The 124,151-nt window shown below is 42.1% G+C and overlaps 1 protein-coding gene across 1 annotated transcript; it reads right to left on the reverse strand.

The window, feature by feature from the left end:
- Positions 1 to 56,671: 56,671 nt before the first annotated feature.
- Positions 56,672 to 118,044, reverse strand: LOC105553475. The gene is made up of 3 exons (XM_011999553.1): positions 117,894 to 118,044; positions 57,583 to 57,708; positions 56,672 to 56,865 (listed from the first exon to the last, which is right to left on the reverse strand). The coding sequence occupies exons 1-3, from the start codon at positions 117,997 to 117,999 to the stop codon at positions 56,687 to 56,689; spliced, it is 411 nt and encodes a 136-aa protein (XP_011854943.1). The 5' UTR covers positions 118,000 to 118,044; the 3' UTR covers positions 56,672 to 56,686.
- Between the last annotated feature and the right edge of the window lie 6,107 nt (positions 118,045 to 124,151).

Genomic DNA, 124,151 nt, shown 5'->3' on the forward strand with positions numbered 1-124,151 from the left:
TTATGATTGAAGAATATTAGATTGACGTAGAATTTTAGGTTGACAATGGTTTTATCTCAGTACTTTGAAAACATTATTCTGGCTGGGCATGGCGGCTCAGGCCTGTAATCCTAGTACTTTGGGAGGCTGAGATGGGAGGATCACTTAAGGCCAGGAGTTCATGTTTGCAGGGAGCTATGATGGTGCCACTGCACTCCAATCTGGGTGACAGAGCAAGACCATGTCTCTAAAAAAACAAAAAAAGAAACTATTACTCCACTATAGTATGTTTTCTCCTGTTTCTGTTGAGAAGTATTCTGTCAGTCAGTTAACTCATTTCTTTTCTTACTGATCTGAGACATTTTCTTTGGACTTCCACATTTTCATTATAATGTGTATCTCCCATTTCAATAACTCTCTTTTCCCCCTTTATAGTGAGTTTTAAACTCATCCATTGAGGGTTTTTGTTTTGTTGTGTTGTGTTACTTTTAAATTTCAATGGCAAAAATTTTTACTTCTATTACTGTTTTTTGGATCTTTAAAAAAAATCTGCCTGACTCTTTTCCTTAATGTCTTTCTCGTTTCTCATGTTCTGTTTCTTTTTGCTTTTAATGAACTAGACTATTATTTTACAATTTTCCAATATTTCTATTATCTAATTTTCTTGAAAACATGGCCCTGTTATTTTTCCTACCATCTTGACTCAGATTTTGTCCTCATTGTATTAGTTAGGAGTTTCACTGTGAGTTACATAAATAAGGAAAATAATGACATAAACCTTGCATCTGCCAGGTGCCCCAAAGTATTTCTTGTTTGAGATCTATTTTTGTTGTTGTTGTTAATTTCTTGTGTTGCAGGGCAGGGGTAGGGGGGGGAGGGTCACCAAAAATGTACATGGATAGTGTAAATTTGAGCTTCAAACTTGTATGTGGTATGTCATTACAGTTATGTATTCTTAGAGAAGATTTGATTTTCCCTCCAGAGCTCAATCAGTACAGACAAGCGTCCTTGTACACAGAGACTAGGTTGAGTGGATTTTCAAGTCTTTTCTTTTATACATGGTGTAACCCCTTGAGTGTTCTGGCTTTATGCAGATGTCTTTGTTCAGGTGTTTAGATTTGGTCTTTTGTTCCAAGGTAGGCATAAAAAGCCAAGCTTTTAGGTCAGTGATATTGGCACCTCCCATGCCCTTTCACACCTCCCTACCTACTTACCAGGGCGGTTCAGGGTCAGCTCACAAGGGTCTAGTTTTCTCTTTATTTTAATTGCCCCAGGGATTCTTTTTACTTTCTTACAAGCTCCTGAAAGTTAAAATATAGCCCGGCATGGTGGCTCATGCCTGCAACCCCAGCTATTCCAGAGGCTGAGGCAGGAGGATTGCTTGAGAGCAAGAGTTCAAGACCAGCCTGGGCAACATAGCGAGAACTCATCTCTCCGAAAAAAAAAAAAAGGTAAAATACATAGTTTGTTTATCATGTCTTTCTAGCATTTCTAGGTATTTTTTGGAAGGAGAATTTCAGATTACCATTACCTATTGAAGACTATTTTCCCTGATACCCTCTTTATAAATTCCTCTCACACTTTTAATTTGCTTCTATTAGTCAGAATTTATTTCTTTTGCTCCCCTCCAAGACTACTGACAGGTACAATGTGTTTTAGAATTTTCCCCGTTGGATCTGGCTCTGATTCCTGGTGATCCCCGAGGTTTAATATGTTGCTAGAGAGCTCCAGATAGAGAATGCCAGATGGAGGTTCCCAGGCTTCTGATGTGATTCCCCCACCCAACCAACTCATGAAGGGGAACTTATTTCAAGCCTGCTTTAGCTGGTCTCCCATGAACTCACCTCTCCCATGTGAAGGTTTTGTGGAACTCCAGCTCCAGCCTCTCCCCGTCTGAGAACAGCAGCTTATGGTGTTCGGAAAAGAGCATACTTATTCCTTAGATAGATTGGAATGTATCCCATTGATGCCAACTGCATTGAATAATCAGAATATGGCAGCAAGGCTTTGGAGCTTAGGGATGAAATAATATTCATTCCATCAGGGTGGGGCAGGCCTCTAAATGCCCACAGCTGAAGGAAACCTGGACCAGGTTTCTCCCAGGCAGATCCTGAGCTGCCTCAGAGTCAGCAAAAAGGCACTGGAGTGGGAGGAGGGCCAATACCTCACATGCAGTGGAATTGGGGGAGCTAGGCTCATCTGCTTTTCGGTCCTGACTGTGTCGCACATCTGCTAAGTCACTTTGGGCTCACTCTGTCTCATCTCTTACCATCAGTTTCCTGATGATACTAAGGCAATGGTGAGACCTATTTATTTTTTGTTAATTTCCCATGTTGCGAGCTCAGGCCGGGCAGGGTGGAGGGAGGTGGGGCAGGGTCACCCAGCAACATGGATGGTGCAGATTTGAACTCCAAACCTGTGTGAAGTATGTCATTACAGTTATGTATTTTTAGAGAAGATTTTATTTTTCCTCCAGAGCTCTCTATCTTAGAGAGAGAATGTATGCACTATACATTCTCTACCTTAGAGTTCTGGAGGGAAAATAGAATCTTCTCTAAGATTTCTTCACTAAGGAAATGGTGATAAGGTTGCTGGTCATGTCTACCTTATAATGTTGAAATGACCAGATACCTCATAGATGTTATGTACATTTGGGAGAGAAGTGATGTTAACATCTTCACTTTATGAAGGAAGAAACTGAGGCTCAGAGAGATGAAATTGGTTCTCTGAGGTCACACAGCCAGTGAGTGGCAGAGCTGGGGCTCAGCTCTAAAGCTTGTAACCCCAGGGCTCATTCCTTTCTCACAAGGCCACCACTGTAGAAATGTAAGATAAAGGCAGGAAGAGGGGAATCAAATGTTTATGAGCACCTCCTCTCTGCTAGCTGACCTGTGTGTGGCATATCACTTACTCTCCACACCACAATCTAAGGTTAGAGGTTAATTGTCTTATGCTTATTTTACAGATGAGAAAACTGGGCATCAGAGATTGTCCATGCTTTACCCAAAATAACATAGTAATTTTAAGAGCTAGGACCTGGCATTGTCCAATTGCAAAATCTGTGCTCCTTCTGTTTTTAGTTTTTTTAACAATACTCTCCAGATACTGGCATTCTCCCCTAAAATCCATATGCATTTAGACAAGGTGCAAATCAATTAGTTCATACTTTGCTGCTGAGACTCCTTTGTGCCGAAGGTGATCAAGGTGCTCTCAGTTTTATGCATTCAAACCCAATGAGGCCTCTTTCCCTACTTCTTGCATGACAGCCCAGAATTGAGAACCGCGGTGCATATGGTGTTTGCAAAATGCTAGTTGTGTATGGGTGTTTAAACTTTAGTTTTGCATCTTTTAATTTATTTATGCAAGCAAGCCGCCTTTCATGAATTTTAATCGGTGCTGCCTTAAAGAAGTGCTTTCCAAATGGGACAGCATTTGTGATCACCACTAAGCCATTCTAACTGCTTGCAGGCCTGGGGAGAGAGGCAGTAGAGAATATTAGCAAGCGCTGCACTGTCCCTGTGTCATCCCGGGCATTGTGGCGTAAAATGTGCTTCGTGTCTAGAAAAAAAACACAACTGTGACTCGAGTCTTTGGTTATTTTTAATGCTGAGCGGCAGAACCACAGGGAATATTATGAGTTCCAAGATTTCTGACAAGAGGGACTCGCCGCTGAAGTGCTTTCTTCAGGAGAGAGAGAAACACTGCTACAAGTCTTTATTCATTTATTTATCATGCTTCAGTTCCCTAAAAAAGAAAACACTTCTCCTGTGCAGGGGAAATTGCTTCAATGGATAGATTGCATTTAAATAATTTAAGTATAAAATTACTCCAACAGGCCGACTGATATTTCGAAAACGAAACAGTCACAATCACTTAAGAACGCCGGCAAAGTTCGTGATTTGGTGTGTAGATGAGGTATGAGAAGAGCTTCTCTCTGACTTGGGGAGAGGTCTCCATCTTGCCCCAGGTGAAGCTTGTTTCTGGTCAGGTTCTTCAAGAAGATGGTCTTGCAGACCCCAGAGCCTTGAAAGAGAGGTGAACTGCTCACACCTTTTGGGTTTCTGTCTTTATTTAAGCAGCTAGGTAATGTAGAGAAGCCACTGGATTTGTGTTTGGAAGACTCCCATCTTTTCCGCAAAGTCCACTGGCCAGCCTCCACAGTCCTGGAGTTCCTCATTAATGGATATTAGCACTGACCTCCCAGGGCTGTCGGAGGCTGAATTAGTTTCCTGAGAAGACCCAGCACGGGACTTAGCGTGTAGTGGTCCATTTTGTTATGTCTGCAGTACATTCTTCCATGTGTCTGAGAGGCTGTTCCCACAGAGCTGCCATCTGGATCTCTCTATTCTCAGGAAGACTTCAACCATGCTAATGATCAGCTTTCTGTGATCTGTCCATCCATGCCCACGTAAAATATTGACTGAGGAGGTTCTGTCCTCTCCTGTGCAGACAGCATCTCTTCAAGTTGGTTTCTATAGTCCAATAGGATGCTGAAATGCCTGGAAAAGAAACAGGCCTATGGTCAAATGCATTTGCAAAATGCTATACATTCATGCCCATTCTGGGGATTCACCAGGCATTCTGACATGCCAAAGGCTCTGAGAAGTTCTCCAGAAAGATGCTTTTTTTGCTTTAATTCCACTTAATTCTGCATGTATTCATCTTATTTGGCAATGAGAGCCTCCCCACCCCACCCTCCCACCAAATGCCCTATTAATATCTTTTGAAGTAGGACTTACTGAAACACACTTAGGGAAATTCTACTCTAAGGCAGTTCTTCCTCTCTCTACCCAACACTACTGACTTCTATCTTATTTTCTTCTGAATTTAATAGGACCAGCTTCAGGGGCTTCAACAACTTCTTCTGTTTACAATTAACTAATTAATGAAGCAGATGCACTGAGTGCTGGGTTTAAGATCAATAAAGCATCATTCATACCCTCATGATGCAGCCAAGATGAGACCAGACACATAATCAGGATGGGTGATTGCTCTGTGCCTGGTGTTGTTAGCACGTGTGGAGTAAGGGCTGGGTTTCGGGTTCACAGGTCAGGATGAGGGGAGACACCTCATGACTGGCCTGAGAATGTCAGACGAGGTCTCCTGGAGGAGGAGTCCACATCCTGTTCTATGTTGTCATCATCCCTTGAGGGGATTTTGCCTTCGAGGCATTTAGAGGAAGCAGGGTGCGCGTGGGTATGGGCAGCCGCCTCTCAGCAGCACCAGTGTTTACTTTGAAGAGAAAATGTCTGCTTTGTAGGCAAATGTTTTCAGCATGGAAATGATCATTGCAATTGCTGTGGTTGTCACAAATGTTTCATCAGAGCCGATAAAGCAGCTGAGTGTTGGCAAAATCGATGAAAACATCTTGAGAAGTGTTCGCTGCCTACTTAACCGTCTGTGGCTCATCTGGTGTGAGGGAGGAGGGGAAGGAGGCGGTGAGCTGAGGCCACACATGAGATTTTGAGGCAGTGTGGCATGGTGGATGGGAGTACAGGCTTTGGAGCCATAATGCTTTGTTTGAAACCCTGGCCCTGACTCTCGTGCGCTCGGTGACCTAGACAGGTTACCTAACTAACTTCTCTGTGCCTTCATTTTCTCATTTAGAAATTGGATAATAATATTCCTGACTTCATGGTGGTGTTGTAAATATTTAAATGAGTCTACATATGTAAAGTGTTTTGGCACTTAATAAGCGTTAATTAAAATAATTTATGAGATTTAAATAATTAAAATAATTACTTGAATTGTTTGAGGTTCACAATCCTTACACCCATATGTCTCACCTGACAAAGAGGCTTTACAAAGCACCATTCATTCAACAAGTATTGATTGAGCACCTTCTGTGAACCAGACCCTAGTCTCAGGGTTAGCTTCCCAGTGGCAAATGAGACAAAGTCCAGGCTACTGTTTCCTTGAAGCACTCTTTCTGCTAAGGTAGACATACAAATCAAACAAATAAATAAGAAATCTTCAGATCATGATGTGTTATAAAGTACATAAGTCAGGGTAATGGACAGAAGAGTGTAGTGGAATCACAACCCCCAAATAAACTCAGGTGGACACAGAGAACATGCATTTTATTTAAATTTCTCAACTTCTCTGACATTCTTCATGTGTTACCTAATGGTTAGCATAAAAAGTAATTAGTTCAATCTGTAATTTTAATCTGACCAAATAACCTAAAGAGTCTCTTTAGGTTTTTGTTTTCCTACCTTTGGCTACAAATCAAGATGGCATCCTGGTATACGCGGAGGAGAGGGTCTGATCTGGGACCTTGCACTCATTGGGAAGAAGGGCCCTCAAGATCCATGAGGTATTATTGTACTGTCCTCTAGATTCTCTGGTCTAAGAAATAGTGTGTTCTTCTGCCTGATGGCACCTGCCCTATTGCAGCTGAGCTCATGGCAAATGCCTTCATGCCTCCATTTGCCTTGCTTCACTCTTTCAGTTTAATCTGAACCTTGTAAACCTCCCTGGCTAACTGATCTTCATCTCAGCTCTCCTTGGCACTGTTGACTCATCTGCAGCTCTGCCTCTGCCGGGATACCACCAGCCCTGGCGTCCATTCTTTATCCTTGGCTGAGAGTCATCTTTACTTTTGTTATGACAGGCTCTACGACAAGTCCATTGCATCCCAAATCTGCTGCCTTTTAAATCACTTTCAGGAACTTCTGAGTCTTGAACATACTGCATGTAAACCAAGAGAAACTCAGGAAAGCAGTGAGCCAGCAGTTCCTACTAACTCTCTTGAACTGCCAGAGAGTATTACTGCCAGCAGGTACTCTTTCCCCAGAGTCCTATAACTGACACAGGGCAGAATACTGCTTCATACTCTTCCTCTGCCCCTGCTTTCCCTCCCCTTATCTGAATGTTTCTAAGCTACTCCCCTTTAAAGTTTAGCCCTGAGATAAGCAGGAGGAAAAATAAAAACCCTGGCATCAGACCTTCTTTTCCTTTCCCATTGTTTCTATTTTTTCTCTCCAAATGCCTCAGGTAGAAAGGGATAGAATTCTCTTTCCATGTCAATACCTTCTTCTACTCTAGAGTAAGAAATCCCAATGCTGGACTTCCAGTTTCATCTCTGACATGTAAAAACAGTTTAGAATTCATCACTTCCATCCTTTCCGTAAGAAAAAAAACTGAGAAAACTAAAAGCCAGTGACTTTTCTTGACCCATCTGCAAAGTGAGATGACAAGGTAAGCCAATACCCCAAAATATGGGGAGACAGGTAGATCCAGGGAGACAGAGCTGAGATCAGCTCATCTGGAACAGAAGCTGCTGGAGCCACAAACTGGCAGGAACAGTAAAATGCTAACATTGATTAATTGTTTGAGGCTGAGTGTGGGCATTATAATATGGGAGCAAGAAACTCCTGGGGGCTGCAGTCTGAGGAAGCACCACACTCTTACGAGTTTTGCCTCTGGGAATCCCATCAGTTTCTCATGGTGAAGGGCCAAGAAAAATTCCCTAATGACTCTGGCAAAGGAAGGGGAAGAAGAACCACTGTGAAATATATCCAGAGCATTCTTCATAACAGAATGCAACCTTCCGGTGGGGAGGGAGGAGAAAGACTTCATCAGAGCCTCATTCTACCCAGAGGAAGATCATTCATTCCTCCCACCCCAGACCTGTCTAGCCTTCCCATCTCATCTAAGAAGGAAAAGTGCCATGCCAATAGAAAAACACTTGTGAAGGTTACAGCCCACAGACTAAAAGATCACCTACTAAATACCAGGATTTAATAAGTAATAGAATATTTCTATCCTAACAAATTTTACCACTACACCAATAGGACTCCAGCATAATAACAGTGGATTACAGCCAATAGAACCATTAGGTCACTGACTGTCTCCAAGGAAGAGTACTTAGTAAAGCCCGAGGACGACAAGGAAAACAAAAACAAGGACACTAGAGGAATCTGAAATCTCTAGCACCAGCTACAGAAATATTAACATAGCCCCAGTGCTAGCCAGCTTAACATAAATCCTCACAGTAAAGCCCTATTTACTTCAGTTTCTACAACTCAGCACATGTCAGTCTTTCAACAAACAAAAATTATAAGGCATTCTAAAAGTCAAGAAAAAACACACAGTCTGAAGAGACAAAGCAGCCAAGAGAACCAGACTAAGATATGACACAGATGTTGTAATTATCAGACATGGCATTTAAAATAACTATGATTAATATGTTAAAGGCCCTAATGGAAAAAGCAGACAACATACAAGAATGGATGAGTAATGTAAACAGGGAGATGGAAATTCTAAGAAAGAATCAAAAGGAAATGCTAGAAATCAACAACACTGTAACAGAAATAAAGAATGCCTTTGATGAGCTTATCAGTAGACATGAGAAAGGAAATAATCAGTGAACTTTCAAATAGGTCAACAGAAACTTCTGAAAATGAAATGCAAAGAGAAAAATAAGGGGGTAAAAACCCAACAGAACATCCAAGAACTATGGGATAATTTGAAAAGGTATAACATATGTATAGTTGGAATACCAGAAGAAGAAAGAGAAAATGGAGCAGAAGAAATATTGGAAGTAATAGTGGCTGATAATTTTCAGAAATGAATGATAGACCAAATCACAGATTCAGAAAGCTCAAAGAGTTTCACTGAATACAAAAGGTCGATACCTAGGCATATTGTAGTCAAACCACTAAAAAACAAAAAATGAAAAAAAAGATAAATTCTTGAAAGAAGCCTGGGTGGGGGATGATCTTGGGGAGAACCTTGCCCATGGAGAAACAAGATAATTATAGCAGACTTCTTATCAGAAACCATGCAAGTAGAAAGAGAGTAGAGCTAAATAATTACAGTGTCAAAAGAAATAAATAGCAACCTAGAATTCTATACCCAGTAACTTTTCTTTCAAAAGTGAAGGAGAAACAAAGAGATTCTCTGATAAAGAAAAACTGAGAATTCATTACCAGTGCATCTTCCTCACAAGAAATATAAAAAGTTTTTCAGACAGAAAGAAAATTATTTAAGTCAGAACTTGAGTCTACAAAATGAAAGGAAGAATGTCAGAGAAAGAGTAAACGAAGGTAAGAAAAAGTCTTAGTTTTTCTTACTTTGAATTGATAACTGTTTAAAGTAATAATAGTAGCAATATATTGGATAAGCATATGGATAAGTGAAATGAATGACAGCAATGCATAAAAGAAAAGGAAGGAGGAATTGGGAATAATCTATTACATGGTATCTTCATGTATAACAGTAAAGAAGTATACTGTTATTTGAAGATGGAATTAGATTACTTAAAATATATATTGAAAACTTCAGGACAGCTAAATCTTAATACTCAATAATCGTGATCCAACAAAAGTTTTAGAATAGGGAAATCACATAGATAGATTTCTTCTTCTTTTTCTTAATTATCATGTTGTGGTGCTGAGAAATAGACAATAAAGGGTAAGGCTATTGTATCAAAGAAATTGTCTTTTAGGGTCCACAAATAAATTCAGCCTGGCCTAAGTTTTCTTCCTTTGTTTCTTTGTCTGACACTTGCTTCCTGCCTGGACATCCTGACCATCTTGGATGTAGCTTTGGGGAATTATTGAAAAGCCACCTTGCCTGAAGACAACCTATCCACAATACCCGAAAAGATTTTCCTGTTCTATTTTCTATGTCAAAACCTATAAAACTTAGAGATTCATATTAACTAACTGGGATACAGTCACAGAAAGACCTGACAAGTCATTCAAAATGAGACAAGAAAGAATTTAGTCAGATTGTTGTCCTCACAGCAAGCCAAGATTAATTCTCCCATTTGGAGGCAAGAAGGGGAGGGGGGAACTTCTTACAAGAAGGGAGAGTATAGAAAGAAGAAGTTAACTTTTAAAATTGAGGAATTAATGTCAATATGTTAAACTACTTTCTGGAACTTTCCTCACCCAAGGAAGTTTCCTCATCTATAAACAATAATACCAATATCCTGAGGAAGTGGTGAAGATTACATTAAATAGTTGTAAATAGCATAATTATTACTGTTACTATTATTATTAAAATGGCTATATGTTTTTTCTGTGTAACTTTACTCCTGGCTTCCTAATATAATTGTATCTCTATATTTTTCTACCTGATATACTAATATGCTCTCTTTATTATAGTGTAATATTTTCATAAGTTGTTTAAAATCATAACTAGAACAATGTCCTTTATAGGGAAATGATATAAATGTAAATGAAATAAGCACACTACTTTTCATCCCAGTGCTAAATCCTATTGTGGAATCCTGGAAGAGGGAAAGCTTATACTCAGGTGCCATCAGGCTCCAAGGGCAACTAAATGTTTGGAGATGGTATTTGTGTTGAATGTGGGAGAGACTCTTCTCCTACACTTTGCTGTGGCTCAGGCCTGGGAGCAGCTGCCACAGGAATAGGGTCATGCATAGCAAGGCCCCTGCCAAATGCATTCAGAGCAGAACAGAAAAGAGCATCCAGTCAAAGGGCCTGCAATGCTGGACCCATGGCTGCTGATGGAGAGAATTTGGGAAAGAATAAGGAAAGAAGAGAAATCAGATTGTGAAAGTTAAATGTGGAAAATGAATCAGTAAGCAAGATATGATCATAAGAGCAACAATAGCCAAAAAGAAGCGAATGTCATGCTTTAACTCCCTTTTGTAGGACAAGGTACTTAGCTCTCTCTGCCCCAGTTTCTTAATCTATGAAATGGTGATTAGAGTAAGGGGAGGACCTGAGATCTACCTGGCAAGGCTTCTTAATTTTTTTTTTTTAATTACCATGAATCCTTTTGGCGGTCTGTTGACCTGTGAACCCTATCTTTGTTTGGATTTTCCCAGAAGCAGATTCTAAGTGCAAGTAACGTATTTGAGAGTTACAGAAAATACCTATAGAGAAGTATAAAAGGAAAGAAAGCCAATAAAGTGGGAAACTGGAGCTTTATCCTGCAGGATACTCTGTAAAAGGCGCAAAACCACTTCTCAGAATTTTTCTACCTGAAGGGTGAGGGAGCTGGGGTAATTATACACCTACTCCTAAGGGTGTTAATACCCTGGCACCTCAAGCCTGCCATGTGTGGGCATCCAGGCAGTGGTTCCTTGCATAGTTGGTGAGGTAGAGAGCCCTTAGACCCAGAGATTCAGATACTGACAGTTGGAAGCCACCTGGGGCATATTGAAAGGTTGGAGAGTTGTGCAAGGGGGCACTTCCAGCATCTGCTACAGACCCGCTTACCCGAATAATGTTTTAAAATGCATAAAATAAAATACACAGGATTACAACGAAAACCAATTATACTGAAATTTAGTTCTATCCGCAGACCCCCTTGGGGGACTCCAGGTTAAGAAGCCCTGCTAGGATTTCTTTTCCATGTGAAATTATATGGTTTTATGACCTAAGAGCACAGATTGTGTTACTCTGCCGGGAGGTGGTGGAGTAAAGCTCTGCCTATTCTACATAGAAACTATTTCAGAGGAAAAATACACTTGCCCAACCTGACAATCCCCTACAGCTCAGGGACTATAAATGATGCTGCTGGGCTCTCTCACTCTCTTTCTATTTTTTTTTAACAGTGTTTGTTTTGCTTTGTTTATGTTTCTGTGTTTTTAGTGTGTCTTTTGTTAGCTCCCAAAGCACTCTGGGGCAGCAATTTGCCCACATGGCCCTGGCAGCAGCCCTGCCCCCTCAGTTGTCCCTGGGGAGCTTCATCTTTAAAGTGGTGTGTCTAAGCACTAGGGTCCCATGCAGCCACAGAGGGCCAAGGTTCATCATGTGACTTCATGGTGCCAACAGGTGGTTGCGTGCGGGGTGCTGGAGCCACCGCCCCACTGGGAGCTGCACACCACTGAGACTCTATCCCACCTCCTAATGTGACTCCGTGGCTCTGTTACTCACAGCTAAATTACAGTATTATGACTTCATTGTTGAGTCCCAATTCTCCTAATTATAGCCTAGAGATCTATTATTTGATTTGGTAACACCAAGTGCTTCTTTTCTAAATCATGTAATCTCTTGTAGCTTATTAATGTCAGGTTTGCGCACACGCAGGGACTTGGTTGTTTGCCAGGCAGAATCAAATTTTCAAATTTTCACTGTGTTATGTTACAGGGCTTTGCTTGTTACAATCTAATTATATTGGCACTGAAATACCGAAAACCAATTTATATTAGAAAGCACTTTAACTCTTTCTTTGGAGTGAATTTACATGCTTAAGTGTCTGCCATACCATTGGTCTTTGTATTTCCACTGGGAAATTCCTTCTGGGATAAAGGTAAAAGTAATAGTCCCTTTGTATTAAAAAGTCTGCTGTTCAAGGAAAAGAATTGTGAATGTTGCCATTCTTAAACATATTGGAAGCATGAAGCAAGCAGGTCCCTTCCATCTCCACAGGTACTCCCTACTGGGGAGGCCACTTGCTCTAGGCACCTAGAAATCCCTCTCTTGGCGGGTGTCACCTCTGGAACTGTTCTCAGTACCATCCCCAACCGTGGACTGTGTTACCTCTTTCCTATGCCCTTCTCCCCTTTAGATATATTTTCCTATTTTCTGTTTTCTTCTATAGGCCCAGTTGACACATTGCCCTGAAAACCAAGGGTGCTTGCTGCCTATAGAAGTTGCTCTAGCAGTGGGATCACCCTCATCATCCTCACTTACCTTCTCAGGAGAATCCTGTGGCCATTGCACCTGACCATTGGTATATTCGTCTTGCCATTCTGTTAGTCTCCCTGGTGATAACGGGAATACTCTTCCTGGCCACACTGTCAGAACCAGAGAGCATGATGTAAATCATCCAGCATGCTGCCTTTGAAAAGGGGTCCCCACCCCTACTTCCTCTTGGCTTCTCTTCTGCCACCTGACTACTTTCTTTTTCCTTGGTCTTTTGGGAAACAGATCTTGCTCCTGCTGAGCTGGTGCAGGTAGAGAGAGGGGGGCTATCTCAGCAGGCGGCAGGGGACTCTGGTGAAAGGAATTTGCAGAGTGGCATCTTGATGGAAATAGAAGGAGCAGCGGCATTAAAATCAGACAGATCTGGATGGGAATCTGGGTACCTCAGCTTACTACTGTGCATCTTGTGCAGGTCTTTTAATCTTTCTGAGCTTCAGGTTTTTCTCATCTCTAAAATGGGTACAGTTACAGCTATCTCCTAGGTTGTTTTGAAGATTAAATGGAATAATGTGTGCAGAGCACCTAACAGAGTTCTTGTTATGCAGGGTCCATTTAACATATATATTTTTTATCCCCAGAAGACCTTCCTTCTTGAGCTCACCTTCCAGGCCTGTGTGGGTCCAGAGACCAGGCTCTTTCAAACTGAGCATATTTTTCTCCTTCCGGTACTCTAGTCCTTTGGGCCCTGCCCGGCACTGCTTCTCATGACCATAACTTCAGCATGACTTGTATTTGTGAGCTGTAAACTTCCTTTTGTTTAGATGTAAATTTATCAGCTAGTGCCCAGCTTCCTGGAGACATGATGAAGTTAGTTCAGTCCTCGTATTCTTAATGTTCATGTTGTGACTGCAATGTGTAGAGATTCACCCACTGACATTTCCTGGGTAGAATTAATGTTGGTGATCAAAACCATAACTTGTCTCCAAGGTCTGCGCCCATTTCATCTGTTTAATTTTATTTTTTATTATGAATATTTCAAACATTCTGAAATGTATAGCAAATACTATAACTAATACCAGTATTCCCACCATCAGCTTTATCAGATTTTACATCGTGTAATGTTTGCTTCCAGTCTTTTGCTTCGGGTACAGTATCTGTCCCTGTATACTCTTCTTTGATCCATGTCTGATTCCACTTTTCCCAGAGGGGACCACCCTTCTGTATCTGGTTTTTATCATTGCCATGAACGTTTGAATACTTTTTTTCAACATATGCCTATATTCATGGACTATACCTACGGCATCCTATGCGGAAGTAGAATTAGGCAGACTTTGCCACTAATTTATTTTAGCATCAGTGTCCTCATCTGTAAAACGAGGATAATAATACCTCATTCCCAGACTTGCTCTGTGTAAAGTACTAGGCACAGTACTTGGCACATGGTGGGTACGAAATAAATGTCTGCTTTTATGAGGGATTATATTTAATACATGTTTACCTTGAAAGTTCTCTTCTTTGTCCCTGTACTTAACCTTTTATTCTGAAAATTTTCAAATATGCACTATAATAGAATTATGAGCAAAAAAAATCTCCATGAAGCCATAACTGGGCTCCAGTGATACCAGCTCTCCATGTTTCTTTTAAATTCAAGATAGCTTTCAGCATGGAAATATTCCCATCATCTGGCCTCTGGTTCCTGCATCATGCCACGTTGCTGGACACAGCACAGAAGCATACTGATTTCTGGAGGAAATGTTTACCTTCTCCAGTTCTATAGCTGATCTCTCCTCTCCTCAGGGAAAAGATTTTGTTACAAAACTTTGAATAACTAGAAATTCAGCTGCATTTTCTATGCTCGTGCGATAACACAAACCCTAGTGGCAAGAAGGCAGCCCAGTATTCTGACTTTAACCTCATGGCCTTAAGTACCCTATGATGATGACTCTTCTCCATTTCACTTCTAGAAATATCCTTGAACATCTCCAAGACTCAGACTTGACTGCCTCAAAATAGACCAGTGTGATACTTTCAGAACCCTCCAAGAGATGCCCATTGGACTTAGAAGAAAATCCAACTTCTTTTGGCCTACAAGTCTGTTGCGAACTAGTTCTGATCACAATTCTGTCTCACTCTGAGCCAGCCCCTTGCTCACTCAGAAACTTCAACCACACAGGGGTTTTCCAACTTCTCTTTCCCACTTTAGGACATTTGTATACATTCTTTCTTCTGTCTGAGATGCTTTGGGTATTACTGGCCCCTTCTCATCCTTCACTTCTCAAATAAAATGTCACTTGCTTAGAGCTAACTTCCTTTCCTTGTGTTTAATCAAGTATGCCCTTCCACCGTCCCATTTCCTTTGTTCTATTTTTTACTTACTTGTTTTCTTCCTTGTTACCGCTCCACTCTCAACGTTTACCCAAGACTGTCAGATCTGTGAAGGTAGAAATTTTGTTTTGGTTAACGCTAAGTTTGCAGTACCAAGTCCAGTGCCTGGCACATAAGTGAAGATCAATAAATAGCTGTTGAATAAAGGAATGAATGAATATCAGGGAAATTTTATCTTTTGCTTTGTAATGGAGAGGAACAGATGTGCTCCAGATCTTTGGATTTGCCTGGCTCCCTCTTTCCTTTCCTTGCTCCAATCAAGTGGACCTACCTCCTACTCCCCAAGGGCACACAATACAGACTCATCCTCTTCTCCTAAGTAGGAAGTTGAGGAGCCATCAGAGCTTGGCATGGCTATGACTCGGTGTCTCCATCTCATCTTTCCCAGCTAGAGCCTGAGCTGGCAACAGAACCCATCTGAACCAAATGGCTCATCCTCCAGGGTATCTTCCTTGACCCCTTCCCAAAAGTGGTTCCATATGATGCTAGCAAGTGTCACTTAACCAGTGGACTAGTGGCAGCAGAGGGTATATATTAGTCCATCTGTGTTGCTATAAAGGAATACTTAAGGCTGACTAATTTATAAAGCAAAGAGGTTATTTGGCTCATGGTTCTATGGACTATACAAAAGCATGGCGCCAGCATCTGCCTCTGGTGAGGGCTTCAGAAAGCTTACAGTCATGGCAGAAAGGTAGGAGAGCAGTTATGTTAACTGGCAAGAGAGGGAGCAATAGAGAGATGTCAGGCTCTTTAAACAACCAGTTCTCACATGAACTAATAGAGTGAGAACTCCCTCATGAACATGGGGCAGGCACCAAGCCTTTCATGAATGATCTGCCCCCCATAACTCAAACTCCTCCCATTAGACCCCACCTCCAACCCTGGGGACTACATTTCAACATGAGATTTGGATGTTTTGGGGCAAACATCCAAACCATATTAGGGCCCATTTGTGGCCATCTCAAGGATCACTCCTATTTGCCTATGTGAGGGATAAAGTGATGTGAGGTCAAAGTAGTCACTAAGTCAGAGAAGGGGATGGATGGATGGAAAATTAACAAGACCACCCCAGAAGCAGGGAGAGAGGTTAGCTAGGCACATAGTGCTCCATGGTAGAGTGCTCTCAAGGAACGATCACAGAATGAATTATGCGCACCCATTGCAACTCTGAATAAGACAGTTGCAGAGCTGATCTGTGAGCTGATGTGGTTATTTAATCTCAATTCTAACAAATCATTAATCAAATTTATGGATTTAACTGATCTCTTTTTGCTCCTTCCTCTAGGATTTTCTTTATAGGAATAATGAAATGAGGGGCACCCGATAGGTGTATGTGTCCAGCCGAAACCCTCCTGGGATACAGAAATCTGAAGGACTCTCTCCTTTCTTCTGCAGCTCTTCTAGAAGATCTAAGAGGCACTAAGGGTTAAAGAGATGCCCGCTCCCCAGAAAACTTCAGCCCAAGAGCACAGAGGAAGGTAAACCCTTATGCCCCCTTTTTGGGAATGAAGACCTTTATACACATTTTGCAGTCCTCTGCCTGGCTTCCCTCATTCAGAGAACCTGACCTGTTCCTCCTCACTGCTATATCTCTGCCCAGACTTCTCTCTCTGCCTGAATACTCCGCTCTCATCCCATTTCTGCTGGTAGAAATTAAATCTATCCTTCATAACCTGATTAAAAAATAATAATTTGCTCAATAAAGTGCAGTTGTCCTTCAGTATACTTGGAGATTGGTTCCAGGACCACCCCTCACACTAAAATTGCACAACCCATATATACAAAAAGTCAGCCCTCCCTATATGCTATATGCAGGTTTCACATCCCAGGATACTGTATTTTCTATTTGAGTTTGGTCTTAAAAAACCCTGCATATAAGTGGATCTGCACAGCTGAAACCCATGTTGACCAATGGTCAACTGTATTGTCAGATCCACCTGGTCAGAATCACACTTTGCCTCCACTAGTCTCATAGTAAACTGCCCATGTTGTTTGTAGCTAGGATGATCATATGCCCTGGTTTCTTGGGACTGTCCCAGTTTATGTCTGTTGTCTCAGAATTATTATGAATAGCATCTTTCCACTCTCCAAAGTGTCCCAGTTGATCACCAGGTTGTATGATATGGCAGACACATGCTGTGCTGATCCATGAGCCATGTCCTTTTGTAGTCATATCCTCTTAAATGCAGACAGAACCTGTGACTTGCTTCTGACTCACAGAATATGATAAAGGTGACAGGATAGTCACTCTCTGGATTATGTTACCTTATATGTAAAACTGTCTTAGCAGACTAAAGGGAGAGAGATTATCCTGAGGGCCTGTTAAGGTGCAAGCTGTCAAGATGTGAACTGCCTATGGAAAGGGCCTCAGGAACTGCAGGCAGGCTCTAGAGCTGAGGGCCTTAGTCTTCCAGAAGCAAGGAACTGAATTCCGCCAGCCCTCTTGTGAGCAGGAAGAGGACCCTGAACTCCAGAAATAATACAGCCCAGTGGACACCTTAATTGCAGCCTTGCAAGACCCTGAGGGCCCAGTTGAGCTATGTCTGCTTTCCTGACCCATGAACACTATAAAATAATAAATAGGTGCTGTTTTAAGCCATCAAATTTTTGGTAATTTGTTATGCAACATAAAAATTAATAACATGGCTACCTTAGTGATAGTCCTATCCAAGAGTTCAAGTGGTCTTATCTCTCTGTGATATGGTTTGGCTGTGTGCCCAACCATATCTCACCATGAATTGTAATAATCCCCACATGTCAAGGAAAGGGCCAGGTAGAAACAACTGAATCATGGGGGCGGTTCCCCCCATACTGTTCTCATGGTAGTGAATAAGTCTCATGAAATCTGATGGTTTTATAGAGGGAGTTCCCTTGCACAAGCTCTTTTTGCCTGCTGCCGTGTAAGACATGTAGGACATCTGATATGGTTTGTCTCTGTGTCCCCATCCAAATCTCATCTTGTAGCCCCCATAATTCCCACGTGTTATGGAAGGGATTCATGGGAGATAATTGAATCAAAGACCCATGAGTGTGGGTCTTTCCTATGCTGTTCTCATGATAGTAAAAAACCCTCACAAGATCTAATGGTTTTAAAAATGGGAGTTTCCCTTCACAAGTTATCTCTCTATTTGCCAGCTGTCATCCTGTAAGACATGACTTGCTCCTCCTTGCCCTCTGCCATGATTGTGAGGCCTCCCTGGCCACGTAGAACTGTGAGTCTATTAAAACCTCTTTTTCTTCCCAGTCTCAGGTGTGTCTTTATCAGCAGTGTGAAAACAGACTAATACAATGTCCCGTTGCTCTTTCTTTACCTTCTTCCACGATTGTGAGGCCTCCCCAGCCAGGTGGAACTGTGAGTCCCTTAAACTTCATTCTTGTATAAATTATCCAGTCCCAGGTATGTCTTTATTAGCAGTGTGAGAACAGACTAATACACTCTAACAGATTTGTATTTTCTTAAATTCAGAACACAAATTGTGTTAGTTTCTCTAGCTTCCTTACACTCTTTGGAGTCAGAGCATCTGTGTTTGAATCCCAAGTCCCTCATTGACCAGCTATATGGCTTTAAATAAAAGCTTTAACCTCTCAGGGCCTTAGTTTTCTCATTTGCAAAATGGGATTACACAATAGTGCTTTCCTCTAAGATTGTGGTGAGGATAAATAGAGCTAATGTAAAAACACTTACAACCATTGGTGCAGAATGCTGTGTCACCTTGCTATTACTTATACTCTCAGTTTCATTTAATCCTTATGTCAAATCTGTTATTTTTATCCCCATTTGCAGATAAAGAAACTGAGGCTCAGAAACATTAAGTAACTTGCCTCAAAATTACGCAGCTAGCAAGTGGCAGGCAGACTCCAACCAAATCCATAATTGCTTTCTTCTTTATTGTCTATATTTGCAGCTCTCTTGTGGATATGTATGTTGGAAAAAAAAAAAGAACTTTTTGCAGAATTTCATAGTGGATTATTCCCCAAGAACCAGGAGTTCAAATACCCAGATTTCAACTTTGGCTAAGGTTATATTCTGGAGCCACCTTTTCAGGTGTGAGTGGGTTTCTAGCAGCACAGGGAGCAGGGAGATAATTTAGACAATTTAGTGGGATAGGGTGACCCATAAACATACTCAGGGGCCCATTAAACTGACATCCCACCTGACAAATGATGAGGGACTTTTAGACAATTCCAGTCTACTAAAAACTGGATATTTATGTAAGTGCAGATTATTGGGACCCATAGATAATTTGCTACCTGCTCATTTTTAATGTGTTTGTGAACACTCATGAGAAGCTCATTAATTGTAAGTGTCTGTAAGCTTATTGTGTTGTAAACCAAGTCTGACAGCACAATAGACACCGATAAAAGGAAGTGGCCTCTTTGCCAGCCAGTGTCGGAACTGAGAAGGAGCAGGCATGCAAATCAGCTCAGGGATAATTGACAAGATTGCTGGGATGCACACAAGCCCTTATCAGAGTGAATTTTATGTCCCTGTCCTTAGGTAACCCGGCAGAAATACAAGCGGCTGTGATAAGGGTGATTCTAACCGCGTTTGCTATGGTGATGTGACGGGGTCAGGCACCAAGCCCCACTAATCAGGAAATGCGTGAAGGCCATGGCGTAACAAGGCTAAAATCCATTTATTATTCTTTGATCAGAATGCCCTTGCTCCTTTTCTAGACTGGTGGATTCTGACTTATCTTTCAAGACGAGTCAGTTCCTCTTTGAAGCTTTCTCTGACTTGGCAAGGAAAAACATTTCCTCTTTTGTACCTTGCAAGCTCATTCCTTGCACATTTTCTGGAAGAACTCTAATCATGAAGGTATCTGAAATGCCTCCCCTTTTCTCCATACCTCAATGAGTGCAGACCTCAAAAGTTCTTTATGGATGCCCTCTAGAAATAATTTTCCTTATGGATGCACTATACAAACAAAAGCATCAGTGAGCACTGCAGATTTTGTGAGTAAGGAAGGGATCCCATTGTTCAGTAGCTGTGCTTCGCCCATTTAGTTTGCTTTTTTCTACTTTTGGACCCTTGGAAAGGAACATAATACTCTTCTTGTCTCACAGCATGGCAGCGCCACAGAACCGAAAGACCTGGAAAGCCAATCTCTGGCCCTAGCAGGCCTTTCAAGCACTCGTTTTTTATATTTTTTTAAAAAACAAAGATGAATTTCTAGGGACAAATAACTTTACTAGAGACTAAGAGAACACACTTATATTTATATTGTTGTATATATTCATACGTAATATTATTCTCCAGTAGATATGGTACTCCAAGGGGGCAAAATATCTACATGTTGCATTTAATAAATCAATTGTATTCCTTAGTACATGCTAATCTGCTATATTGGATAGAGCCGACCAATGTATAATGGCCCAAACACAATGTAATTTTATTTCTTACTCCTGTAGTAATCCAAAGTAGACGTCCACGGTGGTAGGCAGCTCTCTTCCATGCAGCAATTCAGGGATCCAACCTCCTTCCATATTGAGACTCCATTATCTTGTAGGATGCCATTCTGGTCTGCCCCAAATACCAGAAACAGAAAGAGCATGGAGTGGCCTATGTGGCTTTTACTCAAGCCTAAAAAGAAGTAGAGATCATTTTTGGATAAGCAATCAGTGGTATCTCTCACATTGCTCAGGAGTTTCTAGCTTTTTCATTGTACTTAACTAGATTAAAAGGAAATGGTATTGCTGAATATTAATACTTAAATCTACCCTAAGAAAAGCTTGCATAAAACTATGCTTTAATGTTATAATCTCACCCTCCCCTGAAGCACTTTTTTTTTCCTCCTTTAATAATTACACTTACTGAGTGCTTACTATGTGTCCAGCATTGTATTAAGTGAATGATGGGCATTATCTGATTAAAGTCACAAAGTAAACAAGATGAGGCTGGTACTTCGAGACCCTCGTTTTGTACATAAGGGAATAGAATCTTCACATGGTTAAATGCCTTTGCTCAAGCTCATACAACTAGTAAGTGGTGACAACTAGATTTGAACTCAAACCTCTGGTTTCAGAGTCTAGGTCCTTAATCAGTACACCATATTGGGTTTGTTTTCAATATCACTAAGCACCCTTTCTACCTATGTTCCTCTGACCAATTCCCAGGTATCAAGACTTGGAAAACTTTGCCCCTACTAGACCAGCTACAATAATATTAAAGCCAATACTTACCATAATATTTGGTTTCTAGGAACTCAGAGGTGTTTTTTTGCATTTACTTGCTGTTATTTTCTTCACTAGAAATTTTGGATAAAATTTTTTTCTCTCCCATTATTATCCCTTTATTTTTTAGTGCTTAACTTTTGTCTTTTGCAATTTTGGGGGGAGGGTCTTAATGTATTCATGCTTTGATCAAGAACCATTTTGGAGGAAGAGGGGATTATAAACAAATCTAATGGTCATATGGCATGCATGCTGAAGGCTAAGGAATGTAAACTACTGGTGTCTAGAACTTATTTTGAAATGCATGTAAAAGTTAAATTTATGGATGGATGAGGAATGGATGAATTGATCAGTAAGTGTATAATAAAGCAAATATTATAAAAGTATAATTGTAGAATCTAAGTTGTGGGTATGTAAGTGTTCACAGTACAATTTTCCAACTTTTCTACACTGCAAACTTTCATCGTAAAATGCTGGAAAATATGTCAATAAGAATCTAGACCCATTTTTATAAGAGTCTTAGAAAAGAATAATTCCTTCTAAGTATCAATATTTAGGCTTTTTGTTAGTACCAGCTCCACCATTCCTCAAATCACACAGCCCACATGTGCAAGCACTAGGGAACGCATACACACGTGCACACACATACACACACATCACACACATGCACACTTTCCTTTGCTGTTTTATTAACAGCCCAGAGTTCTATACAAGGTTGTTTTATATCTCCAAGTGGAAAGATCTCTGGGAAACCAAGAAGAGGTATCTTGGTAGGTTGAGCAGTCTTTTCCTCCCTCCCTCCCTCCCTCCCTTCCTCCCTCCCTCCTTCCCTCCATTCCTTCCTTTCTTCCTCCCTCCCTCTCTCCGTCCCTCCTTCCTTTCTTGCCTGCCTGCCTGTTTCCTTCTTTCTTCTTTCTCTTGTCCTGTCCCTTCCTCCCTCCTTTTCTTTTGTCATTCCTTCCTTCATTACCTCCCTCCCACAACATTCCAGGACTGTGTCGGTCACAAGGGACCACGAAGACCAGTCAGATATGAAAGTGCCTGACTCAAGGAGGTACGAGTCAAATAGATAATACTAGTATATAAGCAAATAAAAATAGAACAGTCTGAAGGGTGTATACAGAGGAGGACCCAGAATGGTTTCTCAAAGTAGGAGATGCTGGATTTTGAGAGTAAGGATTCCTCTGGCTGCCAAGGGAAGGAGAATATTTCAGGTAAAGCACCAAGTGCCAGATAGTAGAGACATGCTTCGAGTGTTGATAGCTCAGAAAGACTGAGCTTTCTGAGTCCTGGGTTGCAAAGGGTGGAGGGATGATGGAAGATGAGGCTCAAGAGGTAAGCAGAGGCCGAATAATGGAGAGTCTTATGTACCAGGCTAAGAAATTGGAACTTAATGTTCAAGGTAACTGAATGACTTTGGAGGATTTAAGTAGGGAACTAATATATAAGGTAGAGGCTGGATGCAATGACTCATGCCTGCAATTTCAGAACTTTGGGAGGTGGAGGTGAGAAGATCACTTGGGGCAAGGAATTCTAGACTAGCCTGGACCACAGAATGAGACCCTGTCCCTATAAAAATAAAAAATAAAATTAGCCTGGCATGGTGGCATCCACCTGTAGTCCTGTTTTCAGAAGGCTGAGGTGGGAGGGCCGCTTGAGCCCAGGAGTTTGAGGCTGCAGTGAGCCAAGATTGTGCCACTTCGAGCCAGTCTGGGTGACACAGCCAGACCCTGTCTTTATTAATAAATATTTAATTACACAAATAAAATGTAAGGGAGACCTAGTGATGTGGAGGAAGAGTGGATGGGGATAAGGTGGAAACAGAGATCAGTCAGGGGCTGTTGTAACAGTTCAGGTGAGAACTGAGCAAAGGGAGCAGCAGCGGGTGAAAGGATACAGGTGAATTCAAGAAACTCTCAGGAGAGAAATAAGAAGACATAACTCTGAAGACATGTGGGGATATGGGAACATCTAGGATGACTCAGGTGTCTGGTTTAGGGCAGTGGAAGTGGCAATGTTGTTTTCCGGGCTGAAGGCCACAGGCAGAGCCTTGCTGCTGAGGTGCCAGCACTGAGAGGTGCCTATTTCCCTCTCTGGGAAGTCCTTCAGCCCCACCATGGCCTGCTGAAGCTCGAGATTTCTCCTGCATGAATGAATATTTTTCCTTTTCTTGCTTCCAAGTGAAGTGAATGCCTGCTCTGCCTTCCTGTTTGGTCAAAGCCTGCTGGGAAAAAGCACTGCAAATGGCTTCCAACATGCTTTCCAAGCCATCTGGAGCACAGGTTGGAGAAAAGCCCCCCACCCCAACACAGACCCAGCTCTAACTCCTGGATCTCTGACTTCATACCCCCTGTCTGCTATCTCTAAGAAACAAACCCTATACGGCCTCACTTTATTATGAAATTAAAATTGTTTCCGAAGACCTCAAAGGAGGAAAATGAAATTGTTTTCAGCTTTGATTGCGGTCATAATAAAATAGCTATTTGCAGGGGGATTGTGTTATTCTTGGATAAACAAGAAGCAAAAATACTTTTTTACAGTTTGCCGTAAAGACAGCAATAGAATTTTTCACTAGACAAATGCAATCAATGATTCAGAAAAGATGAGGACATCTATATTTGTTCTCCCTTGGACATCACGCACAGTGGGGTATTTGATCTCTACCAAGCTGAAAAAGTAGCAAAACAGGCTTCTGATCTACATTCCCAGATACTTCAGTTCCCTCCAGGGCAGAGTCCTCCTCCCATTGCTATGCCCCATATTGCTTTCCTGCACCTCTCTCTTAGCTTCCTTGTTGAAATTAGTACCTGGAGCCTGAATGAGATTCAGTGTGTTTATATTAAGCACCAACCATATACACTAAGCACATGCGGAACATTCTCGTGTGGCCACCTCATTTGGTCATCACAACCCCATAAAGTAAGGGATGATTCTTTCTATTCTCCAGATGGGAAAACTGAGATGAAGTGACTTGCCCCAGGTCTCATAGCTGGTGAGTTTAACAAACTTCACATTTTGAATGTAGATCTGTCTAAAGTTCTTTTCCCTACTCCAAATTTTCTCTTCCTGGGACTCAGGCCTTTATAGGGCACTGCCAAGTGGCATTGTCTAGAGGAAATGATTCGGGATTCAGTGACCAATCCCTGTGATCTTGAGAAGGTTGCTCTGAGACATTTTGCATCTTGGCATTCTCACTGGGGTAAAAGAGGAGCAATACATTTGATCTAGTGGGTTGGATGTTGTAAGGATTAATTATTAGAACGTGTATGAAATATGCATTAAAAAGTAAGGGATCCAAAAAAGTTGGTTTCCTAATGAAGCATCTGTCAGCTCATTCTAGAATATGATGCCTTAACTCCCATGAAAAGGTAAAAAATGTTTTAAAATGATACTTAAAAAGACAACTTCCATATGACTTGCTGGCATGGGCCATGGGGGGTACTCTGACTCCAATGGCCTTGGAATAACCCGATATATCCCACTGTGTTTTAGCCATCCACAGATTCTGTACCCAGTCAGTACACCCTCTCTATCTTCAGCCTGAACTTCAGGCTGTGGTCAGAGTCAGTGAAAGCATTGCTTTCTCTTCTATCCAGAGACAGAAGGTTTATATACTACTAGAGTACTTCCAAAACGCAGTCTTTAATTCAGCATTTTCGCTTCCCAAATGACCCAAAATGGTCTTGAATAAAGGTTGGATTTTCAATCCCCTGGGTTTGCAAAACAGTATTTTTGAGTACGGGTCTCCAGTCTGCCCCCTTCTAAATGCCTGCATGAAGAAACAAGTTACTCTCCAAACCCTGATTCTAGGGGGAAAGAAGGCAAAGGAAACTATGGCAGTGTGCACCTGCCTGATGTTTGTCCTCTGTCCCCACTCACCTCTGACTATGCACCTTGGGTGACTCAGATTTGAAACAAGCTGCCTCCTAACAATTAGCCCATGCTTTTCTGAGCCTGGTTCTGAACCTATAGATTTGAGTTGCTGCCAAATTAGATGCCTCTCCCTTTAACTCTCTTTTAAGTTTAAACATTTAAAGTCTTGGCCTGGAGATTTCATTGGCATAAAGTATTTGAGTTCTTTGATTTTCTAATAATAAATAAATCAGATGTTAGAGTAAGAGCTGTTGAAATCTCAGAAATCTGCCCCCAGTTTATCACAAATCTTTTTATATATTCAGGTGCTTTGGATACACATTAAAGATTTCAGCCCATAATTATGATTTTGATCATTGCTTTAGCTTTTGACAAATGCATCAATAATTGGCATGGGAATGGAGCAGGACCCACTTTGGCTGATGCCCCAACTACTGGCCTTTCTTGGCAATAACTTCTTATGTTTATGAGGAATCAAGGGTCATTTACATGTGTGAACACAGGTCCTTGCTCATTCACAGATTGTGTTTATGTGTCCTGGGAACTCAGAAGCCCTTGGAGAAGTAAAATTATCCTTAACATCATCATTAGAAGACAAGAAGACAAGGGAACATGAGTCCCTCTCCAGTAAACATGGGAGGGAGGGTGGATGCTGTAGGGACACAGAGGAAGGTGCTCATGTGAGGCCACATCAAGGACATCTGAAGGCCCACCTTCATCTCAATATTTTCTCTTATATCTGGCCTGAATCCAACAGCACAACCTTTCCTACCCTGGGCCATCAGTGAGTAGGTGAGTCAGGGACATACAAAGGTGCAAAGAAACTAAAGTTGGGAAGTTGGGGTAGAAGAAGAGAAGAGGAGACATGAAGGATACACTTCCTCACCCTCATTGCTTACTTTCTGATTGGAATTGGGACATTGTGAGAGGATCACTGGCAAAGCAGGATGCATGCAGATCAAGGAGTCCAGGATACAGGGGGGATGACAAACCACACCAGGTGAGAAAGAGCTGAAGAGTCCAAGGCCATTTTATGTGGAAGAAAAGGAGGCATGGGAGGGCAGTGTGAGCTTTTTGCCAATATTTGAAAGGTGAACATGAGGAAGACTTGCTCCTCCTGGTCAGAGAAACCAGAACTAGAAAGCTACAAAGGAAAACATTCCCACACCATTTTAAGAGTTCTAACAATAAAGGAAGGGAGAAATGGAATACCACCATTTATTGAGCACCCACCATGAGCCAGGGTTTGTACAAGGCTTTTTGTATGTTTTTGATCATAAAGTCTTCGCCCTAGTCCTGAATATTGACCTGATGAGAGAACAAAAAGTGAGAGAAGTTATGGAATTTATCTGAGATCCCAGAGCTAGTGATGAGCTAGGGAAGAGCTTGAATTTGAACTTCTACCACTTCTCTACACTCACCCTATTATGCTCAGTGATCAAGCAGAATTTGTGTGACCTCATTTTAGGAGATTGAAGAAGGATTCCTGTGTGAATAAGGACTCATACAAGCCATTTCCTAAGGTCCCTTCCCATTCTGAGAACATTGTGCACAATCCTGGTGGCCTGAGACAGTGGCTGGAGTGTCGAGGACTGGAGAGAAGAAAGAGAAGGAATGTTTTGTGGGCAAGTCATCTGTTCAACAGAGTGAAATGAATGGCAAATGGGCTTCCCCTGGGACTGATTCCCTCCAAGTGTACTCAAAAATAAAATGCTTCACAAAGAAACCTGACAATTTAGTTGTTAATTCAAAACATCCTTCTCTAAGCTGCCTATAACTGCAACCTAATTGTTGCAAGTTGGTGGTTTATGAAGGAAAGAAAAGAAAGTAAAATCACATTAAATACAAATGTGTATTTCTTCTGCAATAACTCATTCTGTTCCTATGTTCATTTTACTCTGTAGTCTTTCATGTTACCATCAAATACTTAATCTACACACTGAACATTTATTTCTATGAAAAGTTTAATGTTATTTCAAGAATTTACAGGTTTTCCACTCTATCTTGTAAGAGGCAGCTGAGTGATGGAAACAGTCTGGACTCTGATACATAGAACTTGATTTTAGACCTAGGGAGGAACGGCAGCTAGTTGGTGACTCAGGCAACTTCTTCAACCTCTTTGGATTTTGGTTTCCTCATCTTAAACTAGATAATAACATTACCATTACCATTGTTGGGATGATCAATAAGATCAAATCTATGAGAAGATCTTTTAGGCTCTAGTAAATAATACCAATGTTTGTTATTCTTTTCTGGCCCAAAGAGCTTGCCCCATGAGGCATTATTTTGACTCCTGGGGCAGTTATGTATTTATTAATTTATCATCCATCTATCCATCTAATCAACCATCCATCCATCCATCCACCCATCCATCTACCTACTTTCCTTTTTATTTTTAAAGTGTTGATTGAGTTTCTGCTATGTAGCACATACCAAATCAGGAGCTAGGAGTATAGGTGTGAACAAGAGAGACTACAATTCCTGCTGCCAAAGTCCTTCTGTCCAGAGAAAGGGGCAGACACACTTATGTATAATTATGCAATAAAGTCATCATGGTAGATCTCTTAAACCATGGGGAAAATGTAACAATTTCAGACTATTTTTTTTTCTAATTGTCTATTAGAAACAATGGAGAATACCATGAGAATTTGAATTGCCAATTGTTCTGCACTGGGAAATAGGGCAGATCTCGGATATAGAGAACGGAGAGATTTTTCTGGACCTAGGGGCCAAATGGGGATGCTGAGGGAAGACTGCAGAACAATCCTGGTGGTAGGCACCAACTGTCTCTGCTTCATGGAGACAGGCCAGGTGAGAAGAACCTCTGAACCTCAGGTCTTCCCTTCTACTTAGGGCATTGGTGGTAGTGCCAGGGACAATAGCTGTGGGGAATGTTTCTTTTTCAAACTATCTTGGCAAGCAGCAATTCAGAGAAGTGAGAATTATTGGAGGACTCAGGAAGAGCAGATACTACCCCCACAATTATGAAAGATAGCTATTTCTTAGCACAATATTACACCTAACCCCAGCCAACCTGGCATAGTGGAAACACCACAGGAAAAGGATGTGCATGCATGAAAAAGATGATCCTAACTCGTTTCATGGGTAAAACAACTGGAAAATTATGGTACAGTTACCAGAGCCCTAGTTAACTGTGCTGGATTCCGGCTGGAGCTTCAGACAACAGAGAACTGAAGGTCAAGCAGGAACTGAAGGTCAAGCAGGAACTGAGAGAAGCAGACCTGTGAGATGGGCCTTTGCAGTGGGATTAGGTGGGCAGGAGCTTCCACCATGTCCTCGGTTGCAAGATTAATTACACCTAATGGGAGAGATGGGAGCCTGATGTTCTACCAGGTGGATCCTTATTGACTTAGTGGTATGTTGAAGAATTTCATTCTCTGCAGCTTGGCTGGTTGAGTTGGACAGTGCTGGTAATGTTTATCATATACTCTCCTTTACATGTCTTTATATACCCTCTTCCTATTCTCATCTATATACAAATGCAAACACACAACTTTGAGAGGTTGATGTAAGATTGAATTTTTCTATTCATCACTTCATTCTGTGTAATTATAGGTCCCATTTATGTTTCACTTATTATACATCAGTTTCTACACTAAATACTTTGTATGCACTATCAATATCTCTGTTAAGAATCTTTATGTAGGAAGTACCAGAAAAGTCAACTCAAATTAGCTTAGCAACAAGGCGGTACTTTGGCTGCTGCAAAGGAAGAATCCTGATGTAGGTTTGTTCAAGAAATCACCAATAATCAGTTTCTTTCTACCTCTTTGTTATACCATCCACAGTTCAGCTTCATCTTAAGGTTGACTCCATGGTCATGAGATGTCTACCAATTGCACTTGGGTCTATGTTCTTCCTTGCTCAATGTCCAGAGACTCACTTCCCCGACTAACAAACAATTGGGGTTACAGATTGGACCAAGTTAAGCCAAGTGCCCGTCTCTGAACAATCACAACAGCAAGGAGGTGGAAGTGTGCTGATTGGCTGAGACCTACAGCAGTGACCCACTCAATAACTGACATTGGCATCCTTCCCTTCTTTGTCTCACCTGCCCATCCCTCTTCTCCATTTCTCAAGATCTAATTCTTGGGCTATCCAATCTAAAGTAGCACCTTGCCCTCCCTAGTCAGCTACAAGAACCTTCAGCCATCCTTACTGCAACTAAGAAAGTGCCATGGACATAACAGGTGCTGATAGGTGTTGGTTGGATGCATGAATACCAACCCAGGAATGTGGTGACCACACGGAACAGGGTTTTGTCCCGTAGGCACAGGGAGTGTGACTATGACCCTCTTTCCGGTGTCATTATTTCTTCACTGGGTCCCAGAATAATTTAAGGACAACAGAGACTGGTCTATCTTACTAAGCCGTAGGAAAGTGTTTGCCTTGAAACTTTCACTGATATCGTGAGAGTAAACTATAACTGGCACCTGTTTATAAAACAATCCCAGAGAAAGAACGTTAACAGAGATTTTATAGATGAGATCCCACAAAATAGTCCAGTAGCTTCTCTAATGCTTTTCCAATTGTATCCCATTCCCAATTCCATGACAACTCACATAAAAGTTAGAAGGTAAGTGAAATGACTTCTGATATTTTATTCTGACATTGAAGGTACTACCCTACCAATTAAGGCATTTTGATTCAAAATATTCCTAATCTTTCCAGACTACCTATTGGAGAATGTAAACCAAGTTCTTTAGGGGGTGACAAAATATTAATCTCTGGTTGGTAGAGTGAGAGAGAAGAGGAGTAAATAGATTTTATCCTTTGCTGTTCAGAACAGTATAATTCTCTTTGAATGTTGGGTTTCTACGTGGCTAATATTAAAGATATAATATTCACAAAAATTAAAGACTAAATAAATGTGTATGTGTGTGCATTCATTTGTCTACAGAGATTCCATATTATAATCAAGGTTAACTTCTAGGCAATACAAGTGAAAATATGGTGAAAAGACTTATGAAGGGAAATTAAGACTTTCCAGAACTTTCTATCTATATTTTTTATCCATTGACCCGAAAGACCTCAAACAATACTTTGTATGTGTTACATAAAAATATGTGGATAGTTATTTCTACCCGCGCTTAATGGAAACATCACAGAAGCCCACATAAGAAAGAATGATTTAGGCAAAAAGAAGATGAAAGGGAAGGAATTCCACATGTGTCATAATGAACAAGCTAAATTCATGGAGTAAATTTAGAAAGCAACTAATTATTTTTTACCACAACTTTCCTGAGGGTATAATTGACATACAATAAACTTCACATACTTAAAGTGTCCAATTATGCCTCTCATAATTCCCTCCCTCCTTGGCAAAGTTATGCTTCAAGATACAACAAAAAAATACGTGATGACTTTTAGTGAAATGTGCCTGACATAACTGAGTGAAGCAAGTGTTACACAACTCAGGGTCATCAAAGAGAATATGTTTCAAGACTAAAATAATGTTATTAAGTCCATGATTCATTCATCTTTGTACCTTCCCAAGCCCCTGACAACGGTCTTGGCACATAACAAGGATTTATAGATGTAGTTGATTTTGTACCAACTCATTTTTAGGTGTTGACTTCCAGGTTATGAACAAGGCCAACTAGATTCATGGTCCACATGCCTGTTGGCTATTTATTGGCTGAGGCCAAACAATCTAAGAGCATCCACTCTGAGGCCCATGTTGTCTACTTAGAGTGGTTACCTGCTGACTTTCAGAATCTTCCTTTCTGTTACTCAGGACTTGGGATGTGAATCCTAATTCCTGTTTTAAATCCCATATTCCCATAATGTCCCAGAGGCTCTATTTTCCTGACTAAACCTAGGCTGATAGAGGGGCTTAATATTCTGGGCAATGGAGGGCTTCTGAAAGTTCTTGACTAGAAAAGTCACATCATCAAAGGAATATTTAAAGAAAACTGCATATGGGGAAGCCAGGAGCCTATCCAGCTGGTGTTGTTGATAACTACTTCATTTTCTGTGTCATCCTGCTTTGAAGACGTCCCTGGGGTGGTCTGATCATCTGAAGCAGAGGCTGGCTTGGTGTCATGATCCTCCCCCAGCTCTAGCTGAGTTTGTCTCAGTACACATGTTATGTGGACATAGGGTGCAGGACAAGAAGGCAGCATAGCATTCTTTGTTCACGCTTGGTCCTGGTCTGTCACAAGCCCAGGAAAGAGCCAGCATGATATTTGGAACACCTGGCTTTGGCTCTTGGCAACCATGTGAACCTGAGCAAGTCACTCTCCCCAGCTGTGCTTCCATCTACTCATCTGTTAATTGGTCCAACAAAGTAATTGTTCCAGAGGTGTCTTTGGCCCTAACATTCTGCAAGTTTACTGACAGCAGGCTGATTTCCTTGGCTCGCAATGTCCCTTTAGGCTGGGCCTAGGACAAGATCAGCAAGGACTAAGCCAGGCCTGGAAACTGTAAGCTCTCTCCTGGGCCTATGACAGCTGATTAATGGACATGACCTTGTTCTGGGATGGAACTTGAGGACAGCCAGGGAGGTGAGAATTCACAGGCACTAGAGAAGCAAACAGTTGTCCACAAAATCAGGGCCCAGCAAGGGTGTGGCCACCTTGGCTGCTGACAAACAGACAAACACAGCGACATAAATCAATCTTGCCTCTTGGACCTTCCCTTGAGGGAGCTACTGCCACGTCTTACAGTGTGATGATTAGGTTAAGAATAAGCTATAGTGTAAATTTATGGTGGCTGCAAGCTCCCCATATTTTCCTGAAGAAGATTCCTTCACTGAACAGTCTCGCCTGTCCTGAGGCCCCAGGCTTAAGCCACATACACAAATCTTGATTTCATCAGAAGCTCTTTGTTCCCTCAGCTGCTCCTCCTTTTCCTCTGAATGCACACCCTTCCCTGGAAGTTTTATTGTTCCCCCACTGCCTAGTTTTCTCATGAGTTCCTTCCTGGGGAGCTGGGGTTTAGCCAGCCTCTTCTTATGGGAAATAGACCCTGGCACCCACAAAAAAGCCCCCTTCTCTCTTCATGGTGTCTCTTTTTGTCATTAAAAAAAGAAAGACAATAAAAATCTCTCTTCCTCCTGGTGCTCTTTATAGATTTTCTCATTAAGAGAATTAAGAGCAGTCAAAGCCAAATCCATGGCTGCTTCTCTTTGAACAAATCATCTTGAAACTCTTTGCTCCTCAAGTGAAATATGATGATTGTTTGCTGCCAACACTAAACTCCCAGCGTAGGTTCCCATCATCTTCTCTGCAGTGCAGTCAGAGGAAAGGAGAAAAGCAGTTGGTGGTGTTTGAAGCTGCACGTTTCCACCCAACAGCCATATTCCTCTGATGTTTAAGGGGAAGGAGCTCCACACTAGGTTTCTGACTGGGCTCTGTACAGGGCCTATACAATTGTTCCTTCTGGAAGCCATCTAGACCCAGAATGAGTAGAGATAATGAGCTTACCATTCCTGGAAAGATTTACAAAGAGGATGGCTGCTCCTCTATTATCTGATGAATTAGACTAAATGACTACTAAGTCCACTTCTGTTTGGAGTATCCTGAATCCAGGGTCCATTTGTCACTAGTCTTACAATGGTGTCTGAACAGCAGGTCCATCAAGGAAAAATCTGATGGGATATAGAGCCCAGGTACAGCCATCAGGAATGGGTAGGAAGAAACCCTCATGGCAGAAGATAGCTGTAATCCAGGTAGACATGTAAATTCTTTGCAGCCAGAAGAGAACTTCTCAGGGCAGTGGTAAACATTTCACAATATAACATGTAAAATGCAATAGGCACATTTTAGGCTTCCAGTACATACTGAAAACCAGCTTATACTGACATTAGTTTGATGACTGTGAGACATTAAATTATATTGGAGCATCCAAGGATCTGAGAGTCAGGAGAACTTGGTTGCTGTTCTTTTCCTCTGTGTCCTTTTGGAGAAGTTGTTCTCCCATTCTATGCTTCAGTTGCCTCATTTGTAAAAATCTAGGATTGGTCTATATCTGCAGTCCCCAAAGAAGGTTCAAGGGAAACTAAGTCCTATTAGATACTTAACATGAAATTATATTATGGTATAATATGTTTAGAAACCCTGCATGTAACAATGCCCCTTAAAGAATGACAATGCTGATGTGCCTGTGAAAAGTTCCAAAAACTTCTGCAGTGAATACATCTATTTGTCCTTATTTAACCTTGTTTTTCTGGAATACATTTGAACACAGAAGTCTTTTATCCCAATACATACCTTTATCACCCAAGAAACCAATGCTCCTCAGCACACACTCTGGGAAATAGCGATCTAGATAATCTCTAGATAGTTTTTCTAACCCCTATGGCTCCGTAGTCCTAGGACATTATTTGCTGCTCTAATTAGCCAGAGAATCACCAATATAAAGCTTTATCAAAATGTGCATGTGCAAGACCCATGCTGCCTGCATCCCTGGATTGCATCTCTGATTACCCTCTCTCTCTATGGGCTCTGCACGCACTCTTTCCTCTGCCTAAAACACCTACCACATTTTTTGACTAGCTAACTCAACCTTCTCATCTCAGCTTCAGTGGTATTTTCTCTGGACTTCCATCTTCATCGCTCCGGTCTGGGATAGGTATACGTTGTATGTATCTTTTACTTTCCAAACCAAGTCTACAGGGGAATCAAAGCTCTGCGAAGGCTGGGGCCATGCATCTTGTGTTCTCCATTCTATCTCTAGTGCCTAGGAAAGTGTGAGACATATAGGAGGCCCTTGATTAATATGTATTGAATGATTAGATATAAATCAAGTGACTTTTGGGACTGCTCTCTTAATTGGAATCGGGGGAGAGTGATGATCTCTTATGGGAAACTTATTTTTTCTTGTCCCAGTTAGGAAGTTACAGATAGGAAGACATCAGAGTTGTTCAAGACAGAACTGGCTGCCTCTGTAGGAGACAGTATCTCATAATTGAACACCTTTACCATAAACACAAAAGAGAACATCATCCATTGAAATTTTGACTTAAATGACTTTGACATCCTCTTCTAATGCAAAGAATCTATAATTTAATTCTTCTTTAATCAGCATTCTGTATAATTTACAGATCCCTATAAAATAAGGCCTATTTGGTTAAATGTCTGGTTTTTAAGAACAACTAAATTTAAACAATAACTAGTTTGCTAGCAGTCTATTACATTAACAATAGCAATCTAATGCATTAATAAAGTAAAGCTTAAATGCTAGAGTCAAGAAACAAACTATATTATACAGTTATCAATTATGATAGAGATTGTAACTTTTTAAAAGTTTGTGATATAATGTTCATTGAAAATATACAGACTCAAACTAGTATTATATAGACAGAATGATCACAACCTGGTTACATGCAGAAGAAAAAAGATGGGAAGGAAATAAACACAAAGGCAGAGTATTTGGGTAAGGACAATGGGATCAGAAGTAGTTTGTCTATTCTGTTTTTTAATTTGCTCCTGCAAAATTTGTCTCTTTTTAATGTGCTTGTCTTAACTGTAAATTTTTCATAGATAAAAATAAGACTGGAAACAACAGAAGATACATTCTTTGGCTTTGCAAACTTTATCTTGATTTTTTTCCAGCTGAGGTTTTGGGACCTTGTTCAAAGATGACTGGACCACAAGAAAGAATAATTCTGGCCTCCCTCTTATTTCCAAGCTGTTTTGAAACGTCCTTCATAACAAGATAGAATGACAACATCACCTCCAAATTTAAATACTTCATTAAATCATTGACAACCCCTGAGGAACCCAAGGTGGAAACTAAGCTGAGGTTGAAAATTTGATGTGTTTGGCCTTTGTCTGCCCTCATTTTGGGGTTAAGTTGATTTTTTATTTATTTTTTGAGAGGATGGGGGGTAGGAGGGTGGCAGTTAGCCCAGGTCAGGAACCTTTATTCTATGTCCTAAGATAAATCCCAAAAGCTATTACCAGGAAAAAGAAAAAGAGTTTGTGTTTGGCTTTTTGCTGTTCTGGCCATAAACAGCAGTCTGAGATCACAGGGGTTGTGGGTGCACAGGATTTAATCTCCGCCAGGTTTTCTTCCCATAAACATCCTTTCAGCTGTCCTGGCCCAAGACATCTTTCCCTTTCTGAGGCTGACACCTGGTTCTCAATGGAGTGGCCTGCTGCAGCGTTCTCAATGGACCCAACTACCTGGTCTGACCCTTCATGCCTGGAAAATTTCAGTTCATTCATGCTTGAGATATTTGGACCCAAGACAGTCTCTCACTTGGCAGTTAAATATAATTTGATGGAACAGTGAAGCCTGGCATAGTAGAAAGACCATGGCTTTGGGGAGTCAGGCAATCTAAGTTTGAGTCCCAGTGCCTCTGCTTGCAAACAATTTGACTTTGGTTAGACAAGTTATTTAACTTTCAGAAGCCTTCATTTCTTCTTGAGAAAATGGTATAATGATTTCTACCTGAAGGTTGTTTCGTAGATTGAAGAAAATATCAGATGCCTAATACAGTAAACCTGAGTTCCCATTCCTTTGGTAACTACAGTCACAGACTGAAGTGTTGAGCCATATTTTTGAAATACCACTGAGGAACTAGACTGAGTCCTGAAGAAACCACCCGAGATGGTGAGACGTCTGGAACCCAGGTCCTATAAAGAACAAGTAAAACAACTGGGCACATTTAGTGTACAGAAGACCAGGGTGCTGTAATAACTGACTTCAAATCTGTGATTCACTCAAATCTGAAAACGGGAATGACTTGTTCTGTCTTTATTTTTTCTTAGTTACTGAATAAATATTTGTTGGATGCCTTTGCTGTGCCAGATGCTGTGTTTATTACTGAGGATGAACTAGGGAACCGGAGATTTCCTACCTGCCTTGAGCTTGTGATCTAATTAGAAAGATGAACTTTGAATGAGCGATTTGAAGTATAATTGGTAATAAAAAGGGGAGAGACAAGGGCACTGTGTGGTTTTATAATCTGTCAGAATTAGGACCAATAGATAGTAACTATGGGGATGTTGGTTTCAACATCATAACCCAAAGAGAATCATATTATTGGACAGTTTATGTGCTTCACAAAGTTCCAACTGAGGGATGATTGAAGACTGGAATCTCAGCCTTATTTTATTCCTCAACCATGCATTTGCTTAGAGGTGACACCTTTTTTTTAGATTTGCACAGAAGTACCATATAGTCTAGAAAAGGTTCTGAATTGAAATCTCCAAATGGTGACCCATGAAAATATCTGGACTCTAGACATTCTTTGTTGGTCTATATATATATATATATATATTTATCACTGTTGTTTTTGTTTTTAGTTCAACCTAGTCAGATTTTATAAAGTTCAGGAGGTTTCACATTAGAAACTAGATTTCTGGGTCCTTTGGATAAATTGGGAAGTCTGATTACAGGGCCACATGTTTCTTCATGGAGAATATTAGCTGGAGATGATTGATCCCTGCTACCCTTAAAAAACTATAGATGTCTTCCCCTTCTATTACCCCACTGCCTCAATCCTTTCACTCAAGTGATTTTTCTTCCCTGAGTCCTGGGTGTTTACATTTGCTATCCCTTCTCTTTTTGTGCCCAGAGCTGGAGGGAATGGGCTGCCCATTGAGGTGATGGATTTCATCCCTCGTACTATTCAAGCAATGGTTGTGGGCTTCCAGTCAGGGATCCAGTGAAGTAGCCTCTTATACCGGGTAAGAATTTTTGACTGACCTTGAAGTTTTGTAGGTACCTGAAACTCTTTGGATGATAGTCTATCCTTGGTCTCAGGACACACTCATTATGTATATAGTACAAAAGTATATGGATCAAAAGGAGCTTTCCTTTATATGTTTTTTATATGGCTATGCTAAACACCTGAATTTATTCAACAAACCTTTAGGGAGTTCCTGATTTGTGCCTAACACTGCATTACACAATATGGAAGTGGTCATTCCAGTCAGAGCCTGACACCAGCCAATATTCACAAACGTAGTTTATTTTAGCTTTGTTATTCAGCCTACTAAATGACTGAATAATCAACTAACTAACTCGGTAATTGTTATGGGCTGAATTATGACCCCCAAAATTCACATGTTAAAGTCCTACCTGTATGACCTTACAATGTGACTGTGTTTGGAAATAGGGCCTTTAAAATGGTAATTAAGTTAAAATGAAGTCGTTGGGATGGGGCCTAATTCAATATAACTGGTGTCCTTATAGGAAGAGGAGGTTAGGACAGAGGGATGACCATGTGAGGATATAGCAAGAAGGTGGCTATCTCCAAGTCAAGGAGAGGGGTTTCAGAAGAAACCAAACCTGCCAACACCTTGATCTTGAATTTCTAGTCTCTCGGATTATGAGAAAATAAATTTCCATTACTTAAGCTACCCAGCCTAGGGTATTTTAGTGCAGCAGTTCTTGAAAACTAATATGCTAACAAACTAAGAAAGAAAAGTAAAAATCATATTTCCTGCCCTGGAAGAGCTGATATAATAAGAAGGGAGGCTTGACTTGTAAACATTTCCACCAATAGTCAGAATGATCTTACAGCGACAGCTGGATCACATTGCTTCCCTATTCTCAACCCTCTAGTGGCTTCTCCTTATACTTAAAATAAAAACCGAGCTGTGTCCTACAAAGATCCTAGTGTGACCCAGCATCTGCCTAATGGCTACCTCGTTTTGTGTTCCCCACCTCTCCTCATAACACATGCCCCCCTCTCCCTTTTCTGCTCCTCTCACAAGCCTAACAAGCATGCCAAGGTCTGAGAATGTTCTGCTTTTTCTACGTAGTTCAAGCCCTCTTCTCATCACTCCCTGCTAGGGCTGCAGGAAGGGGAGGCAGAGGAAGAAGGGGGAGGAATGTCAGTTTTCTAAGCTACAGATGCTTAGGAGGCAATGTGCTCGGTGCTTTGCATACATTATCTGGAATATTAACCTCACTTAACAGATGAGAAAACTGAGGTTCAGAGAAGTCACAAAACCTAAGTAGGAAGAGTGGATTGTATTTGAACCTAAGTCTTCCTGGACTGGAATGCCCAGCCTGACTCTGCCTAGTCATGCTGCTTGGTCACCTGCTTGAGGGGATGTGGAGGGACTTGTTGGCCTTTTTCTTACAACTGTGAAGTCTTTGTGTTAAACAAGCCCCTCTATAGGCTTTCTTGTTAAATGCACATGACCATTGACATCCCTCCCCTCCCCTCCTCTTTGCTGAACTTAATGAATAAAGCTGTTCTTTTATTTAACCTGGCATCTTCAGAAGAGTTTCTGCCTGCGGCTAGACCAAGAAGAAAGGAGATTGAGCAGAGCAAATGAAAGAGTAAAGGAGAGGAGAGGGTGGGTAGGACACAAAGCTGAGGTGACTGAAGCAGCAGGAAGTAGGCAGGGCAAGAAGAATTGGGATTCATAGCCCTTGAATTTAGTCCCCAACTTCACTTATGAGGCAATGCTCCAAGTCACTCAGTCACCCTGAACTTCAGCTGGAGAAGGGGAACAGGAATAATGCCTATCTTCCAGGAGCGTTCTGCATAAAACTGAAAGCACAGGTTAAAAAGTACTTTGCAAATTATAAGGTATCATAAAAACAAGAAGTGTTGATATTATTATAATTTATATTGTTATTTTGTAAAAATATTGAGGGTGAAAGGAACCTAAACTCAGTCCCTTTGACCAGAGATAAGGCTCAAAGATTTTGACTTGGTTATAGAGTCCTTGTGACCTGAGTGGGGCACAGTGCATGGAGTCCATGGGTACGGAAATTAAGCTTTATCCTAGCTAGGGTCAGTGTCCAAGGAGGTCCCAGCTGACAAAGCAAGCTGTACTTTCTAAGCAGCCAGTAATGACCAAAATCCAGCAGGTACTGTCATTGAGGTCTGAAGTGATCATTCCAGTCAGAGCCTGACACCAGCCAATGAGCCGGGATGGTGATTCTGTTTCCCAAAGAGAGAGGTCAGAAAGAACTGGACAGTTGTTGGGCCATAGCCAAATAAGCTGGTGTTTGAGGTAGGCTTAAATAACCAGTACACTGAATAAAATCCGAGGCCAAAGCCCAGTAAGATTGACAGCATACTGGGTAGATAGTGTCCTCTAGGTGAAGAACTTGTTGCCTCAGCTGCTGAAAGTTTTGCTGGCAGAAGGTTCTTCAGTTGTTGGTCCTCTCATAGACTGCCCAAGGTACCCAGGATCACACCCTGCCCATGGATCCCACATTCAGTGATTGATCAGTGAAGGAGTATAAAGTCCTGGCTATCTTGACCCGACTAGGACAACCCTAAAGGGCCCTCCTATCTCCATAGCTTCCAGAGGGTGGTCTGGGGCTGTCCTGGGACTGCATCACAGCTAGACTTTTCCCTCTGCCCCTCCCTTTCACAGGTGTGGACCCCAAGGCCACTTCTCAATAAACACCCTATGTCCTAGACTCTGTCTTAGAGTCTGCTTTCTTGGGAATTCAACCTACAACAAATACCCGTTGGAGTTTAAATAAATGTACAGATTGGTGGGAAAGTACAGCCAGAGTTCCTCTCAGGAAGAGAGGATGCCAAGTCTATGATGGCACGACTCATTCCAAGCCCAAGAGGCTGGTTCAGCAGCTGGGCAACTTTGGGTGTGGAGTGGAATTCTCAGTAAATGTATATGTGCAAGGCTCAGAAGACAGAAACAGACAGGAGCAAATGCACACAGATTCACCATCTCACACGCTCAGAGTTTCATGCATAGAAACCATGTAAGCCCAGGGCTGGAGATTATGTTTCAGAGTGCTAACTACTGAAGGCCAGGGCTTCTGGGCTGAGAGGGGTATATGTTGCAAATATTCCTTCTGAACTGCCAGGATGCAGGTGGACTAAACTTTGAATGGACGGAACTAAGGTATCTCCAGGTGCCATATTAACTCCTTCTGATCAGAGCTACTAACAAGTAGCCTTGTTATCAGCCAGACACTCTGCTAAGTACACACCATAGGTGATCTCACTTAATGCTCACAACAAGTCTATGGGGTAGGTATGCTTCCGGTGTCCACTGTATGGATGCTATGATTTGAATGCATGTGTCTCTACAGAATTCATTAGTTGGAGCTTAACCTCCAAGGTGATAGTATTAAGAGGTGGCGCCCATTGGAGTTGATTATGAATGAGATTGGTGTCCTTTTTTATAAGGCTCAAGTGGACTAGCCAGCTCTTCTGTCCCTTCCATACTGTAAGGACACTGTATCTGTTCTCTCTAGAGGATGCAGCAATAAGGTGCCATTTCAGAAGCAGAACACAAGCCCTCTTCAGACACTTGCCATGATCTTGGACTTCCCAGCCTCTAGAACTGTGAGAAAAGAAAAAGAAATTCTGTTGTTTATAAACTACCTTGAGTATTTTGTCTTAGGCATTTTGTTGAAGCAGCAGAAATTGACTAAGGCAACAGATGAAAAACATGAAGTTCAGAGAAGAAAAAGAAAGACTCACACTCAAGTACTCTTTTGCTTATACGGGACTTGTCCCATTAGACCCTTCAAGTTCGCATATAGTATCTTCATAAGAGGTTTCTTTATTGCCTTTATGCCTTGGAAGTGGCTAGTGGAATTATTACAGGCATCAGGGCACCCTGGGTAATAAAGACATGGGCTTCCTTGGCTTTTGGACCCAATAGTTGTCATCCTGCCTGTCCAGAAAGAGATTGCATTTGGTTCTTTTTACATCATAGTAGCATAAGTCAAAGCTCTTATAAGAGGCAGTAAGTATATAAAAAAGGAAACCAAGTTGGGGCAAAATTTAGTAGGCTTATCTGTTAGAATGAAATAAATAATTTTTAAATAAAATACTGAATGAATGGATAAATTTACTTGAGTTTAAATGAGTAAGAGGTTTGCTATATATGTGGATGTGTGTGAATTATTGGTCTAACTCTGGTTCTCCACAAACTGTGAGATAAATCCAGGACAAATTTAATATCAAAGCAGTATTAGGTTTGAGCTTTCCCCCGATAACATTCATTCATTTGACAAAATTTTTATTAAAGTACCTACTCTGTGTCAGGTGCAGCTCTAGATGATTGAAATGTATCAGTGAATAAGACAAAGAAAAGTCTCTACACTCAGGAACTTACATTCTAGCGTGTATGCATGGAGCAGGGGAGAGACGCCACATTAAAAATACACATAACAAACAAATCCAATGAGATATTTTAGGAAATAAGAACTGTCAAGAGAAAACAAAAATAGAGCTGGGAATCAGGGATATGGTGTGGGAATTTTTTGTATTAAAAGGCACAGTCAGGGAGGGCTCATTAAGATGACATTGAGCAGAGACTTGAAAGAGGGGGAGGGTATGCACCACACAGATATCCAGGGAAAAGTGTCTCAGGCAGCAGGAACAGCCAGTGTCAAGGCCCTAAGGTGGGAGCATGTTGGGAGCATTCTAGTAAGGAAGCTAACCTGGCTGAGAGGAAGGGGGCAATCAGAAGATTAAGAGAACAAGCAGAAAGGTAACAACCGCAGGATCACGTAGTCCACACTGGCCTCTGTTAGCTCTTTGGCTTTTCCTCTGTGTGCTCTGGAGCCTGTGGAGGGTAATAGAATGGGGAGTGACATGATCTAATGTTTTAGAAGTATCCTTCCAGCTGCTGTGTTGAGACAGATGGCAGAAGTGCATGAGTCATAGGCATCGCTGTCCATCCTGGAGATGTTCCTCAATCAGAGAGGAGGGTCCACTCCTTCACTGTAAGCTTTTGGACTCTCATGGAATTCTGGGGTTTCCTCAGGCTCGGGGTCCCTGGGGCCAGACTTCATCTGCAGGGATGGTCTGCTCCCTACCTATGGAAGCCACGTTGCATAGTTTGCCCTTGTTCCCTGCAGACTCAGCTGCTGGCCCTTTCTCAGACTCCAGCGGATACCTCTGCTGGATTCTTGCTGCCTGTATCACAGGCATACTAAACTGAAACTACATACTAAACTGCATACTAAGCTGAAATAACTGACATTTCTGTCTGTCTTCCTAACTGATCTTGGAAATAGAAGCTTCCTTATTATTACTTTAATTTCAAACACAAAGTGTCTTATACAACTATGGTTTCATTATGTGCTTGATAACTGGCCCTATTCATTAATGTATAGGGCCAATGGGCAAACATTACAGGACATTTGAGCCTATTGGAAAAAAATTATAACAGCCAGAGCTGTCCAACAATGGAAAAGGCTGCCTTCTAAGGTAGAGAACTCCCCATCGTCAGACAGTCCAAGCAGAGGCTAGGTAACAATTTGGCAGGGCTATTAAAGATGATACAGGGAGTGTTGAATTAGGTCTCCTGGAGCAGCATTCATTAATGAGGATCTGCGTAAGCTTCAGTTTAAGGATGCAGTAAAAATATAACATTTCATCTGTGTGTTCAGAGGTGAGCTTCAGGGATTGGGAACATCCTGTTCGGTAGTAAGGTCTTGGGGGTAATACACTTATCTCACACCTCTTCGTACTGTAGGTCAGACCATTTGAGAAAGCTGCTGGAGTCAGAGAGGTGGAGATAAAAATTTGTTAAAAGCTGATGGGAGAAAATGGCTTGGATCTCTATCTCAGCTGGCTCCCTAATTCCAGTCCCCACCAACCGAACTTCTTGACCCATTTATGATGGATGGGCAGTCCCAGACCTTTCTGATAAAGACTCTAATGAGAGAAAACTTGAAGGGCAGATCCACACGTGCTGGTGTCCTTCTTCCTCATCTCATCTGCTTTGTGGGGAGCAATTCATGGGCTGAGGAAGGGGTCACAATTTCCCTACCTTGAAACTAAAATAGAAATGTGTTCCCTGCAATGAATAGTTGAGAATGGGGAGTCAGTGTACTGTTCTAGGCACCACAAATGCAACAAGACGGCACACCAGGCTCTAAAGTGGGGGCTGCTTGCTGCCCCCCTTGCCCTGAGGCGGCTGAGTCCTGTGGAGGGTTAGCAGACAAGCGCTATGCTTCTGTTTGATGGGGGAGAAAGACTCTTACAACTGAAGCTTTTACTTTAAGATACAATAAAAGACACTGACATGCTGTGTAAGCATTGTTCCTGGCTGTAGTTATTCCAATTATTTTTTATGTTTTCTCCTTAAATGAGAAACATATCAGACACTAACTCAAACACGGAGATACCTATTTATGCTTCAGAACAAACAGTTTAAGGGCATTATATACAGATGTCTAAATATTTAGAAAGTGTCTGTTTATGGGAGCAAAATGAAAAGTACCTGTTTTCATTTGAAGGATTTTATGTGAAATTTGCATGTAACAAAAGACAGCCCCAGTGGCAAAGGGGTGTTAGAGATGAGAAGTGTGTGCAGGCGTGAAGTTGTGGAGGAGGGGGACACGGGAGCATTGTGGGGTGGGGGCTGTCCTTTGCACTGACCCAGAACTGGGGGGAACTGGCAAACTTAGGCTGGGGTGATGTTTCCCCTTTGGCTGGGGTGTAAATAAATTCCTTGAAGACATCAGAGTGTTTTAATGACCTAAAATGGGCTTCTGAACTCACAACTTTATCTTCTTATTAGACATTCTTCTTAGCCCCAAAGGGGCATTTAAAGAGTAATAGGATCCTGATCATTTTAGAAAAATGTAGTAAACTGGGGATTATTAGACTATCTGGGGATGCTGTGGGCATCATGGGAGTTTAGATGGAGGAATTGAGAGATCATCTAACTCTTTATCTGACATGGAAGCAGGCTTCAGCTCAATTTAAGAAAGAGCACAATGTGTGAAGACACTGTGTATAGTTCTGGGAAGTAGAGAGGTCTCTGTTGACCGAGGTGTTCTAAAATAAAAAGACCTGCTATCAGAGATGTTTTAGGAGATTAGCTAGATTGCAATTTTTCTCTGGCCTTTTTAGTCCTCATGATTCTGAGATTAGGTGATTCACAAGAGTTCCAAAGGCACTCTTCTTCCGCGACTTTGTTTCCTAGGGACGTACTGCCAGCCCTGCAACTCCTGGAGCTGGGGACTCCTCAGCAGCTGATTGAATCTGCACTGAGAAAGTCAGAGCTATTTCTTGAGTGATCAGGAGCAGAACCTCACTAACTGGAGAGGGGTTGACAGGAACAAAGCAGGTCCCTCTTGCCCCTTAGAGGAAATTGGTGGCTAGAGAAGCTACCAGAACTTGGGACCAAAGAGGCTAGTCCTATACCAGGAAGCACCTAGTAAAAAGTCTTAGCTCAAAACCTGAGTTATCTAGAGGTGCCCTAGCCAATTGGAGGTGATGGGGAGGGCAGCACAGAAACTTGATGGTTAACACAAACCACCCCCAGGCCAGACCAATGGGGAGGCAACTTAGGAAAAACAGTGGAATCCTGAACTCAGTGCCTGGGAAATGACTCACAGATGAAGCTAATAAACAGAGACAATCAACATTAAGCCCCATTGGACTGGATTCTGAAGATGCTTGAGGACTTCCTGCCTTAGTCAGATTTGGTTTGGAACTGGGGCAGGGCCAGGCCTGCAGGTGGAAGCAACATCAGCCCCAGCTGTGGGTCCTTCTGACCTCTTTTTCTCTCTACCAGAGAACTGGCTATTTTTACCTGTCAACTGGTAAGGTTTTAGGGAGATTGAGTTCAATTGACATTTACTTTGTGCGTGTCTTCACACCCAGACCTAGAGACAAAAGAGACAGCCTCTGCACTAGAAGAGACAATGCCTAGTGGGGAGCAGGCCTTCTAAACAGCCAATTGCAGTGCAAAGTGGCAAGGGCTTATAATGGATTTGGATAAAGAGCTTGGGAGTCACGTAGAGGAAGAAGCCCATAAACATGCTATAGAACAGGCCCCTGACCATATGCTCATGAATGAATTAACAATCTGTTATTAGTTTTTCCTTTTTTGTGTGTGTTTTGGTTCAGAGAAGGATGGATAGAGAAAAGCATCATTACAAAAGGTGAAATTTGTGAATTTTATCCTGGCTTTGAACATTGAGTAGATGAAGAAGACAATTCCAGACAGAGGAAACTCCACAACGAATATCATGGAAATTTGAAAGAACACAGTGGGCTTGGGAAGAGGTGAGTTGTTTTGTATGGCTAAAAAGAGATGAGGCTAGAGAGAGTAGGTGAAGTGCAAGGATCTTGAACACAGTGTTAGGTAGTTTTGCTGTGTAGCAAGCAACCACAGGATTTCAGGACACAAAAAAAGCTAGCATTGATGTCTAGCACATGCATTCACAAGGGGCTGGGATGGGTGTTTCAGGCTTGAGGTCAAGTTCAACTCTGTCCCACATATCTTACTGTGGGCCCAGGCTATCTGGTAGCAGTTTCCTGGGGTATGTTCTTCTCATGGAGCAGGTTGGAAGCTCTTAGAGGAGTAAGTGGAAATATATAATGTTACTCAAATTCTAGGCTCAGAACTTAGACACTGTTACTTCTACCAGTACAGAATCATGCCCCATGCCCAAGATGAATGGGGGCAAAAGAGCACTTTTCCAATAGAAGGTGATAGAGGGAGTGAGTTAAAATAGTTGTTTAACAATTCTCTTACCTGCCTTAAATACTATGCAATACTATTTTGTTTTGATTGTGGAAAAAATCGGGGATGTTGCCAAGTCTTCTTTGTAGTTGAGATGGTTCCATTTTAATAGGAGTGTTCAGAAACACTCACCATAATGCAAGGGGACATTTTATTCACACCTGAATGTAGTTAATATTCTTCACTTTGTTTACATATTGGAGTATCTGAAAGACGGGCACTGTGATTCATATATCTCTATAGCTTCAACACTGAGCATAGCTTACAGCACACAGTAAGTGCTCATAACATTTGTTGAATAGAATGGCCTTACATTGTTCTCAATGTATGATTAAAATTTAATGGGCAATGCACATTTCTCTACCTCCATTGACAGTTCAATGTAAGGGTGGGGTAATGAGTGAAGAGCAGACATGACCCACTTGAGGTGGGAATGAAAATGCTAATCAGAGAAGCCAACAGCAGTCGGAAGCAGGTGGCCCAAACCCCAGCTGCTATAGTCAAGAGGCCACTTGATGTCGAGAGCCAAGAAGGACTTTGAATAATGGGACTTCTTCCAGGTAACCGTGGATTTGAAAGATATGTATATATTTCTAATGATAATGACTGACATATATTGGGTGCCTCCTATATGCCTGACACAATCTTAAAATGTTGTATTTATTATTTCATTTAATTGATTCTTCCTTTGGTCCACAGTTATTAATGAGAGATATCATTGAAGAGAATCATAGTCTATTTCTATTGTACTAGAGTTGCATTTTTATGTGCTGGTTCAGTGGCAAACAGGGACAAAAGAGGCTCAAGCAATGTAAATACAATTGAGTATTGTAAGCACAGCTGATGAAGTCAGTAAAACTGAGCAATTGCCGATGAAAGACTGAGAATGCACTGCAAATAGTTTCAGTTCTCAAATAAAAACATGACCAGATCAGTGAACAACAAAGAATGAGGACAAAAGAATGAAGGAGCCAGAAAGACTGATTCCCTCTCTGCCACTTTTGGTTCAGAATTCCATTGATAATTCTGGTGAGGAAGCACTTAGGTCTCAGGGATCCTGTACAGTATATCTGGGCCTGCAGACCCTTGAGAGCAGGAATGTGATTGTTCACTTTTGATGCCCCAGAGCCTAGCATGGTGCTTGGCAAATAGTGCAAACTCAACATTCTTTAAAGACCTGAACTCTAGCCTATTATAGGGTGGAAAGAAGCTTAAGGAAATTTACCAACCTCTTGACCAAGTTTCCACAGACAATGCCTCTTTCTGTTCCTCTCTGTTAGAGATCTCAGTGGTGGAAGCACCATCATCCCAAGGAGACTTAGGGTAAGTAACTACTCTTCAGTTCTCTCCTTTAATATCTGAATATAATCTTTTCTCCATCCCTGTACCTGCGCTTCATATCTGGCCCAAGATCTTGGTCTGCAGGAAGCAGGAAGATGTCAAGAGGCCATTGAGCAAAGGCCTCTTGTGCTCTGAGTAGTGCTAAATTGTGGGGATGTGACTTTGAAGGCTGCCATGGGAATTACATGAGGCTGTGACCGGTGAATGGTACAAGCTTTCAACTCATTACCAGAAAGAGTGTGCACTGGGGCCGGGTGCGGTGGCTCACGCCTGTAATCCCAGCACTTTGGGAGGCCAAGGCGGGCGGATCACAAGATCAGGAGATGGAGACCATCCTGGCTAACACGGTGAAACACCATCTCTACTAAAAATACAAACAATTAGCTGGGCATGGTGGCACACACCTGTAGTTCCAGCTACTTGGGAGGCTGAGGCAGGAGAATTGTTTGAACCCGGGAGGCGAGGTTGCAGTGAGCCAAGGTTGTGCCACTGCACTCCAGCCTGGGCAACAGAGTGAGACTCCATCTCAAAGAAAAAAAAAGAAAAAAAGAGTATGCCTCGCTCCCAAGCCATCAGGAATTACCAAAGATTGTGCAAAAAACACCCCTCAATTTTTAAAAAAAATTTCCTTCTTAGATCTAGTTCTGTCAAGTTCACCTTGAATGGGGAGGAAAGGGAAGATTTTTCATATCTATCTCCCTAACCCAATTCCTATAATATATATAGTAGAAATTGGCTATTAGACTGAGTAATTTCTAAAGAAAGGGGGCTTATTTGGCTTGCAGTTCTACACGCTGTATAAGCACAGCACCAGCATCTGCTACTGGTGAGACTGTCTCACGTGTCCGCGTGAAGAGACCACCAAACAGGCTTTGTGTGAGCAACGTGGCTGTTTATTTCACCTGTGTGTAGGCGGGCTGAGTCCGAAAAGAGTCAGCAAAGGGTGGTGGATTATCATTAGTTCTTATAGGTTTTGGGATAGGCGGTGGAGTTAAGAGCCATGTTTTGGGGGCAGGGGGTGGATCTCACAAAGTACATTCTCAAGGGTAGGGGAGATGATAAAGAACCTTCTTAAGGGTAGGGGAGATTACAAAGTACATTGATCAGTTAGGGTGGGGCAGAAACAAATCATAATGGTGGAATGTCATCAGTTAAGGCTATTTTCACTTCTGTGAATCTTCAGTTGCTTCAGGCCATCTAGATGTATACGTGCAGGTCACTGGGGATCTGATGGCTTAGCTTGGGCTCAGAGGCCTGACAGAGACCTCAGGAAGCTTTTAGTCATGGTGGAAGCTGAAGGGGGAGCAAGTGTGTCCAACCTGCTCTCATGTGAACTATGAAAGTGAGAACTCATTACTATAGGCAGGGCATTTCATGAGGGATTTGCCTCCATGACCCAAATACCTCCCACCAGACTTCCACCTCCAACATTGGAGACCATATTTCAATCTGAGATTTGATATCTGAACCACATCATGGGATTAGTGCCCTTATAAAAGAGGCCCAGGGTTGCTTGTTTGCCCCTTCCACCATGTGAGGCACATAGCAGGCACCATGTATGAGGAACAGGCCTTTACCAGACTCCGAATTGGCTGGCACCTTGATCTTGGACTTCCCAGCATCCAGAAATGTGAGCAAAAAATTCTGTTGTTTATAAATTACCCAGCTTAAGGTACTTTATTGTTGCAGCCAAAATGGACTATGGCCCTCTGGGTGATGGATTACGATGCAAGCATCTCTACGGCATTATGCAGGCAGAAATAAAAGGGTGTAGAATTGTGTACAGTCTTCAGAGGAGAGGTGCCCTTTTTCACTCGTGTCCGTGTAAAGAGACCACTAAACAGGCTTTGTGTGAGCAACAAAGCTGTTTATTTCACCTGGGTGCAGGCGGGCTGAGTCCGAAAAGAGAGTCAGTGAAGGGAGATAGGGGTGTGGCCGTTTTATAGGATTTGGGTATGTAGTGGAAAATTACAGTCAAAGGGGTTGTTCTCTGGCGGGCACTGGCGGGTGGAGGGGGGCACAAGGCACTCAGTGGGGGAGCTTTTGAGCCAGGATGAGCCAGGAGAAGGAATTTCACAAGGTAATGTCATCAGTGTAGGCAGAAACAGGCCATTTTCACTTCTTTTGTGATTCTTCAGTTACTTCAGGCCATCTGGATGTATACCTGCAGGTCACAGGGGATATGATGGCTTAGCTTGGGCTCAGAGGCCTGACACCCTTGAGTCCAGTTTAAAAATAAATGTCCATTTTCAACAGTCTGATGATAATATAAATTATTAAAAGGCAGGTAGAGGGAAGAGCATTTACACGGGCATGGAAGAATAATAGAAAATGACGCATTTGGGGGAGCTTGAAGTATCTCTATTTGGCTAGAGTGTATGATCTCTACATGAAGGCAAAACAGGAGACAAGTTTTTTGTGTGTGTGTGTGTTTTGTTTTGTTTTGTTTTGTTTTTTGAGATGGAGTCTCACTATGTTGCCCAGGCTAGAGTGTAGTGGCGTGATCTCGGCTCACTGCAACCTCTGCCTCCCGGGTTCAAGCAATGCTCCTGCCTCAGCCTCCTGAGTAGCTGGGATTACAGGCATGTGCCACCATGCCCGGATAATTGTTTTTGTATTTTTAGTAGAGACAGGGTTTCATCATGTTGGCCAGGCTGGTCTTGAACTCCTGACCTCAGGTGATTCACCAGCCTCCGCCTCCCAAAGTGCTGGGATTACAGGCATGAGCCACTGTGCCCAGCCAGAAGACAAGATTTAAAAGGAAGATAAACAGAGTCTGCCCTACATCTTGGGTAAATCATTTTCCATTTCTAACTTTTAATCAGTTCCTTTATATAACTGGACTAGAGTCCCTGCCTTCCCTGATTCCTAGGGCTTAGCTTTAGAATTTATTTTAATTATTTTAGAGACAAAGTCTCGCTATGTTGCCCAGGCTGGTCTCAAACCCCTGGCCTTCAGTGGTCCTCCCTCCTTGGTCTCCTGAAGCACTGGGGTTTCTGGCATGAGTCACCTTGCCTGGCAATTTTAGAATTATAAAGGGAGACAATATCAGCCAGATGGTGGAGTAGGAGGCTCCGTATTTTCTCTCTTCCTACAGATACATGGAATAAACAGCTACACATGGATCAATTTTCTGTGTGATAAATCTAGAATTACAAAGGTGAAAAAAGGGGCCCTTAAATATCATCTAGTCCACAGGTTTTTAAACTGTGTTGCCAGGGCTTCTTTGGGGTCTTGGGGGTCAGCTGCCCTCAGGATGGGGGCCAAATAGGCTGAGATCCCTGTCTCCAGCTTCAGTCAGAGCAGCTGTGCTTTGCTTTGAGTATTGGGCTTCTGCATATGAATAAAGAAAAAAGATGAGGTTCTTTATGTTAAAGTTTGAAAAATCACTGGACTGGTCCAACCTTCCCACTTTGTAGATGAAGAAAATTGAGAGGCAGGAAAAGTAAGGAAATGACTTGCGTGGGGTCAAGAATGAGTCAATTAATGGGCTTTAAGAGGAGACTGGGCTTCCTATTATTGAAGACACATTTTCATGCTCATTTTCTTCTTCAGATCAATCAAGGTGTCCCCCTCCTTCTTCTTGGAGGAGTCAGGCTCCTGCCAGCCAGATCTTCCACAACACTTGAAAGACAAAGGATCAAAGTGAAAAAACAAATGCTAATGCTCCCAACCCTGCTGACCACCTACTGGGCCCAAGAGGTTCAAAGCTTCAAACCCTGGAGGAAAAGCCCAGCCCCCTCCTATCACCTGGGCTCTCTGCAGCTTCTAGGACCACTCTCCAGCTTCCCCTTCCACATGGCTTGCTAGAGCCACTCAGGCCTCCTGACACACTTAGTCCAAAGAGGCTCCCAGAAGGCTCTGACCCCTAAATAGTCCCCATACCAGGACGACTACGTGTTTGCCTGGGGTTAACTGTGGTGGATAACTGTTCCATCTGTTCAAAATATGTTTACAGGGTATAGGCAGAGAAAAGGATTGGTAAGTACACACACTTCAAACTGCTGAAGAATTTTGTGAAAGTGTTCTGTGTGTTTTTAGGCAAACCACTCCAGTTTTCTGGGTCTCAGCTTTCCACTTTTAGAAATGAACAGCTGGAGGAGTTATTTCGAAGGCCCTTATCGGCTGACAAATGCCGCTCAGCCTTGTTGTTTTCTATTCTCTTAAGACATTCTTTGAAGAGAGTTTTCCCGTGAGGAAAGTGCTTCAGAGAAGAAAATATACCAGGTATGTGTTCCTAGCGGAACACATGTTTAGGACAGTTAGGAGCGTAAGACATTGTAAAAGATGGAAAGAGAATGGGGACAGAAGACTCATGCTGAGTCTGCAGCAGGGATTTGCTGCTCCTTTTAAAGAATGTAAAGAGCCACTGTGCCAGGAGTTGGGCTCTGAGCCCTGTTGGGAATCCAGGGAGGCCCATGGTGGCTTGATCTGCAGCAGGCTCAAATTCACCCCATGCCTGGCCCCTGGGAACTCTGACACCCTTAGACTCCAGTAAAATTTGAGTAGGGATGCATTCCAAGATTAAGTAGCAAAGAGTGCAAAGTGAAAGATAGTGAGAGGGCACCACCTGTGCCTTGTGCTTTTGTAATTCCTGCTTTGAACCTTTCCCTTTTAATGGTAATTTAAAAACACAGGTAAGTAAGTCACTTTTATGTTGTCATTTCCAAGACCCTCCTCCAGGCAGGACTGATATATAGTGGGTCCACATACCAAATGGGTTGTTTACTCCATTTCTGACCTGATTAGTCAGTCCTGTGCAATACTGGATTGTTAAATATTTTGAATACCACTCAAAATTCTAGGACTTTTTACTTGGAGTTTTGGAGCAGAGAGACAGAAACCCTCAGGAAGACTTCTTTTCATCAAAATTCAACTAAGCACCTACCATGTGTCAGACTCTTAGACATGTCTGCAGTCCCCAAACATCAGGTCTGCTAGGTGTGGTGCTGTCAAGAAGGAGCTATGATTTCCCAGTATTATCAGATCCAGTAAAGAACTCTGTGAGAATAAAGGCTGTAGAACTAACCGCAACCAAGTCCTAGTGCTCCTTAGGCTGCAATAATGCCATCGCTCTACTGTCTTCTGGAGGGCAGGAAGTATTGGGCAGGAGGGAGAATGGAGGAGAAGCCCAATTGGGGTTATTATTTATATAGAATATAATTAAATTCTATAATTAGATAGACTATATAGAATATATAAATTATATAGCATATAATTAAAAATTATTATTCTAAATAATTTTTTGCAATTATCTGAAAGGGAAAGGAATTGCAATAGCAGGGAATCAAATCCTCCTAACCTTTGCTTATCCGGAATTTCCTTCTTTACCTATTTTCTGAGAAGGAGGTTACGTCTTTCATGAAGTTTTGGTTTTCAGATTTTAGAATGGACTTCACTCTCTTTTTTGCTTCTATTGCTATTTGTAAGGTCAGCTACTACAGTCTCATAGCACTTTACTATATTTATCTATTTAAAATATTGTCTTCCCCAGCCAGACCCAGATCTTCTCTAAGAAAGGACTGAGTCCATTTATCTTTTCCTTCTCAATGCCTAAGAGTGCCTGGTACATAATGGAGCTTTGTAAATACTTGTTAAATGAAAAAATGAATGACTAAGTGAAAATGAATGAATAAATAAACACATTCCTAGACTCTGACTCTCTGTAGGCATCACTAAATTATGTTGCCTATCTGGCTCCTGGTGGCATTTGTGTTCTAGCCCCTGCTGTAGGTGATAATTAATTAAAATTAGGATCAGCTGGAGTGTTAGGAAATCCTGAAATAGCAGTGGCTTAATAAGAATCAAAGTTTCTTTCTCATCGAAAGTCTGAAAGAAACAGCTAGGGTTTGCATGGTGTTCCATGGTTTGTTTCTATCTTGCTGTGCATGACCTCCACTGCTAAGGTCTTTTATGGTCCAAGATGATTACTCCAGCTCCAGCCATCACATCTGTATTCCATCCTGCAGAAAGGAAGAAAGAAGGTAAAGAGCACATTATCACTCTTTAAGGACACTGTTTAAAGTTGCACATTCCATTTCTATGTAAATCCCATTGATTGTAACAGGATGAAGTCACATGGTCACACCTTGCTCAGAAGAGGTTGGAAGATACAGTTTTTGTTGTTAATAGCCACCGAAAATGTGGGAGTTTTATTACCATTGAAGAATGGTGATTGAAGAACAATACACAATGTCTGCTATAGTAACCACTTATGGTTTTTTCCTCTGTTTTTTGGCAAGAGAGTGGATGGATGAAATCAATAGTATAGAAAGACCAATACGGTGGCTGGAAGGAATAAGACATTAGAGAAAGAAGATACTGGAGTCAAGCAGACCAGTAGGAGGCAGTTTCACAAAAGTCTAGATAGATGAGATGAAATAGGACAGTAGCAGATAGGATGGGAGGGTAGATGCAGATTGGTAAAGCAGTTTGGTAGTGAACTAGTCAATGCCATGTGAATATCACTGGGGTGAGGAAAAAGAAGGAGTCTAGAATTAGGCTCCCTTTGTGATTGGTGCCCTCTGAAATGGAGCTGTCACTGATTGATTTGGGGAATTTCAGGAAGACCTCAGCAGGTGAGGTAGAGATGAGTACTGAGAGCAATGACTTTGATTTGGGACGCTTAAAGAGCTGAGCACTGACTGATTCAGGTAATCCCTAGAGATCTAGGTAACTCCCTAGAGTTTCCCAGAGTGCATCCCCAGAAGGAAACTCTAGGGGTTATTTGGATCAGTCAGTAAGAATGGACAGTTAGTCCAGTTGGAATGAGTATAGTGGAGTAGGAAACACAGTTGGAGGGTGAGGGTAGGGTCATCCTCCTGTCTTCCCTCTGGTACTCGTGGTCATTGCCCCGTTAGAAGGGCCCCCATTGTCATAGGGGCTACCGACCAATTCTCAGAAGAGTTTGAAGACAGAAGTGATTTCAAATTCTCGCTAATTAAAATGGAGGCTATCAGCATGTGCCTGAAGTCCTGCTGCTGCTGCAGAGGAAGTAGGGAGGGGTTCTCAAATCCACAGCCAAGCCTCTAGGCATCATCCTGACTCCAGAGGGAGGTGCTGGGAAGCTGGGGAGGGGCAGCCACGTGCCAGCTGGCTGTGCCAAGTGAGAGAGCCACACGCCTGGGGTTCTGCCATGTGTTTGTTTATTTGGTTTGGCTGATGTAAAACATACACACACAGACTCACAGCCTTAGGGCCTGTGTGCAGAGCCCATGTTTAATCCTCAACTAAAATCAGGAACAGTGCAGGAAAAAAGAAGGAAGCCAAAATAGCAGAATACAACCAGGTAGCAGAGTTTGTTCATTCATTCATTCATTTATTCATTCACTCATTTAGCAAACGAATACCAGGCAGTATGCAAGGCAGTGGGGCAATAACATGAATACAACATTTCCCCAAGGAGCTCCAAGACAGGGTCTGGGAACAGAGACAAGGGAAGAGGTCATTTTAGTACAAAGCGAAAGGTAAATGATACAGATTTACAGCACAGCTCTAATCTGGTCATTTCCTGGCTCAAAATCCGACAGGGCTCCCCTCATATCTAAGAGGCTTTCATAGGCACGATAATGACACCCTTAAGCCTTCACCCATGCTCCAAGTTCAGGGGAATTCAAGCAGCTCCAGGATCATGCTGCCTCTCACATCTCCTGACCTGCTCATGCTCTGTTTCTCCTGCTTGTTAGGGCCTTCTTTCTTCTGATCTTTGTTGCTTCCCACTCAGCCTTGAAGGTCAAGTGTCATCATCTCCCAGTGACCATCCTCTGAGTCCTCACTACATGCCCTGAAGCCTTTATTGCTGGCACTGCTCAACTGCTACTTTCACCTGCCCATCTCCCCTGTGGCCTGTGAGCAACTCCAGCAGAGATGGATCTTGTCCACGTGTGTATCCTGGCAGCTAATCGATGCCTGGCACAGAAACACTCTTAATAAATGCCTGTCCAAATGAACGGACATAATTTAGTGCCACTATGGATAGCCTCAATGTGCCATAATTAAAATACACTTGGATTCTGGAGTCAAACCCTGAGCTCTGTCACCTCCACCTTATCGTTCCCTTCTCTGAGCCTCAGTTTTCTTATTCTTCAGCTTAAGCTGATAATATTTCTGAGTATGTCTTACATGAAAATGCTTTCCTTGGTGTGTGTTCACCTTTCTTTCTTTAATGGGATAAACATGGAGCATTTATTTTTTACTTTTATGATTATCCTCCTAAGAAAAAGACAAGGTCCTGCTCTGAGGAGTGAAGACACAATCCAGCAGGCAGGAGGGATGGCTAAGTTCAGTCTTGAGAATTGCCCCTCATGGACACCCCAGGGTGCCCATCTCCAGGTTACCACCAGGTAATATGGCCTTTCGGGTCATTACAAAGATGCATTTGATAATATGAAAGAGTGAAAACATTCTATTCATCAAGTTTGCTTTCTTGACATGTAACATTTAAATATTTAGATGTATGGTGCTTGAGTCTCTAGTTAGCTTGGGCTGCGTTTTAGTAAGTTTTGGCTGCCACAACAAAATATCATAGATGGAGTAATTTATAAACAATACAAATTTATTCCTCATGGTTCTGGAGGCTATGAAGTTTAAGATCAAGGTGCTGGCTAATTTGGTTTTTGGCGAGAGCTCTCCTTGCTGTGGCCACACTTTTGCAGTGTCCTCACATGGCAGGGGGCAAGAGGGGAGTCTCTTTTTACAAGGATGCTAATCCCAACATGAGGGATGCATCCTCATAACCTAATTACCTCCCAAAAGCCCTGCTTCCAAATGCCATCACATTAGGGATTAAGGAATAAACATATGACTTCTGGGGAACACAGCTTAGTCTGCAGCAGCCTGCCTTGGTATCCTTGCTCTAGGTGCCATAAACGTTAGGGATGGGCCTTGGATGATGGAAGTGCAGGGGAGTTAGCTTCCCATGGAGGGGATCCCTCGGACCAGTGAGAAAAGGGAAAGGGAAAAAGAAGGAGCCAAATGCATAAATACCCAGTTAAAAGAAAAAACTTTAGACAAATTAAACTTTACACAGTTTAATTGGGCAAAGAACGATTTGCGAATCGGCCAGCCCCCAGAACCAGAATAGGTTCAGAGCTACTCCACATGGTCGAATATTTATGGACAGAAAAAGGAAAGTGACCTAGCAAAACCAGAAGTGAGGTACAGAAACAGCTGGATTGGTTACAGCTGGGCCTTTGCCTTATTTGAACCTGCTTTGAACAGTCAGCTGCCTGCGGTTGGCTGAGACTCTGGTACTTGTTACAAGAGTAGGTTACAGTCTGTTTACACATTAAGTTAGTTTATGGTTCACTGTGTATGGAGAAACCTTTAGGCCAAACTTATAATATGTATGGAGGCAGCTGTAAGGAAACTTAGTTCAGCAACTCCTTCCCTTCTCTCCCCTTCCCTTCTCCATTACCCTTAGAGGTGGTTTCTCCTTGCAAATGATCTAGAGGAATTCCAAGTTCTGCAACTTACCTACCCAGCAAGCTGCTGTATCTCAGAAAGGATCACGGGGAGGTGGTGGCCAGCTGCTGTGCATCACATTGCATCTTTTCTTGCCTCATTTCCCTTTTCAACTCATTCTCACCCTGGGCCTTACCCTCAAGGCCCTGGTTTTGCTTCTCCTAAATGTCAACACTTTAACCTTGGACTTTGCTTTCTAGAGGACTGAGAGTGAAGAAACTGCCTCTGTCACTCACTTGCTAGTTATGACTTTAAAGCAGGTTACTTGACCTCTTGTGCCTCAGTTTTCCCCTCTGTAAAACAGTGATAAATGATAATATCTCCCATAGAGAGTTTCTGTGAAGAGAAGACTAAATGAGTTATTAATATGTAAATTTACTGCCCCATAACTGTCAGGTTTTATAATTCTTCTTTCTTCAAGGATATTGTATTAGTTTGCTCAAGGCTGCCATAACAAACTACAGACTGGGTGGCTTAAACAACAGGAATTTATTTTCGCATAATTTTGGAGACTGGAAGTCCAAGGTCAAGGTGTTGACAGGGTTGGTTTCTTCTGAGGCCTCGCTCCTTGGCTTGCAGCTGGCTGTTTTCTCGCCATGTCTTCACGTGGTCTTTTCTCGGTGTGTCCCCATTCCCGGTCCCTCTTTTCCTCTTCAAATTTCCTCTTCCTGTAAGGACACCAGTCAGATTGGAATAGAGCCCACCCTAAGGGCCTCCTTTTAACTTAATCACCTCTTTCAAAGCCCCATCTTTGAATACAGTCACATTCTAAAGTACTGAGTCTTCAACATATGAGTTTTGGAGGGACACCATTATAGCCCGGGACAGACACTCGTTAAGTGCTACCTCTGTGTAGGGTGACCAACTCAACCTCAACCAGGTTTGCCTTGGATTTTCTTGGTTTTAGTACAGAAATTCCGGCATCCCAAGGAATCCCTCAGTCCTGGGTAAGCCAGGAAGATTGGTCAGCCTAACCTCTTCCAGAAGCTTTACCCAAGTCTTTTGCAATATGTAAGGACTAGAGGAACTCAATATGTATCTAGAACTCCATCCTTCCCAGTGGACTTTGACAGCCATAACTTGCTTGATCCTCACTTCAGCCTTGTGAGGTAGGTGGGGAAAGAAACAATATTCCAGTTACATAAAGGAAGAAATAGGCTCAGAAAGATTCATCTTGGCTCCCTTGGTCCTGTTTATCTTTCTCTGGGTTCTTTCATTACTAGGTGCTTCCAAGACCAAGATAACTAGGCAATCATAGTAGATGCATCAGTACATCTTTGCCCAAGGGCCTAGACAAGAGGTAAGTAACCATGATGTATCAGTGAGTGAGTCCTGAAATTTCTCTTGTGCAATTTGAATTAAACAAATTACACAGATAATCAAACCTGTACTACTTGGGTAGCGGTGATAGGTGGGCCACAGTCTGGGCCTTAGAGCAAATGCCTCTGGCTGGAAAACTGAAGAGTGGGAGGGAAGCAGGGAGAGATGCAGGCTATGTTTGAGGATCTGCTCTGAAAGGCAGGGAGGGAAGCCATTGATTAGTGAGCTTTGTTTGATCTGCTCAAGGATCAAAGGGACAAATACCATGTGGGAAGATAAAAGTTGACCTGGAAACCCTGTGTCCCAGCCTGCTGGGATCCAGTCTGCCTTAGGCCCATGGCTCAGGCTGGAAGACTCTCATAGGAACCACGGGCAAGACTGCAAGCTCACTTTTTCCTCAATCTGACCCCTGACCCCTCCCTTACCCATTGCCTTTAAGAAGAGCTTTCTCCTATCTCTTGGGCACTCTCTGGGGCAAGGGGTGCTCAAGGGTAAAAGGGGGCCCAGAGATCAAGCATTATTTCTGGCCTTTGAAGAATATGGAGAAGTCACCAGATGATATGTGATGAATGCTGTGATTAAGCTGGGCTTGGAATACTGAAGGTATACCACTGAGAAATCCCTAAACCTACCCTGTGGGGCGCAGAGGAAGGCAGCCCAGCATATGTCTCAGGGAATAAATTGATAGAGGAGATGGTTTCTGGTTTTCCTTTGGGAGGAGGGAGAGGAGGAGCACATACACAAAGCTAAGGAGGTGATTAACAACATAGTACAGTAAGGACCAGCCAATATTAACTGAATTTCTAATCTGTGCCAGGACCTCCATCATCTCATGGAATCCCAATGGCATTAAATGAAGCAGCCTTGGGATTCTTCCATTTCATAATGGAATGAGAGAAATGAGGCTCACAGAGGTTTGATAACTTGCCTGAGGTCGTACAATTGACATACAGCAGAGCCAGAATGTGAACACAGATCTGCCTACTTGAAAACCTGGCTTCTCACCCGTAAAGGTGTGGTTATATCCATGTTTTCGAAAGTTCCCTCTGGTTGCTGGGGGTAGACTGCAGGAGCTAGAAGTAGTGTCTGAGGAACCAGTTAGGACTGTATTGCAATAGTTTCAGATAGCTGGTATAGTTTCCTAACCCACAAGATCAGGTGTGCAAAACTGAAGCGAATTTTATATAAACTTGAACCCAAGTCCAGTGTTGACAGATATTTAATCTTAGTTCAGGGATTTCTCCATCTCTTCCTTCTCCTTGTAGTAGCATCTAAGTTCCACATGAGGAAGGGATTGTATAGCATCAAGTCATGGAATGAGGATGAATGAGAGTTACAGTTGGGGGTTGGCAAGGGCTATCATCTATTCACACTTTGACATCCAGGGCCTTCCTGGTCACTTTTTCACTAAGATCATCATGTGACCTTTTCATTTTCTAGACAGGGAGATCTAGATACTACTTTTTTGAGGACTCTCCAGCTATGCTTTTTGGGGAATACAATGGGTCTGAATTAGATCCTAAACCTAGATGTCGGAAGCAACTACACCTAACCTTACTGTTCTGTTCCCTGATAGCTAACAGGAGAATTCTGGAGGTTGCCATCTTTCCAGGCAGAAGATGGGCAGGGGAGCACAGGCTCTCTGTGTCCTCAGATCCTTGAAATAAAAGGGAGAACTATTTTCTGCTTCCCACCCTTGGGCTCAGACTAGGCATGCAGGACACAGAGACCCCTCTCAGGGGTCCAAACAGGTATTCACTTGATTAATCTTCTGACTATCTGCCAATTCTACCAGCTCTTTAAACGTTATGCTTTCTGTAAGTATTCTTTCTAGTCTATTGTTCAGGCTAGGATTTTGGCTGCTGCATCCGTAATTAATTTGCTCTTTGTATTTCTGTTATAGCTACCTGTCTCTGAGGCAATGGATGCTCAGGCTTTATGTTCTAGTTTTAATGGAGGAAAGACCATGGATGTGTAGAAATAATAATGGGAACAAAAGCACTGGAGTTAATGTTTCAAATTACTATTCTGTTATACATACAGGATATCTGAAGGTCTGGATCATGGCAGTGGCAGTAGGGGAGGCAATGAGGGGGTAGATTAGAGAGAGCTTTGAGGATCAGAATCCAAATGTTTTGGCGATTGGTAAAGTCTGGAGGATAAAGAAGAGAGATGTTTTCTGTATCTCTTTCAGGTGTTGTTTAGCTTCACATGAATTTTATCACCTTGCCTAGAATCAGCCACCATCTAACAGGGTAGGCTGTGGCTGGGCCATATCATGTAGAACCGAGTCAAGGGTACCAAATTATTGTGGACTTACCCAATATCTGGCCTCCTTTTGTTATTTACTTAGGCCCCTGACTTTTTCTGAAATTACTAGACACTAAAACCTGCTGGAGAATTTCATGTAAATCAAGATGACTCAACCCAGAGTCCATTTCAAGGCTAGGATGCTAGAGGACCCCAACAATGGAGTAGGGAAGTGAAACAGATCAGCTCACATCCAAGTCCTTGCATGATCAATCCTGTAGTAGGACTGCTGCTCAGTTGGAACTCGTGACAACCTGGAAGAGGAAAAGACAGCTCTAAGTATAGCAAGGAAACTGTTATGGAAAAGACCCGAATGTTAAAATGGTGGACATAGTAAAGTGTTTGTTCTACTTAGGGGAATCTAGATCCCCACATTTGGACCTCCACTGGAATCTCAGAAGAACAAGTGCCCGGGGGACTTGTCACAGAGGCCAAGGTGGTGAATATCAGGCACATCACAGTCCCCAAGATGGGGAGAAGACTGAGATGCAGAGTAACAACTGAAATCCTTTCACGGGAGCCATGTTTATCTTAAATCATTGACAGTGAGATGAGGATCATGTCAGCCTTCATACCTTTGATGATGATCCCAGGCTGCAACAGTGACACATAGAACTGGATTCAGTAACTAACTACAAATTCCATCAACCAGGGCTAGTAAAGTGAAAGGCAGAAATTGGGAGGAGGGGCTTCTTTCTTGCTTATAAAACTTATTTGGTTGTGTTGAGTATGTGCATGTATGTATGAAATCCCATAAAGCAGTCTTCTTAGGAACAAACCAGCATGCCACAAAGTAGTAGATCTTTGGAGCACTGGCCTAAAAAGGCAGAGAGCTCAAGGTACTCTGCTTTGTACATGGCATGATTTGTACCACCACCACTATCCCTATTTCAGAGCACTGTTGAATTGTTCCAAGCCCGGATTTCTATGTCAGTTACTTGTCTATAGGGCTTGACTAATAAAAGCTAGTTTCTGAAATCTGCTTTGGTTCTGGAATTTATTAGAGGGCTTTTTCTTCTCATTTTATTACTTGTTTTTATTGTCATTGGTATATTCTCTTTTATAGTGAAAACATTCACAGGCTGATTGAAGAGAAGATCTGAAATTATTAGGCAGCAAGCATACAAAGCCACTGCTTTATAAAGATAGTATCTTAAAGGCCTAATGTCTATAGTTTAACATAGCCTGGAGATGTTGGCTAAATCTTCCATCATGGAGCCCTCATGGGATCTGGAAGTCCTGTTTGAATTACTGATTTATCTTCCTTCAGGCCCAGTAAGTTGGTTTTCCACAGCTATAGGTTCCACAACCAACCCTGGATCGAAAACATTTGAAAAAATAATAATATAACAATAAATAATAATACACATAAAAAGACAATACAACTATTTACATAGCATTTGCATTGTATTAGGTATTATAAGTAATCTAGAGGTGATTCAAAGTATATGAGAGAATGTGTGGGAGTTATATGCAAATACTATACCATTTTATATAAGGAACTTGAGTATGAACAAATTTCAGTGTCTGCAAGGGGGCCTGGAACCAATTTGCCATGGATGCCATTACACAAAGACTAATTAGGAACTTTTGCATGGATATGGCACCCTTGGCTATTTAGAAGTGCCTTTGAGGTTGGTAGAGTACATTATTAACTTTTAACAAAAACCTCTTGAGGTAGATAGGGTGTATGGTAGTTATCATTTTTATTTAACATAGAACAGTGAGGTCAAAGAGGACCAATGTTGCGTGCTGCAGGCCATGTCATTAGTCTCATCCATTTGTTTATTCATTTATCTCAAATATTATTGCTTGCCTAACCTACCATGTTCCAGGCTCTGGGCTTGGTACTTACTATGATGAAAGAAACAAGATCCAGTACTGAGCTCAGCTGCTCACAGTCCAGTGAAGGATACAGACACACAAAAGAACATTATAAACCAATTAATTTATTCAACAAATATTTATTGAGATCTTACTCGATGTCTGGTACTGGGAACATGGCAACAAGTAGGTCAAAGTCCATGCTCTCCTTTTTGGGAGACACAGATAATAAATGATTATGTAATATGTTAGGTGGTGGTAAGTCCTATGAAGAAATGTCAGGTAGGAAAGGGGACAGAGTGTGGCAGGTGTGGAACTGTGGCATTTTAGATAAGCCAGAGAAGGCCTCTCAGATAAGGTGGCGTTTGGGAGAGAATCAAGTGCAAAGATCCTGAGGCAGGAGCGGGCCTTGTGTGTTGAAGGAACAGCAGGAAAGGCAGTGGGCCTGGAGGGGAACGAATGAAGGAGGACAAAGGAGCAGATGAAGGCATAGAAGGAGAAGAGGGCCAGGTCACGGAGAGTGGAGGTCCAGCAGGCATGGTAAGGACTTTGGATATTTTTCAAAAAAGATAGGAAGCCACAAAAAGATTTTGAGCGAAGAATTGACATGACTAAATGATATTTTGACAGGGTTACCCTGTAACTGTGCTGTGAATAGACTGTGAAGGTCAGGAGCAGAAGTAGAGCAGCCAGTTTAGAGATTGTTGCAAATGGGCCAGGGGAGAGGTCATGGTGCCTGGTACCAGAGCGGTAGCCAAGGAGGCAATGAGAGATGAGATTAGGGATATTTCTGTGACACATTTACTGACGTTTGGGTATTGGCTGTGAGAAAAGGAGAGGAATACACAAAAACATGGGCACACTGAGGAAAGACGCTGCTGTTGGTCAAGTTAGGTGGGAGACAGTTTCTAAGTCTTTTAAGCTTTGGGTGCAGGAGGTTTATTGGGGTACATTCTCAGAAACAACACCTTTGAAGGAGCGAATGCAGTCCAGAGAGGAAGAAGTTGTGCTGTGATGCAGTCACAACAGAGGCTGCAGCTGATCCTACAGGAAGCTTGGGAACTGGGACAACCCTTTCTTATTGTCTCATTTAAGCAAAAGGGCCAGAAGTTTGTAGCCCCACATCAACCAGTCACTATTAACGGCACACTCTCCCAGGGATGGGGCATAACCATGGGTGAGGTGGCTTCTTTTTGCTGAGAGCAAGTGCTGGAGAGAGATTCTCCTGTGACTTCTTAGTACCCAATCCTATCAGCAGCCCAGGGGGTGAGAGCCTATGTCCTGAAAGGTGCCTGGGTGCCACACCACACACACACTGTCAACTGCAAATGCCCACTCCAGTCTAGGCAGGGAAGAGTCAGGGAGGGCTTCCTGGAGGAGATGATACCTAGGCTGGTTTCAAAGCACCCCATGCTACTTTTCTTAGTTATGTGATTTTATTATGAGCAAGAAGGTGCTTAAACACTATCCTAACTCAAATACCCTAATTATGCTCATTTGTTAAATCTTCAATGAAACTGAACTCTGATGTTAATTGCCTTTTAAACTAAAGCATTTTCAGCTCCCCAAATTATAATAAATCCCTCTGATTTACAGCTAGGCCATTATATTTTTTTAAAAATGTACTGATTCAAAACATATAACTATTTTTAAAATCTATTAATTCAGAGCATACAACTGAGGCAAAATTGATATTCCAATTGTTCAAATTTCTGGCAACCAAATATTCCTCAATAAACAGAATTCTAACATGCTGATATTTTTATTAGCTCTTATTGGCAGGAAATCCCTTCCAAGAGCTAACATAAATCCTGTTTGGTACAATTTGGGACATTTCCTCTAGATTTTTCTGCAGAGGAGTTGGAGAATGGCTAGCAGCCGGATCTATGCGATAGGCTATTCCTGCACTTAAAGTCTTTTTATTTGGATGATTCTCATCGTTTTGAGAGAAAAATGTTAGAGTTAGACCCTGGCAACTGGCAGAATATATTATAAAATATATGCCCCATGAATGAGCAGGCATGTATATGTGTGTGGCTACATATTTGCATCTGTAAGTATGTATAGTGCTGTATGTATATATGCATACACGTGTATGTAGGCAAGTATGATGAGTATTAGGAGAATGTGTATATGAACATTTTTGCTTCTGTTTGTGTGAGAATCTTCATGTGTAGGGATACGTTTATAATGTATGTATGTCTGGGCAAGTGATTCAGGTGTGTGTATATATTGAGGTTTGTGCATGTGTGTGCATGAGAATAAAAACATGTGGACATGTCAACAGTTCTTCCCAGACACATGAAGTAATCAGATCTCATGGTTCCATGGCAAGAATGTAAATGCCAAGGTCAGGTTTCTTGCCTGTATCAACTTTACTCTAGTGATCTCGTTCCAAACATTTTCCTTAGGGGCCTCTCTAGTTCCTCCCTCTCTTCCCACCAGGGGTGCAGGCCCAGAGGGTCTCAGACAGCTTCCCAGCCTTTGGAGTTGTGCTCTGATGTCTGCCCCAGGAGCCTTCGCTGTGACAGTCTTGTCATGTTGGACTCTGCTGTCACTGCCAAAGTGACAATCGATGATCAGAACTGGAGCTGCCCAGAAACCCAACTTCTGTGTGGGGCCCTTTGATCTGCCCAGGCTTGGAATGGAGCAGAGTCTGGCACAGGTGCCTTTGATGAGGCCAGGCCAATGAGGGGGCTGTAGGCTGATCCCACCCAGTCCCCACAGCCTTTGATGCCCACCTGCCCTGCAAGGATCAGGCTACAGAAGCAGGCTAGTTGGAGTAGGAGCCAGCCGCACTACACTCTGCTCCTCAGCTTTGTGGAAAATCACCATCTGGGTGTTTGGCCTGGAGATGCTCGGATCTTGGGGCTGCAGAAGCCAATTCTTAGAAATATTGTTCTTGCAACCACCCATCTATCAATTCAGCTAGTATTTATGGAAAACTTACAGAGTCAGCAGAGCTGACAAGTTATTACATACACAGCCTTTCGAGTCAGAATGCTTGGATTAAATTTGGCCACTTATTAGTTGTTCCAACTTGGGCGAGTTAAATAACTTGCATGTGCCCCTCTGTGTCTCCATTTTCTCATCTGTTATGAGGTTGTTATGAAGACCAAATTAGATAGTGCAAATAAGGTGCCTGATACCTATTAAGACTCCACAAATGTTATCTATTATTATTTCAGGGGGCCTGCATATTTGAGTGGAGAAGTCTTATCAGCTCTGAAGCCCTGACTTGGGTTCAAATCCCAGCTCCAGGTCCTGGCCCAATCGTTTTCCAGTTAACTTATCTCATGGGGTTATTATGAGGAGTAAATGAGCAAATATATATAAAGTACTTAGAATAGTGTCTGGCACTGAGTAAGTGCTTCATCAAAGTTAGTTTTTAATAATGATAATGACTTGATACGAGGCTAACCTGGGCCAGAAGGTATGAAGTTCTTTGACTATCTCCGGAATAAATCTTCAATCTTTGATTTATTTATTTATTTATCTGAAAGATCAGATCTAGTCCTATAATTTTGACTGCTATTCTCTGATTCCCAAATCCCAAATTCAATCATGCCACTTTCCTGCTTAAATTCCTCTAGTGGATTCCACTTTCCAGAGAATATTCCAAACCACTTAACGTAGCATTTGAGACTCTCTGCCATCTGTCCTCTGCTGATCTCCTCAGTGTTGTAACTCGTAACCCTTCCTGTTCCTACCTCCCATATCCACTGCCAAGCATACTGAGAATGCAGGCTCCATGCACCTTTATGTGCTTGTGCCCTCTACCTAGAATGCCCTTTCCTCCATTGCCTGGCTGTGAACTCCTTCTGTTCCTTCAAGACTCAGATCTCAGGTCCTTCCCACATAAAGCCTAAAGCCTTCTTTTTTCTTTTATCTTTTTTTTTTTTTTAACTATTCCCTGCCCAGTAGAGTTAGGTATTACTTCTTTTATGCTTCTGTCTTAGACCCAGGACATGCCTTGGCTTCTATGACATGGCAGGACACTTGCTGGTCCACTTTCCTTATAGATTATGAGCTCCCAGAATGGGATCTTGAACCATCCCACTCTAAATCAACAGCATTAAGCACAGGGCTTGGCACCTAGTAAACACTCCATAATCATCTGCTGAGCAGATTAACTCAAGCTATCTCTCCCGCTTCTCAGGTCCGCTGACCTCCCGGACAGCTTCCCCTTGGAATGTCATGGCTCCTCAAGTTCAACTGATACATGCCATTCCAATATCACTCTCCCTCACGCTGTTCCTTCTTAATTCAATGAATGCCACCATCCATCCATCCAATCTCCAGATATGGAAACTGGAGGGTCACTGGTAAAGTCCTTGCTCATAGTCATTACACACCCATCCCAAGCCATTTTGATGTCTTGGGACACCAAAAGCCCCAAGACATTTTTATTTGACCCCTTAAATGTTTCTTCTGTTTTTCCTTCTTCTCCATTTGCTTCCCCATTTCCACTCTGGATGATGCCTATTGAAATCTTCTCACATTCCTCCAGGACTTGAAAAGTTTCCCATCATTTCCAGGATACCATCCAAGCTCCCTGGAGTCACTTGTATGGTCCTCCAGGATCTTACCCCGGCTTTATTCTCCACAGTTACATCTCCTCATTGCATCCAGTGCTCTTGTTATGCCAAACTCATCCTTCCAGAATATGCCAACTTTTACCCGCCACTAGCTCACTGGACAGTTGTTCCCTGGACTCCTTGGAATGCTGTTCTCCCACTTCCTCCCCTAGAATATGCTTCCTCTCCCTAGAAACTCAGCAAAAATGCCACCTCTGGACACCTTTCCAGACTATTCTCCTATATCCTCCTGCCATCTCCTGCTATGGCCACGCTGAGACCATTGTTTCCTCCTGGGTGCTCTCACAGCTCTTAATGATCAGCTGACCATGCTGTACTGTATCTACTTATTTTAAAGAATGTGTTTATCCCCTGTCTAGACTATGAGCCCTTTGAGAACAATTGTGTGAACTTAAGTTAGTAATTCTGTCTGACTCTCAGGTTCTTAATCTATCAAATGGGGATAATGTTAGCCATACCTTCTTGACAGGGCATTGTAAGGGTGAAATGACACAATGTGTGACAAGGGTCTGGGCTCATAAGAGGCACTCAGTAAACAAGCATATCTGTATGATCTTGCTGGCAGGAACAATACCTGTCATGAGAGAGTTCCAGAGATGAGAGCCCAGAGAGCACCCAATCGCCCCAGCTGAGTTTTCAGCAGCTTAATGGTGCTTTCAAGTAGACTTAGTGAAATGGCTCCATCAATTTCTTCAACTCTCTACAACTGAGTGACTTTGCACTTATTATCTTGCCTCTTTGTATCTCAGCTTCCTTGTTTGAAATACGGAGATAGTAATACTATACTTACCTCACAAGGAAGTTTGTTATGAGAATTTAATAAGATGCATGTAGGTATTTGTGTTAGCTATTGTTATTATTATTAATGAGTGAACATCGTGGAGCAGATGGATCTATGCTTGAATAATGCTTCATAAATAAATTATTAGCATCTTAAAGGGGCTACTTAAAGATACAGGTATTTGAAGAGATGGAAACTGAGAGATTCAAAGCAAGTGGCAGTAATGGTTGCAAGGAGTTATAAAGGTGAACCATGAAATCCCAGTTCACAATGGAGAATTCCTACCCTGCTTGCAGGCTTGAAAACAGAGGGGTGAAATATGTAGCCATCAAGAAGCTCAAACCTAGAGAAGGTTAGGAAGACTTTTTTTAGTAATGCTAAAATGATACTACCCCCCTCCCTAATCCTGAAATTAGGGGTCAAACCTCACTTCCACTTCCTATTCTTAACCCCTCCCCTACCACAACACCCTGTGATGAACAAAGGGCCTCTGGGTGTTGGACCGTGCTCAAAAGCTCTGGCTGATGCTAGTCTTGCCTAGCCCTCACCTCACCTAGCCAGCATCATGGTTAAATTCTGGGCATGGACGTGTCAGTCTGCATGGATCACATTAACAGCTATAAGGCTAAGACCTGGGGTAAGTGGGGGGAGTTACTTGGCCTTTTTCAATCTCTGTTTCCTAGCCTGTAAAATAGAGATATTATAAGGATCAACCTCATAAGGTTGCTATGAGGATTACATTATATAATGCATATAAAGATCACTGTTTGATATATAATAAGTGTTCAATAAATGCTAGCTCTTTTGATTAGTTGCCTGTCAGCTGCCACACAGTTTCTCCTGGAACCAACCAAAAACCTGCTGGTTCATATGTCAAAATACTTTCCCCCACTTCCTGTTAAGTGGGCCATAGTGTATCCTGAAGGCTATATCACTTCCAGCACCTCAATAGACCATATCTCAAAGAAGAACAATGCCCAGGATCCACTTTCTGGCACCCAGGAGTTCCCAACACAGTCCTCACCTCCAGCTGTATCTTCAGTGACCTTCATTGCCACACCTGATGCCTCATCCCAACTGGGCTTTTCCCAGTGATCCTAGCCAGCTTTGCCCTTTCTTGTCCCTGGGCTCTTCTCACCTCACTTTGCTTTTCTCAAATTCCACCTCTTCTATGAAGCCCCTGTTGATTTTTCTTTTTCACTTTCTTTCTTTTCTTTCTTTCTTTCTTTTTTTTTGACAGAGACTCGCTCTGTCACCCAGGCTGGAGGGCAATGGTGCGACCTTGGCTCACTGCAACCTCCACCTCCCAGTTCAAGCAATTCTCCTGCCTCAGCCTCCCAACTAGCTAGCACTACAGGCACCCACCACCACACCCAGCTAATTTTTGTATTTTTAGTGGAGACGGGGTTTCACCATGTTGGCCAGGCTGGTCTTAAACTCCTGACCTCAGATGATCCACCCACCTCGGCCTCCCAGAGTGCTGGGATTACAGGTGTGAGTCACCATGCCTGGCTCCCCTGTTGATTTTTCTAATGAGAGGGAACCATTCTTTCCTTGGTCTCTTCCCACTTCACCTTTCAATGTGTATCTGATTCCTACTTCTTACCCTGGCCATCCACACTTACTGAATGCAAGCTTCCTCTGGGAAAAGATTTCAGTTTACTCATTGCTGTATCCCTGACATAGGTTCTAGCACACAGTAGGTTTTGACATATGACATTTTCCTTTTCATTATATACCCATCAAAGAGAATTTGTGAGCTACCCACTTCCCCCAAAGTTCTCTGCTTTGAGAAAGATAAAGCTGTAGGGGATAGCAACAGCCACCTAGCTAATGTGGTACCTGGATATCTGGTCTCTCCCCAAGCAGAGCCTGAGAGAAGAGCTTAGTTATAAGGAGATAATCCCAGTAAGCAGAGATTGGGGAGGAAAAGTCAATATAAAGGTATATTATTGAGGTTGCTGCTTTGGGCCTCAGGGGCTATATTCTGCTGCAGGCTTCTGAGTGGTGTCTAGACCACATCCCAGGATGACTCATCTGAGGGACAGGAAGGTGGATGATTTACCTCTCAGTTCCCATACCCCCTCAGTTTAGGTTTGCTCACTTGAGGTCAATAGTTCATCTGCGTTTCCAGGCTTTGCATATGTAAAGACCAAGTGGCTTTTCACGGAGCAGATGAGGGCCCTAGATCCTCATGAAAGTGAATAGATGTGCAGCCCATGGTTGAGGTGGGGTCTGGTCAGTGTGAGGTAAGTCTGAGCTTGCATGGTGGTATTTGCTGAAGCTGTCCCTAAACTCAGAGGTGAGCTCAGAGGAGGTGATGTGGAACCCTGTTTTAGGTCAAGGTTCCTGGAAACAGACTGTAGGTGATATTGGACAGCGTTGTGAAGAATAACTCAGAGGATAAAGGAAGCAGAGTTGGACAGAGGCAGAAATTAAATGGTAATGCACTTGCAACAGGGGATCTGCCAATTCCAGAAGGATCCCTGGAGCTGGGATGGTCTTTCAGAGATGTTCCAAGTCAAGACAGAGTACCTTCACTTTGGTACCCTCACACCAACCAGTCATTGAATGTGTCTTGCTGTAGGGAGGGGGCATAAATTAGATTTTCCCTTCTACAAAAAGCAATTCCAAGGAAAGAAGCTCAGCAGAAGCCATCAGCATGTGACACTCTCAGCAGCTGGAGAAATAAGAGCTTTAGTCATGAAGCAGGGACCCAGTTGGTGCCCACAGAATCCACTGCAGACACCAAAGGCATCTCCAGACTCAATACAGGAGGCTTGGTTGAATAAACTTCTTGGGGATTTTTAAGTAACTGTGATCATCTCTCTCTTCTTCCACCCGTTTTAGATTTTCCTCACCTTTGGTAAACACTTCAGGTTGTTTGCCCTAAGCGATCTAGACAGTGATTTTGGTGATCTAGACTTTCATCTCAGAGGAGTCTGAGTCTTAGTGGTCTTGCTCTGGTTAGGCCTTGAATGCTGCCATTGTTGATTCACGATTTCCACTAGTTGTAGAAGAACCAAAAGACTCCCTTTGAACTTTCTGAGTTCTGGTCACATTCCTCTTTGCCCTCACTTTATAGCAGTAACCTAAGTGCCTCCAGCAGGTCCCATTCCTTTACTTCCTGCTCTACCTGATGAGGAGCCCAAAGTGACCTGGCAGGAATCATAGTTTCAACTTTAGTGGAATACTTATTGTATCCCCTGGTGAAAATGCTCTTTCCCTGGGAAACAGAGCTATTAATCCAGCAGAAATTAAGGTTGGGGGAATGGGAAACACAAATACTGCAGGTGGGTCATGAGAGTGAGAGAGGATAATTCTACTTTCACATTTGGTTCCTGGACTACAGGAACCAATAGTGGGCTAAGTCATGGCCCTAAAAGATATCAAGTTTTCATCTCTGGAATCAGAAAATGTAATCTTATATGGAAAAAGTGTCTTTGTAGATGTGGATTAAGTTAAGGATTTTGAGATGGAGAGATTACCCTGGATTATCTGAATGGATTCTAAATGTAATCAAAGCATCCTTAGAGAGGCAGAGATGCAGACAGAAGAGAAGGCAATGAGAAGCTCGTGGCAAACGTTGGAAAGATATGGCCACAAACCAAGAAAAGGTGGCAGGAACCAGGAAGATGAGAGAGGCAGGAAATGGATTTGCTTCTAGAGCTTCTGGGAGAGGCATGGTCTTGCCAACACCTTGACTTGGACTCAGTGATACTGATTTCAGACTTCTGGCCTCCAGAACTGTGAGAGAATAAATTTCTAAGTCACCAAGTTTATGGCAAGTTTTTACAGCAGCTGCGGGAAACTAATACAGAAACACAGCACAATATATTGCTGTTTGATTTATGCTGATACCACATACTAGAAAACAACAACCTTGCCCTTCAAGGTTTTACTCCAAACTGGTGCTTAGTTGAGAGTTTAATGGGCTCTTCCATTATTGCAGTAGACCTGTATTCACTGATTTATCACCAATATTTGTGAGAAAATACATCTTTATAGACATTATGGCAACAACATTTCTGAGCCCACCAGATCTGAGGCTATGAGGACTAATATGAATTTATATAAGATGCCTCTCCCCCAAGGTTCAGAATGACCTTGTTAGGCTACAGGTAGACAAAGGGCAAATGAGACCTTGGGCCAGAATCTGTCTTCTACTTGGTTCACTTTCTCTGTAGAATGCTCAGATCAAGTGGGTTTCTGATTTTTTAGCTATAGAAACATGCCTAATGATAGCTGTTTCAGTTTTAGAAGTTTACACTTTGCATATGTTCTATTTTAAACTCAGATACCATGCTGAATTAAGAAGTAAAACATCTGAACCTCAGCAAGACCCTTTGTTTTCTCTTTTCCTTTCTTCCCTGCTACCCATCCCCCCCACCTCCCCACCATGTGGAAGGATCTTTATAGCTTAAACTTTCCTCTGCAAAGCAAAATGAGTCCATTTATTCTACCAGCCGACAAAGCCTGGGCCTGCCTTCCTCTGTAGCACAGAGTGCATGTCCTCCTTGGCAAGGAGAGAAAGAAAGGATATTGAATACTTTTATTCCCCGTCTGTTTGATAAAAAAGCATGTTTGTTTTTGTTCATAGATTTAAAGCCCAAAATGGGCCAGTACTGTAAATAAAACATGCAATCTCATTTGAAAAATTTATTATAAGGAATTTTGTTTATGATTTCATGTTCTCCAGTAATAATTAATTGGAGGTCTTCTGTGGTCCCCGCAGACCAACAATCATTCAGACGGTACAGAAAGGCGAGGATCCAACACAGCCTCTCTCCTGTCTCTAATCCATGGCCAAAGGAACCATCTCTGGTTTTGCTACCACTTTAGCCTATATCAAGGAAGTTAAATCCATAATATGACTTGCCTATTACAGTTCTGGGGGCATGTTCACTGTCTGTGTGTGACGCTGATGTCAGAACACCCTCTTAGGAATCCCTCAGGTCAGGAAACTCTACCTTTAAACTGTACTGAGAGTTTGGATTATGGCTCACCTGACTTCTCAAGTGCTGAGAATGGAAGGTTGTTGAAACAGTTTGATCTAACAAAGGAAACACTCTTATATACACACATCCCTACCCACACAAATACAGCTGCCTCTCAAACAGTGAAGGAGTTGGGAGTGCTGACCCCCATACAGTCAAAAAATCTGTGTATAACTTTTGATGCCCCAGAACCTTAATGCTAATAATCTACTGTTGACTGGAAGCCTTACTGATAAGATAAATAGTTGATTAAGACGTATTTTGTATGTTAAATTGTGTTCTTACAATAAGGCAAGCTAAAGAAAGAGAAACGTCATTAAGAAGATCATAAAGAAGAGAAAATCTATTTACTATTAATTAACTGGAAGTAGGTCTTCATAAAAATCTTAATCCTTGTCATCTTCATGTTGAATAGGCTGAGGAGAAGAAGGACGAGAAGGAATTGGTCTTGCTGTCTCAGGGTGGCAGAGGTGGAAGAAAATCCACCTATGAGAGGACCTGGGCAGTTCAAACCCATGTTGTTCAAGGGTGAACTATAATGATAAAAATAGTCCCAGTCATACAAATGATAATAACTAATGTTTATTGAGTATTTTTGATGGATTGGATAATGTACTAAGAGCTTTTCATATGAATTATCTCAATCCTTACAATAGTTGCTTTAGTCAGTACAGGCTGGGTTGGGCTGTGTTAACAAACAATTTCAACATATGGTTTACCATGACAAGACTAATTTCTCTCTTTGTTCCCTGTCCATGGTGGATTTGTGGGGTCTGTGTTCCAAAGTTCTCAATCTGGGACTCAGGCAGCCAGTATCTGGAACATGGATAGCCTTAGTGGTAGAAGAAAGGAAAGTTCTAGAGGACCTCACATCAGCAGTTAAGTGGCACAGATGACTTCTGCTCACAACTTATTGGCCAGAAATAATCGCATGACGCTTCCTGCTCACAAAGGGGTCACCCCCTCCTTAACATAGTAGGTATAATCCTACTATGTTATAAACCTTATAAGGTAGGTACTTTTAAAAACATTGCTAATAGATTTACAGATGAGGAAACTGAGGAACAAAGAGGATATGTAACTTGTCCTAAACCATGCATCTAGTAAGTGCTGGAGCCAAGATTGAGACTCAGGCAGTTTGATATTTTCCTGCCATGTGCACTCACACATGTGCATTCATATATACACACATTTAAACACATGCACTCACATGCACACTCATATCCCAGGGTACTGTGTAAGCGGCCAAATGCTGTTGGGTCAATGCATTCTGTATACGCATCCAGGAGTGAAAATAGAGTGGTGAATGTGAGCCAAAGTCCCTAGAGAGAATTGAAGGTCAAACAGGGAAACTATGTTTAGCCACTAAATCCAAAAGGAAGGATCAAGGCCAAGAAGAAAAAAACAAAAAACAAAAAAACAACTAAAAAGCAAGGGTCAAGAATAGGACAAACTGAAAGCGGAACATGGTTGGCAGCAAAGAGGAGCTGGTCAATGCTGGACACTGACCACAAAGAAGCCTTTGTGTTGCTGTAGCGTGGGTGGGCTTGGCTGAAAGGTCCAAGGAGGAAGCAGCGCATGACACATTCTCCCAAGGCTGCCTCTGCCAATCCGCATTTTCACTGGGGTGTGCATCCTTCCCAACATGCAGAAGGTGGGAAAGACCTCAAAGATGGAGTTGGAATCTTCTTTGGGAATCGGACTTGGCAGTGTTGTTACTCAAAGAGGTTCTCTGACCCTGCCCCTTCATGTGAAACTGGCCTAACCCCTTTTCATAATGAATTTAGAGGCAGAAGCATCACTATGCCATGATTTCTTTTCTTTCTGGCTCTAATTCCTTGATCTCTTATTATTGATGCTAGTCCAATAATTTTCTGAGCTGTGTCTGGCAGGATTTTTCCTGTCTAAGAATGATTGAAAGAATTTAATGAAGGGACTATTTACAGTGGAGTGAGCAGGGTTGAGGCAACTCACAAGAGATGATAAGCACCCTGAGGCTGGCAGCTGTGGGGTCCTGCCACTACCCCTAGGTCTGAAGGGGTAAAGGACAGGTGCACTTACCAGTCCTGGGCTGAGCTATGGCTGTAGGAGAGCATTTACTGATGGGGTGAGGGCATCAGTAAAGAAACATGGCAAGGAGGGAGCTGGAAGAGTAAGTATTCAGACTTCTCCCTTTCCACCTCTGATCTGCTGATGAAGCACCCCACTGGCTGAACTCAACCAGAAGCCAAAGGAAAAAGTAATCTGAATAATGCCTCTATAAAGCCCATCTTTTCAGAATGTAGAGCAGGGTAGAAAAGGGTGGAGAGGGGCAAAACTACCCAGGATATATGCTGTTCTTGAATCTTATGGTGCTTGGTTTCTAGTCTTGATGCTTCTGAGGAACCTTCTCCCATCAACTCACACTATTACCAGAATCTCCTGGGGTTACCCACTTCTATAACAGTAGCTGTGGTTCTTTGGCTGCTACTTTAGGGATTGTTGCTTACTCATCCATTTAGTAATTTGTTCAAAAAAAAATTTAGCACCAATTGTGAGCCAGGCCCTATTTTAGATTCTTGGGATCCCGCAGTGAATAGAACCAAGTGCCTGCTCTCATGGTGCTTACGTTCTGGTGAGGAAAACTGATAATAAATAAATTTACAAAGAGTGACATTAGAGAATGCCAGCTAGGAAAATGGGGAGGACAAGAAGGCAAAGAGTAACGGAAGCTGCTATGTTAGATGGGATTATCAGGAAAGTCCTCTCTGAAGAGGTGGCATGCTGAGTCACCACATACATGCACATAGGATTGCAGTAGCATGTGGTGCATACACTGTCTCTGTAATTTGGAAATTTCAATACTTTTGGGAACAAGGTATTACATTTTTAAAAAATGAAAAGACAAAGGATAATTAACAATTCAAGACCCAGTGCGGTGGCTCATGCCTGTAATCTGAACACTTCAGGAGGCCGAGGTGGGTGGATCATGAGGTAAGGAGTTCGAAACTAGCCTGCCCAGCATGGTGAAGCCCCATCTCTACTAAACATAAAAAAATGAGCCAGGCATGGTGGTGCATGTCTGTAGTCCCAGCTACTCGGTAGGCTGAGGCAGGAGACTCACTTGACCCTGGAAGTTTGCAGTGAGCCGAGATCATGCCACTGGACTCCAGCCTGGGCAACAGAGCAAGACTACGTCTCAAAAAAAAAAAAAAAAAAAATCAATTTAAAGGGGGTTTTCCACAAGTTGAGAGAATGACTCAGGCATTCTTTAAGAACTTAGAGCTCAAAGGAGAAGTAATTACTTTAGACAGATCAGGGAAAGCTTCCTGGAGGAGACAGTGCTTTGTAGTTCAGTGATGGATAAGGTCATTGACGAGACAGAAAGGAGTAGGATAGTTTGGATGTTTGTCCCCTCCAAATCTCATGTTGAAATGTGATCCCCAGTGTTGGAGGTGGAACCTAGCGGGAGGTGTTTTGGTCATGGGGACAAATCCCTCATAAATAACGTATTACCCTGCTTGTGGTAATGCGAGTGTTCTCACTCTATTAGTTACCTTGAGATCTGATTGTTTAAAAGGGCCTGGCCTCTCTTTTGCCTCCTCTCTCACTGTTTGACACATCTGCTCCCCTTTCCTTTAGTCATGAATAGAAGCTTCCTGAGGCCTCATTAGAAGCCTCAGATGCTGGTGCCATGCTTGTATAACCTGCAGAACTGTGAGCCAAATAACTTCTTTATAAATTACCCAGTCTCGGGTATTTCTCTGTAGCAATGCAAAACAGGCTAACAAAAATAGGGAGGACATTGGTGGTAGTAGGAGGAGCATGGCAGAGGGAGGCAGTTTGGTGGTTGGGAAGCCAGTGTGAGCAAAGTTGTAGAGATGACAGGGAGTTAGTGACAATGGGGGAGCACGTGGGAGAAAGTTAATGAATTTTGCAGGTTGCAGGCAAGAATTCTACAGATGCTTTGAATTACTCTCCAGCCAACTGGCAGCAAAATATTCTAGGATAACAGCTGATTCGGTAGAGGACCAGGCCTAGGTTGAAATTTTCTTGCTGCCTGAAACTTTCATGCAAGTTTCTCAACTTCCTTGAACTTCAGTTTATTGATCACTAAAGTTAGAAGAAAAACCTAATTGAGATGATATTGCCATGATTAGATGTGGAATATTTGGCACACTACTTAGCACACACTAAGCACTAAATGAATATTCTTCTTCTGCTTGGCCTAATCAATGAACATTAAAAGACAAGTTGCTTATCTGGAAAAAAAAGAGCACTTAATTTTCAGGTAGGAAGCTGACTTTCATGGCAGTTATAAACACAGGCAATCTGCATTCAAAACTGGGTTTCTCCATTTTCCAGAGTGAACTGGGGTAAAATGGTAAGTAACCTCTTGGGGCTCCAGCCTTTTTTTAATTCATAAAATATGATGTTTGTAGTAGTTATTATAGCTTGTGAGGAGTCAATAAAACACTGAAGAGATAAGCAAGGTCCCCAGTACAGAGTATATGTAGTTGGAGTGTCTTCATTGGATTAACTGTCACTTTTCACTCAGAATCATCTCAGCAGTGCTCTGATTCCCATCTGCACAGGGAGAGGGCTTCTATGCTGAGGCTGGGAAATGGTGGTTGGGGAGAGGATGTCAGATGTCTAGCTGTCATTCCTAAGATGTGAAAGGGAGATGTGTAGGTGTATTAGTCTGTTCTCACACTGCTGTAAAGAACTGCCTGAGACTGGGTGATTTATAAAGGAAAAAGGTTTAATCGACTTACAGTTCTGCAGGGTTGGAGAGGCCTCAGGAAACTTATAATCATGGTGGAAAGGGAAGCCAACATGTCCTTCTTCACATGGCAGCAGGAGAGAGAAACGAGTGCCCAGCATAGGGGGAAGCCCCTTTTGAAACCATCAGATCTCATGAGAACTAACTCACTATCACAAGAACAGGATGAGGGAAACCACCCCTATGATTCGATTATCTCCACCTGGTCCCTCCCACATGTGGGTGTTATGGGAACTACAATTCAAGATGACATTTGGGTAGGGACACAGCCAAACCATATCAGTAGGAGAGAAGAGTGTATGTGTGCAAGGGTGTGTAAGCATAGCCCCATCCACTGCCTGAGCATTCCCATTCCTACCTCAGCCCTTACCCAGCCAACAAATTGCAGAGTTGGAAGCACCCTTGGGAAACCACTTGCTCACATTACAAAAATAGGATTCAGCAGAATTCCAGTGCACTGAGTTTGAGTACATAGAGGCATACAAGGTAAACACACCAATGTGCATTGGGGGTGTGTGTGTGTGTGTGTGTGTTCACTTTAAAACACTACATGCTCCTTCACCCCAGGGTGCTTCTGCAGCCTGGCATGAGAATCTGACAGATCAAGAAAAGGGCAGTCTTGTCCAACTCAAAAATAGTATGTTTGCTGGACACAGCCCTACCCAGTAGCAACATTGCTTGGGTGAAGATCAATCACATTCCATTTTCAGAATGTATAAGCTTTAATTATTCAGGGAAGTTGCAAAAGCAAGAATAGTTCAAGCATTTCACATTAGTTTTGAAGCACAGTCAGAAATAGCTTTATCTCTAAGTACATATATATTTATCTCAGAATCTATGCCTCATCAGCATTTTTTAAATTAAAAAAGTATTTTATGAGGTGTAATTTATGTAATAAATTATAAATTATTTACAATAAAATATACAGGTCTAAGTATTGAGTTTGACAAGTTTTGGCAATTGTGTACTCGTTAGTAACCACTACCCAAAGCAAAATATGGAACATTAGATCATCTCAGAAAGTTTCTTCATGGTTCTTTCCAGGCAATTCTTGCCTCCACTAGGGACAACTGCTGCTTTGACTTCTATCACTATAGATCAGTTTTGTTTATTCTTAGATGTCTTATCAGGGGAATACTACAATATGTATTTTTAACATTTGGCTTCTTTCACACAACGCATTTTTGAGAGTCATGTATGTTGTGCATATCAGTAGAGACTGTAAAACAATGATCCAATGTGGTACCATGTTATACTCCAACAAAGTATGAGAACTCCAGATGCTCCACACCCTCAGCAGGGCTCGGCATAGTCAGTCTTTTAAATTTTATTCATTCTAATGAGTATGTAGTGAAATCACATTATGGTTTGCCTTGTCATTTATTTGTTGAGTATCTTTTTGTATGTTTATTTGCCATCCATATTGATCTTTTGTAAAGGTATATTCAAATATTTTGCCATATTTTTACTGGTTTATTTATTTTTTATTATTTGCATTGTAGGAGTTCTTTATACATCCTGGATATCTATTCCTTTGTTAGATATATGTATTAGAAATATTTTCTCCTAGTCTCTCGCTTGCCTTTTCATTTTCTTCATAGTGTTTTTAAAATAACAGACATTTAATATTGATGAAGTCTGGGTTATATTTTCCTTCTGAAGTTCATACACTTTGTATCTCATCTAAGAAATGTCGTTACCCCCAAGGTTTTAAATATTTTTCTCCTAAATTTTCTTCTAAAATGTTTATAATTTTCACTTTTAAATTTAGGTTACTGATTAATTTAGAGTTAGCCTTTGTGTATGGATTGAAGTGGGAGTTGAGATTCATTTTTTTCAATATTGATATCTAGTTGTTCCAGCATCATTTGTAAACAGACAAAAAGACACTTTTCTTTCCCCCATTGAATTTACTTGGTAGTTCAGTTGAAAATTGATTGACAATATAAATATGGGTTTATTTCTTAACTATATATTTTGTTTCATTGGCCTATTTGCTGAAATAAATTATTATTTTGCCCAGGCCATACTGTCTTAACTACTGTAGGGTTACCATAAGTCTAAAAATCAGCTACTCTAAGTCCCCCAATTTTGTTTTTCCTTTTAAAAGCTTTTTTAGGCTATTTTAGAGCCTTTGAATTTCCATATGAATGCTAGAGTCTCCTTGTTAATTCCTTTAAAAAGGCTGCTCATACTTCAAATGAGATTACATTGAATCGAAAGATCAATATGAGGACTTTAAGCTTCTTAACAATATTGTATCTTTCAATCTATGAACATGGTATATATCTGTATTTATTCAGACTTTTATGATTTTATTGCCAGATATCTGTCCAAAATAATTTGTGGTTTTAGTGTAGAGGTCTTGTATGCCTTTTGTTGAATTTTTTACTATAAGTTTGATGTCTTACCATGCTACAGTAAACCTTAAAAATTATATTTCATTTTGTTTACTTCTTATACATAGAAATAAAATTGATTTTTGTATATTAACTTTGTATCCTGTAATTCTACTAAATAGGTTTATTAGTTCCAGTAGTTTTGTTTGTAGATTTCATGTTTTCTATGTATACAATTATTGCACATGCAAATAAAAACAAGTTTACTTTTTTATTTTTAAACTTTACACTTTTTATTTTACTTCTTGCCTTATTACATCAGTTAGGCTTCCAGGATAAAATTAATTGAAGTAGTGAGAGCAGACATATATCATTGCTCTAATTCTGATATTAGGGCGAAAGTGGGCAATGCTTCACCATTAAGATGCTATTCATAGGTGTTTTACAGACTCATTTTATCATTGAAGAGGTTGTCTTCTGTTTCTAATTTGCTGGGAATTTTTTCATGAATGTGTGTTGAATTTTGTCAAATGCTTTTTCTGTGTCTATTGAGACAACATATGGTTTTTCTTCTTTAGTTTGTTTATGTGGTGAATTATATTAATTTATTTTTGAATTTTACCTCTACTTTGAATTCCTAGGATAAATCCTACTTGATCATAGTGTAGTGTGCCTTTCACATATTGCTGGATTGGATTTGTAGTGTTTTCTTTAAAATGTTTGTGTTTATGTTTATGAGGAACATTTTTTAAAATTTTCTTGTAATATCTTTGTTTGGTTTGGGTCTCTATGTAATGCTGGCCTCATAAAAGAAGCTGATAATGTTCACTTCTCTGGAAGAATTTTTGCAAAATAGTTTTTCTGCATTCCTTAAATGTTTCATAGAATTCACCAGTAAAAGCCTCTGGAGTTTATGTTTACTTTGTGAAAAGTTTTTTTGTTTTGCTTTGTTTTTTGGTTTTTGTTTTGTTTTTTTGTTGTTGTTGTTTTGTGAAAGCAATTACTTTGATAGATATAGGGCAATTTGTATTTTTCTATTTCATCTTGTGTCCATTTCTGTTTGTGTTATTTTGAATTTACTGGCATAAAGTTTTTCAGAACCTTCCTTTATTATCCTTTAAGATCTCTAGGATTTGTAGGGATATCTCCCCACACATTGATGAAATTGATTGTGATTTTTTTCACCTTTTCTTTAGTAGTCTTGTTAAGGAACGATCAATTATATCAAAGAACCAGAGTTTGTTGATTTTTCTGCTGTTTGAACGTTATCTATCTTATCAGTTTATTCTATTGTTTTACTTCTTTTCTTCTATTTATTTTGGGTTTAATTTGCTTTTCTTTATCTAGATACTCGAGGAGAAATCTTAGATCATTATTTTTACAACTTTCTTTATTCTTAATAGAGACTTTAATTTTTTTCTTTTAAAATTAACATATAGTAAAATTGAACCTGCTTTTGCTGTACATTTCTATGAGTTTTAATACACGCACAGATTTGTATAACCACCACACCACCAGACACTAAACAGTCGCATCACACACCCCCAAAATTCCTTCATGCTTCCTTTTTGTAGTCACCCTCCTATGACTTCCAGCTCCTGACAACCACTGATCTGTACTCCATCACTATACTTTTGTATTTTAGAGACTATCATGTAAATGAAATAATGCAGTCTGTAACCTGCTAAAACTGACTTCTTTTACTCAACATAATAATTTTAAGATTTATCTCAGTTTTTTCGTGTATCAATAGTTCATTTCTTTATATTGCTGAGTGATGTACCACAATTTGCTTATCCAATCACCTCTTGAAGGATATTTGGATTGTTTTTAGATTTGGTGATTATAAATAGAGCTTCTCTAAACACGAACATATAGATTTGTGTGTAAATATAATTTTTTGCATGGTAAATAACTAGGAGTGGGACTCCTGGATCATAAGGTAAGTGCGTGTTTAACTTTATAAGAAACTGCCAAACCTTGCCACACCAAAGTGGCTATGCCATTTTGGATTCCCACCAACAATATATGACAATTCCAGTTGCACTGAATCTTCACAAACACTTTGAATTGACAGAATTTTTTATTTTAGCTATTCTATTAGGTTTACCAGTGGTAACTCATCATGATTTTTATTTTTCATTTTCCTGATAATGATATTGAATATTTTTCGTGTCATTTGTAATCCTCTTTCATGAAGTGCCTGCGTAGGTTTTTTGTCCATTTTAGAATTAATGTTTTTTGTTTTGTTTATCATTTGTTTTTTACCTTTTGTTTTATTTATATTTTGTTTTCCATCTTTTGTTTTATTTTCTGTTAAGTTTCAAATATTCTTTATAAAATCGACTTACAATGCCTTTGTCATATGTGATTTACAAATATTTTTTCCTAGTCTGTGGTTTTACAGTATCTTTAACAGAGAAAAAGTATTTAAATTGGTGAAATTCTATTAACAATCTTTATTTTATATAATGAATGTTTGGGGTTATATCTAAAAATTCATCACCAAAACCAAAATCACACAGATTTTCCTTGACATTTTCTTCTAAAATTGTATAGTTTTTTTTTTTTTTTTGCATTTAGATCTGTGATCCAATTTTAGGTAATTTTTCTGTAAGATGTGAGGTTTAAGTGTAAGTTTATTTGCAAATGGACTTGAAGTTGTTTCAATGCAATTTGTTGAAAAACTATCTTTTTTCCATTGTACCTTTTGCAACTTTGTCAAAAATAAGTTACCCATATTTATGTGGGTCTATCTCTAGACTCTCTATGCAACTTAATTATCTTTGTGTCAGTTCCTATACTACATTGTCTTAATTACTGTAGCTTCATAGTAAATCTTAAAAAGAGATAGTGTGATTTCTCTAACACTTTTCTGTTTCAAAATTGTTCTGGCAGTTCTAGGTCTTTTGCATCCTGTATATATTTTAGTCTTAGCTTGCTTATAGTTACAAAAAATCCTGTTGGAATTTTTATTGGAATTGCATTAAATCTATTTATCCATTTTGAGACAATTGACATCTTACTATGTTGAGTTCTCCCAATTCACGACCTTGGTGTGCCTTCCTACTTATTTAAGTTTTCTTCTATTTCTGTCATCAGTGTTCAGTAATTTTAAACACACAGATACTATATACATTGCTCAATTTATACCTAATTTTTCTTTTTTTGAGTTATTGAAAATGTTATTATCCTTATGACTTTGATTTATAATTGTTCATTGCTTATTGCTAGTGTATAAAAATTTGATTGATTTTTTTGTTTGCCTTGTATATTGTGGATTGTTAAAGTCTTATATTAGTTCTTGAGTTCCAGAAGATCTTTTTCTTTTACTTTCTTTCTTCCCTTTTGGGGGAGATATGCTTATGTATCTTCAACATAGATGATAATATCACCTGTGGATAAGGATAGCTTTATTTCTTCCTTTCCAAACTGTGTGCCTTTTATTTATTTTTATTGCCTTATTTCACTGGTTAAGTCTTCCAAAGTGATACTGAATAAGAGTGGTGACAGTATACATCCCTCCTCTGTTCTCGATCATTGAGGAAAAGTGTTTAGTTTTTCACTATCGAGCATGATGGTAGCTGTAGGTTCTTTGTAAATGTCCTTTATATTGTTGAAGGAGTTTTCTTCTATTCCTAGTTAGTTGAGAGATTTTATCATAGCTTGATGTTGAATGTTGTCAAATATATAGATCATATAGGTTTTTTATTTAGATTATTAATATGGTGAATTATGTTATTTGAGGTTTAGATAGTGGGCCAGTGCTGAATTCCCAGGATAAGTCCTCATTGGTCATGTTTAATAATTTATTTGAATTCAGTTCGATAATTTTATGTTGAAAATTTTTGCATTTTTGTTCATGAGAGGTTTTTGAGTTTTGAGTTTCTTTTCTTGTAATGTCTTTGGTTTTGGTGTCAGGGTAATATGGGCCTCACAAAATGAGTTGTAAATCTACCCTCCTCTTCTGTTTTTGAGGAAAAAAGCATGTAGAATTGGTACTATTTTTTCTTTAAATATTTGCTAGATGTGTTATTGAAATCATACATGCCTGAAGATTTCTTTTTTCAAAGATATTAGTGTAAATTCATATTTTTTAATAGTTATAGGACTACTTAAGTGATCTATTTCATCTTGGGTGAGCTTTGGTAATTTATGGTTTTCAAGAAATTGTTCTATTTTATCTAGGTTGTCAAATTTATATGGGTAGAGTAGTTGCTTTTAGAATACACTTATTAGCCTTTCAAAGTCTGTAGAGTCCGTTGTGATATCCTCTCTTTTACTTCTAATGTTGATAACTTGAAGTCTTTTAACGTTTTTTGTCAATGTTAGTAGAGGTGTATTAATTTTATTGCTCTTTCCAAAGAATAAGGTTTTTATTTCAAATCCTCTGTTGTTTTTCTAGTGTGAATTTTATTTATTTATGTTCTTATCTTTTATTTTGTTCTTCTGCTTGTCTTGGGGATTTTTTTTTTCTTTTTTTGCTCTTTTAGTAGCTTCTTAAAGTGGAAGCTTAGATTATTGACTTAAGATCTTTCTTCTTTGCTAATATAAGCATCCAATGCTCTAGACAACCCTCTAAGCAATGCTTTAGCTGTATCTCACAAATTTTGATATGTTGTATTTTCATTTTCAACCAGTTCAAAATATTTTTCATTTGTTCATGAGACTGCCTTTTTGACCCATGGATTTCTTTTAGAAGTGTATTATTTAATTTCTGAGTGTTTAGAGACTCTCTTGTTATCTTTTCCGTTATTAATTTCAAGTTTAATTCAATTTTGGTCAGAAAATACACTTTGTATGATTTTAGTGCTTTTACATTTGTGAAAGTTTGCTTTATGACACAGAATATGGTCTATCTTGGTAAAAGATCCTTGTGCACTTGTGCTGTGGGGTGTAATGTTCTCTAAATGTCAGTTAGATCAAGCTAGTCTATGGTGTTATTTAGCACTTACATACCCTTGCTGATTTTCCATCTACTTGCTCTATCAATTATTGAAAGAAAAGTATTGATGTCTGTAACTACAATTGTGAATTTGTCTATAATTTCAGTTTAGTTCATTGTTGCTTCATATATTTTAAAGCTCTGTTGTCAGGTTTGTACACTTTGGGGATTATCATAACTTCTCAGTGAAATGACTCTTATATCATAGCATAATATCTTTCCGTATCTCTTAATATTTTCTTTGCTTTGAAATCTATTTCTTCTGATACTGTTTAGCCATTCCAGCTTCCTTTTGACAAGTATTTATATGGTATATCTTTTCCTATCTTTTTACATTTAACCTTTCTATATTACTATATGTGAAGAGCTCTTTCATAAAAGTAGATTTTTGAAAAATCCATTCTGATGATCCCTCACTTTTAATTGGTGTGTTTAGAAAATTTGCATTTCATATAATTATTGATATGTTTGGATTTAGGCCTAACATATCATTATTTGTTTTCTATTTGTTCCTTCTGATTTATTTCCTCCTTTTCTCCTTCTTTTGAATAATTTGAAACATGCTCTCATTATTCCAATTTAACTCATTTCTTGTGTTTTTGACTATATAAGTTTGTCTATTTTTATTTAGTAGTTATTAAGGAATTTAAATATGCATACTTACCTTTCCATAGACTACTTTGAATGTTTTCTATTTCAAACAAAATGTAGAAACCTTGACACCATGTAAGTTCCTTACCCTTTTCACTTATGTTGTACTTGTTCTGTATTATATCCACATGCATTGAAAGCCCCATCAGACAATTTTATGATCTTTGTTTTCAACCATCATATATTTTAAATAATTCAAGAGGAAGACAATTTACTTACCATTACTGTTGCTCTTCCTTTGTTTGGGATGTTCCAGGTTTGCTTCTGGTGTCATTATCCTCTGTCCAAAGAACTATTTATATCAATTATTTTAGGGCAAGTCAAGTGGCAACAAATTCTCTCAGCTTTCATTCATCTAAAGATGTCTTTATTCCTCCTTTATTCCTAATGGACATTCTCACTAGATGTAGAACTCTATGTTTACAGTTCCTTTCTCTCAGCAACTTGTAAGTGTTGTATTACTTCCTTCTGCTATGATACACATGTCAGAACCTTTGTTTTTAATCTTACATGTCCCTAGGGATCTATTTATTTTAATTAATTCATTCTTTTTTAGCTCTGTTTTTCAAGTTGGGTAATTTTTCAAGCTCACTGACTTTTTTCTTTGTGCTATTGATGCCATCTAGTGAGTTTTTAAATTTTGTTTAGCACATTTTCAGTTCTGAAACTTCCAGTTCTTCTTAGTGACTTATATTTCTTTTCTGAGAATTTTTGTCTTTCTACTTGGTTCAAGAGTACTCACCCTTAATTCTTGGAATATTTTTGTAATGGCTGCTTTATAGACTTTGATTATTTCAACATCCATGTTATCTCAGCAAGGGATTGTTTATCTATTCCCCTGTAACTTTAGATTTTCCTAGTTATTCATACATTGAACGTTTTGGATTGTATCCTGCTCATTTTGAACATTATGTTATGAGACTCTAGGTCTTGAATAACACTATGGAGAAAGTGTTTATTTTAGGTTTATCAATCAGCTTGGTTGGGTTCAGGCCACAAGTTCCAAACAGGATTTTATGAGTTTTTGTGTTAATATGAGTTCTTTTTTTAAAGATCTTGCAATGATATTTGGATCTGTCCCGTGTGTGCAGCACCACCCAGTAACCTATCCGGATCTGGATGGTGGGCTATCCTATAGTTCAGTTCTTAAAGTCTTTGGTATTCTGTTTAAGGTCAGATGAACTGCCTCAAGGAGAATTCTGATTGGTGGAGTCCACTTCCAGGATGACTGTGGAGGATGCCTGTATGTTCTGCACTGGAAAATGGTAAACCATTTGTGAGTCTATAGTGGTATTGCCCAGGTGGCATGTGGGACCTGGCTAATGTGGTACTGATTCCAAGTTTACTTTTTCTTAGCTGTCTAATTCAGACTCCCTCCTCAGCTTTTACACTTTGAAAATGCAGATATTATTTATCTAATAGGCATGTGGAACATATTAAATGGGATACATGATGTAAAGTGCCTAGTCTAGTGTGTGACACATTGGAAGATCTCAGTTACCGTTGAGAATTCATCTGACCTAGTGAAGAAGAGCTGGTATGTCAGTAGGCAGAAGTTAAGAACTAGTTCTGAATTGCTCCAATGCATTTCCTCTTCTTTTCTGTGGATATTGTTAGAATGGTAAAAGGGTCCTAGTCTTTCTATTCCCACTCCTTGCATCAGTCTGAATCACAACCACTGCACAGCTGCTGCTTCATAGAGTTGCAGTGGGAGCCACATTGTGCAAAAGGCATACCAGGCAGCTTTTGAACTCTTTGCATAACCACGGGCTGGAGCCCTAACACACAGCTCTGAGGAGTCCTTCAAGGCATCTTTCCATTTGAGATAAAGATGATGAACTCAGCCCTGTAAGTAAAGTCTTAATGGGAATCATGAGGGTCACAACACCAAAAAGTATTATCAATGACCCCAAGGTATTTTATGGCTGAATAAGAGCCAAAGGGATAGGATGAGGAGGAGAAACAGGTGTATGCGTGGTCCCTGTCTTGACTAATAAGTTAACTGGACTATAGAAAAGTAACTTGATGAAGACTGAGCACTATTCCTCTAGTTTCTGAATAACGATATACACTTAGAGATTATTAGAAACTGAATGGTCAGAAACATCCTTATTCTGGGCTTAAGTCAGACACTATTAACCAAACATGGCACTCTTCCCTTTTGAGCCTATTCATAGCCTCAGAACACTCCTCAACAGAACCATCAGAGATGAAGCTGAGAAGAAAGTTGTCATCCTGGGTCCAGACCAATACTTTAGCAAGAGAGAGGCAAAATTGGGATGAGAATCTAAATCTTGTAATCCCTAGTTATTTGCTCTTTTACTTTCAACACATTGTCTTTCTGTTTCTAAAACTCATAAATAATGGTGCTAATCCTACATGTTGGTAGGCACTTTACAGCTTCCAAAGGAATTGAGGACAGTTTCCATCTATTTTTTTATCAGAGTTGTGCAGGGAAGACAAGGAAGCTCTAATCCAAATGATGAAAACACTTACGATTACTTTTGGTCTCAGGAAGACTTTCGGAAGCATTGAAAAAGATACAAACCCTCTTCAATGAGAGATACGTTTCATGTGCTTATATAACTTTCACCATCCATACTGGACTTAATTTTTTATGCGTCAGTGTATACTTAGAAATGTAAGTGCATGTGTGTGCCCATGAGCGTGCATGGCTTTGTATGTATGTCAGATCCGTGATTCTTGCTCAGTGTGACATGTGCAGGTATCACGTCAACATGCATATTTTACATGGCGATCTATGTGAATACCACCAGCAGCATATGAGAGCACATATGCTGGTGTCTACACACATATGCATGTGAGAATATGTGGATTTGACCCACAGTGCTTGTCTCCGAAGCTATGGGTATAGGAAGTGTTGTGGCAGATGCCACCACGTTGCTTCTTGGCTGATTCCCCAGCCCTCATTAACACCCACAATTGCTGTACATTCTTCCTATCACTAGGCTGTCCCAGTATCTGGACGCCTGCCAATTAGAAGCTGAAACTCCTGACAGTATCCTGGGGATCCACATATCTGTCCCTGTCAGCCACTTAGAGAGCCAGGAATCCTCCCAGGGTCAGCAGGAGGGAATTCACAGAGTTTAGTCACTCCACATCTTAAGTGCCTCTTCAGCTGGGCCCTTTATTTGGCATCTTAAGCATCAGACTCCTGTGCCTATCTCAGCCCTACAGTGAGCCTGTACTAAGGAGGGGCTGAGCCATGGATGGCAGGCCAGCACTTGCCAGACTGGTCCTGGAGCCTGGGCCTCATTGCAGACAGAGATTTGACCCTGGTGATAGGCATGCCTTGCATGGGAGCAGCTAAGGAGGAATTTCTTCATCCAAAGGGCCTTTCCTCCCATTACTATTTCCAGTGCCTAATACATAGTTCTCAGTATATATGTCATAAATTACTGAGTGACTTACTGAAAATATATAGATAACATAAGCTGAGATAAAAGATGTGGCAACATTTAGGAACAGGGGCTGTTCTCTCTCTGATGTGCATGTTCTACTTGAGGCTGATAGAGTTGGATTTAAATGTGACCTGCTGTTTCATTCAGTTTAGCCTTGATTAAGCACCTTCTATGTGTCAAACACTGTGCCAGATACTCAAGAAGGGGTCCTTCCCCCTCAAAGAATGTCACAGTGTTTGGGGTTGGAGTGATGCCTAGTGAAGCACCCCAGAGTGAGTGGCTTACACAACAGAAATGTATTTTCTCATAGTTCTTGAGGCTGGAAAGTTGAGATTAAGGTGACAGCAGGATTGGTTTATACTGAGGGCCCTGAGGAAAGTGTCCGCTCCAGGCCTCTCTCCTTGATTTGAAGATGGGTCTTCCCCCTGTGACTCAACAGCATCCTCTGTCCCTGTCTGTGTTTAAATTTCCTCTTCTTATAAAAACGTCTGTCAGATTGGATTAGGACTGAGCCTAATAACCTCATTTTAACTTAATTATCTCTTAAAGACAGTGTCTCCAAGTCTGGAGACTTCAACATAGGAATTTGGGAGGGGACACAATTCAGCCCATAATATAGCCCAGGTCTATATTATGAAAGATACCTTTCATGTGCTCATGTCTTTACTAAACATCACTTTCTCCATGAAGACTTTTGAGCTTTCTTGGATGGAATTTGATATACTCTCCTTGGAGCTACTGCTTGGACAACTGCTTTTCTGAATTTGTAGTAGTAGTTATGTGTTTAGACAAGTATCTTCCTTATTAGTCCAAGAACTCCCAAGGAGGCTGCAGGAGCTCAATACTCTAATACCTGGGGTAAACTTGGCATCTAGGAGTAAAGGAGAGCTCTGTTGTATGGGTGCATAGATAGATGGATGGAACTGATAAAAGTTGAAAAAGGAAAGACAGTACCCAGGGAACACATCTGGAGGATTTCATGGCACCAGTGATGAGAATAAGGGGGCAACAGAGAGGACAATTTGGCACACCTTCTCAGAGAGATCGCCTGCACCAGAATTGATCCTCAAAGTTAATCCTGATGTGCAAAGCAGTCAGTAAGAAAAAAGTGTCCCCAAACCAGAGGTAACTCCTCCAATTAAGGGTGCATTTTTCTGGACTTCTCTAGCTTCAGCAGGAGGATTGGTCTGATCGGCCCATGACTGCTGAGATCACCTGGCAGAACATCTCTCATCCTGTCCCAGGCCTAGCCCTCCTGTTGCCACGTTCCTTTCCTGGAACCAGTATGGGGGCAGTCCAACAAGGGTTTTTACATTTTAAAAACCAGAATAGAGGTTGAAAATAGTCACTGATGCTCCTCCCCTTGGAATGAAGCCCTAAGTGTGTGAAGATTGTTACTGAGTGGTAGCCGCCTTTCCACACCCCTCGTCCAGAATACTTCTCTGGTACAGCCAGGCTACCCAGTGGACCCAGTGGCTCTACTCCCCTACATTTCTGGGGTTGCTGTCTTCACTTTGCCTCCTCCTCGGAAGGTCTCAGGATCTAGGACAGGAGAAGTCCTGTCTGCACCCCACCACATCATGGGGCTAGTTTCCTTAGACTCTTGCCAGCCTTATCACACAAGACCTGGACTTCTTTCATGCCTGTTGCCTTCCTTCTGGCTGAAATTCCCAGAAACACCAGGCTTGGTACCCAGTGCCATTCAATGCTCTTTACTCTACCCTTCTGAAGCTGCACCCTCATCCCTCATCCTGGTGGCTTCCTGCTGGGATGCCTGGCCCCAAATAGAATTGGAGCTGCTTCTTTCTGGTTAGGACACCTCCTGTGATTGCTTACTCCCTGAAAAGGTCCTGCTCCAGTTCTTCCTGAACACCTTCCCCTTGACCTGGGGCTCTCTGGGCCTGCTGAAGCCTGGGTTCAGGGGAAGGAGTGGATTGACAGTCGTGGAGTGTGACTTCAGGTGGCCCTGAAGTGTAGTGGCGCCAGGAGCACCCTGGCACTGCTCTCAGTCCTGCCTAGGGACCTCCCTAGCAAATAGAACTCTGGGTCAGACAAAAGTCATTAGAAATCATGATGACATCCATACCTCGCCATGTCCCTGGCATAAAGGGCCTGGCTAAATACCTTTGCAAAGCTTGTATTGTGCTGTATCCTGCGCCGCCTTCCCAAACATCCCTGCACTATCAAATCTTTCTAGGGCCCTTTGTTGTGAAACCAAATATAGCACTACATTGTCTGGCCTTCCACCCATTCTGGCTGGATAAAGAGGCCCGGTCCCCAGACTGGGGGCACATGGCTTCAGGCGGCCTCTCAATGCTATCTCACCACCACAGCCCACGCCAGGAGCCTGCGGCTCCCCCACCCACCCTCTCTGCTCCCGGGCCGGCGGCTGCTTCATTGATATGGTGTGTATTCTTTTCCATAGGTTCCCACGAGCATGTCACTAACCATTTCCTGGGCCTTATCACTGGGAGGAAAAAAAGGAGCGCCTTTGAAAAGTGGAAACAAAACATCAAGCCCCATTGTTGTGTGACCTCCCTGGCCACAATCTGGGCTCTCCATCGCTCGACACGCAGAGACTACAAACACAGCCTAATACAGATACTCCAATCGGCAATTTGAAGAGGATATTTATTGTTCTGTATCTGCAATCTCTGCTCTGCTTGTTTGTGTCTTTTAAATCATCCTTTTCATTTCTCTCTGTTGACTCAGAGCAAGTCAAAAGCCTCTAACGGCCGTAGTCACTGGGAAAGGCAACTGAGTCAATTTGCAAACTTTGATGTGCCTTCTTGTTCCTTGGGAACTCACAGTGGATACAGCCTTGTTCACCAAGTTCACTTTGCCCTTTTTCACCCCTCTTCTCTTCCTCACATTTTTTTTTAACTTTTTCTCTTTCTTCCATTCTGTCTCAGTCTTTCCCTCTCTGATCCATTTGTTAACTCTCACTCCTTACCTAAATGATCAAGTAGCAGAGGGCACTTCTGGTTAATCTCTCAGAATGAATGAAAGGGGAGAGAGGACTTTATTCATATTGCCCTAAGGAGCCTACACTGAGGGAGGTTTCCCAGGGGCAGCACCTGAAGGAGCAAAACTTTCCCAAGCCAGTATCATTGCCTCTCTTGGGCTGGGCCTGTCAGTGAATTTCTATACCTTCCAGCATAGTGATCTTATCAAACATAAGATGCACATGATTCTAGACTATTTTATATGAGAAACTTCAGACATGAACTAGTCAAAGCCCTTATTTTTATGGAGGAAGAGTCGGCAGATGCTCTGAGAGTAAAGTGACTGGTTCAACACCATACAGTGACTTGGCGATTGCCAGGACTAGAAACCCGGTCTACTCAGCTGCCTGACCATTGCCAGGAAATGCTGTGCCCTAGCTGTCTCTCGGAATCTCTCTGAGAGTCTTCATGATACATTCCCATTTTAGATGTCTATCTGAGATAGGGACTTAAAAGTCATCCATTTGTCCCACCCTAGGGATCACTAAGGAGCATTTCCTAGCATAGCACAAAGTGGCTAAGAGCACAGACATTGCACACAGAAAACCCAGGCTAGAATCTTGGCTCTGCCATTTACTAGCTGTGTGAACCTGGGTAAGTCACTAAACCCCGCTGTGTCCCACATTCTTTATTTGTACAAGTAGAACTTGCCTCCTAGAGTCTTTGAGAATTAAGTGCATTCAATTATATATAGTGCCTGGTACATAGCACACACTGTACACACTTTTTAAATTTATTTTATTTTATTTTATTTATTTTATTTTTTTGAGATGGAGTTTCGTTCTTGTTGCCCAGGCTGGAGTGCATTGGTGTCATCTCAGCTCACTGCAACCTGCGCCTCCCAGTTCAAGTGATTCTCTTGCCTCGGCTTCCCAAATAGCTGGGATTACAAGCATGAGCCATCACGCCCGGCTAATTTTGTATTTTTAGTAGAGACAGGGTTTCTCCATGTTGGCCAGGCTGGTCTTAAACTCCCGACCTCAGGTGATCGGCCTGCCTTGGCCTCCCAAAGTGCTGGGATTACAGGTGTGAGCCACTGGGCCAGGCCACACTGTATAAATTTTAACTATTGGCGAGTTCCCAGGAGAAAATCTTGTGTTAAAATCCATTTTTATATCAACCATACACCCATCTTGTTATCTTATAAATACTGACTTCTCAGAACTTTTCATACAGTAGAGTTCTTGTATATGCACACTCTCGTTGATTCCAAAGCTAGGACTCCTGCTCACCCTTGCAACATAGGCGCTTTGCGGGTAAACATGTATTTATCTGTTCAACGGTATATGTGGAACACATACTCTGTACTAGTCACTGTGCATACTCCTTGCCCCTGTGGTCAGATGCAAGAGATAACATTAAACAAATAACCACACTAATAAATATGCAAGTACAAAGTGTGACATGAAGGAAAAGTAGAGAGTGTGATTAGAAGTTACATTAGGGGACCAATTCTAAGTTGAGAGTTTAGGGAAGGCATCCCTGAGAGAGTGAAATTTAAGTTTAGGTTTAGAAGAATGACAGAAGGTAGCCAAGTCAGTAGCCAGAGAGCACCCGGGCAGAGGCAGGATGGGACCACCTGAAGACCTGACCAGGGATGAAAGGAAGGCTGGCATAAGGGGAGCACAGAGAGAAGAGGAAGGCCGAGAGGTCCACCGAGGGTACACTGATCACTCAAGGCTGCAACTGATTTTAGAATTTCCCCTTTTAAAGTCAGTACAAATACTTTAATAGTTTCTGAGTAGACTGTGGCTGGTGAGTTAGCCAATGGATAGAGCAAGGCAATTAGGAGTGCAAGAAAGAAGCTCTAGATCTAGTCCAGGTTAGAGAGAAGAGAAGCTTGGACTGGCATGATGGATGTGGAAATAGAGACAAAAACTCCAGGGATATTTTGAGTAGAATCTATAAAACTTGGTGATGATTAGACTATGGTGGGGAAGAGAGAGGTTTGAGTTAAGGATGCTTCTGAGATGAGCATCTGGACTCATGGAGCCTCCACCTACTGAAAAGGGGAAGCCTAGAGGGAGATTTGGGGATCAAGGGCTCTAGCTGTGTTTGAGATGCCAAGTAGGCAGTGGAATTCTTGAATCTGGAGCTCGGAGTAGCAGTCCAGGCTGGAGACATACATTTGGGTATTAATTACATTTTATGCACTATGAATGAAAGACTGAATGAACAAAGTGATCATGCTAAGATCTGAACTCAGATTTGCCTGGCTTAAAAGTTAACATTTTATGCACTATTCAATCACCTTCCAGTCAACTGAATCCAATTAAAATTTTGGTTTTTCCAGTATCCAGAGACTGTCAAGTCCAGGGGGAAATGTGATGAATGCCAAGTCCAGAGAGAAGGCTAGATTCTTAGAAGAATTCTTGAGAACAGGCAGAATCTGAGAGTGCCAAGGGCCAGGGGTTCTGGCATAACTTCTGGAGATGCATAGGAAGAAACTAAGTCTTGGGGGATGTAGGGATCCTTCACACCCTCAAACTTCACTAGGCCAAAACTCTTCTAGAGTAGACGTTCATAAGATTGTTTTGAGATAATTTACTAGAAAGAACCTAATACAGTGCTGGGCACATAGAAGATGCTCAGTTGTCAGGCTGGACTACACTAGATGGGAAGAACAAACAATTCCAAAATCTCAGTGACTTAATAGAGTCCATATGAGTCAGGCAGTGTTCAGGAAGGCACTTTTCCAACAGTGACTCAGGGATCAGGGCTATTTTCATCTTTCAACTCTGATTATCTCAACTGTCTTCACTTCTCCCACTGGCAAGAAACTGGAGAATTTACACCTGTTCTTACCAGCTTTGAACTGGAGGCAACACAAATGACCTCTACTCCCAGCCTGCTGATCTGGCAAGCATTCCAACATAGCTGCAAAGGAGGCCGGGCAAAGGGCTAGGGGAGCACGTAGAGATTCTGTGAGGCTTCATTGTCTGTGCCTACTCAGCAAATGCTCGTGCTCTGTCCTTCTGGTGAAAGGATGAAGCAAGGAAGACGACTGGAAGATCCAAGTGGGAGATGAGGTAGTCAAGGCTGAGGATGATGGGGTTGGAGCAGGAACCCTAGACCCTAGTCAGATCTTTGACTCTAAGAGCTAGGATCAGAAATCTGTGCCTATAACTTAGTCCGTTTCTAAGCATAAAAAATGTGTTTTCTCCTATTCTCTATGTTTGTCTCTCTCAGCATTCTCATTGGAAAATACTGGAAAATAAAGGGGAGGTTAATTTAATTTACTGTCACAGTCTGAGGTCTGTGCCCTCCAGTGACTTTTGCCACCCATGATTCATAAAGAAAGGATGTCTGAGAGATTGGGACAAGACCATTCCCTGACAGCCGGATCCTAAGGAGCCCACATCCAGGAAACTGCCCAGGGGCATCATCTGAAGGAGCAAAACCTTCCCAAGCCGGTATCATTGTCTCTCTCTTGGGCTGGGCCTGGCGATGAGTTTCTATATCCTTCCAGCATAGTGATCTTATCAAAGCAGATTAAAAATGAGAATGGGCCCATAAAACGTGCATTATGGGTCCTCGTAACCTCATAAAACCAGATAAATGCTCTGTTCCAGAGAACCCTAGATCGAGTTTACACTTCTCTCCCTCCCCATAATGGAATCATCAACAGCAGATAATTGAAGTTAAAAAACAAATCAGTAACTTGTAAAGTTCAACTCAGTGGATTGATTGTTTGGCCTCATAAGTTGCCTGGAGAAAAAGCAGATTATGCCAGAGACACCTGCCTTTCCTTGACCCCAAAGAGCTGCTCCATGTTTTCCATGAGGTTTGGATAAAAGGTACAGAAAGAAATCTGGGTTATTCTCTCTTTCCAGGTGGTCCGTCTACTCTGCCCATCTGCCCACTGACACCTGAGTCCCCAGCCCCAAGCTGAAGTGTTTTGATTCAGTTAGATATCAGGCTTGCTATGAATCTACCTCCGCGATTTGGACGCTTTCCTGGGACTTGTCTTTGACTGAAAGAAGGGAGAGCTGACAATCATACAGCAGGTTCTCTGTCCCTGTCCCACCCATTTCAGCTCATCCTTCCCTTTCTGCTCTCAGGTAGGGAGGATTGAAGGTGCTGGTTTTGAACAATGGGCCTCATTATTTCTGTGCCCCAAGCTTGACAAGTGGTTATGCTCCAGCTGCACTCAAGTCATTGAATAAAAACTGTGCCCTCTGAGAATGGAGACTGTCCCCGGGATGGGAATCCTGCCTGGGCTTAACCAGTCCAACTACTGGGACTTCCACCCAAACCCTGCTTTCCTGTGAAAGCTCACTTTGCAGAAGACAGTTGCTTATTCCTGATGTTTGTTTGTTTGTCTGTTTGTTTTTGAGACAGAGTCTTACCCTGTCACCCAGGCTGGAGTGCAGTGACGTGATCTCGGCTCACTGCAGCCTCCACCTCCTGGGTTCAAGTGATTCTTGTGCCTTAGCCTCCTAAGTAGCTGGTACTACAAGCATGCACCACAACATCTGGCTAATTCTTGTATTTTTAGTACAGACAGAGTTTTGCCATGTTGTCCTCAAGCCCCTGGCCTCAGGTGATCCACCTGCCTCAGCCTCCCAAAGTGCTGGGATTGTGAACCACCACTCCCGGTCTATTCCTGATGTTTGAATAAATCCTTCCATCAACCATCCTCTCTATGCTTATCCTAAGCCCTGACCCAAACTAGTTTGGTGCCCCTCACCCTACAGAACTCTGAGCCCCTATTATGGGCAGAGACAGTGAGGAAGGAAGATAACTCCTGTGAGGATTTTGGGTCTAGTTTCATGGCTTTCCTTTGGGCTGAGTGTGGCAGTTCAGCCAACATAGATGTCAGCCCAAGTTCCCCCACCAGGCTAGAGGAAGACACATTCTTCCCAAGCATAGTGTTTGTGCCCTCTGTACCCACTGTCCTGACTGTGGAGATGGGCAGGCCTCTCTTCTCACAAGAGCCTCTGTTCTCTCTCAGACCTAAAGCTTAGATAGCAACTGGAGGAAATATCCTCCATACCCGGCCATCCAACTGCAACCACAATCTCCAGATTGGTCCCTAGTCCTATAGCACTGCATGAAGACCACTGACTTATCTCCAGTTATACTTTATTGTCATTATTTGCTTGTACATCTGCTTCCTGACTAAACCATATGGGAATGTGAAGAGCAAAGGCCAGCTTTGGCTTATCTTTGTTATCTCCAGTGCCTTACACAATGCCTGACACATAGTACGTGCTCAATAAATATTTGTGGCATGAGTAACAATACTTACTTGTGTCTGCTTAGTTCAATTCTAAGCAGGCAAGAACTTTTGCAATGTGTTGTGATTGTTTTCCTGTAAACGGCACAGGGAGGCACTCTGACTCTGTGACCTCCTCAATGGGTTCTACAGTACAACTGAGACAGAATAAATGTCTGACTGCTCTGTTTTGACTGGTGACAAGAGTTGCAAGCTGATTAATACATTTAAAGTGGTGATCAATTTGTCTTATTCATATCCTCTTATCCTGATTGTAATGAGTAGATCTTTTAACATAATGAAAACTGCATATTTCACTCAAATTCACAGTTTTGCATTCCAGAGGAGTTGAAATGCTGTTCTTTATTTAATGTTAAAATGAAGTATAAGCTCTTGTCTTGGGAGGCCAGGAAAGGTGACAAGCTGTCTCTCCTCTTGAAGGCCAAATGTGTGGAATCAACTGAAACCTTTGAATTTGACTATGAAAATAGATTTCAGAACTGTGAAATGGGAAGGCACATCTATCTCTTGCCTGGTTTATGGGTACATCGGCCCTGAGTGGAGACCATCTAGTTTTGGCTTGAATACTCTCCGATGATAGAGGGCTCACCACTGCTCATTTTATTTTTCAAAGCCTCCAAGTGAAAAAATAGTTTTTATATTGGTTCAGCATTGACCACCCTGTTGTTTCCATTTGTTTCTGTTTCTGTGGACTTACCTGCTTCTCTTCCTTCTTCTCTCCCTCCCTCCTTTTTTTTTTTCCATTTTAAACTTCTTATAGTTTTCCCTTAAAATGTCTAATATCATAATAACCTCTTATACTTTGCAAAAGCTTCGAACTTTACTTGTGCTTTTCACATAGCTTTGCAGTGGTTTTCTGTTGATTCTGTGGCATTGCTGCTTCTCTTGGAACAGCCTCTAAGAGTGGCCTCTCTGATCCACACACCTTTCTCCCTCACTCACTGCCATATATCTAGCACCCAGAACCTTGCCTGACACACAGTGAGCTCTCAGTCAATGGTCCTTCAATGAATGAATGAATGAATACATAAATTCATGGTGGTGCCTAGAAAGCATTTTATTGACTGTGACCCTGAAACCCTGTCCATGGTTGCTTGGTATCCCTCCACTAAACAGTCAGCATCACACAGGGGCAACATGGAAATGGAGACAAATATATTCCCACTGTCTTCTATGGTTGAACCTGTGTCAGAAAAGCTCAGGAGTTTTGAGGAGGCTGTGATTTTGCCAGGGGACCAAAGAAGTAGGGGAAATCTGAAAACAGAGGAAAAGAACAGCAGGTGTGCAGAGAGGAGTGGAGATGAGAAGCAGAGAAGGTGCAGAGGGCTTAGCAGCCCTGGCTTCCAGGGGTGCCTGAGGCCTAGCGCTGTCCCTGTCAGGGCTCCAGAAGATAACCTGGCCTCCTTCCCCAAATTCCCCTTTATTGCTCAAGCCAACTCAGAATAGTTTATTTACTTGCAACCAGGCATGTCCAACTAAATACAGGTAGACACGAAGACGTCTGCTTCTTAGCCTTAGAAAGGAGGCTCTGAAGGGTAAGAAACTCTCCCAAGGCCACAGGAACAGGAGTGGCAGAATCAGGTCCACAGCCAGTTTTCCAATTGAATCGTAACCCGATGCCCTCCCACTGTGCTTTGTTCTATGCAGTCACTGAAGCGCGTCCGTGGCCCTGGCTTGTGCTCTGCCCCTGCATCTTGCTTCTAACAAAAGAAAGAGTCACTTCTGGAGCAGCCAGATGTAGCAGAGCAGTGGGAACCCAAACCAAGAGGAATTCACTCTCCATAAATTATGCTTTAATAGATGTCAATTATTAATTCCTAAATAAATATTTGTTAATATTCAAAAGAGTTTGCCTACCAAGAAAAACTCAGGCTACACAGAATAATTAGTGCTTCTTACTGTGCGATGGATGCAGCCCATAATGATTTTTTTTTCCTGTTCTGCATCTTTATTTTTTCTGAAGTGTGAATGCCTGAGTATGCTGGGTTTCCTGCGGGGGTTGGCTGGCCCTCCTCTGAGCAGTCTTGGTTTGAGGTATGTGCACAGAAAGAATGCAAGGAGCTGAATGTTTCCACAGAAGCTGCCATACTGGCCAGTGGTTCTTTCTCTTTCTTCTTTGTAAAGGGAGATTTTAAGAAGAACTGAAGCTGAAACATGTCTAATGAGAGAAAGTTGTAGATTTAGCCAAAAATTGGCATGTGGGGAAGCCATTCAATTGAACAAAAATCTCATGTCATGTATCACAGTTTTGAGCACTGTGCTAGGGCTGGGTCAGCAGGCAAGGGTGGGAGTGGCCACAGAACAGAATAGACGTGTCTCCAGGGTTCAAGGAGTATGCAAGACTAATAGGAGAGAGCATCGTGCTAAGTTCTTTGCTCAGGTGAGAATGAAATTAGTCCACAAAACGTTCAACAAAATGCCAGGGGTGGCTTGGAGAAGCTAGAAAACACATTAAACTGGGGACAAGGGAAAGGAGTGATTCATGAAAGGAAGTCAAATTTGAGTCAGAGCTTGAAGAATGGATACATTTTGATGGGGCAAAGATGGCTTTGGCATTTGAGTTTTGAGCAGGCATTCATTTGTTTTTTCATCCATTTAAGATACATTTATTTGGTGCAACTGGTAGGTGCCAGCCAGCCTGGTCTAGATGCTGGAGATTTATTTTTTAATTCAAAAAATCCTGTGTCTGTGAACTTAGAGTTTACAGTTCAGTGATATATATTAATAACAATGACACATATAATGTTACCTAATAATTTCACATAGAATATAAAAAATAATTGCAATGCAGTGAGACATGGATCCAATAGAATGACCACCTCCACTGGTGACATCAGAGAATTCTTCAAGTGGTGGAGACTCTTGGTATAAATCCCAAAGGAGTCATTTATCCAATTACTCATTCACAGCAAATATTTACTGAGTACCTACACATACCAGACACACTTTGTGTATCCGGATAGTACGATAAACAAAACAAAGTCTTTTTCTCATGATGTTTATATCCTAAAAGTTTAGCAAATGAGGGGAGGGAAAGCCATTCCTCTCAGAGAGAATAGAACATGCAAGTCATAGAACCGTGATGTCCTGGGGTGAAGCTACAGTTAAAGTTGCACAAGGAAGGGGGTTGTCAGGAGGTGAGACTGGAGAAGGAATTAGGGGCCACATTTCAAAGGACCTTACAACTGGGCTAAACATTTAGAACTTTATCTACAGCCGATAAAAAAGATTTGGTTAAAACAAAGTTCGAAGAAAGTGATGTTGAAGGCTCTGTGGAAGCTGGATTGGAGGAATATGAGGCTGGGGGCAAGACACCAGTTAGGAAGTGATTGCAATAGCCCAAAACACTCATGACAAGGGCCTGGGTCAGTGTGGGGATAGAGCAAGGACGTGTTTAAATTGGAAGAGTGGCTCTTAGCTTTGTGTGTATATGTGTGTGTCCAAGCTTTTTGAGAATAAAATGGAAGCTTCTGCGCCCAGGAAAATGCTCATACTCACCTACACATATTATTTTGCAAGCAACTTCAAAGGGCATGAATTCCAGATTAAGAATCCCTGAGTTATAGGAAACAGTTGGGGTGAGTGGGGGTCAGGAGGTGTACACATAAAATAAGAGGCTACAGCAATGGTTTGGACATGAATCCAGTGCTATTCTAGTTCCCCTTTCAGAATCCACCTTCTTGGGTCCTTCTAACTGTCCACATCCCATGACTTGGGTGGCTCCTGGTCGACAGAAACTTTCAGCTACCCATGAACTTGCCTGTCCCTCATTCCTTCTAGACCAAGCTTGTGCCTGTCTCCATCACTCAGATGCCCACCAGAGTCAGAGGCCAAGGAGACAAGTTCCTTCCGGTCTTTTCAGTCCTGGGGGAAAGTTAGAGTATTCCTCAGTGGTGTCAGTACCTCATGGTCCAGATCAAAGAGCACCTCCTTATAAGATGCCAGAGTACTAGAGGTGGGAGGACCCTCAGACATCAACAAATCTTGTTCCTTCATTGCACACATGAGAAAGTTAAGGGACAGAGAGGGGAAGAAATTTTTCCAGAGCCATGCAGAGTAAATGGGTGAGCTGGAACTAGAGTTCTCACCTGCTAATACAATGTCTTTTGCCCCTCACAGAAGGTAATGGCTCCCTTCATTCTTCTAGAAAAGCAGCATGTGCCTTATTAATGGTACTGATTGCAGCCATGACCTGAACCAGTATCAGTAGATAGCAAGCTCTGTCTATGAGTGTGTCCACACTCAAGAGTATTGAATGCAAACCATGACAGAGGAGAGATTGGATGCCTTTAGGTGCTCACCAGTTTTCTCTGCCTACATCACCATTCCACGTAGGGAAAACAGCAGCCCATGCATTTATTTTTCCTGGGCTCCCAGATGCCTTTGCAGTACCACGAGGATGATGATACCCAATTCCCAGGGGTGTTGCATACACGAAAGGGGAAGAACACGTGAACAGACTCCCACTGCCCTCTCAGAAAACACTCTTTTCTGCTTTTCTTCTTGGCACCTCTTCCAACACTCACCTTAAATAGTGCTGTGGGAAGAGCTGGGGCTGGGGAAGGTCAAGTTAGTGGTCAGAGAAGAAGGCAGAGGCTGAGTTTTGCCTTTGTTGTGGCCTAGGGCAGCATCATTTTCCATATATTCTATCTCCACATAAACCCACACAGACACCTTTACAGGGTCATTCAGAACTGAAGTCAGAAAGAGCAGTAAGCAAAAGAAGATAGAACTGGGATGTCCCTGGCAGATGCCACAGGGATGGCAAGGCCCAAGCAGGCTGGCTGGGCCTGGACTTGTCAGGGAACATAGAGAAAATCATGTTTTTGCCAGACTGAGTGAGCAATTTGTAGTCACTGAGAGCCCTGGCCCTCACCAAGAGTTTTCCCAGGTTCATGGGTAGCCATGCTGGTGGGCAGGGACAAGAACTGGAACCTTCTTCCAGAGAAGTACAAATGCTGTCTACAGATGGGCAGGATCCAGAGAGGTGGGATCTGCATCCAAATCATAGGGAGTTGTGACTTCTGGGTGTCCCACATGGTCCCAATTACTTTGAGTCTGGATCATGGACCTGCACAGTGAGAGCTTGGGAGAGACACTGTTCAGGAGTCAGGTGGTGGCTTCTCACACAATGGCTGTGTGCATTTGGGAGAGTTAGACTCTCAAAGCCTCTGTTTCCCTAGTTTCTCCATCCACTGGATATGAACAATAATAGGTTCCACCTTGATGTTGGGCTGAGGAGTAAGTGAGATTAAGGAGAGCCTGTATTAGTGAGCAATCAAAAAGTCCACGACAAAAATTGGAGGGCAGGAGGGTAGACCCTCCTGAAGCCACCTGCTGTTGTCTTTGCCTGAACAATTGCCTGCATTCTTCTGCAGCCTTCTTCTTTTTTAAAGTAAACTTTTTAAGAAAGGAAAACATACATATAGAAAAGTGTGCAAATCGTAAGTTATAGTTTGATGAGTTTTCTAAAGTGAACACACCCATAAAACTGGCTCTCAGACCGAGAAAATGCCCCGCATGGGACTTTTAGGGCCATACCTATTCCCCTTTCTCACTCCTAGCATCATGGGTTAGTACTGTTTGCTCTTGGAAATTTCTATAAATGGGATCATATAATATATATCCTTTTGTGTTTGGCTTCTTTCAATTAACGTTGCGTTTGTGAGATCCAGCCAAGTTGTTATATGGAGTTGTAATTTCTTTATTTTCATTGCATGTACTATTCTATTATGGGAATAAACCACAATTTATTTATGCATTTTATGGTTGACGGCCTTTTGGGTAGTGTCCAGCTTTTGACTATTATAAATAGTGCTGCTAGACCGTTCTTATACATGACTTTTGATGAGCATATGTATGTTTTTCTGTTGGCTATAGATTAAATTGAATCAAATTAAGTTGACATTTTTGTAGATCAAAAATTCAAACACTGACAATTTAATATGGCTCAATCTAATACTTTGGAGTAAAAATGTTGGGCCATTAGGCATGTATAACATATGCAACTTTCATAGATACTGACAGTTTCCCAAAGTAATTGTAACAATGGACACTCCTACCAGTATTGTGTAAGAGTTTCAATTGCTACAGTCTTTGAAACAAGGGGTACTCAGGTTCCTCTGCAGAGCCTTATGTACCCACTTCCCCTGTTCTGAAGGGTCATTTTGTAGCATTAATTTGCAGTATTCTCTGCATTTGCTTTCCCCTTGGGAAGGTCTTTTTGACAGTTCTAATCCTAACTGAGCCATGTTTTAGTGTATGAAGAATGTGGTTCCACATAGAACAAGTGTAACGCTGGCAGAAGGAATAAAATTGTGAGAACAAAGAACAAAGTTCATTCCCCTCCAGTGATAACCTTGAAGCACCTGAGTTTGAACGGTATTAAGAAGGGTGACTTCTCCTTATACCAATGGTTTTCAATCTGTCCCCAGACAGGCTATGGAAAGTAAGAGGACAGGAGCTAAGCCTCTTCTCTCTTGCCCAGATCCGAGGAAGCTAGATATTTCCAGGGTGTTGGTGTTGATCAGAATCCATCTGCCAAATGGAGGCAGAATGGGAGGCTCTTTCTCCTTGGGTCTGGCATGGCTGCTCTATCCATTAGCCACAGTAGACTGAGTGCCTAGGGTTGCAAACATTTAGAGGGCCTACAAAAATGTTGTGATTCTCTTAAAATCAGAGAATTTTAGGACATTGTAGGTCAAAGAAAATGCTTAAATTTATAATATTAATATTTTCTTCTTTATATTAATGTAGTCATAAAATATAATTTGTTTATTTACTTATCTAAATGGAAGAAAGAACCCATGAAAATAAGAGTACCTAGGACCCACTAAGGTCATACCGTGACCCTGGGGCCTAAGCCACCTGCAGAGTGGATAATTCGAATTCATGGCACTTTCTGAGTTTAGTTCCCCTTCAGAATATCTTTTTGATAGTTCTATCCCTGTTTCACCATGCCTCAGGGTATAAAGAATCCTGTCTACATTTGAACCAGAGAGTAAAAGGAGAACACTGGGAAGTTCTTCATTTCACCTCGTTCCCAAAAGTAGGGTAAAGTCTAAGGGTTCCTTAGACCTACCTTCAGAATCAGTGTGAAATCTGAATCTTTAGACAGCATAGACATAACTCCCTTGGGGTGCAGGGCAAGGGGTCTGCTGAGGACAGGATTGTGTTCTCTAGCTCCCAAGAAGATCCCAAGATGGGTATCTGGACCCTGGTCATGGCTAGACCTCAAGCCTGCTTTAGTTCCTGTTTGTTTACTCCTTTGTTCTTCCTCCTCCCGATATGCACATACCCAGAGTCTAATTTAGGGGCTGGAGACTGAGACATCAAGATCTTATTTCTTCCAAACATGTCTCTGTTGGGCTGGCCTTCAAGGAACTATCAAATGATGAATAGCTGTTTGTTAGCTGGAGGAATTTAGAAAGGACAAGCTATTTAAAGCTCTGTGAAGAGCAAACAGGTTGGGAATATATCTTTTATTAAATGGGGGGGAGAAGAATAATTTTGCAAAATACTAATGATGTAAAATATGAACAACATGAACCTGATCGATTTTATTTACATCTTTATGTTTGAATTAGAGAGCGAAATGGACAAGGAAAGAAGAAAAAAGCAGATGGTTGGATGCAGAATCAAGAAGAGAGGGTTCTACCAGTAGCTGTGCCACAAATTTGCTCCATGATCCATAAAAAAGCACCGAACCTCTCAGAATCTCAGTTCCTGTATCTGCAAAAGTAATGACTAGATTATCCTGGAGGTCTTTTTTAGCCTTCAAATTTTAACACACAGTAGGGGCTCCATCAGTAACTGCTGAGGTAGTGAGGGAATGCAGGATTGTGACTAGACCAATATTACACACGTGTGAAATCCAGCAACAGAGATGGTGAGCTCATCAACAATAGCAAGGAGGCTGGGAAGCAGAGCCCATCTGTAGACAGCATTTGTACTGCCATAAAAATAGCATAACAAGATTATATTGAAATATCCCACTATTTAACTTAATAATTTAAATGTTTGCCTAATGAGGTGGACTTGATTGGATTAGGGCATTCACAATTAATTTTGATAGATCACTTTACACATTAGAGGTGCATTCTTCTGAACCAGGAGGTGGAACGGAAGTGCAAAATGTTTACGTTCAAACGAGCATGTGATTTTGCAGAAAACATTAATCCCAGATCATGCACACTAAGTCAATTTCAGAAATGGCTTCTAGATATATTATTAGAAATTGCTCTTCAAATATAAAAAGCTTGTAATAGAGTTCTGTCCATTTTTCCTTTGGCTGATGGAAGTTGTTTTATAAATATGCCTATGATAGGATGTTTTCTTCATCCAAGCCTTTTGGTACTAATTGCAACTTTTTAAACACTGTAAGTAGTAGCTGTCATGAACACTTTGAATCCTATTACAAATATGTATTTCTGAACAATTTCACATTTAGGGGTGCATTCTTTCAACTATTTTTTGCTACTTTTTCCCCCTGTTTTTTAAAAAAGAGTTTGAATTGGAAACTGTGGATCCCCCTTTTTTGTTAAGGAAATAATTTTATTATGCAATAGAAAAATGGCATCAGCCCCCTCCTACATTCTCTCAAAAATTAAAGATCCAGGAGTGTTCACATCTGCCCCAGGAGTCAGGAATGAGCAGAGGCTAATGGCCTCTGGAAAGGTAAATTGGAATCAGGCCATAAAATCCATCCCAGAGTTCCAGGAAAAACACATTCCTCGATGCCATTGCTGTCAGATCAAAACTGCATCTCTGTTTTCTATCAGAAAATTATCTCATGTAGAGTGTCCATGGGCAAGGTGCTTCTTGAAGAATTCTTTGGGTCTCAAGCTACCCTTCTGAAAGATAGAGCTAAATCACCCACATCTCAAACCTGAGAAATGGAGATCCTACATGTGGCAATGTTTAGTGAGAGAGCATGCAGTCATAAAAGCACTGGTTTGGGACCGAGTGACCATAGCTCAAATCCTGACTTTGCTCTTATTAGCTGGTTAACTTGGAGAAGGCACTAACCCTTTCTGAGACTCAAACTCATCATTTAGTAAATGGGGACAATCACACCTGATGGCGAGTGTTGTGAGAATCGAATGCTACATCCCCTAATGCATGATAGCAGCTCTACAAGTTTTAATTCCCGCCACCCTACACCCAGTCTCCTTCTCTGGTAGGGAAGCAGTCCAAAATTCAAGGCACCATTGCCATCTTGGTTTCCGCAAGTGCTCCTGACAAGTCTATGGCACTTAGGACATGGGGGCCCTCTTCTTCCTGGTCTTGGGAAACATGAGGTCTGCTCTGAAGGCTCCAAGCCACCTTTGTTAGCAGAAGCACCTGAATCTTCCTCCCTTCTCCTCCTCTGAGGTCCAAGCTCTATAATGAGACTTCACTAAACTCACCCAATGTGAGGTTTCAGTGACCTTCATAATGAAATCCAAGTACTTTGCAAGGTGCTCCGATTTGAATACATTCCCCAAAAGTTCATGTGTTGGAACCTTAATCCTTAATGCAGCAGTGCTGCAATGTGGGGCCTTTAGATGGTCATTGGGTCATGAGGGTGGAGCCCTCCTGAATGGATTCTTGCCATTACCATGGGAGTGAAGTACAGATTGCTGTAAAAAGGGAGCTCCGGAGCATCGCGATGTCTTCCGCACCTGCTTGCTTTGCCCTTCTGCCTTTCCGCAACGGGATGACACAGCAGCTTTCCACAGTTCGATTACCCGTGGTAAACTGCGGTCTGAAAATATTAAATGGAAAATTCCAGAGATAAATAATTCACAAGTTTTAAATTGCATGCCGTTCTGAGCAGCATGATGAAATCTTGGCCCTGCCCAGGTCATGAACCATCTTCTGTGCAGTGCATACCCTACCTGCCCGACAGTCACTTAGTAGCCCTCTGGGTTATCAGACCGACTGTCACAGTGCTTGTGTTGAAATAACCCTTGTTTTACTTACAGTGCAATGCAATAAGATATTTTGAGAAAGAGTGATGACATTCACCTAATTTTTATTATATTGTTATTATTGTTCTATTTTATTATTAGTTGTTGCTAAACTCTTACTGTGTCTAATATATAAATTAAACTTTATCATAGGAATATGTATAGGAAAAATGTCTTTTATACAGGGTTTCGTACTATCCATGGATTCAGGCATTCTTGACGGAGAAGGGAGCACTACTGCATTCTGAACGCATGAACTCTCTCCAACCCGGGTGCTTTGCTTATTTTTGCTGAGGGCTCACTCATCCTGGGATGCCCTTTCCTCTATTCTGCAACTAGGAAAGTTCTTATATTTCAATATCTAGCTCAAATGCCTCCTCCTCCCTTGTGGGTATAGCCACCATGGCTTTTTCTGGTCCTCTTTGGGTTTGTAATCTGTCCTGACACAGATATTATTCTGATATTAAGGCATTACAGGCTCCCTCAGAAACCCTCCATGCCTTTCCATCTCTGTGTCCCTGGGATCCTCAGAAACCAGGCTGATTATAAAGCTCTTAAAATCCTCCCAAGAATCCTACTGAGTTAGGCACTATTATTGAAGAAATCAAGGTTCAGAGACACTAAGTAGCTTGTCTATAGTCACACAGCCAGCGGGTGTAGAACAAGGATTTGAACCTTGAGAACGTCACCTCCAAGTCTGTGCTCTTTCCACTGTTCTATAAGCCTCTCCATGATCTCCTTAAATCTCCCACCAACCCAGAAGGCAGGCAGGGAAGGCCTCTTTATAGAAGAGGGAACTGAGGCTGACGGAAATGGTCACTTCCGAAGGCTTCCTGACTCATTCTGGGAACTGACTAAAGTTCTGGGTTTCTGACTCCAAAACTGGGCCCCTGCACAGCCGCAGGCTCCTGTCAGTGACCTGCTGAGTCACCCGCTCCAGAAAGCCACCTGCAGCAGGGTAGGTGGAGCCTGGGCTATGGCAATGCCTGACAAATTCATGTGCCTCTCAGGGCCCTTCTAAGCCCCCTCACCACAGAGGTGACGAGTAAATGACAAGGGGCATCTCTGCTCCCAAGGGATTCCAGTCACGCGAACTCCGCCAATTAAGGCTGGAACGATGTCATCTCCTGAAATAGCATTTTAATGAGTGATGGTTCTGGGATAAATTGTTATCTTGTGATCCCTCATTAGAGAGCTTAATTAGATCCATCATAAAACATATTGATCAATGGCACTGAGCAGGTCCACAGGACATTCACCGTCTGCTGGAACATTCCTGCTCACCCTTTGGCAGAGCCTGGTGGGACCAGTCCCTGGGTCCTAAGAGCTGCTTGGGTGCAAGTTCTTTTTGAGTACCTGGGCACCATTATCCTGGTTCTTTCCTTCCTCCCTTATTTTCTTTCACAAATATTTATTTTAGCACCGTCCGTGTGCCAGGCACTGTGCTGGCTGCTTATGCTTTAACTTAGTTTATCCTCATGAATATCTGTTATTTCCTTATTTTGAAAATGGTGAAACAAACACCCCAAGCTGTCAACTGGGTGTAGCCCCAACAAACTGAGTTATATTTCAGGTAACTTCTGGGGAGTGGCTAATGCAAGATGGACAAAAGTAAAACTGAAGGGAAGAGTAGACTTGATTAAACTCCTAATCCCTGCTGAGACTCTCTGCTGGGCAGTATATATATGTCACATTTAACCTTCATATCAATGGTGAGAATTTTCATCTTCATTTTATAGTTAAGAGAACCGAGTCTCAGAAATGTTACTTGCTCAAAGTAATACAGCCAGTGAATATCAGAGCTGGAATTAGAACATGGCTCCAGGAACCTCAAATCCAGACAGTTGTGGGTTCAAACTCCAGTGCTATTATATATGTGCTATATAATTGTGTAATTTCTCAAGTTACATAAACCTTCTGAATATCAGACTCTGCATCTATAATACTGAGGGTAATAACTGGACCCATCTCATACAGTTATTTTGAGGATTCAATGAAATAATGCCTGTCAAGCATTTAAATAGTATCTGACCCACCCTAAGTGTTCAGTAAAGATTTTTCACTGAACATCCCAATTGTTTCCCCTTGGAAAGAAGTGACCTGTTTCCTTATCTATAAAGTGAGTATAGTAACCCTTGCCCTTAAACAATTCATAGGAGAGCACTTTAAAAAAGGTAAAGTATTCAAACTGGTTGGTCACCTTCTGTATACCTGTGTGCTGGCAAAAACTGGAGTCAGCGTCTATTTTATGGAAGTTTTTTTTATTTTTATCTCAGCTTACTGCAAACTCTGCTTCCTGGGCTCAAGCCATCCTCCCACCTCAGCCTCCCGAGTAGCTGGGACCACAGGCACACGCCACCAAATCTGACTAATCTTTTGTATTTTTGGTAGAGATGGGGTTTCACCATGTTGCCCAGGCTGTTCTCAAACTCCTGAGCTCAAGCAATGCACCTGCCTCAGCTTCCCAAAGTGCTGGAATAACAGGCATGAGCCACTGAGCCCAGCCTGGAAGAATTTTAAATTATTATTTTTATTATTAAAATAATGCACTAGCACAATGGTGGTGGGGATGGGAAGATGGATCAAGAGAAAAAGGTGGGGGTGGGTAATAAAATCAGAGTATTGAGACTTCAGTGGAAGGTAGAGGTTACTTTGGTGGCCCAGGAAGTGGCCTGGGGAGTCTAACCAATGGGGCATGACTGCATTGATTCAAGGGTCTGGGCTCCACAGGGTGTGCGTGCAGTGGTGGTATGTGCACATATCTGCATTGTGCATGTGTGTGTATGTGTGTGTGTATGTGTGTTGAACATAATGCACATAGGATTGTAGAACTTTGCTATACAAAAGAAAGGACTCTGGAGACTCATCCATGGATTGTGCAAGCAGGTGTTTGTGTGTGTGTGTGTGTGTGTGTGTGTTTCTCCTTTTGTGTATTGAGGCCGGTTTCCTTGAGAGGGTGACTTTTTTCACCTGTGTACACTTGGAGTTTTTTTCCTTTTTTATTATAGTAAATGTAGCTTGAAAGCTGGGAATAGCATAGCTTTTCCCTGAACACAGATCACATCACATAATTTTTCTTTCAGAGAAAAGTGCTGCAAAATAACCTGCAGATGGTGAGTCTCTTTCTCTTTCTGTCCTGCTCTTGCGTGCTCTCTCTGTCTATCTGACTCTTTGTTTTTCTCCGTCTGTCTCCATGTCTCTGTATCTCTGTCTCTGAGGCCCTATTTATAGCTTAAAATGCTTTCATATTTTAACACTTGGCATGTAAAATGCCCCCGTATTACACAACATAGCATGCATTCGGGTTTGTAATTAGATCATTGTTTCATCCCAAGTTCCACACATAATGATGCTGGACCTTGTTCCTTATTCCCTAGTACTACCTGCAAATACTGCCAGGTCTGGGTATCCTGCCCTAACCCCTTTCCCAGTTTTGTTTTCGCCAACTCCCAATGACAATCCTGCAACCTCACTGCTCCCTGCTCCCTTGCTGATCCTCTCCTGCAGCCTTCGCGATGGGTTCAGTGTTCCTCGGCGAGGGCTCAGAGCAGCCCCTACCTCCTCTCCCTCTTTCTCTCTCTCTCTCTCTCTCTCTCTCTCTGGCATAGCCTGAACAATCGCTTCACTCTGTTAGCAAGGCCATCAGAATCTCTGAACACAGTCACAAAATTTACATCCCTCCAACTGTCCCAATATAAACAGTACCCAGAGGAAAGGGAGGAAAGGTCTCTTTTCTCTAAAATAAGAAGATGCAATTTTTAAAAAAAAGAAAGTAGGGAGGAATCAATATTCATTTTTAACCAATCTGGACATGTGTTAGAGGATATTGCTGAGAACAATTAGGGATGTATGAGTGAGAGGTTTATTTCTCACTTGCTTGTCAGGTCAGAAGACAATCTGTTTATTTTCCTGCTACAATTTTATTCGATAAACTGAAAGGATGGGAGCTAGGAAAAAGGGTATGAACAGGATGTGTGCTATCAATTTGTCAAATAAATAATCGTGCTTGGAAACAACAGATTTTATTAATTAGACAGGATGGTGTATTATTACCATTAAAGTGTTATATTGCATTAATTTTTGTATTTTACTCGGCTACTAATTACTGTAAAAGATTTCGGGAATGAAGCAAAATAAAATCATGCCGCATTATACATAATGTAAAGATAGCGTGAATTAATTTGTCGGCCGCTCCCCGCCTGCCTCCGGGAGACGAAGAGGCATGGAAGGGCCTCCGCTGCTCGGCTTGCCGGCCGCTCCAGAGCTCCGCACCAGCGCTGCTCCCGCCTTGTCGCAGGAGGCAGCTGTGAAGACCTGAGGTTCAAGACCTGGCTCAGCGGCGAACTTGCTTGGTACCCTTTGGCAAATCACTTCTCTGAGGCCTCGGTTTCCTCTTCTGTAAATGTAAACATCCCTTCTTTTTTTTTTTTTTTTTTTTACCTTACGGGGTGGTTGTAAAGATCTAACGAATTCCCGAGAGTAAAAGTGCTTTCAAATGTCAGAGATGGGAAGACGGGTTGAGATCTAGTACAGTAAGAAGAGGCAGACAGAGGTGGGGGGCATCCAGTGTTCAGACCCTGCAGGGCCAGCTCTGGTCAGACTTAATGCTCAGAGACTGCCAGAGTCGGGGGCCCGGATAGTTAGGGCTTGGGGAGGGAATTAGGGCTCTCCAAGGCCATCCAGCGGTCGTCTCAGCCACCCCCTCACTGGGCAGTGCCTGGGAGTGGGCGCCCATGGCCACACCCTGGCTGAGCCGAGTTCCTCACTGTAAATGCAGACTAGAATACACCTCCGTTGTCCCCAGGTGCTCACACCAGGGAATCCCTCACTGGGTATTGGCACAGTGGAAAAAAGCAAGATTCTCGTCAGACAGGACCGGGTTTTAATCCCTGCACAGCCACGCAAGAGCCATGTGGCCACAGCCAAGTCCCTTAACCTCTCTGAAGGGCAGTTTCTTCTTCAGCTTAAAAAAACAAAAACAAAAAACAAAAACTTGTTTGCTCAGGAATAAAATTCCCACGCTGGGCACAAGTTCTGGCTAAGGAGGCGGCGGCTGGGCCCTCACGAGGGTGCCAGGGTCCCCAGGGCTCCCCATGACAGCACAGCCTCATGGGGACTAGGAGCCCCAGCAGAGCCCTCCCCGTCCAGCTCCATCCCGGCGCTGCCTCCCAGGTCCTCGCTGACCTCCGCTCGGGCAGAAGCCACCAAGTCCCAGGGCGGCCCCCAAGCCCCACCCCGGGGGCGCGGTTCTCCCTCGCTCGGCGGCCGAAGCCCAGCCACGTTTTTCTCCAGGCTGGGTCTCCGCAGCCAGGGCCGGACGAGGGCCATTTCTCACGACCCACTGCCACCTACTGTCCGCAGCGGAGAACTGCAGACCGAGCGCGGCAGGCCTCTGGGAAGCTGCCACCGGGAGGGGCCAGAGCCCCAGGCGGCGCTCAGGCCCCTTGGCCTGGAGCCCCAGTTCCCAATGTGTTACGGATACGTGTTGCAGCCCTGTGGGAACAACTCAGCTGGCCACCTGAAGCCCTGATGCTCTGGCTTGCACTATTACTGGGGTAACTGGACCCCTGGGGACACAGGAGCACTAGGGCAAGGGCCTCCCTCCCCATTCGGCTACAGTCCGCTTTAGAGGCCTGAAAATCCTGCCCCTGGGTTTGGAGGGCTGTCTCTGGCTGCTTGAACTGGACCTGATGTAGGGCTTCCAGAGACAATTGTCCCTGTTTCCAGTTTCCAGATTAGAACTTCGCCTGTCCTGCAAGTCTGACCTGAGTCTGAGCTGGGCCTGCCTTCAGCTTTCTCCCTATTCTCTGGATGCCTTATGTGACCTTCTCTTGGGGCATGGATCAGGCAGCCCTGCTAAAAGCATGGTCCCAAATCTTGACTTCTCCACTCACAAGCTGGCTGATCTGAGGTAAGTGACTCAGCCTTCTTGTGCCTAGTTTTCCTCATCTTCAAACCAGCAATATCAACAGTAACTTCCATATAGGGTTGTCATGAGGATAAAATGAGTGGATATATATATACACACATACACACACACAAAGGAATTAGAACAAGGCCTGGCACACAGTAAATGCCTTATACGTACATAGTAGTGCATTATCCAAACATTAGGGATTATCTGTGTCAGTGTTATCTGTGTGCCTGTCGCAAGACTTCCATTTGATTGTGAGCTCCGTAAGTACAGAAATCATCTCTGATTCAGCCATGAATCCTCAGCTACTTGCACACAGAAGGTTGCAGTACCAGTTATCCATGCATTCATTCATGCATTTAATAACTATTTATTCTACTAAGTGCCAAGCACTCTGTCCCGGGTTTACAAATATTAAGAAAGACAAAGACCCTTCCCTCATGGAGCTTATGTTGTTTGGAGAAGACAGAAAGAGAGCAAACAAGTAAGTTGATAAAATGGGTACATCTTGTAAAAAGTGCTAGAAAGAGAACAGCCAGACTCTTTGGAAGAGGATGATGGAGGAGGAGCGTGGAAGAGAGCTTTTGGATGGTCAGGAAAGGCATTGCTTCTAAAGGCCTCTGAAGAAGTGATAATTAAGCTGAAATTTAAATGAAAAGGAAGAAGCTGGTAGATGCCTGGGGTATAGGCCAAAGATGGACTGCAAAGGAGGAAACTTCCTAAGGCGACGGAAATGTAACAGTGGTTACCTAAGTATATTTATATAGTTGTCAAAACTCATCAAACTGAACCCTGAAAAGTAGTGAATTTTATTCATAAAAATTATGCTTCAGGATGGGCACAGTGGCTCATGCCTATAATCCCAGCACTTTGGGCCAACATGGGTGGATCACCTCATGTCAGGCGTTCAAGACCAGCCTGGTTAACATGGTGAAACTTAGTCTCTACTGAAAATACAAAAAGTAGCCAGGCCTGGTGGTGTGTGCCTGTAATCCCAGCTACTTGGGAGACTGAGGCAGGAGAATCGCTTGACCCCGACAGGCAGAGGTTACAGTGAGCTGAGATCACACCATTACACTCCAGCCTGGGCAATAAGAGTGAAACTCCATCTCAAAAATAATAATAATAATAATAATGCCTCAATAAAGCTGATTTAAAAATAAAAGATGGTAGCCAAGTAAAAAATCAAGGAAGAGCATTCCAGACATTGCAAAGAAGAGCTGATGCTTAGCCTCTGAAGCAGGGAAAATCTTTTTGCATCCTGGGAAGGCCTGTATGGATGAAGCATGGTAAAGAAGAGGGAAGGTAGCAAGAGATGAGGCAAAACCATGACATGCTGGACTTGGTGAGGTTAGGATTTTATTCTGTGTGAACAGAAAAAGCCCTTGATTTGCTATCAAAAGTCCTAAACCCTGGTCTGGACTTTCTAGCTGTATTGTCTTGGATGAATCATTGAACTATTGTGAATATTTTTTAAATGTGTAAAGTAGGACTACAAATGATATGCAGGGATCCCATCAAAGGGGGCTGCAGCCAGGGCTGACTATGAAGGCAGGCTGACTGACACCTGACACCTGGGGATATACCCACATACTTTTATTGGGCACTCAAAAGATTGCTTATTGAATTAAAATAGTACATGCCTGTACGGAGTAGAGACCTATGACCTTTCAAATAGCAGTTGGTGAGTGGTGGGGTGGAAGAATGGGAATTATTCCCACAATTAGGGCATTGACTAATTAGGGCATTGAGTCCTTCAGTGTGTCCTCACTTACCCAATACTGTTTTTCTCTCTTATAGGCAATTCTTCTTTTCCTTGGTCTCATAGCATGTGTCACAGTTTATTATTATGCATTTAAATTCTGTACATCTTTGTTCAGTGTCTGACTTTCTGTGGACTGCAAGTTCCATGAGGACCAGGACTGTGTCTGTTCTCTAAACCAATGTACCCCAGTATCTAACACTATCATTGGTACATAGGAGGCACTCAGTAAATACTACTTGAATGAATGAATGAATGAATGAATGAATGAATGAATGAATGAATGAATATAACCATTTATCCAAAGACAATTAACTATCCACAGGGCCCTTTCTGGTTCTTCCCAAATAATCCACCTTCTGCCCATTACCCTCTGGAAGCTCATCGCTTAAGCCTTCCTTTTTGGGTTTTCTCCATCATCCTCATTCTAAATTCAGCACTGACCAACCCCACAGAGTTTCTTTCTATTTTAATAAACATCTACACAAAATTAAGGAGATAAAGACTGGTGGTTGTGTTTGATTTCACACTGGTTTTGGCCTTGGATATTGTAAACTACCTTCACTTTAATTTGGTTTTCTGAAGTAGATAGGGTTGAATTGACTATAATTCCCATTTTCCACATGAGGAGCCACACAGTTGACGAGATGGATTGACTCATCCCATGGCATAGCTAGGGAGTGGCAGGGACACAGATAAACCCCGGGTCCCATGGCTCTAAATTCCATGATCCTTTTCCCTCCAGGTTCCTCTGCTTGATGGTTCTATGTGCAATACATTTCTCCCTTCACACCTTAGGCAGTGATGGTGCATGACAAACCGTGGTGATGGTTCTCCACTGAGAAAAGATGATAAAGTCTCTCAGAAGCAATACTCTTCTTACCGTAAGTATCTAATCCACTTCCAGTGGCCATCAGAGCAAATGGAGGACATTATAACACGATTACGTGCATAGATCCCAAGTAAGGCCTCTAGAGCCAGATCTGCCAGGTTTGCATATTGGCCTTGCCACCTTCCAGCCCTCCAACCTTGGGTGATTTATTTCAGGTCTCTGTGCTACAGGCTCTTCATCCTAAATTGGAGATAAGAATAGTGACTACCATATAGGGTTTCTGGGTGAATTAAATGAGTTAATACATGTAAAATGCTTGGAAAAGTGCTTATCCAATAGAAAGTGGCCAATTGATGTTGTCCTTCCTTCCTTCCCTCCCTCTCTTCATCCCTCCCTCCCTTCCTCTCCTTCCTTCCTTTCTTCCTTCCTTCTACCTTCCTTCCCTCCTCCCTCCCTCCTACCTTCCTTCCTTCCTTCCTTCCTTCCTTCCTTCTCTCCCTCCTTCCTTCCTTCCCTCCTTCCTTCCTTCCCTCCTTCCTTCCTTTCTTCCTTCTCTTTCTGTATTTCTCTCTCCACTTCTTTCTCTGTTACTTTTTTTGTTCTTCTCTTTTCTTTTTTCTCTCTTGCTCTATATTATTCTTCCTAAATTCCTGTCTCTTCTCTGAATGTAACTTCACAATAGTGCATTGATAAATATTTGCTGAACCAATACATAAATGAGTAAAGAAAAAGGAAAGGGAAGGAGGGAGCTGATGCCTGGCACAAGATGTGAAGAAGTGAGGATAGAACAAAACAAGATAATCTTGTGTTTTTATATGTTTGTTTTTATCTTAATGTATGAGCTATAACAGGTAAGACATTCTCATCCTGTTTTACCATGGGAAAGTCAACCAACCTCTCTGCACCTCCCTTTCTGCATCTGTATGGGAGCAGCATTGAACTAAATAGTCCTTATGTTTTCTGTCTCTGAGTCTACAATTCCATCTATATGAAATGTGATGTTGACTTTTCCTAGCATTTGAAATGAGATGGGGAGGGGATGAAATAAGCCAAATGTACATTTCCAAATGAAACCTGTTTCACCTGTGGCACCCATACAAGACTTCACAGGTGAGTACTTGCTTTGATCTCACCCTGGTGTTGACTTCTATCTCCTACTCTGCCTCTTAATAGCAATGGGACTTTGAGCAAGACACTCAACATCTCCAAGCTTCCCTTTCCTCATCTTATTATGAGACTAAATGAGATAATGCATTGTAAGATGCTTAGCACAGTGATCAACATGTAGTAAATGTTCATTAAATTACCACTGATGTACGTTGTTAAAGTGTATATATGACCTCAAGCCTTGACAAAACCCATTCTAAGGCCCAATGATGAGTTTCCTATTAGCTGGTATTTTGGGCATTTTATGATTAAGCATTCATTGAAAATCCACTATCTGTTAGAAATTGAACCTCATGATAGCATAGGGAAGTCAAGGTTCAAAGGATTACATACATTTTTTCAGGTCCCAATATATTTCTCATACTTTGCTATATTATGCCCTTTAGTCCTTCTAACAACCCTGTAGATAGGTTTTGTTGGGGTTGCAGGAATGAATTGAACTCAGGAAGTTGCAGAAGTAGAGCCTGCAGGGAGCAGGTGTGATGGGAATTCACAGGACTCAACCTGGACCACACCCAGCTCCTTCCCCTCTGTAAGCCACAGTCAGCAAATATCCTGATTGCACAGTGCCAAGGATGGGAGTGCTGTTGAGACTCTCATCAACGCTGCAGAGTGGGAAAAAATATGAGTACCTCCCTCATGAATTCCCAGTCCTTGCTTCTGGCTTCCTGTCCCTTCCCTTCTTTGACTTCTTCCACGCAAGGCTTGGGCATAAATAATGTACCTGAGCATGAATAAACACTGTGACTGGCTTCTCTCTCCCAGGGGATGTTTTGCTTTTGCAGCTGGATCTCTCATATCTTCTGGACCCAAACTCCAAGCCTCCACATTCTTACTTAATTAGAATCCAAAGGCCTTAACCCAGCATGTGGGCTCTTCCCCAGCCTCCCTCCCTCTCTCCCTCCCACCTGAGTCAACTTGCCTGTGGTTGTCTTCTCTTATTCCAGCCCGAAGACCCTGGTCTATTCGACCCCTCCTCATACTCCCCATCTCCAGGATTCTACTGATGCTGCTTGCTGCTTCTGCTGGAATACTTCACATACCCAAATACTGCCTCTACTTTAGGTCTCAGTTCAGAGATCACCTCCTCCAAGAAGGCCTCTGTGATTTTATAGCTGGAAATAGTTTCTCTCTCAGAGAAATCATTACAGCAGTGGTTCACAACTTTGAATATGAATTTTTGCACATGAATCAGCCCAGATATTTTGTTAAAATGCAGATTCACAGACAGTAGGTCGGGGATGGGGTCTGAGATTCTGCATTTCCAACTTGCCCACCCGTGATGTTTGCTGATGCTTCTGGTCTGTGAATTACCCATTGAGTAGCAAGTCATTGACCAATCTGGCTGTGTATCAGAATCACTTGACAAGCTTATTGAAACCGTGGATCCTGGGGCCAGAGGTTGATCCAGGTTTTGTGGGGCCTGAATTTATTCCATCTAGAGAGTCCTTTTAAAAGTATATATATAAAGTTATGAATAAGAAATTGCCACCTATTGTTCCAGCTGCTTGGGAAGCTGAGGTGGGAGGATCACTTGAACCTGGGAGGTAGAGGTTGCAGTGAGCTGAGATCGCGCCACCGCCTTCCAGGCTGGGCAAGAGAGCAAGAGCCTGTCTAAAAAAAAAGGAATTGCTGGATCTTCTCCCAGGTCCCTGGAAGGAGCTGTGCAAGTGAAGGGTCTTGACGTATAAACTTCACTAGCTGCAAGGTAAATCCATTTTTGCTGGGGCCCACACAACAGCAGAATCTTGGAAGGCAGGAACTATATGTGTGTTTTGTTTTTAGAATTTCTCCAGGTTATTCATAGTGACCAATCCTAGACCTACCCCCACGCCCCTTCTAGGAATAGAGCACTTGAACTTCTGTCCATCCACTTACCTCCCTCTATTCCTTCCATCTCCAAAGCGGCTGTGCCAGGCACTGGGATAGACCCCACAGAAACAAGGATCAAGGACAGGCAGGCTCCTCCCCTCAGCAAGCTCATGGTCTACTGGAAAACTGGTCACAGCTTCACAAAATGAACTCCTATCAGCTGTTCGTCCAAGTGCTGCAGGGATCAGAGGAGAGAACAAAACTCAGTCCTGATAAAAAGACAAGACTGGGAGGTCTCCCAGAGGGGCTGACATCGAGCGAGCTCTTACCAAATTACTGGGGCTTCTCCAAGCAGAGGGAACACTCTGTGCAAAGGCAGGGAGGCCTGAGAGAATATGTTCTCTTCAAGAACTAGCCAATCAAATCCATGTGTGGCAGAAGAGCAGGGCATATTTTGGGGGTTGGGGGCAGGGGGTAGGGCTGTGAGGAACGGGTATGGAGAGGTGGCTAGGCTCTCAGGAGTTGGGGCTCTTTGGGAGTGGATGGTGGGCAGTGGATGGTTTTCGGGCAGGGGACTAGCATGATCAGGTCTTTTTTTTACACGTGCATGCATTACTTTCAACTTCCAACAATAACTAGTTCTTTCCATGACATCACATTATTAGATCCAGAGACCTTTATTTCTTTTTTAAAGACATCTTTAGTTCTTTAATGACTATTTCTTTTAAAGTAATTGTTGAATGTCAGATAGCCTGCAAAGTATTTTGATCTTATTTATTCCTCCTACAAACTCTGGGAGGCATAACGGATGATGTCTATTTAACAGATATATGAACTGAGGACAGGAAAGTTTAAGGGACTTGCCCAAGGTAACAGAAATAGAAAATCTGAAAAGCCTTAAGACCCATAGACAAGCATGGTGCCAGGCACACCGCAAGGACCAAAAATGTTTGGTGAATTAAGAGATGAATGCTGAGGTTAAAGAGTTTCACTTGTTAAGGCAATTTAGGGAAGCACATGCCAGTAAGTTTGAGGGATGTGAGGCCTCCTTTCTGTTTCCCTGGAAATCCCAGGTTCTTGCTCCTGGGGGAGAAAAATTCTTCCTAATATCCATGCATGTGCCCTCCTACCATTCCCTTCCAGAAGCCGTGCCTTCCTCATGCACTCTGCCTCTGTCAGAGAAAAGATACAGCAAAAGCACAGACTGTGGAACATAGTGAAGAAAGTTGTTTTGGTGATTTTACGTGATTCCATGGCAGGTGGATTTTAATAGGGCTTTTCGAAACCATTGCATTCAATACAATTCAATTCCATTATTCCAATTAGGACAAATGAACTTGACTTTAAAAATACTTAGTGAGTGCCTAATATTGCTACTGGCAAGTGATAGTGAGTGAGAATCCCCAGGATGCTGGAGGCCTCTGGAAACAGGAGTTGAACTTGACATAGATCCTTGATTTTAGTTTTCCCTCTGGAATACATTCTAATCTATAGCAAAATGTGGCTCCTCGTTCATGGCTGGGACCTTCAGCCATTTCCTCCAGTGAGTTCAGCCTCATTTCCCTGCTCTCCTTGCCAAAAATGATGATGGTCATGACGTTTCATAAGGAATGTGACAGTATTTTCTGGACTTGACAATAGTACAGGATAAAAGAAAAGTTAGATCATTATGATTCTTCTCCTACAGAAGTTCAGAGAAGTTCAAAAACCTGCACAGTTAGGAAGTTGTGGCACTGGGGCCAGAACCCGATTTTCTAATGCCTGGTGGGGACAATTTCAATATGACATTATTGCTAGGTCACCAATCTGGCAGTTAATTAACATCTTTGTGATGATATGTTCACATGTTATTCTCTCATCTGCTCACACTTGTCAGTGTTTTCTTTCCAAATAAGCTGTAAACAAGTTATAGGAAGGAAGCTATGATTTCACTCCTATTCTCTTATATGCCAAACACTGTGAGGTATTATTATGGGGGGTACCAGGGTTACAATTACGAACAAAATAAATATACTTCCTGTCCTCTGACAGTGTATCATCTAACTGAATAACATATTTTATGACTTTTTGAATTTTTACTATGTCTTAAGTATTGCGTTCTCCACTTTACAGATGAGTACATTGAGATCCAGAAAGTAACCAGGAACTTGTCTAGAAGGGGAGAGCTGGGATTCCCACAGATTCCTGGATTTCTGCTTCCCAGAAGCTGGCCCAGGGCTAAGCCAACACAGTATGCTATGGCAGTTTAAACACATGGCTTTTGAAGTCAGACAGATTCAAATCTCAGCCCAGCTAATTACTTGCGTGATCTTAGACAGGCTGTTTCCCTTTAAACCTCAGTTTCTACATCTGTAAAGTAGGGGTCATGACAACTGGCTCCCAGTTATTTTGTTACATGGGTCAGTTGAAAATATGAAGAATGTGAGACTCTTAAATGAATACCTGGTGCAGCGCAAGGGCTCAATAAACAGTAGCTATTCTCACTATTACTATTAATCATTGGCAGACACAGCACCACTCTGCCTGCAGTTATGTGCACGGTGCTTTAGTAGTTTCTTTTCCCCTGAGTTGTTGAGAGTAAAATACTCTGTCCTCCCCGCTTCAGCTCCCCACATTCCAGAAACAGAGACCACTTACACAAGCAGCAACAGGGTCCATTTCTGTGACCAGTGGAGCCAATGGCCCACTCGTTGGAAACACCAGCAAGCAAAGTGTCAGGACTCAGACGCCGCCAACAGGCTTCAGGACCCTGCCAAGCCCTCGTGCCCACTCGAGCAGCCAGGGGGAGGGGGTGACTATGGCATAAACACACGTTTGCTTTCATTTGGCTTAGCTGACTGTGTGTTTTGTTAAACAAATTTAGGTTTGGAAAAGATTATTTTTGGTACACTGCTGCATAATTAGATGAATTTTCATGAGTTTATTCTTGAAATAAACTTTGAAATTGTCCGTGTTTTACTGTTTTTTAATCATCTGCAGATACTGTTTTTTGAGACTTAGCATGAAAAAAAAACCTTGTTACATATCAGTTTAATTTAGATTCAAATAAAATAATTTTTTGAATTTGCAGCAACAACAAGTCTGCGAAAGTGGTTGTAACTGGTGCTGAGTTGTTTGAGGATCAAGATAATTACAGTATAAAGGATAAGAGAGAATATAATATCCTGGCATCCAGTGCCTATTCAGCTAATCCCCAGCCCTTGACAGATGTTCAAACACAGTATTTTTAAAAGCTGACTTTTAAAAAAACAGGGCAATTCACTTATTAGATATAAACAACATGATAAGAAATTCAAAGTCTGACATCCATTACGAACCGTCCGTGTTGAGAAGCGTGAGAGACAAGGCAGAAAGTCAAATGCGCTGTGCTCATTGCTGTAATGGGTGTCCAAGCAGGGCTGGGATTGCAGAAAGACCAGGCCCCCACTTTGCCAGGGGCACAGGTTTCATCTGTACCAGCCCCCGAGAAGCAGAGCCCCAAAGGCAGCTTCGATGATGCTGTAAGCCTACGCAGCAGCCTTTCTGGCGGCTGCTTGAAGCCGAGGCTGCCAGCAGCCAGCACCAGAATAGTTTGGCCAGCTTTAAACAATAGCCACGTAGTGATAGGTGGTCCATAAAGATGGTCAGGCAGATGGAGGGTTAATGAGTGGGGAGTCTGTTGGCTCAAAGATCACTCTTGTCGCTGGCCTCTGACACTCCTCCACTCTCATTCATCAAACATACTACTGAGCCTGAGTATCTGTGGAGAATCAAGGCTGACTGCTAGCTTCTGGGTTCAGAGATGAATAAGACCTCATTCATGCCCTGCCTCCAAAATCCCACAGTGCAGCAAAGGAGATAAATTATATCCATTGACAACAACTACAATTATTATTATTATCATTATCATTATTAAACTTTGTTTATATGCTAAGCTTAATTCTAAGTGCTCTTCCTAATTCCCACAATAATCTTATGGAATAGGTGTTATTATTATGCCCATCTTACAGATGAGAAAGCTATGGCACCGAATGAATAAGTATGTGATGAAGTTATTTCTGACTGTGGCTGGTAGCAGTGGTGGAGGAGGAACCACAGAAGGCTTTATGGAAAGGGTAGGGTTTGGATTGAGTCTGTATGGACAGTGGGGTTTGAAACGTGGAGATCCAGAAAAAGGACATTCAAGGCAGAGAGAACAATGGAGAGAGAAGAGCAAAAATACTATCTGGTGAAGTAAGATACCAAGCTGCACTGAGGATGGCATGAGATTGTCTTTTTTGCCTTCCTATTGGAAAGAAATTCTTTATAAAAAGCCCTTGGCACCCTGGGAAGCACAGGCTCAACTGTGGATGCTGATGCTTCTTCCCTTTCTGTCAAATATTTTTTCTGGGATCCTTAAAACTGCCTCTGTAATAGCAGTGGTTCCAAGGTGGCCAAGTGCAGAGGTTCAGGGGAAACTCCAGCAGATGCTTCTCTCCTGGCCTGGGCCTGGACATATAAGTCCAGGCCCAGGAAGAGCCAGGCTTCAGCATCAGAGGGTGCCAGTACTGTGGATTATTCCAAGTGCAAGCACATTCAAAAGGCAGACCACCTGTTCCACTTGTCTCTTGGTTTTCATTGCATGCTTCAATGATACATATCATTTCACTACCGCTAATCTGTTTTTAGTATTGTGTTAAGAATTACCTTATCCGCATAGTACTTTAATTAACTAATTTATTTATCTTTAGAGACAGAGTCTTGATCTTTCACCCAGGCTGGAGTGCAATGTTGTGATCATGGCTCACTGCAGCCTGGAACTCCTGGACTTAAGTGATCCTCCACCTCAGCCTCCCAAGTAGTAGAGATTATAGGCACATACCACCATGCTCAGCTAAGTTTCCTTCCTTCCTTCCTTCCTTCCTTCCTTTTTCTTTTTCTTTTTTTTTTGAAACAGTGTCTCGCTATGTTGCCCAGGCTGGTCTCCAACTCTTGACCTCAAACAATCTTCCTGCTCCCAAAGTGCTGGGACTACAGACGTAATCTACCACGCCTGGCTCAACTTTAAAACAATTGCTGAAAAGGATCTTCTTTCAGAAAATATTCCCTTTTCTCCCACCCCACCCATCCCCGACGTGCACACAGAGCACATCTTTCCATGAGGACATGCATGCAAGGCAAGGGAGAGGGGTCTGAAGATCATGCGAAGAGCCTGCTCTCCGTCCCCTGCTGTAGGGTGGCCAGGGCTGACACACTTAGAATTCAAATGGGCCCACCCTAGACTGGCTAGCTGTCATGGCCTCAGAGCCAAGGAGAAAGTGGTCAGCTGCTGGGTGTGACCTGTACTCCAGGAGTTTGCCAGACAAGTATTACTTGAGTATTTTCTAGAGACCAGATGTCAGCCACTCATGAGAGACAGTCTGTGTTGGGCTGTTTTAGCTCTTGCCCAAGAGGGCCATCAGGAGTGGGTGTGGGAGCATAAAGCAGGAAGAAAGGATTAACTTCTCTATCTCATGCTTACCCTGGGCTCCACCTCAAGGAAGCATGGGTCCCCACTCTGGTTTCAGCCACACACTCTCTTGGCAGCCTTCAGAAATGTACAAGGCTTCCAAAGAGCAGCCTCTTTCAAGGAACTTCTCAGCCCTGGCTTAGTTCTAGGGGAGGAGGTGAGCCTGGGCAGGGTGTGCCAGGGCTGTTCTCCTGCTCCTTCAGCTCCCCTGAGGTGGCCTCTACTCAGGATGTCCTCATGCTCCTGGGGATTCCTGAAACAACCACAGGATTCAAGGATGTGGGGCTGTGGTCATTGCCCTCTCACTCTTTACATGTTTATGACCAGACATCTCAGATTCTCTGAACTCAGGCTCAATTTCAAAAGCTTCATGCCTTTTCTCCCAATATAATAATATTAACTAGCCTTCATGGAGTGTTTTCCAGGTACCTGATGCTGCTCTAAGAATTTTACATATATTATCTAATTTAATTCTCACCCAATCTTAAGGTCTGTAAGATGAGATGCACCCATGTCCTGGGGCTAGTACATGCCTATCCTTCCCCACATTTAACAGAGATTTAATTAAGGATGAAGATCAAATGACAGACAGACTGACTGAACAAATGAATGAATGATGGGAGGAAAGAAACAAGGTCGCCAAGAACATGAAAAGAACCACTAAGCTGAAAGTGAAAGAAACACTCAGCCACTTACTAGTTGGGAGTGACTTTGAGCAAAATCTGTAAGCCTTAGTTTTCCCTTTGTAAAAAGGAGTTACTGGCACTAGAGTAAAGGAAGGTATAAGTTGTGAAAGTACTTTAATTTGTTTATAGTAAGTGCTCACTTGTTGTTAAATGTGTGTGTGTGTGTATATA

This window comes from Mandrillus leucophaeus, unplaced genomic scaffold (genome assembly GCF_000951045.1).
Source record: "Mandrillus leucophaeus isolate KB7577 unplaced genomic scaffold, Mleu.le_1.0 Scaffold599, whole genome shotgun sequence".
Taxonomy (NCBI): domain Eukaryota; kingdom Metazoa; phylum Chordata; class Mammalia; order Primates; family Cercopithecidae; genus Mandrillus; species Mandrillus leucophaeus.

Excerpts from the sequence above, each read along its gene's own strand:
- LOC105553475 (XM_011999553.1), bottom strand. The coding sequence starts at position 117,999 with ATGAGCTTGCTGAGGGGAGGAGCCTGCCTGTCCTTGATCCTTGTTTCT. Across the intron at positions 57,709-117,893 it reads GATGGAAGGAATAGAGGGAG|AGCAGATCCTCAAACATAGC; the intron begins GTAAGTGGATGG and ends CCTGCCTTTCAG. Across the intron at positions 56,866-57,582 it reads CCGCTACCCAAGTAGTACAG|GAAGAGGAAATTTGAAGAGG; the intron begins GTTTGATTATCT and ends GTGTCCTTACAG.